General features: G+C 43.6%; 7 protein-coding genes and 2 pseudogenes across 7 annotated transcripts; 4 read left to right on the top strand and 5 right to left on the bottom strand.

The window, feature by feature from the left end:
- The first annotated feature begins 31,170 nt into the window (after positions 1 to 31,170).
- Positions 31,171 to 35,924, top strand: LOC127305272 (protein BTR1). Its single transcript, XM_051335681.2, has 8 exons — positions 31,171 to 31,359; positions 32,403 to 32,641; positions 32,728 to 32,828; positions 33,116 to 33,309; positions 33,586 to 33,716; positions 34,493 to 34,618; positions 35,403 to 35,464; positions 35,552 to 35,924. Exons 1-8 carry the CDS (start codon positions 31,236 to 31,238, stop codon positions 35,637 to 35,639), a joined length of 1,065 nt encoding a protein of 354 aa, XP_051191641.1. The 5' UTR covers positions 31,171 to 31,235; the 3' UTR covers positions 35,640 to 35,924.
- A 166-nt stretch (positions 35,925 to 36,090) lies between these two features.
- LOC127305273 (uncharacterized) lies at positions 36,091 to 37,829 on the top strand. Its single transcript, XM_051335685.2, has 3 exons — positions 36,091 to 36,526; positions 36,619 to 36,849; positions 37,163 to 37,829. Exons 1-3 carry the CDS (start codon positions 36,278 to 36,280, stop codon positions 37,508 to 37,510), a joined length of 828 nt encoding a protein of 275 aa, XP_051191645.1. The 5' UTR covers positions 36,091 to 36,277; the 3' UTR covers positions 37,511 to 37,829.
- Positions 37,830 to 38,243: 414 nt separating this feature from the next.
- On the top strand, positions 38,244 to 93,746 carry LOC139831878 (protein BTR1-like). The gene is made up of 6 exons (XM_071821235.1): positions 38,244 to 38,308; positions 38,603 to 38,796; positions 39,088 to 39,218; positions 39,995 to 40,118; positions 93,223 to 93,286; positions 93,374 to 93,746. Exons 2-6 carry the CDS (start codon positions 38,712 to 38,714, stop codon positions 93,459 to 93,461), a joined length of 492 nt encoding a protein of 163 aa, XP_071677336.1. The 5' UTR covers positions 38,244 to 38,308; positions 38,603 to 38,711; the 3' UTR covers positions 93,462 to 93,746.
- A 169-nt stretch (positions 93,747 to 93,915) lies between these two features.
- On the top strand, positions 93,916 to 95,617 carry LOC127305274 (uncharacterized). Its single transcript, XM_051335686.2, has 3 exons — positions 93,916 to 94,348; positions 94,441 to 94,671; positions 94,985 to 95,617. The coding sequence occupies exons 1-3, from the start codon at positions 94,100 to 94,102 to the stop codon at positions 95,330 to 95,332; spliced, it is 828 nt and encodes a 275-aa protein (XP_051191646.1). The 5' UTR covers positions 93,916 to 94,099; the 3' UTR covers positions 95,333 to 95,617.
- A 1,575-nt stretch (positions 95,618 to 97,192) lies between these two features.
- On the bottom strand, positions 97,193 to 111,503 carry LOC127309787 (G-type lectin S-receptor-like serine/threonine-protein kinase SD2-5; annotated as a pseudogene).
- Positions 111,504 to 112,089: 586 nt separating this feature from the next.
- LOC127309158 (G-type lectin S-receptor-like serine/threonine-protein kinase SD2-5) lies at positions 112,090 to 114,640 on the bottom strand. The gene has a single exon (XM_051340121.2). It carries the CDS (start codon positions 114,638 to 114,640, stop codon positions 112,175 to 112,177), a length of 2,466 nt encoding a protein of 821 aa, XP_051196081.1. The 3' UTR covers positions 112,090 to 112,174.
- A 1,482-nt stretch (positions 114,641 to 116,122) lies between these two features.
- Positions 116,123 to 119,202, bottom strand: LOC127305271 (protein FAR-RED IMPAIRED RESPONSE 1). Its single transcript, XM_051335680.2, has 7 exons — positions 119,073 to 119,202; positions 118,891 to 118,962; positions 118,278 to 118,515; positions 117,570 to 118,182; positions 117,026 to 117,483; positions 116,649 to 116,936; positions 116,123 to 116,566 (listed from the first exon to the last, which is right to left on the bottom strand). Exons 1-7 carry the CDS (start codon positions 119,120 to 119,122, stop codon positions 116,312 to 116,314), a joined length of 1,974 nt encoding a protein of 657 aa, XP_051191640.1. The 5' UTR covers positions 119,123 to 119,202; the 3' UTR covers positions 116,123 to 116,311.
- Positions 119,203 to 122,777: 3,575 nt separating this feature from the next.
- On the bottom strand, positions 122,778 to 128,524 carry LOC127305269 (G-type lectin S-receptor-like serine/threonine-protein kinase SD2-5; annotated as a pseudogene).
- A 1,341-nt stretch (positions 128,525 to 129,865) lies between these two features.
- On the bottom strand, positions 129,866 to 132,011 carry LOC127305270 (FBD-associated F-box protein At4g10400). Its single transcript, XM_051335679.2, has 3 exons — positions 130,956 to 132,011; positions 130,606 to 130,749; positions 129,866 to 130,499 (listed from the first exon to the last, which is right to left on the bottom strand). The coding sequence occupies exons 1-3, from the start codon at positions 131,913 to 131,915 to the stop codon at positions 130,134 to 130,136; spliced, it is 1,470 nt and encodes a 489-aa protein (XP_051191639.1). The 5' UTR covers positions 131,916 to 132,011; the 3' UTR covers positions 129,866 to 130,133.
- Positions 132,012 to 144,179: the final 12,168 nt, after the last annotated feature.

Here is a 144,179-nt window from a genome sequence, read left to right as displayed (position 1 = left end):
ATTTGCTGCTTGGCTCGGCTCGTTAAGAAAACGAGCCGAGCTCAAACGAGTCGAGCAAACGAGTGTTCATTAAACTCGTCGAGCTTCGAGCTTTATGTCCAGCCCTAGATGTGATGCTTTGGTGATCTGTTTAAGTGGCTAGGTAGCTGATGTGACCCTAGCAGGCTTGATCTGCTAGAAATGGTTGCTCCTGCCTCTCTGTGACTTGCTATGGTTGGTGATTGCTTGCTGGAATGGAACAACTGCTCACTGGCTTGATCCAGTATTGGACTTCCAGTGGCTCTTTGCTGTTGACAACTTAAATAGACACATATTGTCTATCAGTCTGATGGCCTAGCTAGCTGTAGGTGTTTAGTGAGTGGTTTAGGCTAACTATGGTTGCATTCTTGGCTGGATTCCTCTAGTTATGCATGGATTTGCATAGCTATTGTTCCCTTAGGATGTTAACCTATTGGTCTTACCCATCTGTGCTTGCACCAAATGGCTTGGTAGCCAAATGATGACACACACAGGGTAATCTACCCTTCTGCTTCTGTGTGTTTGATGCACATGCTTATTTATGAACAAAACCATCTGGTTTGTTCATGTTGAGTTGTATACCTCACTCCAGCTCCTAGAAATAGAGTGTTGGTGTAGAGGATTTTCTTCAGTGTTGATCTGCTGATTGAGTTGCTTGCCCTGCTCCTCCTGGCTAGCTGATGCTTGATCTATTCCATGATTTGTTGCTCAGCATCAAGCAGTTCTTGGTGGAACTGTCTCTGGTGGGTTTTGGCTAGCTATGTGTTCTTCCTGTTCTTGAGTTCTTACCCTGGGAGATTCTGCCGATGATCAGCTAGGGTTTGCTGGTGGAAAAGCTTTTATACCATCCAGTACCCTGCTTCATTGGTCGACAGCACAACCATGTCACTTAGGTGACTCTCCCCTGGTCTGTGTGTGTTGTGAGACATGCAGCTATCCCTGTGAGCTGCCTGTGTGCTTCATAGGTTGGGACTTGGTCCTTTGGCTTGACACCCCGGCAGTGTTTGAGTTATCCTCTCAATTTGATCATATTTGCTAACCTGCCAAGTGGTTTTACCACTTGGCATAATCCCTATTTTCTTGTCTTTGTTGTCTTACTATGCAGGTTTAAGGAAATGATCAAGAAGTTCAATCAAGTGATGTCCAAGAAAATCATGAAGATTTTCTTATCTAGTTTAGCCATTTACAATATCTTTGTAATTTTCATTTTCTATTTTCTATTTATTCAATTCTTGTAATGTGTTGTAATATTTTATATTTCAATTCTGGATATTGTAAAGACAATGTATTTTGTGTGATTATTAATAAAGCTCAAAGTTTCCTTAATGAGCTTTACTAAATAAATGTAATGTTTATATTATTGATTATTAATATTTGTTTAATGAATTACCTCAATTTTGAATTATGAGATATTCATATGATGTTTAAATTTGAAATTCAAAAGTTCTTGTGTTTGAATTCAACCATGCAACTTAAGTTGTAATGCAATACTCTCCTCTCTTCTCAAAACCCTAATTTAGTTAGGTGAGTTGCAAGTTTGTCGCACTCTCGAAACCCTAACCCTGTAAGGTGTCGAGAGAGAAACTTGTTCCCCTTCGATGCAGTTTTTGTTTAAAAGCGCGAAATTTCCCCAGAATTTACTATGCAATGCACATCCCTTTCTAAAATCTACCCCTCGATCGTCTCTAAACCTGGGACATTACAGATTCCCCGCGCCACGAAGGCTCACCCTATTCTCCGAACCACACCCACGAAGGATAATGGCCCTTTCCTTATGGTTAGCTTTTCCTCCGCTCCGGAGATGGCAAGCTCCACAACCACTTCACAAGCTCCACGAAGGAGAAGCCCGGGCCCCTTCACAATCTTCCACGAAGAGATCACCGGGACACCAACCAAGCCAACTAGGAGGTCACCCTCCAAGAGTAACAAGCTCACGGTCTCTCACTCGAACAAATCGTGGTGGAGAGCTCAACACTATGCAATGATGCAAAGCAAGAACACCGGAGGTGTTCAAGTCCTTCACACTCAAATCCCACCAAAGCAACGAATGCTAGGATGAGATTGGAGAGGAAGAACAAGGGGAAAGTCAACCAAAGACTCCAAGATCTAGATCCCAAGAGATTCCCTCACTTAGAGAAGAAACGGTTTGGTGGAAGTGTAGATCTAGATCTCCTCTCTCAAATCCTCAAATATGAGCAAGAACGGTTGGAGGAATCAAGGGGGAGAGCAAGTTCTTCAAATAGCAACAATGGAGGTGAGAGAATGGGAAGAACTAGTTGCTCAAGGTGGAAGAAGAGCTATTTATAGCATGGGAGCAAATAAAACTGTTGGGGGGGAAAAGACAAGAAAAACGGGCAGAAAACGGCTCTAAAAAGTGGCCCAGCCGGCTGCCAGGCCGGCCGGCCGGATTTGGCGCTGAGGCGGCCGGTGGCCCGTCCGGCCGGACCGGCCCAGCAGCCCGAGCGGCTGCAGCGAGCGCGCGGGCGGCGGATAAGGCATGCGGCGCGCGGTCCGGTTCAAATCCCGGCTGGGCCGGGGTGGTGGCCGGCCGGCCCGGTGGGAGACCGGCTCCTGGGCCGGGGAGGCTGCCAGGCCCATCGGCCCCGCCTCCGGATGGCACCAGCCACCAGGCCGGTTGTGGCCGGATGGGCCGGCGCGCGGCCCGGCAGGCCGGGCGGCCGGCCGGCTGCCACGCCTCTTTTTTTCTTCTTTTCTTTTCTTTTTATCCTTTTCTCTTTTTCCCTAATAACAATTGCTCCCGAACTCCGAATCGCATGAAACCAATTTTGTTTGGAAGATAACAACGAATGCTATCTAATAGAAAGTGAAAACCCAAGAATCTGTAGGAGGGGATTTTATCATGAATATAAAAGGTAGAACCTTATATCATGAATAACCGGTAAAATCACCCAACCTTGAAAACGCAATAGAAGATGCATGTGAACTCCGTTTTCGATGAACTTGGGCTTGTTGTAAAGCTAGCAACAAGCTCAAGAACCTCACACCGAGAAATAGCAAGAAGCAATAAGAATGTGCAAAGTATGCAAATGATTGAGCTCCCTAAGACGATGTGATCAAGTTACCGAACCGAGAGCCCCTCTTAATAGTGCGGCTATCTGTCCTATAATCCGGTCTCCCATCAACCACCTCGAGACCGGTAAAAGGAAAACCTATCAAGGTCATACCTTTGCCTTGCACATCCCGCTTGACCTTGATGATAACACTTCACGCTCCACTCAAGCCGGAATGCATCACTTGATCATTGTCGCTTCGTGTATACTCACAAATGCTCCCCCATACACCATGATGGGAAAGCTCCATTGATGCACATCTTCACATGTCCATCATCACCAAATGGACGGCAAGCTTCAAGTATGTGATCCACTCAAGATGCTCAACTTGAACTTGCCCAACTCAAACTTGTATCTTCTCATGCTCTATCATACTATCTTGAGGTGTATAAAGAATTCTTCACTTGGAATCAAGCTCTCAAGATCTTGATCATTCATTGCTTATCTCATTGGATAGAGCATGGCTAATATTGGGTTCCACATAAGAACACCATCTTCATTTCTTCTTCTTGATCATATCACATATGTATCTTCAAATCGATGATCTTGATGCCAATACACAAGGTATATCTTTATCTTCATGGCATCCATACTTGAATCCAACACATGGAGAACAAGTAGAACCTATGGAATGTTCCTTCATATAAACTCAATGAAAACATTAGTCCATAGGGGTTGTCATTGATTACCAAAACCACACATAGGGGCAATATACCCTTACAATCTCCCCCATTTTGGTAATTGATGACAACCACAATAAGAGGGTATATATAAAGAATATTAGAAACAAGTACGCAACTTATCCGAGAATAAGTTGTATACAAGAGGTTGTATTTGATATGGTCAAGTAACACAAAGCTACTAGCCCATATCAAAACCGGCTCTACTCACACAACTACAACAAATGCAATGGATGTGAGTAGAACCAATATATATATAGAGAAAACTCCCCCACAATGTATGCACGTGTGATGAACATGAATTCATTGCATACATTGTCAAGATTAACCTTTGGGATAGTTTCCACTATATATATACAACCATGCAAGACATATAAATATGGAATGCATGAGAGGCAAAACACTTAAGCACAAACCAAACTTAAGTATAAAACCATTCCCTTAAACCCTCTAAACTTCTCCCCCATTGGCATCGATTGTCAAAATGGGTGAAAAATTTAGAAGGCTAATATAATGTGAGTTCCTCCCCAAAGTGTGCACTTCTCATAATTTGAGTGGAATCAAGTGCACATATCCAATGATGAATACTTGAAGGAAATCAAACTATATTGAGGATTAAAGATTGCATAAATATAACATGGTGAAGTGAGCTTCAACAAATAAAGCAAGCAATCAAAGACCCAATTGGACAAACAAAGATATCATGATAAGAGAGATATAGTGCTTCTAAAAATAAGAAAGCTCCCCAAGGTTCGTGCACAATTTATAATGTTTGCATTTGAATACAATATGCACAAACATGGAATCCTCACTCCCTATATATCTTTTAGAGCACAACTAAGATAAAGAGAGTATGCTTATCAAGAACAACTTTAGTCCAACAATTACGAGATATGAGTGCATGAAGAAAATAAATAAACCAAGCACTCATAAATTTTCTTTACCAGCCCACTAAAACAAAAGGGGTAAAAGATGGTCGGCAAAGAACAAAGATATCAAGATGATGGATTAACGCTCTTATGTATATGAGTTTCTAAAGTGGACAAAGTGATCCATAAAGAAACATGCACACACAAGAGGTTAACAAAATAGATAAGATAAGATATCCAAGATGAAGTCATAAAGTATACCAAAGGATGTTTGCTTAGGAAGCATATATAGCCTATGAATCCAATTTTCACTTATGGTATATGAATGAACTTCAACCAAGTTAAACCTCAAAAACACCACAACTAACAATAAGGGAAATAGAGCTAGTTGGAGTGTTTTGAGAAAGGCAACAAGTATCCCAAATACGGATTTATTTCACAAATTCATCAATATTGCACATAAGAGCTCTTTGAGGAATTGATATGCAATAAATTGCTAGAGGGCATATTTGGGTAGGTGAATCATAAACATGATGTATATATATATATATTCCCAACATATGCATCTTCTCAAATTACTCAAATGTACAATAAGAAGTTTTACTTTAAAAATGATTTTTCAAGAACCGCAATATTTTTGAAATAAATAATTTCATGCCAAGATACAACCTACAAGAGGTTGGATGCTATATGAGAATGGATGAATAAGATACTTGTTACCGAGATAGCAATGGCTTGATGTAGTAGATAAGAGTTCATCGATCATCCTAGCTTGACTCCAGTTAGCATATGGTGACAACATCTTCCTTATAGATGAGACAAGCCTCCATTGCATCTCCAATGTACCTAAAACAATATTCAAGTACATCTTGGTCCCCAAACTCATTGGGTCCAACATGGTTAGACTAACCACAATATATAGGACACACTCCATATAAACATGTGCATATTTAGATGAAGTTTGAATTTCATGCACATCTTAGCCATTTAGGATTTTATGGAGTATATCCTATATAATGGATCGAAGGAAGCAAGCATGCTATAAGAATAAACAAATTACATACAAGCATGCACAAAAGCTTTCAAAGATCCAAGAAGGATATACTTTGGACAAAACATCAAATGAATTGAATAAGGCATAAAGGTGTCCCCAAACAAATTTGTTGTCCAAATTATATCAAAGACGCAAATCACAAAAGATTTGTTCAACAAAGTTCAACAAATGAATTAAGAAGGAACCATTGAGCATAAAGGATGAAATAAAGCAAACATGCTCAAAGATTTATCTCATTCAAGCAAATGGAATATGTAAGAAGGAATGAGATAGCAAACTCCCCAAAAGAGCAAGGTTCAAACAAATGAACCAAACCCTCTTCACTTTTCACAATGGCACAATGTACCGTAAGGAAAAGGTTTGTCTTCCAAAACAATCACTTGATATGAATCAAGAGAATTTATCAAAAGATTTCTCAAAGGGACAAGGAAGACACATGGGAGCAACAAGGATTTGTTGAGAATAAAAATAAGGCAATAAGAAATAATCCAAAGTGAAGGTGATCCATAGATTCAACCACATACAAGGTTGTCAATTGTCAAAGACAATGAGAATATTGGAATTAACTTCCGGTGGTATATTAACAAGGATAGTAAGGATCAATTTCACAATAAAAGGCATAGGATAAGTATATAGAATTAAGCACTATACAAGGATGAAGATTCTTGATAGCTTCAACTAGTCAAACAATCACGCACGGCAATGATTAGAATAACTTGAAGCAAACGGTGTCCCAAATAAGATATAGAGATATGTATTTGAGGAAAACCGTACCAAGAATTTCTTACTCAAACAAGAACCCATAAGATGAGCAATAAAAGATTTTTAATAAGAATGGAGCTTGTTTGAGCAAACATGCCACTTAGGTACAAGATAATTAAGAGTATCAACTATAAGTGGCAAAACCTCATATGTTTACATTTCCTAGGTTTGTGATATGTACAAAACATATTACTCCCCCATAATGTGATAAAACATTTCTTCTTATTCAAGAGGCAATTGAAATTCGACTAGAGATGATTAATGGACATTTAGAATTTGAATTTCTCATGAGTATGACACACCACATAGTGACTAGATAATCTTGCAATATCAATACTAAGTGGTGATACCCATATACACACATTTTATAGAAGGAGAAATGCACAAAGCATAACACTCCCCCAAAATGGGATGTTCCATTAATCACTCAAAGAGAGCCAAATAAAATATCATCAAGATGCATTAGGCTCAAAACAATACACAAGTATATGATGAGTCAAACAAACATACTTGAATACACAATATAGGCAAGTAAGACACAACACATACATACACATATTTGGTACAAAACCAAACATGCAACGGGGCAAGTAACTTACAATAGACATGAAGAGTTGAAGTATAAGTTACCGCAAAGAGGAACATTGGATATAAGATATAGATGATAATCCATACGACTTGGCTTGGTAAAAATATAATATATGAAGATCCCTTAATTCTTCATGAAGTAGCCAAGTCTCCAATGACCTCCACTTGTACCTATTGATCAAGTTTGAGATTGTTGGTCCCCAACCAAGTTGGGTCCTAAGAGATTAGTCACAATAGGCTTGGCAACCCAAATGGTTCTTTTCTTGAAACCACTTTGAGTTCCAACAAACTTGGCAAACACATTGCCATCCTTATCCTTCCCTAGAGAATAATCATCATCAACAATTATAGGGTTAGATAAGGTACCACCTAAGCAAGAAGAAGCAAAGTGCCCCTTCTCACGGCATAAGTAGCAAGTGTTCCCCTTTCTCTTCTTTATTGATTTCTTCTCTTGGGGAACATTATCTTGATTCTTCTTGGGAAGTGGCCTATCTTCAACTTGAGGTCGAGCATGAGCTTGACCTTGACCTTGTGGCCGTTTCCCTTGTTGTTTCTCACTCAAGTGCTTCTTCTTCAATGGGCATGATCTAACATGATGCCCTTCAACCTTGCACTTGAAGCAAACCAACTTGGTCGGATCATTGACTTTATCTTGGCCCTTCTTCTTGTTGCTCTTGCTCTTGGACTTGTTCTTGTTATTGGAGTTGAATCCAAGTCCACTCTTGTCATTGGGGGATTGTTGCACACTTAGCATCTTGTCAAGTGCGGATTTCCCTTCATGACGCTTTTCTAAGTCTTTCTTCAAAGAAAGGACTTGGGCCTCGAGCTCTTTTATTTCCTCTACATGGTTAGTAGAAATACAAGTACTAGAGGAAGTAGAAGCTTCATTGTTGGAGCAACAAGGCAAAGCAAGTAATCCAACACAAGGTGTATCACTAGTTTGACTAGATGGATTACAAGAACTAGCACATGGCAATATAGCATTTGTAGTAGAGATTGTGCTAACATCCATATGAGGCTCACAAGATGTTACCTTAGTGATACTTGCCTCATGAGCTAACTTTAGCCCATCATAGGAAATTAGAAGATCATCATGAGAGCTTGAGAGCCTTTTATGACTTTCTTCCAATTCCCTATAATTGCTAGTTAGCAACTCAAGTTGAGCCCTTAGCTCAACATTCTCCTTTAAGGTCGATGCTTCACAAGAATTAGAGTTAGTAGCACAAGCATCATCAATAGATTTTTCATTTTCAAGCTCATAGGATTCAATTTTTTGTGTAAGCATAAAATTAGTATGCTTCTCATCTTTTAGCTCATGCTTGAGGAGAGTGAATCTCATTTCCTCATTTTCAACATGGGACTCCAACTCCACTATGGTTTCCCTATATTTATTCAAGGTATCCATAGAGTGTTCGAGATTAGCACGAGCTTCATTATTACCATGAAGAGAAGCATATACTATTGCCATATTATGCACCAAGGTATTATATTCTTCATCATTATCATCATCATCATCATCATTCTCATCATTAGAGGATGTGTTAGGAGTCAAAGTAGGAGATACCTTTGATCCTTTTGCCATAAGGCACATGTGCAAACCGGAGGATGAAGATGAAGATATTCTTGAATCCTCATTTGAAGTCGTGTCTTGATCCATAGAGTGTTCGGTTTCCTCTACATTGTTAGTCAACAACCACCTAGAGGAAATAGAAGCATTTTGATTATGGGAACAAGACAAGGTAAGCATATCTTCATGAGATCTATGTAAGCGATTTACACATGATATGCAAGGACTATCAACACAAGCATGTAGGTCATTTTCAATGCTAGATGTGTTTAAGTCCAAAGAGGAAGCATTACAATGGGATAGAGATGAAGAATCATCATTATTGAGCACAATATCAACATTGCAATTTTCCTCACCACTCACCATATCATTACCTCGTGTCTTGCTACACGTTGGTGAAGTGAAAGAAGATGATAACTCATCACGACCGGAGGTGGAAGCAACTTGGAGCTCTTCATGATGTGAAGGGGAAGAGAGCTCCTCGGAGTCACCACCGACCAATTGAGAAGTGGATCCACCAAACATTTCCTTAAGCTTGATCCACATCTCATGAGACGATTTTCGCTTTATATATATCAAGAACCTACAAAAATCGGGTCTCAAAGAGAATAAAAGCTCATTAGATACTTGAGCTTCAAGATGTAAGTTTTTCTCATCCTCTAAAGATAGATTTTGAGAATCCATCGGAGGAGAAAAACCGACATCTAGAAATTGCTCTATATGTGGACACAAGGTCCGAAGCTTACAAAGCAAGCAATTTCTCCACAAAAGATAATTTGTGCCATTAAAGACAATTGTGTCATTGTGCACTATACTAGCCGACATCTTTACTCTCAAGGCGGTGAAGCCTTAAACAAGGAGAGACCTTGCTCTGATACCAATTGAAAGATCGAGATGTCGCCTAGAGGGGGGGTGAATAGGCAATTACAAACTCTTGCGGATTTTGTCTTGTAAGAATGCGGAATTAAACTATCGTTTAGTTTACAAGCACAAACCCTAAATATGCTAAGCTCAACTAAGTGTAACAATAGCAACTAGAGCTAAGCAAGATAGGCACAAGATATATGTAGCACAAGTGATAGCAAGATATATATATATACTTCAAGCACGATGGCTATCACAAGGAAAGAGAGCTCGGGTATAGAAATAACCGAGGCACGCGGAGACGAGGATGTATTCCCGTGTTCCCTTGCTTTGCAACAAGGTACGTCACGTTTGGAGGAGTGGAGGTCCCACGAAGGATTCCCCGCGCCACGAAGGCTCACCCTATTCTCCGAACCACACCCACGAAGGATAATGGCCCTTTCCTTATGGTTAGCTTTTCCTCCGCTCCGGAGATGGCAAGCTCCACAACCACTTCACAAGCTCCACGAAGGAGAAGCCCGGGCCCCTTCACAATCTTCCACGAAGAGATCACCGGGACACCAACCAAGCCAACTAGGAGGTCACCCTCCAAGAGTAACAAGCTCACGGTCTCTCACTCGAACAAATCGTGGTGGAGAGCTCAACACTATGCAATGATGCAAAGCAAGAACACCGGAGGTGTTCAAGTCCTTCACACTCAAATCCCACCAAAGCAACGAATGCTAGGATGAGATTGGAGAGGAAGAACAAGGGGGAAAGTTAACCAAAGACTCCAAGATCTAGATCCCAAGAGATTCCCTCACTTAGAGAAGAAACGGTTTGGTGGAAGTGTAGATCTAGATCTCCTCTCTCAAATCCTCAAATATGAGCAAGAACGGTTGGAGGAATCAAGGGGGAGAGCAAGTTCTTCAAATAGCAACAATGGAGGTGAGAGAATGGGAAGAACTAGTTGCTCAAGGTGGAAGAAGAGCTATTTATAGCATGGGAGCAAATAAAACTGTTGGGGGGGAAAAGACAAGAAAAACGGGCAGAAAACGGCTCTAAAAAGTGGCCCAGCCGGCTGCCAGGCCGGCCGGCCGGATTTGGCGCTGAGGCGGCCGGTGGCCCGTCCGGCCGGACCGGCCCAGCAGCCGGGCGGCTGCAGCAGCGCGCGGGCGGCGGATAAGGCATGCGGCGCGCGGTCCGGTTCAAATCCCGGGCTGGGCCGGGAGTGGTGGCCGGCCGGCCGGTGGGAGACCGGCTCTGGGCCGGGGAGGCTGCCAGGCCCACCGGCCCCGCCTCCGGATGGCACCAGCCACCAGGCCGGTTGTGGCCGGATGGGCCGGCGCGCGGCCCGGCAGGCCGGGCGGCCGGCCGGCTGCCACGCCTCTTTTTTTCTTCTTTTCTTTTCTTTTTATCCTTTTCTCTTTTTCCCTAATAACAATTGCTCCCGAACTCCGAATCGCATGAAACCAATTTTGTTTGGAAGATAACAACGAATGCTATCTAATAGAAAGTGAAAACCCAAGAATCTGTAGGAGGGGATTTTATCATGAATATAAAAGGTAGAACCTTATATCATGAATAACCGGTAAAATCACCCAACCTTGAAAACGCAATAGAAGATGCATGTGAACTCCGTTTTCGATGAACTTGGGCTTGTTGTAAAGCTAGCAACAAGCTCAAGAACCTCACACTGAGAAATAGCAAGAAGCAATAAGAATGTGCAAAGTATGCAAATGATTGAGCTCCCTAAGACGATGTGATCAAGTTACCGAACCGAGAGCCCCTCTTAATAGTGCGGCTATCTGTCCTATAATCCGGTCTCCCATCAACCACCTCGAGACCGGTAAAAGGAAAACCTATCAAGGTCATACCTTTGCCTTGCACATCCCGCTTGATCTTGATGATAACACTTCACGCTCCACTCAAGCCGGAATGCATCACTTGATCATTGTCGCTTCGTGTATACTCACAAATGCTCCCCCATACACCATGATGGGAAAGCTCCATTGATGCACATCTTCACATGTCCATCATCACCAAATGGACGGCAAGCTTCAAGTATGTGATCCACTCAAGATGCTCAACTTGAACTTGCCCAACTCAAACTTGTATCTTCTCATGCTCTATCATACTATCTTGAGGTGTATAAAGAATTCTTCACTTGGAATCAAGCTCTCAAGATCTTGATCATTCATTGCTTATCTCATTGGATAGAGCATGGCTAATATTGGGTTCCACATAAGAACACCATCTTCATTTCTTCTTCTTGATCATATCACATATGTATCTTCAAATCGATGATCTTGATGCCAATACACAAGGTATATCTTTATCTTCATGGCATCCATACTTGAATCCAACACATGGAGAACAAGTAGAACCTATGGAATATTCCTTCATATAAACTCAATGAAAACATTAGTCCATAGGGGTTGTCATTGATTACCAAAACCACACATAGGGGCAATATACCCTTACATCTACACTAGTGGTAACTCTCCAATAACAAGTGACAAGTGTTGGGTGAACAAATTACAGTTGGGCAATTGATAGGATTGATAAAGCATTAAGAAAGAACATCAATTCATTAATCATGTAGGCATGTTTTCCATATATAGTCGTACGTGCTCGCAATGAGAAACTTGCACAACATCTATTGTCCTACCAGCCGGTGGCAGCCGGGCCTCAACGGAAACTACTGGATATTAAGGTACTCCTTTTAATAGAGCACCGGAGCAAAGCATTAACACTCCGTGAAAACATGTGTCCCTCACACCACCGCCATCCCCTCCGGTTGTCCCGATTTCTATCACTTCGGGGCCTTTGGTTCCGGACAGTGACATGTGCATACAACTTGTAGATACAATCTAAGCAATAATTATAGAGCTCAAATCTAAGATCATGCCACTCGGGCCCTAGTGACAAGCATTAAGCATAACAAGATTGCAGCAACAATAACTTCACAAACTTTATAGATAGACTAATCATAATGTATCATCCATCGGATCCTGATACGTCTCCAACGTATCGATAATTTCTTATGTTCCATGCCACATTATTGATGTTATCTACATGTTTTATGCACACTTTATGTCATATTCGTGCATTTTCTGGAACTAACCTATTAACAAGATGCCGAAGTGCCGATTCTTTGTTTCTGCTGTTTTTGGTTTCAGAAATCCTAGTAAGGAAATATTCTCGGAATTGGACGAAATCAACGCCCAGGGGCCTATTTTGCCACGAAGCTTCCAGAAGTCCGAAGACGAAACGAAGTGGGGCCACAGGGTGCCCAAACCCTAGGGTGGCGCGGCCCCCCCTGGCCGCGCCGGCCTATGGTGTGGGGCCCCCGTGCCCCCTCCTGACTTGCCCTTCCGCCTACTTAAAGCCTCCGTGACGAAACCCCCAGTACCGAGAGCCACGATACGGAAAACCTTCCAGAGACGCCGCCAACGCCGATCCCATCTCGGGGGATCCAGGAGATCGCCTCCGGCACCCTGCCGGAGAGGGGAATCATCTCCCGGAGGACTCTACGCCGCCATGGTCGCCTCCGGTGTGATGTGTGAGTAGTCTACCCCTGGACTATGGGTCCATAGCAGTAGCTAGATGGTTGTCTTCTCCCCATTGTGCTATCATTGTCGGATCTTGTGAGCTGCCTAACATGATCAAGATCATCTATCTGTAATTCTATATGTTGCGTTTGTTGGGATCCGATGAATAGAGAATACTTGTTATGTTGATTATCAAAGCTATGTCTATGTGTTGTTTATGATCTTGCATGCTCTCCGTTATTAGTAGATGCTCTGGCCAAGTTGATGCTAGTAACTCCAAGAGGGAGTATTTATGCTCGATAGTGGGTTCATGTCTCCGTGAATCTGGAGGGGTGACAAGAACCTCTAAGGTTATGGATGTGCTGTTGCCACTAGGGATAAAACATTGGTGCTATGTTCAAGGATGTAGTCACTGATTACATTACGCGCAATACTTAATGCAATTGTCTGTTGTTAGCAACTTAATACTGGAGGGGGTTCGGATGATAACCTGAAGGTGGACTTTTTAGGCATAGATGCAGTTGGATGGCGGTCTATGTACTTTGTCGTAATGCCCAATTAAATCTCACTATACTCATCATGATATGTATGTGCATGGTCATGCCCTCTTTATTTGTCAATTGCCCAACTGTAATTTGTTCACCCAACATGCTGTTTGTCTTATGGGAGAGACACCTCTAGTGAACTGTGGACCCCGGTCCAATTCTCTTTACTGAAATACAATCTACGGCAATACTTGTTCTATTGTTTTCTGCAAACAATCATCTTCCACACAATACGGTTAATCCTTTGTTACAACAAGCCGGTGAGATTGACAACCTCACTGTTTCGGTGGGGCAAAGTACTTTGGTTGTGTTGTGCAGGTTCCACGTTGGCGCCGGAATCCCTGGTGTTGCGCCGCACTACATCCCGCCGCCATCAACCTTCAACGTGCTTCTTGGCTCCTCCTGGTTCGATAAACCTTGGTTTCTTTCTGAGGGAAAACTTGCTGCTGTGCGCATCATACCTTCCTCTTGGGGTTCCCAACGAACGTGTGAGTTACACGCCATCAAGCTCTTTTTCTGGCGCCGTTGCCGGGGAGATCAAGACACGCTGCAAGGGAAGTCTCCACTTCTCAATCTCTTTACTTTGTTTTTGTCTTGCTTAGTTTTATTTACTACTTTGTTTGCTGCACTAAATCAAAATACAAAAAAATTAGTTGCTAGTTTTACTTTATTTGCTATCTTGTTTGCTATATCAAAAACACAAAAAAATTAGTTACTTGCATTTACTTTATCTAGTTTGCTTTATTTACTGTTGCTAAAATGGCCAACCCTGAAAATACTAAGTTGTGTGACTTCACAACCACAAATAATAATGATTTCTTATGCACACCTATTGCTCCACCTGCTACTACAGCAGAATTCTTTGAAATTAAACCTACTTTCTGAATCTTGTTATGCGAGAGCAATTTTGCAGTGTTAGTTCTGATGATGCTGCTGCCCATCTTAATAATTTTGTTGAACTATGTGAAATGCAAAAATATAAAGATGTAGATGGTGACATTATAAAATTAAAATTGTTCCCTTTCTCATTAAGAGGAAGAGCTAAAGATTGGTTGCTATCTCTGCCTAAGAATAGTATTGATTCATGGACTAAATGCAAGGATGCTTTTATTGGTAGATATTATCCCCCTGCTAAAATTATATCTTTGAGGAGTAGCATAATGAATTTTAAACAATTAGATACTGAACATGTTGCTCAAGCTTGGGAAAGAATGAAATCTCTGGTTAAAAATTGCCCAACCCATGGACTGACTACTTGGATGATCATCCAAACCTTCTATGCAGGACTAAATTTTTCTTCACGGAATTTATTGGATTCAGCTGCTGGAGGTACCTTTATGTCCATCACTCTTGGTGAAGCAACAAAGCTTCTTGATAATATGATGATCAACTACTCTGAATGGCACACGGAAAGAGCTCCACAAGGTAAGAAGGTAAATTCTGTCGAAGAAACCTCTTCCTTGAGTGATAAGATTGATGCTATTATGTCTATGCTTGTGAATGATAGGACTAATATTGATCCTAATAATGTTCCATTAGCTTCATTGGTTGCACAAGAAGAACATGTTGATGTAAACTTCATTAAAAATAGTAATTTCAACAACAATGCTTACCGGAACAATTCTAGTAACAACTATAGGCCATATCCTTATAATAATGGCAACGGCTATGGTAATTCTTATGGGAATTCTTACAACAATAATAGGAATTCACCCCCTGGACTTGAAGCCATGCTTAAAGAATTTATTAGTATGCAAACTGCTTTTAACAAATCTGTTGAAGAAAAGCTTGGGAAAATTGATATACTTGCTTCTAAAGTCGATAGTCTTGCTGCTGATGTTGATCTTTTGAAATCGAAAGTTATGCCTAATGAGAATCATCATAACAAAATTGTTACTACAGCAAATGCCATCCAAGTTAGAATTAATGAGAATATAAGATTAATGGCTGAACTGCGTGCTAGGTGGGATAGAGAAGAAAATGAAAAACTAGCTAAAGAGAAGAATGTAGCTAAAGTTTGGACTATTACCACCACTTGTAATGCTAATGCTACACATGTTGCTGCACCTCCTACTAATACTAATAAAATAATTGGTGTTAGCAATGTTTCCACTTCTAATGCAAAGCGCGAGAAACTGCCTGAAACTGCTAAAACTGCTGAAACTGCTTGTGATAAAGCTGCTGAAATTTTTTCCAACATTGGGGATGATGATCCCATTGCTTTAGATTATAATGGTTTGAATTTTGATGATTGCCACATCTCTGAAGTTATAAAGTTCTTGCAAAAACTTGCTAAAAGTCCTAATGCTAGTGCTATAAATTTGGCTTTTACACATCATATTACAAATGCTCTCATAAAAGCTAGAGAAGAGAAACTAGAGCGCGAAGCCTCTATTCCTAGAAAGCTAGAGGATGGTTGGGAGCCCATCATTAAGATGAAGGTTAAAGATTTTGATTGTAATGCTTTATGTGATCTTGGTGCAAGTATTTCCGTTATGCCTAAGAAAATTTATAATATGCTTGACTTGCCACCGCTGAAAAATTGTTATTTGGATGTTAATCTTGCTGATCATTCTACAAAGAAACCTTTGGGGAAAGTTGATAATGTTCGCATTACCGTTAACAATAACCTTGTTCCCGTTGATTTTGTTGTCTTGGATATTGAATGCAATGCATCTTGTCCCATTATATTGGGAAGACCTTTTCTTCGAACTGTTGGTGCTATCATTGATATGAAGGAAGGTAATATAAAATATCAATTTCCTCTCAAGAAAGGTATGGAACACTTCCCTAGAAAGAGAATGAAGGTACATTTTGATTCTATTATGAGAACCAATTATGATGTTGACACTTCGTCTCTTGATAATACTTGATATACACTTTCTGCGCCTAGCTGAAAGGCATTAAAGAAAAGCGCTTATGGGAGACAACCCATGTTTTTACCTACAGTACTTTGTTTTTATTTTATGTCTTGGAAGTTGTTTACTACTGTAGCAACCTCTCCTTATCTTAGTTTTGTGTTTTGTTGTGCCAAGTAAAGCCGTTGATAGAAAAGTAAGTACTAGATTTGGATTACTGTGCAGTTCCAGATTTCTTTGCTGTCACGAATCTGGGTCCACCTCCCTGTAGGTAGCTCAGAAAATTAAGCCAATTTACTTGAGTGATCCTCAGATATGAACGCAACTTTCATTCAATTTGAGCATTTTCATTTGAGCAAGTCTGGTGCCATTTTAAAATTCGTCAATATGAACTGTTCTGTTTTGACAGATTCTGCCTTTTATTTCGCATTGCCTCTTTTGCTATGATGGATGAATTTCTTTGATCCACTAATGTCCAGTAGCATTATGCAATGTCCAGAAGTGTTAAGAATGATTGTGTCACCTCTGAATATGTTAATTTTTATTGTGCACTAACCCTCTAATAAGTTGTTTCGAGTTTGGTGTGGAGGAAGTTTTCAAGGGTCAAGAGAGGAGTATGATGCAACATGATCAAGGAGAGTGAAAGCTCTAAGCTTGGGGATGCCCCGGTGGTTCACCCCTGCATATTCTAAGAAGACTCAAGCGTCTAAGCTTGGGGATGCCCAAGGCATCCCCTTCTTCATCGACACATTATCAGGTTCCTCCCCTGAAACTATATTTTTATTCCATCACATCTTATGTGCTTTGCTTGGAGCGTCGGTTTTTTTTTGTTTTTGTTTTGTTTGAATAAAATGGATCCTAGCATTCACTTTATGGGAGAGAGACACGCTCCGCTGTAGCATATGGACAAGTATGTCCTTAGTTTCTACTCATAGTATTCATGGCGAAGTTTCTCCTTCGTTAAATTGTTATATGGTTGGAATTGGAAAATGATACATGTAGTAATTGCTATTAATGTCTTGGGTAATGTGATACTTGGCAATTGTTGTGCTCATGTTTAAGCTCTTGCATCATATGCTTTGCACCTATTAATGAAGAAATACATAGAGCATGCTAAAATTTGGTTTGCATATTTGGTTTCTCTAAGGTCTAGATAATTTCTAGTATTGAGTTTGAACAACAAGGAAGACGGTGTAGAGTCTTATAATATTTTCAATATGTCTTTTATGTGAGTTTTGCTGCACCGGTTCATCCTTGTGTTTGTTTCAAATAAGCCTTGCTAGCCTAAAACCTTGTATCGAGAGGGATTACTTCTCATGCATCCAAAATACTTGAGCCAACCACTATGCCATTTGTGTCCACCATACCTACCTACTACATGGTATTTTCCGCCATTCCAAAGTAAATTGCTTGAGTGCAACCTTTAAAATTCCATCATTCACCTTTGCAATATATAGCTCATGGGACAAATAGCTTAAAAACTATTGTGGTATTGAATATGTAATTATGCACTTTATCTCTTATTAAGTTGCTTGTTGTGCGATAACCATGTTCACTGGGGACGCCATCAACTATTCATTGTTGAATTTCATGTGAGTTGCTATGCATGTCCATCTTGTCTGAAGTAAGAGAGATCTACCACCTTATGGTTAAGCATGCATATTGTTAGAGAAGAACATTGGGCCGCTAACTAAAGCCATGATCCATGGTGGAAGTTTCAGTTTTGGACATATATCCTCAATCTCAAATGAGAAAATTATTAATTGTTGTTACATGCTTATGCATAAAAGAGGAGTCCATTATCTGTTGTCTATGTTGTCCCGGTATGGATGTCTAAGTTGAAGAATAATCAATAGCGAGAAATCCAATGCGAGCTTTCTCCTTAGACCTTTGTACAGGCGGCATAGAGGTACCCCTTTGTGACACTTGGTCAAAACATGTGCATTGTGATGATCCGGTAGTCCAAGCTAATTAGGACAAGGTGCGGGCACTATTAGTACACTATGCATGAGGCTTGCAACTTGTAAGATATAATTTACATGATACATATGCTTTATTACTACCGTTGACAAAATTGTTTCATGTTTTCAAAATCAAAGCTCTAGCACAAATATAGCAATCGATGCTTTTCCTCTATGGAGGACAATTCTTTTACTTTCAATGTTGAGTCAGTTCACCTATTTCTCTCCACCTCAAGAAGCAAACACTTGTGTGAACTGTGCATTGATTCCTACATACTTGCTTATTGCACTTATTATATTACTCTATGTTGACAATATCCATGAGATATACATGTTACAAGTTGAAAGCAACCGCTGAAACTTAATCTTCTTTTGTGTTGCTTCAATGCTTTTACTTTGAATTATTGCTTTATGAGTTAACTCTTATGCAAGACTTAATTGATGCTTGACTTGAAGTGCTATTCATGAAAAGTCTTTGTTATATGATTCACTTGTTTACTCATGTCATATACATTGTTTTGATCGCTGCATTCACTACATATGCTTTACAAATAGTATGATCAAGATTATGATGGCATGTCACTCCAGAAATTATCTGTGTTATCGTTTTACCTGCTCGGGACGAGCAGAACTAAGCTTGGGGATGCTGATACGTCTCCAACGTATCGATAATTTCTTATGTTCCATGCCACATTATTGATGTTATCTACATGTTTTATGCACACTTTATGTCATATTCGTGCATTTTCGGAACTAACCTATTAACAAGATGCCGAAGTGCCGATTCTTTGTTTTCTGCTGTTTTTGGTTTCAGAAATCCTAGTAAGGAAATATTCTCGGAATTGGACGAAATCAACGCCCAGGGGCCTATTTTGCCACGAAGCTTCCAGAAGTCCGAAGACGAAACGAAGTGGGGCCACAGGGTGCCCAAACCCTAGGGCGGCGCCCCCCCCCCCCCTGGCCGCGCTGGCCTATGGTGTGGGGCCCCTGTGCCCCCTCCTGACTTGCCCTTCCGCCTACTTAAAGCCTCCGTGACGAAACCCCCAGTACCGAGAGCCACGATACGGAAAACCTTCCGGAGAGACGCCGCCAACGCCGATCCCATCTCGGGGGATCCAGGAGATCGCCTCCGGCACCCTACCGGAGAGGGGAATCATCTCCCGGAGGACTCTACGCCGCCATGGTCGCCTCCGGTGTGATGTGTGAGTAGTCTACCCCTGGACTATGGGTCCATAGCAGTAGCTAGATGGTTGTCTTCTCCCCATTGTGCTATCATTGTCGGATCTTGTGAGCTGCCTAACATGATCAAGATCATCTATCTGTAATTCTATATGTTGCGTTTGTTGGGATCCGATGAATAGAGAATACTTGTTATGTTGATTATCAAAGCTATGTCTATGTGTTGTTTATGATCTTGCATGCTCTCCGTTATTAGTAGATGCTCTGGCCAAGTTGATGCTAGTAACTCCAAGAGGGAGTATTTATGCTCGATAGTGGGTTCATGTCTCCGTGAATCTGGAGGGGTGACAAGAACCTCTAAGGTTATGGATGTGCTGTTGCCACTAGGGATAAAACATTGGTGCTATGTTCAAGGATGTAGTCACTGATTACATTACGCGCAATACTTAATGCAATTGTCTGTTGTTAGCAACTTAATACTGGAGGGTTCGGATGATAACACGAAGGTGGACTTTTTAGGCATAGATGCAGTTGGATGGCGGTCTATGTACTTTGTCGTAATGCCCAATTAAATCTCACTATACTCATCATGATATGTATGTGCATGGTCATGCCCTCTTTATTTGTCAATTGCCCAACTGTAATTTGTTCACCCAACATGCTGTTTGTCTTATGGGAGAGACACCTCTAGTGAACTGTGGACCCCGGTCCAATTCTCTTTACTGAAATACAATCTACTGCAATACTTGTTCTACTGTTTTCTGCAAACAATCATCTTCCACACAATACGGTTAATCCTTTGTTACAGCAAGCCGGTGAGATTGACAACCTCACTGTTTCGTTGGGGCAAAGTACTTTGGTTGTGTTGTGCAGGTTCCACGTTGGCGCCGGAATCCCTGGTGTTGCGCCGCACTACATCCCGCCGCCATCAACCTTCAACGTGCTTCTTGGCTCCTCCTGGTTCGATAAACCTTGGTTTCTTTCTGAGGGAAAACTTGCTGCTGTGCGCATCATACCTTTCTCTTGGGGTTCCCAACGAACGTGTGAGTTACACGCCATCAGATCCCAACAAACACAACACCGATTACATCAGATGAATCTCAATCATGTAAGGCAGCTCATGAGATCATTCTACTGAAGTACATAGGATAGAGAGTACCAACTAGCTACTGCTAGAACCCGTAGTCCATGGGGGAACTACTCACGGAGCATGATGGAGGTGGTGGCGTCGATGGAGATGGCTTCCGGGGGCACTTCCCCGTCCCGGCAGGGTGCCGGGACAGAGACTTCTGTCCCCCGAATTGGAGTTTTGCGATGGCGGCGGCGCCCCTAGAGTCTTTCTGGAGTTTCGTCAATTGGTATCGCGTTTTTAGGTCTCCAGGGCTTAAATAGGCGAAGAGTCGGAGTCGGAGGGGCCACGGGGCCACCTCACACTAGGGCGGCGCGCCCCCCTCCTGGGCCGCGCCGACCACACGTGTGGGGCCCCCAGGGCACCCCTCTGGCCCCCTCTGACTTTCTGGAAGGTTCCGGGAAAAATAAGATGTTTGGCGTTGATTTCGTCCAATTCAGAGAATATTGCCCGAACAGCCTTTCTGGAACCAAAAACAGCAGAAAACAGGAACTGGCACTGTGGCATCTTGTTAATAGGTTAGTTCCGGAAAATGCATGAAATCATTATAAAGTGCAAGCAAAACATGTAAGTATTGTCATAAAACAAGCATGGAACATCAGAAATTATGGATACGTTGGAGACGTATCAGGGTTCATTGCTGATGCAGGTGCCATCTGAATTTTCCTGAATTTCTGACATGCTTGACACCCTTTATAGTACGTAAAACAATCCTCAGGCATGGTGGGCCAATAAAACCCCGATCGCCTGATCAGCCATTTCATCTTATGAGCCGATTGGTGAGTTCCACAGGCGCCTTCGTGTACTTCGTGTAAGAGCTGATTTGACTCAGCTGGTCCCAGACATTTGAGAAGTAACCCTTCCAAAGTCCTGTAGAACATGTCATCCCCAATAAGGACGTACTTCATGGCCCTGTATCTTATCCGTTTAGGTGCCCCCCGAGCCGAATCTTTCAAGTAATTGAAGATATCGGCTCTCCAGTCATCCGGTGCCAGGAACTGTACCTGAACATCGGCTCCAACTGCTGCGTCCTTGTAGCCTGACGCCACCTGTGCAAGATCGTTTGCCTCGGTGTTCTGCGACCTCGGGATCCAGTTGAAGTTTATGTACCTAAATTGTGTCATCAGCTCACGGCATTGCATCCATAATGGGAAGAGCGACTCGCTCTCACATCTATATTCCTCCGTGAGTTGGGAAATCACCAATTTTGAGTCTCCAAACAGTTCCACCGCTTCTGCCCCGGCTTCCACAAGCAACTCCATTCCCTTGCGTATTGCTTCATACTCAGCGACATTGTTGGTGCAAGGGGTAGACAATCTGATGGAGAAGGAATACGTTGCCCCCCGGGGCGACACGAGCAGAATGCCGATGCCGCAACCATCCTCACAAGCCGATCCATCGAAAAACATGGCCCATGCACGTACAGACAATGCTGTTATATCGGTGTTGATTCGCTCAGCAATAAGATCGGCTAACGCTTGTCCCTTGACTGCTTTCGCAGGTTGATACCGGAGATCAAATTCCGATAATGCAAACATCCACTTATCGAGTCGGCCTTTCAACACAGGAGCCGACAGCATGTGTTTGACAACGTATGATTTGCATATGATGACAATTTCTGCGTTCAGCAGAATGTGACGAAGCTTGATGCAGGTAAAGAATAGGCAGAGGCACAACTTCTCGATCTCAGGGTACCTAGTTTCTGCATCCAACATCCTTCTGCTGAGGTAGAACACGACTTTTTCCAGACCATCATAGACTTGCACCACCACTGAGGCGATGGAAGTGTCAGCTACGGACAGATAAATATAGAATGGTCTGTCCTGTTGGGGCGGAACCAACACAGGTGGCTTCGTTAGATATTCTTTAATCTCGTCGAACGCTTGCTGTTGCTCTGCCCCCCAGTGAAATTCCTCATCGGCTTTGATTTTTACCAATCCCATGAACGACTCGATTCGTCCTGATAGGTTGGAGATGAACCTTCTGACGAAATTGATTTTGCCGATGAGACACTGCAGTTCCTTCTTCGTGGTAGGCGGCTTCATTGTTCGCACTGCCTCCTGACTTTTTAGGCCGATCTCAATTCCGCGTTCATGAACCAAGAAGCCCAAGAATTGACCGGCCGTTACACCAAAGGCACACTTCTTTGGATTCATTCTTAGTCCGAATTTCCTAGTTCGGTCCAGGATGCGTCGTAAATCCTCCAAGTGTCCTTCTACTGAGACAGACTTGACTACCACGTCGTCAATGTAGATCTCCACCAACTTGCCGATCAGATCATGAAATATGTAATTCATGGCTCTTTGGTATGTTGCGCCGGCATTCTTCAATCCAAATGTCATGACTACATATTCAAACAAGCCCACTGCTCCTGGTACTCTGAACGCGGTCTTGTGTATATCTTCTGGAGCCATAAAAATTTGGTTGTAACCGGCATTGCCATCCATGAAGCTTAAAACCTTATGACCAGCAGCTGCATTGATCAACGTCTCTGCTACTGGCATTGGATACTCATCCTTTGGAGTAGCTCTATTGAGATCCCGAAAATCTATGGCGACGCGCCATCGGCCGTCCTTCTTCTCTACCGGTACGATATTAGAAATCCACTCAGCGTACCTGCATGGCCTGATGAATCCGGCGGTCAACATTTTCTCGATCTCTTTCTTGACTTCTTCTAGTATTTCGGCCTTCATCTGTCGTACTCGCTGCTGGAACGGCCGAAATCCTCTCTTGAGAGGGAGCCGATGCTCAATGATGCTCCTGTCTAGCCCGGGCATCTCTGTATAATCCCAGGCAAAGAAGTCTGGGTATTCTTTCAATAAAGCTATCATCAGGCCCCTTAGATGCGGATCCAACTTCTTGCTGATAAATGTTGGTCGTGGCTTATCCCCAGGACCAATGTCAATCTCTTCTAGCTCATCAGCCAATGTAAACCCATATCCTAGTTTTCCGTCGCCTGCTAGATCGATGCTGAACACAGGCAAAACGTATGGTAAGGATAATTTGGGCCGATTGCTGGAATCGGCCCCCATTTTGATTGCATTGCTCAATGAAGGTTTACAACTTATTTGTTCTCCACTATGGGAGGGAGTCTCACGTGACATGCTTGAGGTGAAATCATCGCTTTTTATTTTTTGGGGCCGATCGCAGGGATCGGCCTTGCCACGTACGTCCATCGATTTTGCTCTTGCTACTCCGTCAGGCCGGTGGATAAGACCAGCCTCACCCCGTTTTTTGTAACCTCGATACGCTCACAGCCGTCTAAACTGATTCCAGAGAGCGGCTCTTGGCCGTCTGCATCCCAAATGTTCATGCCAGCTATTGAGATCTCGATTGAATCATCTGCATGGACGACCTCCACTTCATCGCCATCCCACTGTATCAGGCATTGGTGCATTTGTGGATGGAATGCAGCAGTTGGCGTGAATCCAATCCCTCACTAGCAGGACAGCGTAAGTGCTTTTGCTGTCGACGATGAAGAATGACGTCGGGATGGTTTTTCGGCCTACGGTTAGATTCACGTTCAAAACGCCTTGCGTCTCTGATGCTTGGCCGTTGAAGTCGCTTAGTGTGACGTTGGTTTTGATCAGATCTGAGTTGGAGCGTCCCAAACGCCGTAGCATGGAGTATGGCATTATATTGACCGCCGCTCCCGTATCAACCAGCATCTTGCCGACAGGCTGCCCATTGATATAACCTTTTAGGTACAGGGCCTTCAAATGTTTGTAGCTTTTCTCTCGTGGCTTTTCAAAGATAACTGGTCGTGGGCCGCAGTTGAACTGCGCTATCGGCACTTCTTCAGCTCTTGGAGCACAAAACTCTGAAGGGAGTATGAACACCATGTTTGTGCCAGCCGATGCCTCCACATCGGCTTTTACTTGCTTGGGGCGCCATTCTTTTTTCTGTGGACGATTCTCTGCGTCCAACGTTTGCTGAATTTTCACGGCCAGATCGGGCCGCGCTTTCCTCAAAGTGTGCAGGTATTGCGCCTCGGCTTGCTCCAAGCTACGTAGTCGCTGAACCCTACGCTTTTGGGAGTGACTGAGTCCATCAGGGCACCACCTTGGCCGATGTTATCTATCCTCTTCTTCATCTTCCGACTCTTCAAAATCTTCCTCCTGGGAGGACTCAGCTCGCCTGCTCTGAGGTGGGAGAGGCCCTAGACGCTTGAAAACTGACACCTCTCCTGCGTCCGTCTTCTGCTGTCCACACTCCGGGCAATTTTCGATTGTAGGCAATCGGCTCATTCCTGAATCCCAGCAGTGCTTAAAGAAAGGATAGTCCCAGTGTCGATCCACGTCTTCCTGCTCCCGTGACTTCCCTTCCGCGCGGTGCTCATATCCTTCGTCGTTTCTATCATACCGACATATCTTCCATTGTCTACGTCAGACCGACGATATCTTTCGTCGTCTCTGTCGTACCGCCGACGTCGGTCGTACTGACGTTCATACTTGTTAAGGAGATGCGCGGAGAGAGGACGTTGGTACCGCACGCTTCTCACCTGTTCCTCGGTGAGGTAACGTCTGTCGTCATATCGGGACCGGTCGCGTGGGCCGGCCTCCTCCTTTTCCTTGCTACGGGCATGACTGCTTTCTTGTTTATCCTTGCCATGGTGGTATACAGGCCCTGCCATGTTAACGTCGAATGAGAAATCTAGCCGACGCCCTGCGGAGTGACTGAGTTCCACCATGTTGACGCCAGGGAACGGGTTTGTGTCCACTTTCATGGCAAACTGCCCAAAGATCAAACGGCCTTGTTCTATTGCCGATTGGATCTGCTGACGCAATACTTTGCAGTCATTGGTGATATGGGTGAACGAGTGATGCCACTTGCAGTACGGTCTCCCGTTCAGCTCTTGCATCGTAGGGATCTTATGGCCTTCGGGCAACTTCAGCTGTTTTTCCTTAAGCAATAAATCGAACATCTGCTCAGCTTTGCTCACATCAAAGTCAAACCCTTTTGCAGGCCCTTGTTGTTTCACCCATTTGCAGGACACGGGGGCTGCCCCCCGAGCCCATTCAGCCACGGCTACTTCCTGGTCTTCTGTAGAATCCTCGACTTCTTCTGTCTCGACCAGGCTGACCGGACGCTTGAACTTGTCTTGGTACAATTCTGGGTGGCGTTGTTCATACAAAGTTAACTTCTGGACCATGTGCGCCAGTGAACCGTAATCTACTTGGAAAGCCAGATCCTTGATCGGCGTTGCGAGGTTCAATGCTGCCAGATCGACTGCTTCTTTCTCAGATAAACGAGCCGAATAACATCGGTTCCTGACAGTCCTGAAACGCTGAATGTATTCTGACACCGTTTCTCCCCGCTTCTGCCGCACCTGTGCCAGATTGGCAATGCCAGCTTCGGTAGCGTCTGAGTGATATTGAGTATGAAACTGTTCCTCAAGCTGCTTCCACGTCCGGACTGAATTTGGTGGCAACGAGGTATACCACCCAAAAGCCGATCCCGTGAGAGATTGTGCGAAAAACCTCACACGTAACGGGTCTGATGCTGAAATCATGCCCAGCTGTGCCAAGTATCGGCTCACGTGCTCAATTGAGCTAGACCCCTCTGATCCATTGAATTTTGAGAATTCAGGGAGCCGATACTTGGGCGGCAGTGGGATCACATCATACTCGTCAGGGTACGGCTTGGAATAGCCGATTGTTTTTTCTCTTTGGCAGGATGCCGAACTGGTCTCTCAAGATTGTACTGATTTGTTCCATGGTATGAGCTGCAGGGGCCGAGCTCTCATGACTCGTTCCGGTGGCATATTTAGCTAGCCATGCCTGTTTATCGGCGTCTGCTCCAGAAATCGTTCCTGTCGTGATCTGGTTCGTGCGCGCCAAGTTATTGCAGTCCGGCACGTACGTGCACACGTATCCATGTGGGACCTCTTTAGGCGGCTCATATAGGAACTGGCAATCGCCAGGATCGCCTCCAACCTTGTAGACGACGTACGCCGGTGAACCCCGTGGCTCTGGAGCTGCAAGCGCGAATGGCAGCGGCGGTCTGGTCTGGAATGGTAGTTCTCCCTGGTAAGTCCCTAGGACAGGGCCTGACGGAGAGTATTGATGCTTCATGATTTCCTGAACCACGCGGACCGCAATGCGCTCGAAAGCGTTCACCAGGCTCTCAGAATGACGGTGTAGAGAATGAGCCACCATGTAATTAACTTCCTGGCGCAGAACTCTGGTGCGTTCCTCTGAAGGGGTAGACAGATCTACTTCATCGAGAGCACCCTCGGGTGAGAACCCTTTCCACCTGATGCCATGTGAACGGGTCTTCGCGAAAGAGCCGATGAGATCGGATTCGAAGACGGCTTTAATCTCATCATATTTCCTCTTGTGCTCCTCAGGCAGCTCTTCGTACTTGACTGGTTCGTCCACCATCTCAGAGGCGGATGTCGATGCCGTTGTTGTAGAGTGTCCCACCGGGCGTGCCAGAATGTGTTGCCTACCAAAACCCACCGGCGAGCAGCGACGGGCAACACGGTAGAGCCGGGAGGCTCCCAGGACTGCGGTGGGCCCTGGTCCCTCGGGCGACGGCCCGCAATGCTCCGGCACACATCCAAGCTGGTGCGAGGGCGTGCCACCTGATCTATACCTGGTCAGGAAGGTGTTGGATTGCTTCAATTAGTTTCCTGCATGGCAAACGCGCAAACATTAAATACGAGCCCCGATCGGCTCTTAGGTTACTCTGTGAATCGGCTCTAAGAGCCGATTGACCCATGGAACACGTTGGATTTTACGTTAACATGGGGGTCCTGCTTAATCAATACCAAGATAAATCAATCTACGACAGCTTAGGGTTTTCACCGCATAACCGGAACATCCTACACGTGGATGAGCCTGGCAGACACGTAAGATGATAGAAAACTAGTCCTAAAGAGGCCTAAAAACCAACATAACGTCGATTCCCGGAACAATCCCTCTAGGATCAGCAAACCATGCCTCACGCACTACTGGATCGTTCAACCCGTTTGCAAGGCCTAATCATGCGGATATCAAACTAATCCTTGTAGAACAAGGAGCAACTATAACAGATCGGTTCTACTAAACAGAGATTAAGCAAGGTGCTGCCCTTACACCCAAGATAGGCGCAAAGGCAGCTAGATGTTGAGGGGCAGCATAGCTAAGCAAGTATACCAGAAAAGTATCCACGTCAGCCCTCAAAACATCTACGATAATAGTGTTGTTCGCCATCAACAAGGCTTCAGTTCGAACAACACTAAGCAACGAATAAACAGATACTGCCTAGATCGCAAGATGCGATCTAGGCAGCATGACGCTTACCCGGAAGAAACCCTCGAAACAAGGGGTGGCGATGCGCCTAGATTGGTTTGTCGTGAACGTGATTGTCCTCCTTTTTCAATAACCCTAGATACATATTTATAGTCCGTAGACTTTCTAACTTGGGAATAAACCCAACCGTGTACGAGCTAAACTCTATCTCTTAATTCTAACCGACACATAATCTACCATAATTTACAGATACACGGGCAATCTAGCCCACATTCTAGCCCAAAGCCGGTTCCGAAACTCTTTAGGTGTATATCCTCTAAGCCCATCTCAATCACGGCCCATCTCCTGCTCTGGCTAAATTCTGGTGATAACAAATACCTTGTAGTTCCTTCCTTGTTACCAATGACCATGTTGACAGAAGTTGAGTTCTGTCTAGCCTGACCTTTCTTTCCTTTGCGTTGTGGACAACGATGATCCCAATGGCCTATCTCGCCACACACCCAGTAAGGATGTTTCTTCTCCGTTTTCCCCTTCTTCTTCGAGTTGGTAGTCTGAGAGACTCCCTTATTCTTTCCCTTGGACTTGTGGGCATTTTTCTGCACCATATTGGTAGCAGAACGTCCCTCTGGTCCTCCAGTGTGTTTGTCTTTTGCCCCCGCCTTCTCCTCAACATCCAGAGAGCCCATGATATTCTCAATAGAGAACTCATGCCTCTGATGTTTCAGAGAAGTGGAAAAGTTCCTCCATGAAGGGGGAAGCTTAGTGACAACGCATCCCGCGACAAACTTGTCCGGTAGCACACACTTGAGGAGCTCAAGTTCCTTTGCCATGATCTGTATCTCATGAGCCTATTCTATTACAGATCGGTTCTCAACCATTCTGTAGTGATTGAACTGCTCCATAGCATATAGTTCACCTCCGGCGTCGGCAACACCAAACTTAGCGTCCAGTGCATCCCACAGTTCCCTCCCATTTCGGATGTGCAGATAAGCATCAACCAACTCGTCTCGAAGCACACTTAGAACGGCACCCACAAAGATTACGGTGGCATCCCCGAACACTTTATCCTCTTCAGGAGTAAGCGGACCTCTGGGAGTACCTTCCGCAACTCGGTGCACGCCCATAGAAGTGAGCCACAAGAGGGTCTTATTCTGCCATCTCTTGAAATGAGAACTCGTAAACGGGCTCGGTTTGAGCGCAGCAGCAAAACCAGACGGTGAAAATTGCCTATGCAAATAAGGTTTTTGGATTGTCAGATTATTAGGCAATTTTCGTGTGAGATTAATTACCGAAAACAACATGACAGATGCACAAGCATACTTAACCACACACATCAGACTAAGCACATGCATCAGATCTGAACATGGAACAAGTAGCAGTGCAAGGTAAGAGAGGAAAAACATTTACATCGCGACCGGGAAGGTCGCACCAGCAGCAGCACCATGGTCATTGTTGATGTCGCCCATGGTGTAGTCGGATCTGTCGAGGAAGTAGTCGAACCGGCGAAGATGAAGACGAACAACAGCGAGCAGTCGCGCCGGGACGCTCCCCAAAAGCCTTATCGCCCGCCTCCCGGTGCAGGATCTCGACGGGTGGGGTTTCGGAGGCCTGCTCTCCCGGACGGCTGTGCACGCAGTAGCCGGGATGAGAAAGACTAGAGAGTAGCGCAACAAAATGAACTTCTTCGTGAGAGATGCAGAATAGAGAGTTCTGAGCCTGTATTTTCAGATCTGTTTTGTCTCTTGGTATAGCCTAGGAGGAGAGTCGATCCGACCGCGTTGTCACGCGTAGGAAGCCAGGGACAGGCGGCGAGCATGCACATGCAGGTCGACAGGTGCCCAACTCAGTTGGTGCACCAAGAAAAAATTTAGCTTTCCTTGAGTATGTCTCGAACTCGGACTCGAGTCACAAACGCGACGTGCGTGACGAGGCGAGGCGGAGGAGGAGGAGTGCGCGAGGGCTCATTCTGTTCTCCCTGACTTGAAAGGACTAGAACAACAGTCCTTATATACCACATCAACTCCCTCCAAAGTAGCAATGTGAGACTAAACTTTGTCCGCCAAGGCTGTTCCCAAGCTGCCAACGTGATAAACCTTGAGATTTCAGAAATTGTAGACTACATAGATTGCCTTATTAGGTTGTAGCTTTTCTACATTCAACAGAAAGAATATCTGAACAAACAATTCAATGACCATAACTTTTTCCCATAAAAAATCAAATCCATCAACTTTCCCGCGATGGCAAGATTTAGTGGTAAGCAAGCAGGCGCGCATGCCGTTTATGCAAAGTGAAATAATTGAAGTCCAGACCGCACCAGTTGAACATTTCTAGCTAGATTTTTTTTTAAATACTGTACGTACAAACACACTCTCACAAATATATACATCCAGTCACCTGTGTAAACGCATACAATCCTCTGTAAGCACCTCTGAGGGATCAAGTCCAAGATACTGATCCGATAGATCTTAGGATTGACGAAGCTATCAGAAGCGTCGATGTAGATGAAAACCCCGTTTCTCACTAGAATTTTTTTTCACCTTTTATAAAGCACCAACATTAGATTGTTTAGAAAGAAAACAAACAATGAAACAATTTTTTCGTTTCCCCCTACACAATCCACGCGTTTTTTTAATAATACATATTATTATTATTTTTCGGGAATATTACGCGTTTTGGATCTATTTCAATTTTGTGACTAGTTGGTCATATGTGCGGCCTCTTTTCAAAAAAATTCCCGAGTGTGCCGTACGCGGGAGATATGTGCGGGGAAATATTTACCGAAGAGGTGGGAGGAGTTATGTGCGGGAAAATATTTATGGAAGAGGTGGGAGGAGCCCTAGACTAACCCTAAACGGAAGAATCATGCAAATAATCCCAACACAGTGGGTCGACAGCTGACCAATTGGTGGATAGCTGACCAACTAGTCGCAAAACTGAAATAGATCTAAAACGCGCAATATGCATGGAAAATAATAAAAGAATTCGTATTATTAAAAAAATCGCCACAATACACAATGGTTGGCATTTCTTGTCGTACAAAATCTAGCTGTTACGGTCGCGGCATCTAGGCGACGAGGACGGACCGCTGATACGAATACGACAGCCCAAGAAAACGAAACAAAAGCAGCAGAAGCAGGGTTATGTATGTATCGTGCACGCGGACGGGATAAAAGCCCAGGCGCGGCGCAGCCAAACCCTCCCTCGGCTCAATCGTATCGTTTGATGGCGTAGGCCCACACCGATCTACTCTGTTCCCCCTCCGTCTCTGCTCCCTCCCCCCCCCCGCCTCCACCTCCACCGCCACCGCCGCCGCCGCCGGCCGATGGAAGCCCCGGGCTCCCCCTACGCCTCCTCGCCCGAGTCCGCCCCCAAGCGCGCCCCCCGCTCCTCCTCCCCGCCGCCCCCGCAGGACCGCCCCGAGGCCGAGCCCGAGCCCGAACACGAAGGTAACAACCCCTCTCTCTCTGAGTTGGCTTCTGCGGCGGAACGCGGACACTGCGCTGCCGACGCCGCTGGATCCGCGAGATCCGGGCCTCGGCCCAGCCGCCGCGCTCCGGGGCCGAGATCTGCGGCCGCCCGTGCGCGTCCCCTTGCGCGGCAGTCCGGCCGATTTGGGCTGCTCTCGCAGTGTGAAGGAGAGGCGCCAGCTGACCAAGGATCACGTTTATTTTTAGTTTGTTTGGTATACACTTCACTCACGTGCCGCCCCTGGTTCGCACGGGGATGCTAGCACGAACTTGGAATAATAATCCGGTGCTGGTGGTTTACTTAATGCGCCTTGCTTTGTTAGCTGGTTCGGATGAATTAATGCCGGTGCTTCCCGCGGCGACGCGACGTCGTGGTGATGATAGTAAGTAGGCGAGGTTTTCGCGTGGTTGCGCTTCGGTTAAAAAATGGCAGCGTGCCTGATGGTGCATGGGGCATGGCTACACCTAGGTTTGGTCCTCATGTGTAGTGGTTTCACACCACAGAATAGGTGGGTGTGTGTATTCCTGCTTCGTAGCTGAAATTTGCTCTCGGCTGTCGACACGTTAAAATTGCTGCAGTTGCACGCAGGAAAACACTTTTATATGCTGCAACTCTACTACCCATGCTGCTTCTTTTGGGTGCTAAGCGTAACTGTATAATTAACCTCTGCAAGCTATGCCATTTCATATTGTATCATGGATTGACTCCAACAAAATTCCGACCAACTTGCGGTGGCGGACTTCTTGGCTTGCAAAACACCGTGAATAAACTTGTAATGCCAGTTTTGGTATGGCTGCACTCTGGTTAGTAATGGCTGCATGCCTGATGGTGCATAGTTACGTTTCTGGCTGTTGGCATGATAAATTGTTGTAGCTGCACACAGGGAAATACGTTTAGTACTGGAACTCTACTGCCCATGCTGCTTCTTTTGGGTGTTACGCCAATAAACTTGTAATGGTGGCAATTGTTATCGCAGTTCAAATTCCTTTGTTCCGAGTTCAAAATTTATCTTTCTCCTCAGATGAAAAGGAGAAGCCAACACATTTGAGGTTCCTGGTGTCTAACACGGCAGCAGGGTGCATTATTGGCAAGGGTGGCTCAACTATCAATGACTTCCAGTCTCAGTCTGGTGCTCGTATCCAGTTATCACGCAGCCATGAGTTTTTCCCTGGTACAAATGACAGAATCATCATGGTCTCTGGGCAATTTGACGATGTAATAAAGGCCATGGATTTGGTTCTCGAGAAACTCTTGGCAGAGGTAAATCAACTTGCCTTGGAAACATTCATGTTCGTACGACCATGTTGCCATTGATTGATATTTCCTATTCTCCTACACCTGTCCAGGCGGAAGAATCCAATGAAGCTGAAGCTAGGCCTAAGTTTAGACTTGTAGTTCCTAACAGCTCTTGTGGAGGGATTATTGGTAAAGGAGGAGCAACAATCAAGTATGCCTAATCAATAAACATGCTCTAATCTCTGATGCTATCATTAAGTCTTATCCCATTGTGATACTCAATTTTCAATGCGTGTGTTATGTAACGATTCAGTAAATTGATGAAGTATATCTGAACCAACAGATGATGGTAGTACGAACTATATAGTCTTGTTCTTAATACCCATCTGCTTGGTCTGATATTAATTTTTTCCCATGTTTTGTTGTTGTTCTTGTATTTATTGTATTTTTATTTCTGCCCCTTTGAATGTTGAAAGTTGGTGTTCTCTCTCTCTTCAGGTCATTCATTGAAGATTCACATGCTGGAATTAAGATTTCACCACAGGACAACAACTTCGTTGGCTTGCATGATAGGCTTGTTACTATCACAGGACCCTTAAACACTCAGATGCGAGCGATATATTTAATATTGAACAAGTTATCTGAGGATGTTCACTACCCACCTAATTTGAGTTCCCCATTTCCATATGCAGGTAAATCCTATAATTTTCACTACTGAATTTTCGATCTTAGCACATTGCTACATGCTTGCTTAAATGGGGTGCCTGCTCATAATACCTATCTTGCGCCAGTCTTTGAGGAATCCATGTGCTGTATTTAACATGCTTTTCTTTCTAAAAAAAGTCTCAACTGAATGCTGGGATATATTGACTTGTGCTGGTAGACATACTGCTTGTCATGATGGACTCACCCTTCAGATATGGCATCACCATTTCCTCTTACTCATTCCTTCACTTCAAAATATTCAGGCCTTGGTTTCCCAAGTTACCCTGCTGCTGTTCCGGTTGGGTATATGATTCCACAGGTTCCATATAACAATGCTGTGAACTATGGACCTAATGGTTATGCTGGTGGTGGTGGAAGGTACCAAAACAACAAGGTTGGTGTTTGCTGCTGCATTATTCATGTTGCTGTCCTGCATCTTGTGCACTTTTTTTTTTCAGCGTGTACCATATGTTTTATTTTGTTGTCTACTTGTGGAGAGAGATGTTGGTGGGTAATATGCATCAGATGCTTTCTAATAGAAATACAGTTTCCTGTTTTGCAGTGTACTACATTAGTAAGTGCATAGACCATTTTCCCTGTCCAAGTCTTTGAAATTACTAAAGGGCCAGATTTGGATCTCATGAATGTATTCTGATGTCCTGATAACTTTTTGTGCACTCTACTGTATTAGTAGTGCATTTGAAACAAATCACTATATCCCACTTGCAGACATGTGTTGTTTTCTGGAGAAGGATAACGTATATGTATCCCATGAAGTTTTTTTTTCATGCTATTGGTCTTAGGTAGTGCATTGAAAATAAAAGGGTCTAGGTGTATCACACTAAACATTTCTTTTTGTTGTAAGAGGTGTGTATGTTGCAACTTCTGGTTGATGTTGTGTGAGTTACACTCCTTGATGTTTGATTTGATGTGTGTGCCTGTTCATGCCTTTTGATCTTTTCACATGATATCTTAGATGCATATTTTATTATTATTTTGCAAGACTGCTTGTATGACAGAACTGATATTTCTTGTATTTATCATCTGTATAATTAGTTGTATAACTCTACGTCAAATCTTTTTTAGTTTTGTTTTTCCTGTTTTAATGGAATTGTAAACCTGATATGTGTTCAAATAGACTAACAATTGTTTTATGTTGTAACTTTGCAGCCTGGTACACCTGTTAGATCACCTGCTAATACTGAGGCCCAAGAATCACATACCATCGGTGTTGCTGATGAACACATCGGTGCAGTTGTAGGACGAGCAGGGAAGAACATAACAGAGATCATTCAGGTAATTTCTTGCACCACGGGAATTTGATATACATCAATTGCATTAGCTTTTATTTTTTTTACAGCAGATGCTCAGTTACTTAAAGCTTTTTGCATATACATAATACACACGTGCTGTTGTACAGATATACAAGGCTTCTGATTAGCCTACGTGACCGGATAGGCAATTTTGTTAGTATGTCTTGTGCATATACATATGCACACGTTGTATAGATGTATAAGGCTTCTGCAGTTCATTTTCCCCTATACTATCAACCTTAATATAAGGTGTATATATTTTTCCTAAAGTCAACGAAGTAGACTTTGACCAAAGTTTATAGAAAAATCCATTGAGAACTATATAAATATAATATGAAAATGTATGTCCTGATATATCTAGTGACATTGATTTAGCCTGATAGATATTGATAGTTTTTCCTAAAATCTTGATCAAAGTTTACATCGTTTGACTTTTGAAAAAAATTATGCGCCTTATTTTATGGAACAGGGGTAGTATAACTCAATCTTGTTTGATATATCACCATCTATTATAAGTCCTTGACTGCTGTTGCCTTCAGAAAGCTCATATGATCATGTAGTTTGCCCACAAGGGTAAATACTAAATAGTTAAAGAGAAGTGAGCATATGGCGACTATCATCATGTTAGGCTTAACAAAATGTACAAGTAGTACTTTCTCGTAGTTCTATGATTTGGGGCAAATATGCAGAAACTTTTCTCCACCTTCTTGGTTATGAGCGCACCATGTTTTAGGGAAACTAACTATAGCAATTTGTTGCAACTGCAGGCTAGTGGTGCCAGGATCAAGATATCAGATAGGGGTGACTTCATAGCTGGAACATCTGACAGGTAATTTAGCATTGGACCCGCTCTTCTCTGTGAGCACCTCTTGGCCCGTCGATCTTAACATATCTCAATTGTTTCTTACTGGTGCAGGAAAGTGACTATAACTGGGTCATCTGAAGCTATCCAGGCGGCCGAGTCTATGATCATGCAGAGGGTGGCAGCCAGTTCCGAGAGGTGATGAAGACGGAGCGCACCCCTCCGATGTCGTGGACTGCGAACTTGTTTTTTGTTTTGTTCACCTAGCTTTAGTGCTATCTGCAAAGCTTGAGAAAATTTTAAGATGACTATTCGTGTTAGTAACCAGTTAAATTAGCCTGTGTTTTTCCCTCATGGAATAGTAGCATTATATATTTCTCAGACAGATTTGACTCTCCATAACACAGAAACAAATGCTGGTGTGCTAGTGCTGCTGCTGCCTGTTTGAAGTTTTGAGATTTGGGAAGGTTGTTGGTCGGATTATGTACAGCTTCGTGGTCTGCTTAGCTTTCTTTGCACCAGTGTTATCTGCAGCTTCGTCTGCATTTTTTTTTCTTTAGCGGAACGTCTACATTTCAAAGACTTTGTTGCGGTAACAATGGACGTGTCAATTGATTGATGAAATTCAATTTCAGGGCCGGCCCATGCAAGCTCCGAACGCACGCACGCGAGCTGTCACGTCTGACAGATGGGCCCAGCTCGTACCCCACACTCTTCTTCATCCCGTCTTCCATAAATACGTTCCCCGGTTGACCACGGTCGCATCCGACTCGAGTCGAACCCAGTCCAAACCCAGCTTCCAGAACCCACCATTCCGAGACCACGCGCGGACGCGCCACCATGGCCAAGCTTCGCGCCGGCTCTACCGCCCGCTCCGCCGCCGCCGCCGCTGCTCGGGCGTCCCCGGCGCCCACGTCGTCGGACCCGAATCTCCCCACCCCGACCTCCACCCCCCGCGCCGACCTCTCCTCCTCCGGCGCCAAGTTCGCCGTCGCCTCCGCCAACCGCAGCTCGGTGGGTTCGTCCTCATCCGCTTCCGCCACGGACCTCCCCGCGCCCGCCGCCCGCGACGTCGCCTCCATCGCCAAGGTAAACCCCACCGACCTGACCGACCCGCACGCGCGCGGCGCCTCCGCCCAGGAATAATCGATGACCTTCTCCGCCCTCTTCGTGCTCGACAGGAGGTCGGCAAGCGCCTCTCCTACGACGACGAGGACTGCTCCGCCTTCCCCACCGCCGCTTCCGCGCTGCAGCCGGATCCCGCGCTCGAGGTCCCCGCCGTCCTCGCGCCCCTGCTGGAGCTCCCTGGCCCCGACCAAGTCTCCTCCACCACCGTCGTCCCCGCCTCCGCCGACTCCACCGTCACCGACGTCGTCCCCGCCTCTGCCGACTCCACCGTCACTCAGACCCAGGTGATGATCCCCGGACCCCGGTCGATTCCGATGTGCTCTGCTGCTCGAGTTCCGTTCAGTCGGTGCTTGGAATGTTGAGTTCCGTTTAGCTGTGTTTGGGCTTGGGGTGGCCATTAAATTTAAATTTAACCGATCAGTTCGAATTCGGGTGCCCATGACTTCGTATTGCTGATCAGCTCGAAACGAATCTCTGCAGCCTCCCGTCCTGATTCGAATTCCTAATCTGAATTCTTTATGTCTCCGTCAATCTGGAAGCTCCAATCCAAACGCACTAAACAAAATTCACGTCGGTGTCCTGTTTCTGTCCATGCAGGTCGCAGCGCCCGCCGACTCCACCGCCGCCGTCGCCGCCGCGGACGCCGAGGGCCCCGTCCTCACGGGGATGGAGCTCGTCCTCGCCGAGCTGCGCCACGCCCGCGGCCTCACCCCGCGCTCCAAGCGCCTCCTCGCCGCGCTCGCCGAGACAGCCTCCGCCGAGCTCAGCTACGACCCCACGGCCGCCGCCATCCGCACGCGCCGCGCGGCCTTCTGGAGCAAGGTGCGCGTCGGGATCCTCGCCGCTATGGTCTTCTCCGTGGCCGCCATGGACGTCGCCCTCGCCGTCGCGCTCTACGGCGCCAGCCGCGGGAGCCACCACCACCTGGTGCTGCCCCCCACCTGATCGATCGATGCACGATGACGAGCGATCCATCGGTACAAGTTAGTAGAACCGGTGTGTTAATTTGGTCTACTAGTGTTGGCCGCTTCCGATTTCTACCAGTAGCTTCGTACTAAGTTAGCCTTGTTGCTCTACGAGTTTCTAGTACTACATCAGTACGTTGTGGTGTTTAATTATTGGTACCTAGATAGAACCGTGCTGAAAGCAGCGGTGATTAATTTCTGTGTTACGGTGAGTGTTTATTAGTATATTTTCAGTAAGAAATACTATATTGACTGTGTTGTGCTTCAGTAACAATTTTATGGAAATTCAGTTTCATGCACGATTGGCAGTAGTTCATATGAGATGATGAAGGAATCCGAGCATGGGGTTCGTAATCTGTTGGATCCATATTGTTCAGACTTGCTCCTGTTTTTAATTTATTTTTCTGTTGTGAACTTTTAAGTATGAACTTGAGTGCATATGAAACAGGAAAATTAGTATTTTTGCAAGCAGTCAAACCAGGTTGGTTAGTTGGCGCAGGTTGATCCAGAGGCATAAGTGTCGTCGGCATTCATGGCTGCATACCTTCTGCATAGCTCGGTGCCTCAGTGAATCTGGATTTTTGTAGGATCTATCATGGCTTTTCATGTTTTAAGTAGCCATATAGGCCCAAACAGTTCTAGCCATATCACACTCGAAAAAAAGATGACATATGTTCTGCATCTAACATCGCCACACACATGGGCAACCAAAGTTTAGACTTGTAGTTCCTAATAGCTCTTGTGGAGGGATTATTGGTAAAGAAGGAGCAACAATCAAGTATGCCTAATCAATAAACCTGCTAATCTCTGATGGTATCATTAAGTCTTATCCCATTGTGATACCTAAATTTCAATGCGTGTGTTATGTAACGATTCAGTAAATTGATGAAGTGTATCTGAACCAACAGATGATCGTAGGAACTATATAGTCTTGTTCTTAATACTCATCTGCTTGGTCTGATTTCAACTTTATCCCATGTTTTGTCGTTGTTCTTGCATTTATTGTACTTTTTGTTTCTGCCCCTTTGAATGTTGAAAGTTGTGTTCTCTCTCTCTCTCTCTCTCTCTTCAGGTCATTCATTGAAGATTCACATGCTGGAATTAAGATTTCACCGCAGGACAACAACTTTGTTGGTTTGCATGATAGGCTTGTTACTATCACAGGACCCTTAAACACTCAGATGCGAGCGATATATTTGATATTGAACAAGTTATCTGAGGATGTTCACTACCCACCTAATTTGAGTTCCCCATTTCCATATGCAGGTAAATCCTAGATTTTTCACTACTGAATTTTCGATCTTACCACATTGCTACATGCTTGCTTAAATGGGGTGCCTGCTCATAATACCTATCTCGCGCTAGTCTTTGAGGAATCCATGTGCTGTATTTAACATGCTTTTCTTTCTAAAAAAAGTTTCAACTGAATGCTGGGATATATTGACATGTTCTGGTAGACATACTGCTTGTCATCTCTGATATTTATAGATGGACTCACCCTTCAGATATGGCATCACCATTTCCTCTTACTCATTTCCTTCACTTCAAAATATTCAGGCCTTGGTTTCCCAAGTTACCCAGCTGCTGTTCCGGTTGGGTATATGATTCCACAGGTTCCAGATAACAATGATGTGAACTATGGACCTAATGGTTATGCTTGTGGTGGTGGAAGGTACCAAAACAACAAGGTTGGTGTTTGCTGCTGCATTATTCATGTTGCTGCCCTGCATCTTGTGCACCTTTTTTTTTTCAGCGTGTACCATATGTTTTATTTTGCTGTCTACTTGTGGAGAGAGATGTTGGTGGGTAATATGCATCAGATGCTTTCTAATAGAAATACAGTTTCCTGTTTTGCAGTGTACTACATTAGTAAGTGCAGACCATTTTTCCTGTCCAAGTCTTTGAAATTACTAAAGGGCCAGATTTGGATCTCATGAATGTATGCTGATGTCCTGATAACTTTTTGTGCACTCTACTGTATTAGTAGTGCATTTGAAATAAATCACTATATCACACTTGCAGACATGTGTTGTTTTCTGGAGAAGGATAACGTACATGTATACCATGAAGTTTTTTTTTTGCATGCTATTGGTCTTAGGTAGTGCATTGAAAATAAAAGGGTCTAGGTGTATCACACTAAACATTTTTTTTGTTGTAAGAGGTGTGTATGTTGCAACTTCTGGTTGATGTTGTGTGAGTTACACTCCTTGATGTTTGATTTGATGTGTGTGCCTGTTCATGCCTTTTGATCTTTTCACATGATATCTTAGATGCATATTTTATTATTATTTTGCAAGACTGCTTGTATGACAGAACTGATATTTCTTCTATTTATCATCTGTATAATTAGTTGTATAACTCTACGCCAAATCTTTTTTAGTTTTGTTTTTCCTGTTTTAATGGAATTGTAAACCTGATATGTGTTCAAATAGTCTAACCATGGTTTTATGTTGTAACTTTGCAGCCTGGTACGCCTGTTAGATCACCTGCTAATACTGAGGCCCAAGAATCACATACCATCGGTGTTGCTGATGAACACATCGGTGCAGTTGTAGGACGAGCAGGGAAGAACATAACAGAGATCATTCGGGGTAATTTCTTGCACCACGGGAATTTGATATACATCAACTGCTTTAGCTTTTATTTTTTTACAGCAGATGCTCAGTTACTTAAAGCTTTCTGCATATACATAATACACACGTGCTGTTGTACAGATATACAAGGCTTCTGATTAGCCTACGTGACCGGATAGGCAATTTTGTTAGTATGTCTTGTGCATATATGTATGCACACACATTGTATAGATGTATAAGGCTTCTGCAGTTTATTAGCCTATACTATCTTCCTTAATACTGTATAAGGTGTATATATTTTTCCTGAAGTCAAACGAGGTAGACTTTGACCAAAGTTTATAGAAAAATCTATTGAGAACAGCAATACTATATAAATATAATATGAAAATGTATGTCCTGATATATCTAGTTACATCGATTTGGCGTGATAGATATTGATAGTTTTTCCTTAAATCTTGGTCAAATTTTACATCGTTTGACTTCTGGAAAAAAATTATGCGTCTTATTTTACGGAACAGAGAGGTAGTATAACCCAATCTTGTTTGATATATATCACCATCTAGTATAAGTCCTTGACTGCTGTTGCCTTCAGAAAGTTCGTTTGATCATGTAGTTTGTGCCCACAAGGGTAAGTACTAAATAGTTATAGAGAACTGAGCATATGATGACTATCATCATGTCATGCTTAAAAAAATGTACTAGTAGTACTTTCTCGTAGTTCTATGATTTGGGGCAACTATGTTTTTCGATAAAGGATGTTTTATTACTTTTGATAAGCAATTACATCCAGCCTCTGCACAATCAGGATGCACACAGTCATTTTAATAGTCTTAGGATCACAAATATGTCAAACTAAAAAAGAAAAAAGGCGAAATACATATCGAAACGATGAATTATAAAACGCCTAAGGTGTGGGTGGGACTTCAATCCGTAGACTATGCTGCCACCCATGTAGGGAAAATTATCCCTCGCCGTAGCCTCCAACCGTGTACATACCTCCGTAAATAGGTCTCAGTTCTCCAAGCGCTGAAGAGGTAACCACAAACGGAGAATACATGTACATCTGTAGATGACCTGCAACAAAGAGCAATTTTTATCATTAATTTTTTTGTCATTTCTACTCAGCCAAAGCGTCCAGATCACTACAAGGGCCCCCACCCTAAGAAACAACTTAAACCTTGAATCTATACCATGAAGCCAACTGCCAAAGACATTGGCACACTAGACGGAGGGTACAAGGTAGACGCTACTTGGATGACAGACCAAATAGATCTCGCGAACTGGCACTGGAAGAAGAGGTGTTTAATAGTTTCATCATGATGACAAAAAACACATCGCTTACTTCCTTGCCAATTCCGCTTAACAAGATTGTCTTTGGTGAGGATGACACCTCGACGAAGATACCATCCGAATATTTTTATTTTTAATGGTATCTTCATCTTTAAAATTTTCTTATTATTATCCACTGGTATATCAGAAAGAAGTATGGCGTTGTATAAAGATTTGACCGAGAAAGAACCGTCTACGTGTAAATTCCACCTAAATTCATCTGGTTCAGGTCCCCCAGCCTTTGAATTAAGGTATTCCCCGCCAATAGCCTTTGTCCTATCAAAACTCGTCTGAACGTCACATTCGGAGGAGAGGTAGCCATTACTGTAGCAATGGTATCTCCTTTGCGATGAACGATACAATACAATGCAGGATACTGTTCACTTAGGGGTGCATTGTCTAACCAAGCATCTTTCCAGAATCGTATCTGTGCTCCATTCTTAATTGAGAAAGTTTCATGGCGAAAAAAGACATTTTTTATCACCATTAGACCAGCCCAGAAGTGTGAGTCCCCAGGTTTCCATACCACTTGGGATAACGTCTTTGAGCCTATATACTTTCTCCGAAGAATAGTTTGCCAAATCCCATCATCGGTAAGGAGCTTAAAAAGCCATTTACCCAGCAGAGCTGAATTCTTGACCTCCAAGTCATGAACTCCAAGCCCGCCTTGATCTTTGGGACTACAAACTATACTCCATTTGACTAGTCGATACTTCTTTTTCTCACTGTCCCCTTGCCAAAAGAATTTGGATCGATAATAATCGAGTTTATGCAGAATTCCTTTTGGCAATAGGAAGAATGATAACATATACAGTACCATATTTGTCACTACCGAATTAATGAGTATCAATCTTCCTCCCATGGACAACAATTTACCTTTCCAACAGCTAAGGCGCTTCTGTAATCTTTCTTCCACTATTTTCCATTTAGCAATCGTAAGTCTCCGATAATGAATCGGAATACCCAAATAGCGAATAGGAAATTGGCCTTGCCCACAACCAAACAACTCTGTATAAAGAGCTGTATCATCTTGGGCATCACCGAAACAGAACAATTCGCTTTTATGGAAATTGATTTTCAATCTCGAGAGCTGCTCAAAAGCCGTCAAAATTAATTTTAGGTTTTGAGCTTTCTCGAGATCGTGATCCATAAACATAATTGTATCGTCGGTATATTGAAGGATAGATAAACCACCATCAACGAGATGTGGAATCACACCTTCAATCTGACTATCAGACTTGGCCCGCTCTATGAGTATAGCCAACATATCCGCCACAATGTTGAATAACATAGGTGATAACGGATCCCCTTGGCGTAACCCTTTTCTTGTTTGGAAATAATGGCCGGTGTCATCATTAACCCGAATTGCCACACTACCTCCATACACAAAATCATTTATTAAAGCGCGCCATTCAGGAATCCTGAGTGTCTGTTGAAGGAAAGACCATTTGACCTTGTCATAAGCCTTTTCAAAATCTAATTTTAAAATAACCCCATTTAATTTCTTAGTATGCATCTCATGTACCGTCTCATGCAAAACCACCACTCCATCAAGGATATTTCGTCCTTGCATGAAAGCGGTTTGTGATGGCTGATCGAACTACATGATCCGCAACCGTATTAAGTCTAATGGTGGCCACTTTCGTGAAAATCTTGAAACTTACGTTTAAGAGGCAAATAGGTCCATATTGTTGAATCCTTTCTGCCTCATTAACTTTCGGTAACAAGATTACTTCACCAAAATTTAGACGAAATAATTCTAATTATCCTATATGCAGAGCACTGAACAAATCTAGAAGATCCGCTTTAATAGTATCCCAGAAAGTTTGATAAAACTCTGCTGGAAAACCATCGGGACCCGGTGCTTTGTTGCATTCCATTTGGAAATAGCCTTCTGCACCTCTTCCTCAGAATAAGGTGCAGTTAGTAAGCCATTTTCTTCTAGAGAAACTTGGGGTATATCAGCTGTTAAGTCCTCATTTAGAGAAAAAGAGCTTTCATCTGGAGGACCAAACAAGCCTTTATAATAATTAGTAATGTAAGATTTAAGTTGCTCATGGCCTTCAATCAACCCTTCATCTTGAGTAAGAGAGTGAATACATTTTTTCCGATGTCTCCCATTGGCTATGCCATGGAAATATCGCGTATTTGAATCTCCTTCTAAAATGAATTGGGCTTTAGAACGTTGATACCATTTGAGTTCCTCCTCGCGAAGGAGACTCGCCATCTGCGCATTGGACTGATTCTTAAGTTCAATCTCATGCGGAGACAATGGTCTTACCTCAGCAACCGCCTCAAGCTCATCAATCAAAGTTGATAAGCGAGCCTTTTCCTTCTTAAGAATGCCAGTCATATGGGCAGCCCAACCAGAGAGATGTCTGCGCATTGCACGCATCTTATTATTCCATCTCAAGATTGGAGTGCTACCACCAACCGGCATTTCCCAAACCGCCTTAACCATCTCATGGAACCCATCTCTCTGTAGCCAGCCAAGTTCAAATTTGAAAGGCCACTTACAAACAGTTCAGGGATTTCCAGTAGTTAAGAGGATAGGAGCATGGTCGGACAATTTTTCAATACGTTCTAGTGCACGGACCGACACCATAGGGTATTTATCTTTCCATTTAGTATCCATCAACACGCGATCTAGCTTTTCGTATGTGGGTTCAGGCAAGCTGTTGGCCCAAGTAAACTGTCGACCGGACATAAACACCTCTCTTAAGTCAAGGCTATCAATGACAGCATTAAACAAGAAAGGCCAATGTCCATCAAAAAGACCTTTACTTTTTTCATGAGGAAATCTTAGTAAATTAAAATCTCCACCGATCAAAATCGGGTAGGGATTATCTATAGTAAGATTTACCAACTCACGTAAAAAGTCAGCCTTAAAAGCGTCTTGGGCGGCACCATACACGGCAACCAGACTCCACATGAAACCATCAGCCTTATTCTGAATGTCGAGCTTATTGTGATACTCGCCATCAGAACTAGATAGAACAGTCATGGTGTCTATTCGGACGCCAACTAAAATGCCACCAGACCTACCACGAGGCGGGCGAGAAAACCACTGAAAGTTAATCCCGCCTGATAAACGGTCGAGGAAACTTTGTGAGAAATTCCGCCTACCCGTCTATGATATTGCAATAAAATCTAAATCATAGTTTCTACAACCGTCGGTAATGTGAGAATGCTTAGCCAAGTCACCAAGACCTCTGCTATTTCGAAACATGCCATTCATTGAGAAACTATTTTAGATTTAGAACTTTTGCTATATCTACGAGACTTCTTCCCAGCTGAAGACCGAGAACCTCGTGCTGAAGCTTTTAAGTCATAGACTGAACTAAGCTCCGAGTGTTCTAAGTCGACTTCTGAGATATTACCAATGATAGTCGAGAGAAGCTGACCATCTAGGATGTCATCCTCTTTATCATCGTCTATCACGGGAGTTTCAAGCCCAGTGGAAACGTTCGGAACAACCGTTAAACGATCAAGTTCCGTCTGTCTCAACACATTAGCCGAAACTGAGACGTGTTACCCAATGAGACCCCAAGACTACTCAAATTAGAAGAAATACATGAATCTGAAAAGGAAGTAAAAGACTTGGATGGTTCTTTCGTATCAGCCGTATCGAGGTTCAACTCCGCCTTGCGTCGCATGGCTCGCTGCATGACATCCTCGTCCGTCCCAACCCATCTTCCGCAAGCGCGTACCTCCCACTTCACCTCACCGTCGGCTGAACGACAGTAGGAGGGACAGCGGGAAGAGGCTGCTGCAAGGTGGAGACCGGCGAAGGTGAAGCCGAACGCGGTGACGAAGCCGACGTAGAATCCGACGCTACAGGGGAAAAAGTCGGTGAAGCCCCCTGTACCGAGCCAGAACGCGGCGAGCCCCCGTCCATAGGCGACGACGGCATGGACGCAGGGGCCTCCTCCGCCCGTGGAGGCGGCACATGTGCCCCAAGCGGCCCGTCCGCCCGAGAGAGCACAGCCGCAGGCGCGTGCAGCGTCACCTCGAGGTCCGCGCCAACCCCTGGAGGCGTGAACGACTCCTGCAGCACCGTCATGGCCGACCGCTGCCAGGTCGTCGAAGCCGTGTGCTGCAGCGCAGTTGACGTGGCGTGTTGCGACGTGGGCGTCGTGACCGACGCGGCGTGCTGCGTCGTTGCCGCATCCGGCTGCTGACCCTGCGTGGGTCCCGTGGCAGACACCGTGGCGACCAGCGGCGCGTCCATCGACGGCACCTGCTGCAACAAAGCCTCCGTGGCCGGCTGCTGCAAGGTCGACAAGGCCGCCAGCTGCGGAAGCGTGGTCGACAGCGACCCAACCTGCGGTGCCTCTTATCGTGTCGGAGACACGGGGAGAGGTTGTACCAAAGGCTGTGACGCGTCCCGGCCACACGCCGGCTCCGTCTGTGTCGAAGTAGAAGACGGATCCGGCGCCCCCTGTGGTGTGCGTGGCGAAGAAGGCGTAGGAGCAGTAGATGACACCGGTCGAGTGCGTCCCTGCATGAACGTCCGTACACGAGACGGAGAAGCAGACCGAGAGAGCGAAGGCCGCGAAGCAACTAGGCGAGGAGACTCCGCCCTGGCACGAGCTACAATCTGGCGTCCTCTGTCCGTCATCGGCGAGTGGTTGAATGGAGTCAGAGCCACCTGCGCAACCGGCACCGCTGAAGCACCCTGAGACTGAGTCGGTGGATGTTCATCTACCTCCATATTCGCCGCATCCGGCGCAGCATCCGCCGTAGCGTCATCAAATCGCTCCTCCTCAAACCCATGAGAGCCATCATCATCACCTCCGTCCTTCCAGAAATAAGGACGAAACCGAGGGTCCGGCTTAAACCCAGCTGCTTCCCGACGAAAGCAAAATTTGTAACCATTAAGCTGCAGTAGTGCAACCACTTGCAAGCATCCATTATCTTTCTCCAACGCTGAAGGATCCCGCATAGCCACAAGAATATGAATAATCCCCAGGCTCCGAAGGGAAACTAAATCAAAGTCAAGAGTGGTGCCAATAAGAGACCCCACAGCCCAGAGACCTAAAAAGTGTCGAACAGAGTCAGGTACACCGTCGACATGCACCCAAACAGGCTCCATACCAAACTCTGGAGTAATATCCTGATGCACCCAAGAAGAAACAAGAGCCTGTGCACTAATCTTGGGCACACTCATCTGCATCCCATCAATCCTCGACAGATCCTCGGCTGTAGGTATACCAACAAGAAAAACATTAACACCATGTGGCACCGCCTCCCACCTCCATGTAGGATTCCCAGGACACATATGGGCTAAAAGACTCTGGATATCTGCAGCTGAAACTACTCCCTCTCTAGACACCTGCACCAAAGCTGTAGGTGCTCCAGACGCAATCAACTGAGGCTTAAAAACTGAGTCCGGGAGCTGAAGATCAAGCGTGGCGTCATTACCACAACCGACAAAAAAGCTCGTAGGTCTCGGCAGCTTCAGGATTGGACACCGAATGGTCGGGTGCGCCCCAGAATCACACACCAGACAATAATGAACAGCCTTACAATCCTTGGTTGCATGCGTAGTAACGGCGCACTTCCAACAGCGCCCCACCTTCTTCTGCTTCACCGCTGGTGCATCAGGAACAACGCCAACTGCAGGCGCCTGTGAAGGAGCCACAAGAACATCAGAATTTGCCACCAAAGATGGCTGCACCATAGGCAATGGCGCAGACTGTCCCAATGTAGGCATTGGCTGTCCCACAGGAGGCCCAGACTCTCCCACCGAAGGCACCGGCTGCGCCACCGTGTAGTGGCACTTTTCTTCTTCCTTCTCTTCTTCACTTGTCCAGGCTGTGGCGGTGGCTGCTGATATATAGGTGGCTGCACCATACTCTGCTGACCAGTAATTAGATATTGAAATTGACCTTGGTACTGCGGATACGACGGCTGTGGCATGAATTGCATCTGGGGTACAGGCGGTCGATACCCATAAGGCGGCCGCGGCGTGATACGTCCATTTTGCATCACTATTTTATATCATAATTTGCTGTTATTCATTGATATATTTCATATTTGGAGATGATACTTATGTTATTTCATCTATTTTGCATGTTTCATGATTATTGGAGGATCGCGCACCGGAGTCAGGATTCTGCTGGAAAAAGCGTCGTCAGAAGGCGATATTTCGGAAGATCAACAATTGACAGAAATTATACGGAAAATCCTATTTTTCTAGAAGACGAAGGGAGCCAGAAGGGGGAGCCGAGGAGGGCCGCCATGGGCCCACCTCATAGGCTGGCGCGGGCCCTGCCCTGGCCGCGCCGCCCTGTGAGGAGGGGGCCCACAGCCCCCTCTGGCCTCCTCTCCTTCGTGTAGATCTTCACCCCGAAAACCTAAGCTCCAGAGGATAGTCGCGAAGAGTCACAGCCGCCTCTGCGGGGCAGAAAACACCAGAGAGAAAAGAGCTCTCCGGCAGGCTGAAATCTGCCGGGGAAATTCCCTCCCGGAGGGGGAAATCGACGCCATCGTCACTGTCATCGAGTTGGACATCATCTCCTTCACCATCGTCATCATCTCCATCATCATCACCGCCGTCTCCACCGCTGCACATCGTCACCGCTGTAACGATTTGGGTTGGATCTTGATTGTTTGATAGGGGAAACTCTCCCGGTATTGATTTCTACTTGTTATTGATGCTATTGAGTGAAACCATTGAACCAAGGTTTATGTTCAGATTGTTATTCATCATCATATCACCTCTGATCGTGTTCCATATGATGTCTCGTGAGTAGTTCATTTAGTTCTTGAGGACATGGGTGAAGTCTAAATGTTAGTAGTGAATTATGGTTGAGTAATATTCAATGTTATCATATTTAAGTTGTGGTGTTATTCTTCTAGTGGTGTCATGTGAACGTCGACTACATGATACTTCACCTTTATGGGCCTAGGGGAATACATCTTGTACTCGTTTGCCAATTGCGGGGTTGCCGGAGTGACAGAAACCTAAACCCCCGTTGGTATATCGATGCAGGAGGATAGTAGGATCTCAGAGTTTAAGGCTGTGGTTAGATTTATCTTAATTACTTTCTTGTAGTTGCGGATGCTTGCAAGGGGTATAATCACAAGTATGTATTAGTCCTAGGAAGGGCGGTGCATTAGCATAGGTTCACCCACACAACACTTATCAAAACAATGAAGATTAATTAGCCATATGTAGCGAAAGCACTAGACTAAATTCCCGTGTGTCCTCAAGAACGTTTGGTCATTATAAGTAAACAAACCGGCTTGTCCTTTGTGCTAAAAAGGATTGGGCCACCCGCTGCAATTGTTACTCTCGCATTTTACTTACTCGTACTTTATTCATCTGCTACATCAAAACCCCCTGAATACTTGTATGTGAGCATTTACAGTGAATCCTTCATCAAAACTGCTTGTCAACACCTTCTGCTCCTCGTTGGGTTCGACACTCTTACTTATTGAAAACTACGATACACCCCCTATACTTGTGGGTCATCACGGCGCAGGTGCAGTCGGCCGAGGAGGAGGCGCAGTCTGCGGCATGGGCACCCCGACCGGCCAACCTTGGAAACCGGGGGGCCCCATGTATGGACCGGCAGACGGAGCAACTGCAAACCGGGGGCCCCATGTATGGACCGGCAGATGGAGCAACTGCAGAGGAGCGGACGGCCTCGAAAGCCGAGCCATCCCCGCGATCGCGGAGACCCCGGCGACCACCTGTACGAATGAGCGGCGTGACACGCGTACAACACGCGACCGTTGGGAACCCCAAGTGGAAGGTGTGATGCGTACAGCAGTAAGTTTCCCTCAGTTAGAAACCAAGGTTTATCGAACCAGTAGGAGTCAAGAAGCACGTTGAAGGTTGATGGCGGCGAGATGTAGTGCGGCGCAACACCAGGGATTCCGGCGCCAACGTGGAACCTGCACAACACAAACCAAGTACTTTGCCCCAACGAAACAGTGAGGTTGTCAATCTCACCGGCTTGCTGTAACAAAGGATTAGATGTATAGTGTGGATGATGATTGTGTAGGATAAAGTTGCATAGAAAACAAAAAATTTCCTACCGCGAACACGCAATCCAAGCCAAGATGCAATCTAGAAGACGGTAGCAACGAGGGGTTTATCGAGTCTCACCCTTGAAGAGATTCCAAAGCCTACAAGAGGAGGCTCTTGTTGCTGCGGTAGACGTTCACTTGCCGCTTGCAAAAGCGCGTAGAAGATCTTGATCACGATCCCTCCGGCGCCACGAACGGGCAGCACCTCCGTACTCGGTCACACGTTCGGTTGTTGATGAAGACGACGTCCACCTCCCGTTCCAGCGGGCAGTGGAAGTAGTAGCTCCTCTTGAATCCGACAGCACGACGGCGTGGTGTCGGTGGCGGTGGAGAACTCCGGCGGAGCTTCGCTAAAGCACGCGGGAGCTATGGAGGAGAGGGGGGCGGCTAGGGTTTGGGAGGGGGTGGCCGGCCACTCAAGGGGGGCGGCCAGGTTGTGGTCTTGGGGTGGCCGGCCCCCTCCCCTTGGCCCCTCATTATATAGGTGGAAGCCCCAAGTGTTGGACTACAAGTCTCCGAATAAGACCCGAACCCAAAACCTTCCATATGTTAGGGAAACCTACCCAAGGTGGGAATCCCACTTGGGGTGGGATTCCCCCCTTCCATATGGGGGGGTGGCCGGCCCCCATAGGGGGAGTCCACTTGGGACTCCTCCCCCACTAGAACCTTCTAGAACCTTCCATAGAACCTTCCGGATCATTTTAATTCACATAAAATGACATCCTATATATGAATCTTATTCTCCGGACCATTCCGGAACTCCTCGTGATGTCCGGGATCTCATCCGGGACTCCGAACAAATATTTGAACTCCATTCCATATTCAAGTTCTACCATTTCAACATCCAACTTTAAGTGTGTCACCCTACGGTTCGCGAACTATGCGGACATGGTTGAGTACTCACTCCGACCAATAACCAATAGCGGGATCTGGAGATCCATAATGGCTCCCACATATTCAACGATGACTTTTAGTGATCGAATGAACCATTCACATACGATACCAATTCCCTTTGTCACGCGATATTTTACTTGTTCGAGGTTTGATCTTCGGTATCACTCTATACCTTGTTCAACCTCGTCTCCTGACAAGTACTCTTTACTCGTACCGTGGTATGTGGTCTCTTATGAACTTATTCATATGCTTGCAAGACATTAGACGACATTCCATCGAGAGGGCCCAGAGTATATCTATCCGTCATCGGGATGGACAAATCCCACTGTTGATCCATATGCCTCAACTCATACTTTCCGAATACTTAATCCCACCTTTATAACCACCCATTTACGCAGTGGCGTTTGGTGTAATCAAAGTACCTTTCCGGTATAAGTGATTTACATGATCTCATGGTCATAAGGATTAGGTAACTATGTATCGAAAGCTTATAGCAAATAACTTCATGACGAGATCTTATGCTACGCTTAATTGGGTGTGTCCATTACATCATTCATATAATGACATAACCTTGTTATTAATAACATCCAATGTTCATGATTATGAAACTAATCATCTATTAACCAACAAGCTAATTAAGAGGCATACTAGGGACTCTTTGTTTGTCTACATATCACACATGTACTAATGTTTCAGTTTTTTTTGACACAAATACAGTGGGGAAGGTCCCCACTGTGTCATTTTTCATTTTATATAATCACATATGTACAAAGTGTACTTATTACATAATTCACAAAAGGTCTAACCAATCTTGCATACCATCCTTTAGACTAGGTTTAACTCTATGTCTAATAACACCAAAGCTATCTTTAAAATGCAAAAACATGCTAAAAGATCTCTACTGTGATTATCAAAAATGATATTATTTCTATGGATCCAAATGCTCCAGCAGCCTGAAATCAAAGCCTCCTTGAAGAAAATATTATTAGATCTCCGTTCCCCATCTATCATCATATTGATATGATCCATATCCTCATTCCATTCCATACCAATCTTCCACCATAGGTTTCTGCTAAAATCACAATGGAAGAAAAGGTGTGCCATTGTTTTAATTGATTGATCATCACATAGTACACATTTGTTGCATTGCACATAGAATGATTTCCTCTCCATCATCTCTTTGGTATTTAGCCTGTCCTGAATTAATAACCAAAAGAAAAACTTTTGCTTCGGCAGGGCAGCAGATGACCATGTCCATTTAAATGGAAGTGGTGCTACAGGATGATTAGATAGAGCATTATATACCTTCTTAGTAGAATATGATTTTTCATTCTGTCTCAATGTCCATTTATCATTAGAATTCACATCGTTGCTAACTGTCATAATAATTTGTCCAAGCTCATTGCATTGCTGAGATGCAATGTTTGACAGTGGGATATTGAATAAATCAAATATATTACCCATGGCTATATTCTTGGCATCCTTTACCGATATCAACTTATCCTTAGCAAATGAAAACAAGTGAGGAAACTTCTCCTTAAGATTCAACTGCTGCCACTTGTCATGCCACATAAATGTTGTCTGTCCAACCCCAATTTGGCAAGTAGTCAAATCCTTAAATGTGGCGATCAGAGATGTACAATCTTTCCACCAAAATGGTCCTTTTTGATGATTATGCTCTGGTAACATTCCATGTTGATAATAAGCAGCCCAGATTAAATTGACCCATGGAATATCTTGTCTGTTATAAAACTTATATAAATTTTTCATTTGTAAAGCCTTATTCTGCTGACGCAAATCTAAAACACCAAGTCCCCCAGCTATCTTGGGCATACAAACTTTCTTCCAACTTACAAGACATTTACCAGATTTATGTATATCTTTGCCTTGCCATAGGAATATCTTGCATGCTTTCTCAACATGATCAATATGGGTATAATGGACTTTCATGGCACACATAGCATGATTGGGCATAGCAGCAATAACAGCTTTGATAGTAACCAATCTGGCACTGTATGACATCATATTAGACAGACCAGACAATCTTTTGTCTACTTTGCAGATCATAGGTGTTAGATCTTCAATTTTAGGTCTGGTAATGCCCATGGGCAAACCAAGATATGTGAAGGGTAATGACTCCACTTTACACCCAAATAAACCAGCCAGATCATGCACTTTTTGCTGGCTTGTGTTAATAGGGATCATAGAGGATTTATGAAAATTTATTTTAAGTCCAATACTAATTGTGAATTTCTCCAGAATATCCTTCATAATAACAAGCTGAGATGATACTGCCGGCATAATAAGCAATGTGTCATCTGCGTATTGGATCACAGGGTAATCTTGATCATATGAGAAATCTAGTGGCAGCTGCAAAATACCTTCATGCCAAGCCTGGTTGATAATGATTTGTAGAAGTTCAGCCGTAGCAACAAAAAGCAATGGTGACAATGGGTCACCTTGTCTTACTCCCCTGGTACATTTGATAATTTTCCCTGGGACACCATTTAATAAAACTGATGTGGAGGCACTTGTCAGAATATTATTGATCCATGCAATAAATCTTTCCCCAAAACCGAGATGTTTGAGCATGGTAATAATAGCTTTATAGTCCACCATATCAAATGCTTTCTCAAAATCCAACTTGATAATCACAATTTCTTTCCTTGACTTGTGGCACAGATGCAAATATTCGAATGACCAATTCAAACAATCTTGTATGGATTTTCCCTTGATGAAACCATACTGGTTCTTGTGCAATATAGGAATGATGATTTTCTGCACACGATTGGCAAGTAATTTTGTGATAACTTTGATAGCCATGCTGACTAAAGATATTGGCCGAAAATCATTGACATTCATAGGATTTGCAACCTTTGGAATAAGAGTGATATAAGCGGTATTGAGACTCTGAATATCCACCTCATTATCATAGAAATTCCTACATAACTCATAGAACTGTCCCTTGATAATATGCCAATACTTTTTAATAAACTTCCCATTAAAACCGTCAGGTCCTGGCACTTTATCATTTGGCATGCGTTTGATAACCTCATCAATCTCTTCATTGGTAAATGGGACATCCAGGCTTGATAAATCATTATGAGGGATTAAATCATTTAAATCAAACATCATGTTTGTGTTACTTGTAGTACCCAGCCTCTGTTTGAATGCTCTCCACAATATAGCAGCCTTTTGATGATGATCAGAAATATACCTATCATCTTCATCCACTAGACCTGTGATGTAATTGTGCCTATAGTTTCTGGTAGCAACTGTATGGAAGAACTTAGTATTTTCATCACCCAATTTTGCCCATCTAATATTGGCTCTCTTCCTCCAATATAGTCTTTTAGCCTCCATAAGCTTGCCTTGATGCTTCTTTAGAATCTTCCTAAAATTTGCCTCGGCTACAGATAATAGTCTCTGTTCTTCAAGCCCATCTAGCATTGCCAGTACATAACTACAGTTGTTGATAATGGTAGTCAGCTGAGATAAATTTTTGCTCCATTTCTTAATGCCATATCTCAAAGATTTAAATCTTGCCGTGATATCCTGAGCTGAATTCTTATAGAAGCCATTATTGCACCAAGATTCAGAGACAACCTCCTCAAGCCCATCAAATTCTAGCCAGAAATCTTCAACTTTGAAAATATTCAACTTTGGGATATATGTGCCTACTTCAATCAGAATGGGTACATGATCAGATCCAATATGTGCCATGGGAGTAGCCATGGTATTAGGAAATGTAGTGGTCCATGTCGGTGAGGTAAAAATCCAATCAAGCTTTTCTAATAGAGGCGATGACTGCATATTACTCCATGTGAATTGCCTTCCTTTTAAAGGGATTTCTTCAAGATCATGCGTCTGGATAAGCGTATTGAACATCATCATAGTGTTATTATTGCCACCTGGTCTGTTCCGATCATCACTACTACGGATCATATTAAAATCACCAAGTATCATCCATAGATCATATGTGGTTGAATCTAGATTTTGCAGCCAACTAACAAAATTATTTCTTCCTTCCTCATGACAGGACGCATAGACATTAGTAATATACCATGTTTCACCCGAGAGGTTGCAAGTCAGTTTGACTGTTATTTGAAATTCAGTGCAGCTTATGATAGATCCATTAAATGCATTACCATTCCATATAGTGATTAACCCCCTAGAGTTACCAACAGACGGTGCAAAAGCAAATTGATTCAGTCGACGAGGACAAAATTTTCTTATATAAGAGTTGTCAAAAATCTCTCTCTTTGTTTCTTGCAGGCACACGATATTGCAGTTGCTCTCATTGATTTTATTAGAGAGGTCATCCCATCTTCCCTGAGAGGTAATACCTCTGACATTCCAATCTAGTATTTTCCAGAATCTGTATCTATCCATATATAATTATAGGAGAAAAGATACTGTGTGGAATGCAAATATTGCATCCATACTCGAGGATAAATTGGACCTAATGATTGGAAGCATTTCAGATAGCAGGATGAGTATCTATGTACCCTTATTATATCATAACTGAGTTGCAGCCAAGAAAACATCATCATAGAACACACTGGTAAAATGGTGTAAAATAAATAGAGAATAAAATCGTTCTGGGAGAATAGTGATATAGATCCAAGCTCAACTAATTGAAGCAAATATGGAAGGGAGAGTTCAGAAAAACTAAAGATAAAGGTACAGATTAGTGCCCTGTACCAGGCCATATGGGACAGATGATTACACACTATCATCTGATACTTCATCATCTAGAATCTCCTTAGTCACCATAGCAGATGGTAACTTGCAATGTGATGTGCCAATAGCTTGGATCGTCTCGATGGGTAGGTGTGGTGGTGGTGCTGCCTTATGATTGATCACTTCAGCTTCAAAATGAGCCTCCAGGTTAATCTTGATTTCTCCATTAGGCCTGATAGCAGAGACCTTCTTAGCAGTCACAGCATTTACGTCTGCTGATGATATGTCCATAATCATATTGTCCTCTGACTGTACAGCCTCAGCAGCACTTTTTGCGTCATAAAAACCATTTTTAATGCCGGCAATCCTGTTACTTCTCCTAACAGAGCTGATATCAACTGGTGCCTTGTTCTTTCCTCTTTTCTTCCGTCTAGTGCTAGGAATCTCAGAAGGAATGACTAGATTAGGAGCAGAATCTTCAGGACTTCCCGAGTTTTCAGCATTGTCCAGGATAGCATTTGGATTGTCGACATCGACCTGTAGGAAACATCTCCTTTTACCTACATTGGGTCCATTCAGATCAATAATATTGCAGCTTGCAGCAGTGATCTGGTATCCATGCAGTCTGGGTAGAATATCATCAGCATTGCCAACGATGCTATTAATGAGTCCTTTCAAGGCAGAAACAGGTTCAACAGACTGAATAATTTCTATAATATCTTCTTCTGTATTGTTAGCGTTCACCTGCATAAAGATACAGATAATAACCACTTTATTATTGCCTCTAGGGCATATCTCCTTCAGTCTCCCACTTGCACTAGAGTCAATAATCTAGTTTACATTGTAATATACCTAACACCCATGGCATTCTGGTGTTGGTCATGCTTTGCCCTAGGGAGAGCTTTAGTCAACGGATCTGCTACATTCAGATCAGTGTGTACTTTGCAAATCTTTACTTCTCCATCTTCGATGTACTCGTGAATCGAGTGGTAACGCAGCTTGATATGCTTCAGCCTCTTGTGTGACCTTGGCTCTTGTGCATTGGCGATGGCACCCATGTTATCACAGTAAATGATTAATGGGTCCAATGCACTAGGAACCACACCGAGCTCTACAATGAACCTCTTCATCCATACCGCTTCTGATGAAGCCTCTGAAGCCGCTATGTACTCGATTACGTTGAAGACTTCGCCACCGTGCACTGCTTCGAGCTTGCCCAGCTTACTGCAGCACCATTCAATATAAACACGTACCCAGACTGTGACTTAGAGTCATCAGGATCAGTGTTCCAACTTGCATCGGTGTAACCGTTTACAACGAGCTCTTGGTCACCTCCATAACAAAGAAACATATCCTTAGTTCTTTTCAAGTACTTCAGGATATTCTTGACCGCTGTCCAGTGTTCCATTCCTGGATCACTTTGATATTTGCTAGTCAAACTAACAGCATGTGCTATATCCGGTCTAGTACATAGCATGGCATACATGATAGATCCTACTGCCAAGGCATAGGGGATATTACTCGTCCTTTCTCTTTCTTCTGCCGTAGCCGGTCCTTGAGTCTTACTCAAGACCTTGCCTGGTAACATAAGTAAGAACCCTTTCTTACTTTCGTCCATTCTAAACTTCTTTAGAATCTTGTCCAGATATGTACTCTGTGATAGCCCTATTAGGCGTCTTGATCTATCTCTATAAATCTTGATGCCTAATATATACGATGCTTCACCAAGGTCTTTCATTGAAAAACTATTATTCAAATAACCTTTAACACTGCTTAATAGTTCTATATCATTCTCGATCAATAATATGTCATCTACATATAATATCAGGAATGCTACAGAGCTCCCACTCACTTTCTTGTAAATACAGGCCTCTCCATGACACTGTATAAACCCGAAGTCTTTGATCACCTTATCAAAGCGTCGGTTCCAACTTCTTGATGCTTGCTTCAGTCCATAGATTGAACGCTGAAGTTTGCATACTTTGTCAGCATTTTTAGGATCGACAAAACCTTTGGGTTGTACCATATACAACTCTTCCTCAATATCTCCATTAAGGAATGCCGTTTTGACATCCATCTGCCAAATCTCATAATCGAAAAATGCAGCTATTGCTAACAAAAATCCTCACAGATTTTAGCTTCGCTACAGGTGAGAAAGTCTCATCATAGTCAACTCCTTGAATTTGTCGGAAACCCTTTGCGACAAGTCGAGCTTTATAGACAGTAATATTACCATCAGCATCTGTTTTTCTCTTGAAGACCCATTTATTCTCGACAGCCTTTCGGCTATCAGGTAAGTCTACCAAAGTCCATACTTTGTTATCATACATGGATCCCATTTCGGATTTCATGGCTTCTTGCCATTTGTTGGAATCTGGGCTCATCATCGCTTCTTCATACGTCGCAGGGTCCTCATCATTGTTATCCACAATCATGACATTTAGACAAGGATCATACCAATCAGGAGTGGCACGTTCCCTTGTCGATCTGCGAGGTTCAGTAGTTTCCTCGTTTGAAGTTTCATGATCATTATCATTAGCTTCCTCTATTGCCGGTGTAGGCGGTATAGGAACAATTTCCGGTACTGCGCTACTCTGATCAACGAGTATAGATTCATCAATCTCATCGAGTTCTACTTTTCTTCCAGTCACTTCTTTAGTGAGAAATTCTTTCTCAAGAAAGGTTCCGTTCTTAGCAACAAAGATTTTGCCTTCGGATTTGTGATAGAAAGTGTACCCTATAGTTTCCTTAGGGTATCCTATGAAGACGCATTTCTCCGCTTTGGGTTCTAGCTTGTCCGGTTGTAACTTCTTTACATAGGCTTCGCAACCCCAAACTTTCAGAACGACGACTTAGGTTTCTTATTAAACCATAATTCATACGGTGTCGTTTCTACGGATTTTGATGGTGCTCTATTTAAAGTGAATGCGGCTGTCTCTAATGCATAACTCCAAAATGATAACGGCAAATCAGTAAGAGACATCATAGAACGAACCATATCTAAGAGAGTTCGATTATGACGTTCGGACACACCGTTTCGTTGAGGTGTTCCCGGCGGTGTCAATTGTGAAAGTATTCCGCATTTCTTTAAATGCATGCCAAACTCATAATTCAGATATTCACCTCCACGATCAGATCGTAGAAATTTAATCTTCTTGTTACGTTGATTTTCTACTTCACTTTGGAATTCCTTAAACTTCTCGAAAGTTTCGGATTTATGTTTCATGAAATAGATATACCCATATCTACTCAGATCATCTGTGAAGGTTAGAACAGAACGATAACCACCGCGCGATGCTACGCTCATTGGTCCGCACACATCTGTATGTATGATTTCCAATAAGTCAGTAGCTCGCTCCATCATACCAGAAAATGGAGTCTTAGTCATTTTACCCATTAGACATGCTTCGCATCTATCAAGTGACTCAAAGTCAAGTGATTCAAGTAATCCATCGGTATGGAGTTTCTTCATGCATTTCACTCCAATATGACCAAGACGACAGTGCCACATATAAGTAGAATTATCATTCAATTTAATTCGCTTAGCATCAACGTTATGTATATGCGTCTCACTACTATCGAGATCTAACAGAAATAAGCCATTCTTTTGTGGTGCTCGACCATAAAAGATATTATTCATAAAAATAGAACAACCATTATTCTCAGACTTGAATGAATAACCGTCTTGCATTAAACAAGATCCAGATATAATGTTCATGCTCAACGCGGGTACAAAATAACAATTATTTAGGCTTAAAACTAATCCCGAAGGTAGATGTAGAGGAAGTGTGCCGACAGCGATCACATCGACTTTGGATCCGTTTCCAACGCGCATCGTCACTTCATCTTTCAGTAGTCTTCGTTTATTCTTTAGTTCCTGTTTCGAGTTACAAATATGAGCAACCGAACCAGTATCAAATACCCAGGTACTAGAACGAGAACCGTTGAGATAAACATCTATAACATGTATATCGGATATACCTTCTTTCTTCTTCTGGACCAGGCCGCTCTTCAGATCAGCCAGATACTTGGAGCAATTACGCTTCCAGTGTCCCTTCTCCTTGCAGGAATAGCACTCAGCATCAGGCTTAGGGCCGTTCTTAGGTTTCATAGGAGGCGTGGCAGCTTTCTTGCCACCCTTCTTGAATTTTCCCTTAGACTTGCCCTGTTTCTTGAAACTGGTGGTCTTGTTGACCATCAACACTTGGTGCTCTTTCTTGATCTCAATCTCAGCAGCTTTTAGCATGCCAAAGAGTTCGTGTAACTCCTTGTTCATGTTCTCGCATATTGTAGTTCATCACAAAGTTCTTGTAACTTGGTGGCGGTGATTGAAGGACACGATTAATCCCGATCTGTTAGGAATCACTATTCCCAAGTCACTGAGTTTCTTCGCATGCCCGGTCATGGCGAGCATGTGCTCACTAACGGAGTTGCCTTCTTCCATCATGCAGCTGAAGAATTGTTTCGATGCTTCATAGCATTCCACGGCCGCATGAGTCTCAAAAATAGCTTTCAGCTCTTTCATCAACTCATGAGGATCGTGGTGCTCAAAACGTTTTTGAAGATTGGATTCCAGACTACACAGGATGGCACACTGAACTTGAGAGTACCGAATTTTCCGAGTCTCGTAAACAGCTTTTACTTCATCGGTTTCAGTTTCTGCAGGAGGGTCACCTAGCGGTGCATCAAGCACATATTGCAGATTTCCGCCAGAGAGGAAGATCCTCACATGACGGAACCAGTCGGTGAAGTTGCTACCGTTGCTCTTAAGTTTTTCTTTCTCTAGGAACTGGTTAAAATTGATTGGGGACGCCATCTCTACAACATATATTTTCAAAAGTTTAGACTAAGTTTATGACAAATTGAGTTCAAATTTTAATTCAACATAATTAAAAATCTAGGTGAACTCCCACTCAAAACAATATCCCTCGCATTGTCTTAGTGATCACACGAACCAAATCCACCGCACCTAAGTCCTATCATCACGAGACAAGGTGTGATTTCAATGGCGAACACTCAAAGTGTTCATCATATCAACCATATGATTCATGCTCTACCTTTCGGTATCATGTGTTCCGAGACCATGTCTGTACATGCTAGGCTCGTCAAGGCCACCTTAGTATCCGCATGTGCAAAACTGTCTTGCACCCATTGTATGCACTTGTTGATTCTATCACACCCGATCATCACGAGATGCTTCGAAACGACAAGTCTTGGCAACGGTGCTACTAAGGATGAACACTTTATTATCTTGAGATTTTAGTGAGGGATCATCTTATAATGCTACCGTCGCGATCTAAGCAAAATAAGATGCATAAAAGGATTAACATCACATGCAGTTCATATGTGATATGATATGGCCCTTTTGTCTTTGCGCCTTTGATCTTCATCTCCAAAGCACGGACATGATCTCCATCATCTTCGGGCATGATCTCCATCATCGTCGGCGTAGCGTCAAGGTCAATGGCGCCGTCTTCATGATTGTCCTCCATGTAGCAACTATTACAACTACTTTGAAATACTACTCAACATGAAATATAAAGACAACCATAAGGCTCCTGCCGGTTGCCACAATACAATAATGATCATCTCATACATATTCATCATCACATTATGGCCATATCACATCACCAAACCCTGCAAAAACAAGTTAGACGTCTCTAATTTGGTTTGCATATTTTACGTGGTTTAGGGTTTTCGAGAGAGATCTAATCTACCTACGAACATGAACCACAACGTTGATACTAATGTTTTCAATAGAAGAGTAAATTGAATCTTCACTATAGTAGGAGAGACAGACACCCGCAAAGCCTCTTATGCAATACAAGTTACATGTCGAACGAGGAACAAGTCTCATGAACGCGGTCATGTAAAGTTAGTCCGAGCCGCTTCATCCCACTATGCCACAAAGATGCAAAGTACTCAAACTAAAGATAACAAGAGCATCAACGCCCACAAAACCATTGTGTTCTACTCGTGCAACCATCTATGCATAGACACGGCTCTGATACCACTGTAGGATAACGTTGCATAGAAAACAAAAAATTTCCTACCGCGAACACGCAATCCAAGCCAAGATGCAATCTAGAAGACGGTAGAACCGAGGGGTTTATCGAGTCTCACCCTTGAAGAGATTCCAAAGCCTACAAGAGGAGGCTCTTGTTGCTGCGGTAGACGTTCACTTTCCGCTTGCAAAAGCGCGTAGAAGATCTTGATCACGATCCCTCCGGCGCCACGAACGGGCAGCACCTCCGTACTCGGTCACACGTTCGGTTGTTGATGAAGACGACGTCCACCTCCCGTTCCAGCGGGCAGCGGAAGTAGTAGCTCCTCTTGAATCCGACAGCACGACGGCGTGGTGTCGGTGGCGGTGGAGAACTCCGGCGGAGCTTCGCTAAAGCACGCGGGAGCTATGGAGGAGAGGGGGGCGGCTAGGGTTTGGGAGGGGGTGGCCGGCCACTCAAGGGGGGCGGCCAGGTTGTGGTCTTGGGGTGGCCCGCCCCCTCCCCTTGGCCCCTCATTATATAGGTGGAAGCCCCAAGTGTTGGACTACAAGTCTCCGAATAAGACCCGAACCCAAAACCTTCCATATGTTAGGGAAACCTACCCAAGGTGGGAATCCCACTTGGGGTGGGATTCCCCCCTTCCATATGGGGGGTGGCCGGCCCCCATAGGGGGAGTCCACTTGGGACTCCTCCCCCACTAGGGTTGGCCGGCCATGGAGGTGGAGTCCCTCCGGGACTCCACCTTCCTTGGTGGTTTCTTCCGGACTTTTCTAGAACCGTCTAGAACCTTCCATAGAACCTTCCGGATCATTTTAATTCACATAAAATGACATCCTATATATGAATCTTATTCTCCGGACCATTCCGGAACTCCTCGTGATGTCCGGGATCTCATCCGGGACTCCGAACAAATATTTGAACTCCATTCCATATTCAAGTTCTACCATTTCAACATCCAACTTTAAGTGTGTCACCCTACGGTTCGCGAACTATGCGGACATGGTTGAGTACTCACTCCGACCAATAACCAATAGCGGGATCTGGAGATCCATAATGGCTCCAACATATTCAACGATGACTTTTAGTGATCGAATGAACCATTCACATACGATACCAATTCCCTTTGTCACGCGATATTTTACTTTTCCGAGGTTTGATCTTCGGTATCACTCTATACCTTGTTCAACCTCGTCTCCTGACAAGTACTCTTTACTCGTACCGTGGTATGTGGTCTCTTATGAACTTATTCATATGCTTGCAAGACATTAGACGACATTCCACCGAGAGGGCCCAGAGTATATCTATCCATCATCGGGATGGACAAATCCCACTGTTGATCCATATGCCTCAACTCATACTTTCTGGATACTTAATCCCACCTTTATAACCACCCATTTACGCAGTGGCGTTTGGTGTAATCAAAGTACCTTTCCGGTATAAGTGATTTACATGATCTCATGGTCATAAGGATTAGGTAACTATGTATAGAAAGCTTATAGCAAATAACTTAATGACGAGATCTTATGCTACGCTTAATTGGGTGTGTCCATTACATCATTCATATAATGACATAACCTTGTTATTAATAACATCCAATGTTCATGATTATGAAACTAATCATCTATTAACCAACAAGCTAGTTAAGAGGCATACTAGGGACTCTTTGTTTGTCTACATATCACACATGTACTAATGTTTCGGTTAATACAATTATAGCATGATATATAAACATTTATCATAAACATAAAGATATAAATAATAACCACTTTATTATTGCCTCTAGGGCATATCTCCTTCAGATTGTTTGTAGAGAGCAGTAGAACAAGTATTGCAGTAGATTGTATTTCAGTATAGAGAATTGGACCGGGGTCCACAGTTCACTAGTGGTGTCTCTCCCATAAGATAAATAGCATGTTGGGTGAACAAATTACAGTTGGGCAATTGAAAAATAGAGAGGGCATGACCATGCACATACATATTACGATGAGTATTGTGAGATTTAATTGGGCATTACGACAAAGTACATAGACCGCTATCCAGCATGCATCTATGCCTAAAAAGTCCACCTTCAGGTTATCATCCGAACCCCTTCCAGTATTAAGTTGCTAACAACAGACAATTGCATTAAGTATTGCGCGTAATGTAATCAATAACTACATCCTCGGACATAGCATCAATGTTTTATCCCTAGTGGCAACAGCACATCCATAACCTTAGGGGTTTCTCTCACTCCCCCAGATTCACGGAGACATGAACCCACTATCGAGCATAAATACTCCCTCTTGGAGTTTGATACGTCCCCGACGTATCCATAATTTCTGTCGTTACATGCTTGTTTTATGACAATACTTACATGTTTTGCTTGCACTTTATAATGTTTTTATGCGTTTTCCGGAACTAACCTATTAACGAGATGCCACAGTGCCAGTTCTTGTTTTCTGCTGTTTTTGGTTCCAGAAAGGCTGTTCGGGCAATATTCTCGGAATTGGACGAAATCAACGCCAAACCTCCTATTTTTCCCGGAAGGCTCCAGAACACCGAAGAAGAGTCGGAGAGGGGCCAGGGGGCCACCACACCACATGGCGGCGCGGGCCAGACCCTGGCCGCGCCGGCCTAGGGTGTGGCGCCCCCAGGTGCCCCCCCTGCGCCGCCTCTTCGCCTATAAAATCCCTTTCGACCTAAAAACACCGTACCAATTGACGAAACTCCAGAAAGACTCCAGGGGCGCCGCCACCGTCGCGAAACTCCAATTCGGGGGACAGAACTCTGTTCCGGCACCCTGCCGGAACGGGGAAGTGCCCCCGGAAGCCATCTCCATCAACGCCACCGCCTCCGCCATGCTCCGTGAGTAGTTCCCCCATGGACTACGGGTTCTAGCAGTAGCTATGTCGGTATACTCTCCCCCATGTACTTCAATACAATGGTCTCATGAGCTGCCTTACATGATTGAGATTCATCTGATGTAATCGGTGTTGTGTTTGTTGGGATCCGATGGATGATACATTATGATTAGTCTATCTATAAAGTTTGTGAAGTTATTGTTGCTGCAATCTTGTTATGCTTAATGCTTGTCACTAGGGCCCGAGTGGCATGATCTTAGATTTGAGCTCTATACTTATTGCTTAGATTGTATCTACAAGTTGTATGCACATGTCACTGTCCGGAACCAATGGCCCCAGTGACGTAAATCGGGACAACCGGAGGGGATGGTAGTGATGTGAGGATCACATGTTTTCATGGAGTGTTAATGCTTTGCTCCGGTACTCTATTAAAAGGAGTACCTTAATATCCAGTAGTTTCCCTTGAGGCCCGGCTGCCACCGGCTGGTAGGACAAAAGATGTTGTGCAAGTTTCTCATTGCGAGCACGTACGACTATATACGAAAAACATGCCTACATAATTAATAAGCCTGATGTTCTATCTTAATGCTTTGATTCCTATCAATTGCCCAACTGTAATTTGTTCACCCAACACTTGTCACTTATTGGAGAGTTACCACTAGTGAAGATCGCTGGGAACCCCGGTCCATCTCTCATCATTATATACTCGTTCTACATGTAATTGGAAGTAGTATCAACTATTTTCTGGTGCCATTGCTCTCATATTGCTATTACTGCTGCTGTGTTACTGTTACTACTGCTCTCATATTACTGCTACTTTCACATCACCCCTGTTGCTAGTGCTTTTCCAGGTGCAGCTGAATTGACAACTCAGTTGTTAAGGCTTATAAGTATTCTTTACCTCCCCTTGTGTCGAATCAATAAATTTGGGTTATACTACCCTCGAAGACTATCGTGATCCCCTATACTTGTGGGTTATCAAGACTGTTTTCTGGCGCCGTTGCCGGGGAGGCATAGCTCTACTCATAAGTTCACCTGGGGAGTACACTCTACCTCTCTCTGCTTTTATTTTGTTTTATTTTGTTTTGCTTAGTTTACTTTCGTCTAGTTTCTTTGTGCTTAGTTTATTTCTGTCTAGTATTACTTTGCTTAGTTTACTTTTGTCTAGTTTATTTCAGTTTTGTTTTATTTTCCTCATATACCCAAAAATCCATATATTTCAGTTGAATGTTATGTTCCTGTGGATTCTCTTGAAATATTCCCTATGAGTAAAACTTGTGAGAATAATTATGCTACTGTTATTTATGATAATCCATGCTACTTTGATAAATCTTATGATAATGCTTTGTTTGTGCCTGATGTCGAAATGCATGGTACTAAAGAATTTTGCTTGGCAAATGTTTATGATAAAGCTCTAGATGATGGTCCTATGTTACTTGATACTATTAATTGTACTACAAATGAAAATGGGATTGGAGAGTTATTGACTTTATCTATGTGTCCCATATCTCTTGAGATTGATCAATTACCTTGTTATATTATTAATAAAAGTAAGTTTGAAAGTTTTAATTCCACTATTCTTGAGATTGATAAAAATTATGAGTTTGTGGATCATGAAAAGTATGCTGCATGTGATAGTTATATTGTTGAGTTTGTTCATGAAGCTACTGAAAATTATTATGAGAGAGGAAAATATGGTTGTAGAAATTTGCATGGTACTAAAACGCCTCTCTATATGCTTAAAATCTCGAAGTTATTCCTGTTTTATCTTCTTATGCTTGTCACTTTGTTCTTCATGAATTTATTTGTGTACAAGATTCCTATGCATAGGAAGCATGTTAGACTTAAATGTGTTTTGAATTTGCTTCTTGATGCTCTCTTTTGCTTCCAATACTATTTCTTGCGAGTGCATCATCAAAACTGCTGAGCCCATCTTAATGGCTATAAAGAAAGCAACTTCTTGGGAGATAACCCATGTGTTATTTTGCTACAGTATTTTGTTTTATATTTGTGTCTTGGAAGTTGTTTACTACTGTAGCAACCTCTCCTTATCTTAGTTTTGTGTTTTGTTGTGCCAAGTGAAGCCTCTAATCGAAGGTTGATACTAGATTTGGATTTCTGCGCAGAAACAGATTTCTATCTGTCACGAATCTGGGCTGTTTTCTCTGTAGAAAAATCAGAAAATATGCCAATTTACGTGCGTGTTCCTCAGATATGTACGCAACTTTCGTTAGTTTTGAGTTTTCTGATTTGAGCAACGGAAGTATTTTATTAAAATTCGTCTTTACTGGCTGTTCTGTTTTGGCAGATTCTGTCTCTGTTTTTTGCATTGTCTTTTGTGGACTTTAAGCGAGCTTTTCTAGACATAGAGAGCTGTAGCTAATGTTTTATTGAGTTCTTGCAATGTGCCACTACAGGACCAAGGTGGATTCAAATTTTTTGAGTACTAACCCCTCTAATGAAGTTTATGAGAAGTTTGTTGTGAAGGAAGTTTTCAAGGGTCAAGAGAGGAGGATGATATATGATCAAGAAGAGTGAAAAGTCTAAGCTTGGGGATGCCCCCGTGGTTCATCCCTGCATATTTCAAGAAGACTCAAGCGTCTAAGCTTGGGGATGCCCAAGGCATCCCCTTCTTCATCAACTTATCAGGTTCCTCCCCTGAAACTATATTTTTATTCGGTCACATCATATGTGCTTTACTTGGAGCGTCTGTGTGTTTATTTTCGTTTTGTCTTTGTTTGAATAAATTCGGATCCTAGCAATCCTTGTTTGGGAGAGAGACACGCTCCGCTTTTTCATATGAACACTTGTTCTTCGTTTTACTTTTAATGTTCAATGATTAAAGTTGGAAGCTACAATACTTATCTTTATTTGGTTGGAAAAGGAAAATGCCTCATATGTCTTGGATAATTTGACACTTGGCAATTGTTTTGAGCTCTCAAGTAGATCATAAGTTTTTGCATGTAGTTTAAACCTATTAGTGGAGAACTACCGTAAAGCTTGTTAAAATTGGTTTGCATAATTGATCTCTCTTAAGGTCTAGATATTTTCTGGTAAAGTGTTTGAGCAACAAGGAAGACAGTGTAGAGTTTTATAATGCTTGCAATATGTTCTTATGTAAGTTTTGCTGTACCGGTTCATACTTGTGTTTGCTTTAAACAACCTTGCTAGCCTAAACCTTGTATCGAGAGGGAATACTTCTCATGCATCCAAAATCCTTGAGCCAACCACTATGCCATTTGTGTCCACCATACCTACCTACTATGTGGTATTTCCTGCCATTCCAAAGTAAATTGCTTGAGTGCTACCTTTAAACAATTCAAAATGCTTCTCAATTTGTGTTAATGTTTTATAGCTCATGAAGAAGTATGTGGTGTTTAGCTTTCAACCTTGTCATTTACTTTTGACGGACTCTCATATGGACTAGTGGCACATCCGCTTATCCAATAATTTTGCAAAAAGAGCTGGCAATGGGATTCCCAGTCCCAAATTAATTAAACTAAATAGACACTCCTCCATGGTATGTGATTGTTGGACGGCACCCGAAGGATTCGGTTAGCCATGGCTTGTGTAAGCAAAGGTTGGGAGGAGTGTCATCATAATAAAACTAAAATAAAAAGGCACTCCTTCATGGTATGAGATTGTTGGCAGGCACCCGAGGATTCGGTTAGCCATGGTTTGTGTAAGAAAGGTTGGAAGGAGTGCCACATAAATATGCAAATAATTCATGGGAGCCGCTCTTGAAAGTCAGGTTGGCGAGGTAGTTAGAGTACCCACTACCATTCATTGACAACAACAAACACCTCTCAAAACTTTACTTTTATGCTCTCTCTATGTTTTCAAAATCAAAGCTCTAGCACAAATATAGCAATCGATGCTTTCCTCTTTGAAGGACCATTCTTTTACTTTTATGTTGAGTCAGTTACCTACTTCCTTCCACCTTAGAAGTAAACACTTGTGTCAACTGTGCATTGATTCTTACATACTTGCATATTTGCATTCATCATATTACCTTATGTTGACAATTATCGATGAGATATGCATGTTGAAAGTTGAAAGCAACCGCTGAAACTTATATCTTCCTTTGTGTTGCTTCGATGCCTTTACTTTGAATTTATTGCTTTATGAGTTAACTCTTGTGCAAGACTTTTGATGATTGTCTTGAAAGTACTCTTCATGAAAAGTTTTGCTACATGTTATCTACTTGTTAGCAACTATAGATCATTGCCTTGAGTCACTTCATTCATTTCATATGCTTTGTAATAGTATGATCAAGGTTATGTAAGTAGCATGTCACTACAGAAATTATTCTTTTTATCGTTTACCTGCTCGGGACGAGCAGGAACTAAGCTTGGGGATGCTGATACGTCCCCGGCGTATCCATAATTTCTGTCGTTACATGCTTGTTTTATGACAATACTTACATGTTTTGCTTGCACTTTATAATGTTTTTATGCGTTTTCCGGAACTAACCTATTAACGAGATGCCACAGTGCCAGTTCCTGTTTTCTGCTGTTTTTGGTTCCAGAAAGGCAGTTCGGGCAATATTCTCGGAATTGGACGAAATCAACGCCAAACCTCCTATTTTTCCCGGAAGGCTCCAGAACACCGAAGAAGAGTCGGAGAGGGGCCAGGGGGCCACCACACCACATGGCGGCGCGGGCCAGACCCTGGCCGCGCCGGCCTAGGGTGTGGCGCCCCCAGGTGCCCCCCTGCGCCGCCTCTTCGCCTATAAAATCCCTTTCGACCTAAAAACACCGTACCAATTGACGAAACTCCGGAAAGACTCCAGGGGCGCCGCCACCGTCGCGAAACACCAATTCGGGGGACAGAACTCTGTTCCGGCACCCTGCCGGAACGGGGAAGTGCCCCCGGAAGCCATCTCCATCAACGCCACCGCCTCCGCCATGCTCCGTGAGTAGTTCCCCCATGGACTACGGGTTCTAGCAGTAGCTATGTCGGTATACTCTCCCCCATGTACTTCAATACAATGGTCTCATGAGCTGCCTTACATGATTGAGATTCATCTGATGTAATCGGTGTTGTGTTTGTTGGGATCCGATGGATGATACATTATGATTAGTCTATCTATAAAGTTTGTGAAGTTATTGTTGCTGCAATCTTGTTATGCTTAATGCTTGTCACTAGGGCCCGAGTGGCATGATCTTAGATTTGAGCTCTATACTTATTGCTTAGATTGTATCTACAAGTTGTATGCACATGTCACTGTCCGGAACCAATGGCCCCGAAGTGACAGAAATCGGGACAACCGGAGGGGATGGTAGTGATGTGAGGATCACATGTTTTCATGGAGTGTTAATGCTTTGCTCCGGTACTCTATTAAAAGGAGTACCTTAATATCCAGTAGTTTCCCTTGAGGCCCGGCTGCCACCGGCTGGTAGGACAAAAGATGTTGTGCAAGTTTCTCATTGCGAGCACGTACGACTATATACGGAAAACATGCCTACATAATTAGTAAGCCTGATGTTCTATCTTAATGCTTTGATTCCTATCAATTGCCCAACTGTAATTTGTTCACCCAACACTTGTCACTTATTGGAGAGTTACCACTAGTGAAGATCGCTGGGAACCCCGGTCCATCTCTCATCATTATATACTCGTTCTACATGTCATTGGAAGTAGTATCAACTATTTTCTGGTGCCATTGCTCTCATATTGCTATTGCTGCTGCTGTGTTACTGTTACTACTGCTCTCATATTACTGCTACTTTCACATCACCCCCGTTGCTAGTGCTTTTCCAGGTGCAGCTGAATTGACAACTCAGTTGTTAAGGTTTATAAGTATTCTTTACCTCCCCTTGTGTCGAATCAATAAATTTGGGTTATACTACCCTCGAAGACTATCGCGATCCCCTATACTTGTGGGTTATCAGAGTTACAAGCATCAACTTGGCCAGAGCATCTACTAGTAACGGAGAGCATGCAAGATCATAAACAACACATAGATATAAATTGATAATCAACATAACATGGTATTCTCTATTCATCGGATCTCAACAAACACAACATATAGCATTACAGATAGATGATCTTGATCATGTTAGGAAGCTCACAAGATCCGACAATGAAGCACATAAGGAGAAGACAACCATCTAGCTACTGCTATGGACCCATAGTCCAGGGGTAGACTACTCACTCATCACTCCGGAGGCGACCATGGCGGTGTAGAGTCCTCCGGGAGATGAATCCCCTCTCCGGCAAGGTGCCGGAGGCGATCTCCTGAATCCCCCGAGATGGGATTGGCGGCGGCGGCGTCTCTGAAAGGTTTTCCATATCGTGGCTCTCGGTACTGGGGGTTTCGCGACGAAGGCTATTTGTAGGCGGAAGGGCAGGTCAAGGGGCGTCACGAGGGGCCCAGGAGATAGGTCGGCGCGGCCAAGGGCTGGGCTGCGCCACCCTACCTCCTGGCCACCTCGTGGCCCCACTTCGTTGACTCTTCGGTCTTCTGGAAGCTTCGTGTGAAAATAGGCCCCTGGGCGTTGATTTCGTCCAATTCCGAGAATATTTCCTTACTAGGATTTCTGAAACCAAAAGCAGCAGAAAACAGCAACTGCTCTTCGGCATCTCGTTAATAGGTTAGTTCCAGAAAATGCATAAATATGACATAAAGTATGCATAAAACATGTAGATATCATCAATAATGTGGCATGGAACATAAGAAATAATCGATACGTCGGAGACGTATCAGCATCCCCAAGCTTAGTTTCTGCTCGTCCCGAGCAGGTAAACGATAACAAAGATAATTTCTGGAGTGACATGCCATCATAACCTTGATCATACTATTGTAAACATATGTAATGAATGCAGCGATCAAAACAATGTAAATGACATGAGTAAACAACTGAATCATATAGCAAAGACTTTTCATGAATAGTACTTCAAGACAAGCATCAATAAGTCTTGCATAAGAGTTAACTCATAAAGCAATAATTCAAAGTAGAGGTATTGAAGCAACACAAAGGAAGATGAAGTTTCAGCGGTTGCTTTCAACTTGTAACATGTATATCTCATGGATAATTGTCAATGTAAAGTAATATAACAAGTGCAATATGCAAGTATGTAGGAATCAATGCATAGTTCACACAAGTGTTTGCTTCTTGAGGTGGAGAGAAATAGGTGAACTGACTCAACATAAAAGTAAAAGAAAGGTCCTTCAAAGAGGAAAGCATCGATTGCTATATTTGTGCTAGAGCTTTGATTTTGAAAACATCAAGAGAGCATAAAAGTAAAGTTTTTAGAGGTGTATGTTGTTGTCAACGAATGGTAGTGGGTACTCTACCCCCCTTGCCAGACAAACCTTCAAAGAGCGGCTCCCATTTTATTTTTATTTTTGTGTGGCACTCCTTCCAACCTTTCTTTCACAAACCATGGCTAACCGAATCCTTCGGGTGCCTGCCAACAATCTCATACCATGAAGGAGTGCCTTTTTATTTTAGTTTTATTATGATGACACTCCTCCCCACCTTTGCTTCCTCAAGCCATGGCTAACCGAATCCTTCGGGTGCCATCCAACAATCACATACCATGGAGGAGTGTCTATTTTTATTAATTAATTTGGGACTAGGAATCCCATTGCCAGCTCTTTTTGCAAAATTATTGGATAAGCGGATGAAGCCACTAGTCCATTGGTGAAAGTTGCCCAATGATACGCGTTCAACACGCGTCCGTTGGGAACCCCAAGAGGAAGGTGTGATGCGTACAGCGGCAAGTTTCCCTCAGTATGAAACCAAGGTTATCGAACCAGTAGGAGCCAAGAAGCACGTTGAAGGTTGATGGCGGCGAGATGTAGTGCGGCGCAACACCAGGGATTCCGGCGCCAACGTGGAACCTGCACAACACAACCAAAGTACTTTGCCCCAACGAAACAGTGAGGTTGTCAATCTCACCGGCTTGCTGTAACAAAGGATTAACCGTATTGTGTGGAAGATGATTGTTTGCAGAAAACAGTAGAACAAGTATTGCAGTAGATTGTATTTCAGTAAAGAGAATTGGACCGGGGTCCACAGTTCACTAGAGGTGTCTCTCCCATAAGATAAACAGCATGTTGGGTGAACAAATTACAGTTGGGCAATTGACAAATAAAGAGAGCATGACCATGCACATACATATCATGATGAGTATAGTGAGATTTAATTGGGCATTACGACAAAGTACATAGACCGCCATCCAACTGCATCTATGCCTAAAAAGTCCACCTTCAGGTTATCATCCGAACCCCCTCCAGTATTAAGTTGCAAAGCAACAGACAATTGCATTAAGTATGGTGCGTAATGTAATCAACAACTACATCCTTAGACATAGCATCAATGTTTTATCCCTAGTGGCAACAGCACAACACAACCTTAGAACTTTTACATCCTTTGTTCGGTGTCAATGCAGGCATGAACCCACTATCGAGCATAAATACTCCCTCTTGGAGTTACAAGCATCTACTTGGCCAGAGCATCTACTAGTAACGGAGAGCATGCAAGATCATAAACAACACATAGATATAACTTTGATAATCAACATAACAAGTATTCTCTATTCATTGGATCCCAACAAACGCAACATATAGAATTACAGATAGATTATCTTGATCATGTTAGGCAGCTCACAAGATCCGACAATGATAGCACAATGGGGAGAAGACAACCATCTAGCTACTGCTATGGACCCATAGTCCAGGGGTAGACTACTCACACATCACTCCGGAGGCGACCATGGCGGCGTAGAGTCCTCCGGGAGATGAATCCCCTCTCCGGCAGGGTGCCGGAGGCGATCTCCTGGATCCCCCGAGATGGGATCGGCGGCGGCGGCGTCTCTGGAAGGTTTTCCGTATCGTGGCTCTCGGTACTGGGGGTTTCGTCACGGAGGCTTTAAGTAGGCGGAAAGGCAGGTCAAGAGGCGGCACGAGGGGCCCACACCATAGGGCCGCGCGGCCAGGGCAGGGGCCGCGCCGCCCTAGGGTCTGGCTGCCTCGTGGCCCTTCTTCGTCTCGTCTTCGGACTTCTGGAAGCTTCGTGGCAAAATAGGACCCTGGGCGTTAATTTCGTCCAATTCCGAGAATATTTTGTTACTAGGATTTCTGAAACCAAAAACAGCAGAAAACAGCAACTGGCACTTCGGCATCTTGTTAATAGGTTAGTTCCAGAAAATGCACAAATATGACATAAAGTGTGCATAAAACATGTAGATAACATCAATAATGTGGCATGGAACATAAGAAATTATCGATACGTCGGAGACGTATCAGCATCCCCAAGCTTAGTTCTGCTCGTCCCGAGCAGGTAAAACGATAACACAGATAATTTCTGGAGTGACATGCCATCATAATCTTGATCATACTATTTGTAAAGCATATGTAGTGAATGCAGCGATCAAAACAATGTATATGACATGAGTAAACAAGTGAATCATAAAGCAAAGACTTTTCATGAATAGCACTTCAAGACAAGCATCAATAAGTCTTGCATAAGAGTTAACTCATAAAGCAATAATTCAAAGTAAAGGCATTGAAGCAACACAAAATAAGATTAAGTTTCAGCGGTTGCTTTCAACTCATAACATGTATATCTCATGGATATTGTCAACATAGAGTAATATAATAAGTGCAATAAGCAAATATGTAGGAATCAATGCACAGTTCACACAAGTGTTTGCTTCTTGAGGTGGAGAGAAATAGGTGAACTGACTCAATATTGAAAGTAAAAGAATGGTCCTCCATAGAGGAAAAGCATCGATTGCTATATTTGTGCTAGAGCTTTGATTTTGAAAACATGAAACAATTTTGTCAACGGTAGTAATAAAGCATATGTATCATGTAAATTATATCTTATAAGTTGCAAGCCTCATGCATAGTATACTAATAGTGCCCGCACCTTGTCCTAATTAGCTTGGACTACCGGATCATCACAATGCACATGTTTTAACCAAGTGTCACAAAGGGGTACCTCTATGCCGCCTGTACAAAGGTCTAAGGAGAAAGCTCGCATCGGATTTCTCGCTATTGATTATTCTTCAACTTAGACATCCATACCGGGACAACATAGACAACAGATAATGGACTCCTCTTTTATGCATAAGCATGTAACAACAATTAATAATTTTCTCATTTGAGATTGAGGATATATGTCCAAAACTGAAACTTCCACCATGGATCATGGCTTTAGTTAGCGGCCCAATGTTCTTCTCTAACAATATGCATGCTTAACCATAAGGTGGTAGATCTCTCTTACTTCAGACAAGACGGACATGCATAGCAACTCACATGAAATTCAACAAAGAGTAGTTGATGGCGTCCCCAGTGAACATGGTTATCGCACAACAAGCAACTTAATAAGAGATAAAGTGCATAATTACATATTCAATACCACAATAGTTTTTAAGCTATTTGTACCATGAGCTATATATTGCAAAGGTGATGATGGAATTTTAAAGGTAGCACTCAAGCAATTTACTTTGGAATGGCGGAAAATACCATGTAGTAGGTAGGTATGGTGGACACAAATGGCATAGTGGTTGGCTCAAGTATTTTGGATGCATGAGAAGTATTCCCTCTCGATACAAGGTTTAGGCTAGCAAGGCTTATTTGAAACAAACACAAGGATGAACCGGTGCAGCAAAACTCACATAAAAGACATATTGAAAACATTATAAGACTCTACACCGTCTTCCTTGTTGTTCAAACTCAATACTAGAAATTATCTAGACCTTAGAGAAACCAAATATGCAAACCAAATTTTAGCATGCTCTATGTATTTCTTCATTAATGGGTGCAAAGCATATGATGCAAGAGCTTAATCATGAGCACAACAATTGCCAAGTATCACATTACCCAAGACATTTATAGCAATTACTACATGTATCATTTTCCAATTCCAACCATATAACAATTTAACGAAGGAGAAACTTCGCCATGAATACTATGAGTAGAAACTAAGGACATACTTGTCCATATGCTACAGCGGAGCGTGTCTCTCTCCCATAAAGTGAATGCTAGGATCCATTTTATTCAAACAAAACAAAAACAAAAACAAACCGACGCTCCAAGACAAGCACATAAGATGTGATGGAATAAAAATATAGTTTCAGGGGAGGAACCTGATAATGTTGTCGATGAAGAAGGGGATGCCTTGGGCATCCCCAAGCTTAGACGCTTGAGTCTTCTTAGAATATGCAGGGGTGAACCACCGGGGCATCCCCAAGCTTAGAGCTTTCACTCTCCTTGATCATGTTGCATCATACTCCTCTCTTGATCCTTGAAAACTTCCTCCACACCAAACTCGAAACAACTCATTAGAGGGTTAGTGCACAATAAAAATTAACATATTCAGAGGTGACACAATCATTCTTAACACTTCTGGACATTGCATAAAGCTACTGGACATTAATGGATCAAAGAAATTCATCCAACATAGCAAAAGAGGCAATGCGAAATAAAAGGCAGAATCTGTCAAAACAGAACAGTTCATATTGACGAATTTTAAAATGGCACCAGACTTGCTCAAATGAAAATGCTCAAATTGAATGAAAGTTGCGTACATATCTGAGGATAATGCACGTAAATTGGCTTAATTTTCTGAGCTACCTACAAGGAGGTAGACCCAGATTCGTGACAGCAAAGAAATCTGGAACTGCGCAGTAATCCAAATCTAGTACTTACTTTTCTATCAACGGCTTAACTTGGCACAATAAAACACTAAACTAAGATAAGGAGAGGTTGCTACAGTAGTAAACAACTTCCAAGACACAAAATAAAAACAAAGTACTGTAGGTAAAAACATGGGTTGTCTCCCATAAGCGCTTTTCTTTAACGCCTTTCAGCTAGGCGCAGAAAGTGTGTATCAAGTATTATCAAGAGACGAAGTGTCAACATCATAATTTGTTCTCATAATAGAATCAAAAGGTAACTTCATTCTCTTTCTAGGGAAGTGTTCCATACCTTTCTTGAGAGGAAATTGATATTTTATATTACCTTCCTTCATATCAATGATAGCACCAACAGTTCGAAGAAAAGGTCTTCCCAATATAATGGGACAAGATGCATTGCATTCAATATCCAAGACAACAAAATCAACGGGGACAAGGTTATTGTTAACGGTAATGCGAACATTATCAACTTTCCCCAAAGGTTTCTTTGTAGAATGATCAGCAAGATTAACATCCAAATAACAATTTTTCAGCGGTGGCAAGTCAAGCATATTATAAATTTTCTTAGGCATAACGGAAATACTTGCACCAAGATCACATAAAGCATTACAATCAAAATCTTTAACCTTCATCTTAATGATCGGCTCCCAACCATCCTCTAGCTTTTTAGGAATAGAGGCTTCGCGCTCTAGTTTCTCTTCTCTAGCTTTTATGAGAGCATTTGTAATATGTTGCGTGAAAGCCAAATTTATAGCACTAGCATTAGGACTTTTAGCAAGTTTTTGCAAGAACTTTATAACTTCAGAGATGTGGGAATCATCAAAATTCAAACCATTATAATCTAAAGCAATGGGATCATCATCCCCAATGTTGGAAAAAATTTCAGCAGCTTTATCACAGGCAGTTTCAGCAGTTTTAGCGATTTGAGGCAGTTTCTCGCTTTGCATTAGAAGTGGAAACATTGCTAACACCAATTCTTTTATTATTATTAGTAGGAGGTGCAGCAACATGTGTAGCATTAGCATTACTAGTGGTGGTAATAGTCCAAACTTTAGCTACATTCTTCTCTTTAGCCAGTTTTTCATTTTCTTCTCTATCCCACCTAGCACGCAGTTCAGCCATTAATCTTATATTCTCATTAATCCTAAATTGGATGGCATTTGCTGTAGTAACAATTTTATTATGATGATTCTCATTAGGCATAACTTTCGATTTCAAAAGATCAACATCAGCAGCAAGACTATCGACTTTAGAAACAAGTATATCAATTTTCCCAAGCTTTTCTTCAACAGATTTGTTAAAAGCAGTTTGCGTACTAATAAATTCTTTAAGCATGGCTTCAAGTCCAGGGGGTGAATTCCTATTATTATTGTAAGAATTCCCATAAGAATTACCATAGCCGTTGCCATTATTATAAGGATATGGCCTATAGTTATTACTAGAATTGTTCCGGTAAGCATTGTTGTTGAAATTATTATTTTTAATGAAGTTTACATCAACATGTTCTTCTTGTGCAACCAATGAAGCTAACGGAACATTATTAGGATCAATATTAGTCCTATCATTCACAAGCATAGACATAATAGCATCAATCTTATCACTCAAGGAAGAGGTTTCTTCGACAGAATTTACCTTCTTACCTTGTGGAGCTCTTTCCGTGTGCCATTCAGAGTAGTTGATCATCATATTATCAAGAAGCTTTGTTGCTTCACCAAGAGTGATGGACATAAAGGTACCTCCAGCAGCTGAATCCAATAAATTCCGTGAAGAAAAATTTAGTCCTGCATAGAAGGTTTGGATGATCATCCAAGTAGTCAGTCCATGGGTTGGGCAATTTTTTACCAAAGATTTCATTCTTTCCCAAGCTTGAGCAACATGTTCAGTATCTAATTGTTTAAAATTCATTATGCTACTCCTCAAAGATATAATTTTAGCAGGGGGATAATATCTACCAATAAAAGCATCCTTGCATTTAGTCCATGAATCAATACTATTCTTAGGCAGAGATAGCAACCAATCTTTAGCTCTTCCTCTTAATGAGAAAGGGAACAATTTTAATTTTATAATGTCACCATCTACATCCTTATACTTTTGCATTTCACATAATTCAACAAAATTATTGAGATGGGTAGCAGCATCATCAGAACTAATACCAGAAAATTGCTCTCGCATAACAAGATTTAGTAAAGCAGGTTTAATTTCAAAGAATTCTGCTGTAGTAGCAGGTGGAGCAATAGGTGTGCATAAGAAATCATTATTATTTGTGGTTGTGAAATCACACAACTTAGTATTTTCAGGGTTGGCCATTTTAGCAATAGTAAATAAAGCAAACTAGATAAAGTAAATGCAAGTAACTAATTTTTTTGTATTTTTGATATAGCAAACAAGATAAAGTAAAACTAGCAACTAATTTTTTTGTATTTTGATTTAGTGCAGCAAACAAAGTAGTAAATAAAACTAAGCAAGACAAAAACAAAGTAAAGAGATTGAGAAGTGGAGACTCCCCTTGCAGCGTGTCTTGATCTCCCCGGCAACGGCGCCAGAAAAAGCCGCTTGATACGCGTTCAACACGCGTCCGTTGGGAACCCCAAGAGGAAGGTGTGATGCGTACAGCGGCAAGTTTCCCTCAGTATGAAACCAAGGTTATCGAACCAGTAGGAGCCAAGAAGCACGTTGAAGGTTGATGGCGGCGAGATGTAGTGCGGCGCAACACCAGGGATTCCGGCGCCAACGTGGAACCTGCACAACACAACCAAAGTACTTTGCCCCAACGAAACAGTGAGGTTGTCAATCTCACCGGCTTGCTGTAACAAAGGATTAACCGTATTGTGTGGAAGATGATTGTTTGCAGAAAACAGTAGAACAAGTATTGCAGTAGATTGTATTTCAGTAAAGAGAATTGGACCGGGGTCCACAGTTCACTAGAGGTGTCTCTCCCATAAGATAAACAGCATGTTGGGTGAACAAATTACAGTTGGGCAATTGACAAATAAAGAGAGCATGACCATGCACATACATATCATGATGAGTATAGTGAGATTTAATTGGGCATTACGACAAAGTACATAGACCGCCATCCAACTGCATCTATGCCTAAAAAGTCCACCTTCAGGTTATCATCCGAACCCCCTCCAGTATTAAGTTGCAAAGCAACAGACAATTGCATTAATTATTGTGCGTAATGTAATCAACAACTACATCCTTAGACATAGCATCAATGTTTTATCCCTAGTGGCAACAGCACAACACAACCTTAGAACTTTCTGTCACTGTCCCAGGTGTCAATGCAGGCATGAACCCACTATCGAGCATAAATACTCCCTCTTGGAGTTACAAGCATCTACTTGGCCAGAGCATCTACTAGTAACGGAGAGCATGCAAGATCATAAACAACACATAGATATAACTTTGATAATCAACATAACAAGTATTCTCTATTCATCGGATCCCAACAAACGCAACATATAGAATTACAGATAGATGATCTTGATCATGTTAGGCAGCTCACAAGATCCGACAATGATAGCACAATGGGGAGAAGACAACCATCTAGCTACTGCTATGGACCCATAGTCCAGGGGTAGACTACTCACACATCACTCCGGAGGCGACCATGGTGGCGTAGAGTCCTCCGGGAGATGAATCCCCTCTCCGGCAGGGTGCCGGAGGCGATCTCCTGGATCCCCCGAGATGGGATCGGCGGCGGCGGCGTCTCTGGAAGGTTTTCCGTATCGTGGCTCTCGGTACTGGGGGTTTCGTCACGGAGGCTTTAAGTAGGCGGAAAGGCAGGTCAAGAGGCGGCACGAGGGGCCCACACCATAGGGCCGCGCTGTAGGATAACGTTGCATAGAAAACAAAAATTTTCCTACCGCGAACACGCAATCCAAGCCAAGATGCAATCTAGAAGACGGTAGCAACGAGGGGGTATCGAGTCTCACCCTTGAAGAGATTCCAAAGCCTACAAGAGGAGGCTCTTGTTGCTGCGGTAGACGATCACTTGCCGCTTGCAAAAGCGCGTAGAAGATCTTGATCACGATCGGTTCCGGCGCCACGAACGGGCAGCACCTCCGTACTCGGTCACACGTTCGGTTGTTGATGAAGACGACGTCCACCTCCCCGTTCCAGCGGGCAGCGGAAGTAGTAGCTCCTCTTGAATCCGACAGCACGACGGCGTGGTGTCGGTGGCGGTGTAGAAGTCCGGCGGAGCTTCGCTAAGCTATGCGGGATGTGGAGGAGCGGGCGGCTAGGGTTTGGGGAGAGGGGGGCGCCGGCCACTATAGGGGTGCGGCCACCTTGGTGGTGTTTGAGGTGGCCGGCCCCCTCCCCCTTGGCCCTCATTATATAGGTGGAACCCCAAGAGGTGGTGTCCAAGTCTTCGAATAAGACCCGAACCAAAAACCTTCCATAGGAGGGGGAAACCTAGCCCAACTAGGACTCCCACCCAAAGGTGGGATTTCCACCTCCCATGTGGGGGGTGGCCGGCCCCCTATGGTGGAGTCCACTTGGGACTTCACCCCCACTAGGGCTGGCCGGCCATGGAGGTGGAGTCCCTTGTGGACTCCACCTTCCTTGGTGGTTTCTTCCGGACTTTTCTAGAACCTTCTAGAACCTTCCATAGAACCTTCCGCGACATTTTATTTCACATAAAATGACATCCTATATATGAATCTTATTCTCAGGACCATTCCGGAACTCCTCGTGATGTCCGGGATCTCATCCGGGACTCCGAACAAATATTCGAACTCCATTCCATAATTCAAGTGCTACCATTTCAACATCCAACTTTAAGTGTGTCACCCTACGGTTCGAGAACTATGCGGACATGGTTGAGTACTCACTCCGACCAATAACCAATAGCGGGATCTGGAGATCCATAATGGCTCCCACATATTCAACGATGACTTTAGTGATCGAATGAACCATACACATATATTACCAATTCCCTTTGTCTCGCGATATTTTACTTGTCCGAGGTTTGATCTTCGGTATCACTCTATACCTTGTTCAACCTCGTCTCCTGACAAGTACTCTTTACTCGTACCGTGGTATGTGGTCTCTTATGAACTCATTCATATGCTTGCAAGACATTAGACGACATTCCACCGAGAGGGCCCAGAGTATATCTATCCGTCATCGGGATGGACAAATCCTTTGTTGATCCATATGCCTCAACTCATACTTTCCGGATACTTAATCCCACCTTTATAGCCACCCATTTACGCGGTGGTGTTTGGTGTAATCAAAGTATCTTTCCGGTATAAGTGATTTACATGATCTCATGGTCATAAGGACTAGGTAACTATGTATCGAAAGCTAATAGCAAATAACTTAATGACGAGATCTTATGCTACGCTTAATTGGGTGTGTCCATTACATCATTCACACAATGACATAACCTTGTTATTAATAACATCCAATGTTCATGATTATGAAACTAATCATCCATTAATCAACAAGCTAGTTTAAGAGGCATACTAGGGACTTCTTGTTTGTCTATATATCACACATGTACTAATGTTTCGGTTAATACAATTCTAGCATGATATATAAACATTTATCATAAACATAAAGATATAAATAATAACCACTTTATTATTGCCTCTAGGGCATATCTCCTTCAGTCTCCCACTTGCACTAGAGTCAATAATCTAGATTACATTGTAATATACCTAACACCCATGGCATTCTGGTGTTGGTCATGCTTTGCCCTAGGGAGAGCTTTAGTCAACGGATCTGCTACATTCAGATCAGTGTGTACTTTGCAAATCTTTACTTCTCCATCTTCGATGTACTCGCGAATCGAGTGGTAACGCAGCTTGATATGCTTGACCTCTTGTGTGACCTTGGCTCTTGTGCATTGGCGATGGCACCCATGTTATCACAAGAAATGATTAATGGGTCCAATGCACTAGGAACCACACCGAGCTCTACAATGAACCTCTTCATCCATACCGCTTCGATGAAGCCTCTGAAGCCGCTATGTACTCGATTCTGTTGAAGACTTCGCCACCGTGCACCGCTTCGAGCTTGCCCAGCCATCGCAGCACCATTCAATATAAACACGTACCCAGATTGTGACTTAGAGTCATCGGGATCGGTGTTCCAACTTGCATCGGTGTAACCGTTTACAACGAGCTCTTGGTCACCTCCATAACAAAGAAACATATCCTTAGTTCTTTTCAAGTACTTCAGGATATTCTTGACCGCTGTCCGGTGTTCCATTCCTGGATCACTTTGATATCTGCTAGTCAAACTAACGGCATGTGCTATATCCGGTCTAGTACATAGCATGGCATACATGATAGATCCCATCGTCGAGGCATAGGGGATGTTACACATCCTTTCTCTTTCTTACGCCGTAGCCGGTCCTTGAGTTTTACTCAATACCTTGCACAGTAACATAGGTAAGAACCCTTTCTTACTTTCGTCCATTCTAAACTTCTTTAGAATCTTGTCCAGATATGTACTCTGTGATAGCCCTATTAGGCGTCTTGATCTATCTCTATAAATCTTGATGCCTAATATATACGATGCTTCACCAAGGTCTTTCATTGAAAAACTATTATTCAAATAACCCTTCACAACTTTGCTTAATAGTTCTATATCATTCCCGATCAATAATATGTCATCTACATATAATATCGAAATGCTACGAGCTCCCACTCTCGTTCTGGTAAAGACGGGCCTCTCCATGACACTGTATAAACCCGTAGTCTTTGATCACCTTATCAAAGCGTCGGTTCCAACTTCTTGATGCTTGCTTCAGTCCATAGATTGAACGCTGAAGTTTGCATACTTTGTCGGCATTTTTAGGATCGACAAAACCTTTGGGTTGTACCATATACAACTCTTCCTCAATGTCTCCATTAAGGAACGCCGTTTTGACATCCATCTGCCAAATCTCATAATCGAAAAATGCAGCTATTGCTAACAAAATCCTCACAGATTTTAGCTTCGCTACAGGTGAAAAAGTCTCATCGTAGTCAACTCCTTGAATTTGTCGGAAACCCTTTGCGACAAGTCGAGCTTTATAGACAGTAATATTACCATCAGCATCTGTTTTTCTCTTGAAGATCCATTTATTCTCGACAGCCTTTCGGCTATCAGGTAAGTCTACCAAAGTCCATACTTTGTTATCATACATGGATCCCATTTCGGATTTCATGGCTTCTTGCCATTTGTTGGAATCTGGGCTCATCATCGCTTCTTCATACGTCGCAGGGTCCTCATCATTGTTATCCACAATCATGACATTTAGACAAGGATCATACCAATCAGGAGTGGCACGTTCCCTTGTCGATCTGCGAGGTTCAGTAGTTTCCTCGTTCGAAGTTTCATGATCATTATCATTAGCTTCCTCTGTTGCCGGTGTAGGCGATGCAGTACAACTTCGATCTTGCGCTACTCGATCAACGAGTATAGATTCATCAATCTCATCGAGTTCTACTTTTCTTCCAGTCACTTCTTTAGTGAGAAATTCTTTCTCAAGAAAGGTTCCGTTCTTAGCAACAAAGATTTTGCCTTCGGATCTGTGATAGAAAGTATACCCTATAGTTTCCTTAGGGTATCCTATGAAGACGCATTTCTCCGCTTTGGGTTCTAGCTTGTCCGGTTGTAACTTCTTTACATAGGCTTCGCAACCCCAAACTTTCAGGAACGACAGCTTAGGTTTCTTATTAAACCATAATTCATACGGTGTCGTTTCTACGGATTTTGATGGTGCTCTATTTAAAGTGAATGCGGCTGTCTCTAATGCATAACTCCAAAATGATAACGGCAAATCAGTAAGAGACATCATACTACGAACCATATCTAAGAGAGTTCGATTACGACGTTCGGATACACCGTTTCGTTGTGGTGTTCCCGGCGGTGTCAATTGTGAAAGTATTCCGCATTTCTTTAAATGCATGCCAAACTCATAACTCAGATATTCACCTCCACGATCAGATCGTAGAAATTTGATCTTCTTGTTACGTTGATTTTCTACTTCACTTTGAAATTCCTTAAACTTCTCGAAAGTTTCGGATTTATGTTTCATGAAATAGATATACCCATATCTACTCGGATCATCCGTGAAGGTTAGAACATAACGATAACCACCGCGCGATGCTACGCTCATTGGTCCACATACATCCGTATGTATGATTTCTAATAAGTCAGTAGCTCGCTCCATCATACCAGAAAATGGAGTCTTTGTCATTTTACCCATTAGACATGCTTCGCATCTATCAAGTGACTCATAGTCAAGTGATTCAAGTAATCCATCAGTATGGAGTTTCTTCATGCGTTTCACGCCAATATGACCAAGGCAGCGATTGCCACATATAAGTAGAATTATCATTAAGTTTAATTCGCTTAGCATCAATGTTATGTATATGCGTATCACTACTATCGAGATCTAATAGAAATAAGCCATTCTTTTGTGGTGCTCGACCATAAAAGATATTATTCATAAAAATAGAACAACCATTATTCTCAGACTTGAATGAATAACCGTCTTGCATTAAACAAGATCCAGATATAATGTTCATGCTCAACGCAGGTACATAATAACAATTATTTAGGCTTAAAACTAATCCCGAAGGTAGATGTAGAGGAAGTGTGCCGATTTGCGATCACATTGACCTTGGATCCGTTTCCAACGCGCATCGTCACTTCATCTTTCAGCGGTTGTCGTTTATTCTTTAGTTCTGTTTCGAGTTACAAATATGAGCAACCGAACCAAAGTATCAAATACCCCGGTACTAGCACGAGAACCCGTGAAATGGACATCTATACCCAGTAGATCAAATATACCTTCTTTCTTCTTCTTGACAAGGCCGCTCTTTAGATCAGCCAGATACTTGGAGCAATTACGCTTCCGGTGTCCCTTCTCCTTGCAGTAATAGCACTCAGCATCAGGCTTAGGGCCGTTCTTAGGTTTCATAGGAGGCGTGGCAGCTTTCTTGCCACCCTTCTTGAATTTTCCCTTAGACTTGCCCTGTTTCTTGAAACTGGTGGTCTTGTTGACCATCAACACTTGGTGCTCTTTCTTGATCTCAATCTCAGCAGCTTTTAGCATGCCAAAGAGTTCAGGTAACTCCTTGTTCATGTTCGCATATTGTAGTTCATCACAAAGTTCTTGTAACTTGGTGGCAGTGATTGAAGGACACGATTAATCCCGATCTGTTAGGAATCACTATTCCCAAGTCACCGAGTTTCTTCGCATGCCCGGTCATGGCGAGCATGTGCTCACTAACGGAGCTGCCTTCTTCCATCATACAGTGAAGAAATGTTTCGATGCTTCATAGCATTCCACTGCCGCATGAGTCTCGAATATAGCTTTCAGCTCATTCATCAACTCATGAGGATCATGGTGCTCAAAACGTTTTTGAAGATCGGATTCCAGTGCACAGGATGGCACACCGAACTTGAGAGTACCGAGTTTTCCGAGTCGCGTAAACAGCTTTTACTTCATCGGATTCATCTTCTGCGGGAGGGTCACCTAGCGGTGCATCAAGCACAAATTGCAGATTTCCGCCAGAGAGGAAGATCCTCACATGACGGAACCGGTCGGTGAAGTTGCTACCGTTGCTCTTAAGTTTCTCTTTCTCTAGGAACTGATTAAAATTGATTGGGGACGCCATCTCTACAACATATATTTGCAATAGTTTAGACTAAGTTTATGACAAATTGAGTTCAAATTTTAATTCAACATAATTAAAAACCTAAGTGAACTCCCACTCAAAACAATATCCCTCGCATTGTCTTAGTGATCACACGAACCAAATCCACCGCACCTAAACCCGATCATCACGAGAAAAGGTGTGATTTCAATGGCGAACACTCAAAGTGTTCATCATATCAACCATATGATTCATGCTCTACCTTTCGGTATCACGTGTTCCGAGACCATGTCCGTACATGCTAGGCTCGTCAAGGCCACCTTAGTATCCGCATGTGCAAAACTGTCTTGCACCCGTCATATGTACTTATTGAATCTATCACACCCGATCATCACGAGGTGCTTCGAAACGACAAGACTTGGCAACGGTGCTACTAAGGATGAACACTTTATTATCTTGAGATTTTAGAGAGGGATCATCTTATAATGCTACCGTCGCGATCTAAGCAAAATAAGATGCATAAAAAGGATTAACATCACATGCAGTTCATATGTGATATGATATGGCCCTTTTGTTCTTGCGCCTTTGATCTTCATCTCCAAAGCACGGATATGATCTCCATCATCTTCGGGCATGATCTCCATCATCGTCGGCGTAGCGTCAAGGTCAATGGCGCCGTCTTCATGATTGTCCTCCATGTAGCAACTATTACAACTACTTTGAAATACTACTCAACATGAAATTTAAAGACAACCATAAGGCTCCTGCCGGTTGCCACAATACAATAATGATCATCTCATACATATTCATCATCACATTATGGCCATATCACATCACCAAACCCTGCAAAAACAAGTTAGACGTCTCTAATTTGGTTTGCATATTTTACGTGGTTTAGGGTTTTCGAGAGAGATCTAATCTACCTACGAACAAGAACCACAACGTTGATACTAATGTTTTCAATAGAAGAGTAAATTGAATCTTTACTATAGTAGGAGAGACAGACACCCGCAAAGCCTCTTATGCAATACAAGTTGCATGTCGAACGAGGAACAAGTCTCATGAACGCGGTCATGTAAAGTTAGTCCGAGCCGCTTCATCCCACTATGCCATAAAGATGCAAAGTACTCAAACTAAAGATAACAAGAGCATCAACGCCCACAAACCATTGTGTTCTACTCGTGCAACCATCTATGCATAGACACGGCTCGATACCACCGTAGGATAACGTTGCATAGAAAACAAAAATTTTCCTACCGCGAACACGCAATCCAAGCCAAGATGCAATCTAGAAGACGGTAGCAACGAGGGGGTATCGAGTCTCACCCTTGAAGAGATTCCAAAGCCTACAAGAGGAGGCTCTTGTTGCTGCGGTAGACGATCACTTGCCGCTTGCAAAAGCGCGTAGAAGATCTTGATCACGATCGGTTCCGGCGCCACGAACGGGCAGCACCTCCGTACTCGGTCACACGTTCGGTTGTTGATGAAGACGACGTCCACCTCCCCGTTCCAGCGGGCAGCGGAAGTAGTAGCTCCTCTTGAATCCGACAGCACGACGGCGTGGTGTCGGTGGCGGTGTAGAAGTCCGGCGGAGCTTCGCTAAGCTATGCGGGATGTGGAGGAGCGGGCGGCTAGGGTTTGGGGAGAGGGGGGCGCCGGCCACTATAGGGGTGCGGCCACCTTGGTGGTGTTTGAGGTGGCCGGCCCCCTCCCCTTGGCCCTCATTATATAGGTGGAACCCCAAGACGTGGTGTCCAAGACTTCGAAGACGACCCGAACCAACAACCTTCCATAGGAGGGGGAAACCTAGCCCAACTAGGACTCCCACCCAAAGGTGGGATTTCCACCTCCCATGTGGGGGGTGGCCGGCCCCCTATGGTGGAGTCCACTTGGGACTTCACCCCCACTAGGGCTGGCCGGCCATGGAGGTGGAGTCCCTTGTGGACTCCACCTTCCTTGGTGGTTTCTTCCGGACTTTTCTAGAACCTTCTAGAACCTTCCATAGAACCTTCCGCGACATTTTATTTCACATAAAATGACATCCTATATATGAATCTTATTCTCCGGACCATTCCGGAACTCCTCGTGATGTCCGGGATCTCATCCGGGACTCCGAACAAATATTCGAACTCCATTCCATAATTCAAGTGCTACCATTTCAACATCCAACTTTAAGTGTGTCACCCTACGGTTCGAGAACTATGCGGACATGGTTGAGTACTCACTCCGACCAATAACCAATAGCGGGATCTGGAGATCCATAATGGCTCCCACATATTCAACGATGACTTTAGTGATCGAATGAACCATACACATATATTACCAATTCCCTTTGTCTCGCGATATTTTACTTGTCCGAGGTTTGATCTTCGGTATCACTCTATACCTTGTTCAACCTCGTCTCCTGACAAGTACTCTTTACTCGTACCGTGGTATGTGGTCTCTTATGAACTCATTCATATGCTTGCAAGACATTAGACGACATTCCACCGAGAGGGCCCAGAGTATATCTATCCGTCATCGGGATGGACAAATCCTTTGTTGATCCATATGCCTCAACTCATACTTTCCGGATACTTAATCCCACCTTTATAGCCACCCATTTACGCAGTGGTGTTTGGTGTAATCAAAGTATCTTTCCGGTATAAGTGATTTACATGATCTCATGGTCATAAGGACTAGGTAACTATGTATCGAAAGCTAATAGCAAATAACTTAATGACGAGATCTTATGCTACGCTTAATTGGGTGTGTCCATTACATCATTCACACAATGACATAACCTTGTTATTAATAACATCCAATGTTCATGATTATGAAACTAATCATCCATTAATCAACAAGCTAGTTTAAGAGGCATACTAGGGACTTCTTGTTTGTCTATATATCACACATGTACTAATGTTTCGGTTAATACAATTCTAGCATGATATATAAACATTTATCATAAACATAAAGATATAAATAATAACCACTTTATTATTGCCTCTAGGGCATATCTCCTTCACGCGCGGCCAGGGCAGGGGCCGCGCCGCCCTAGGGTCTGGCTGCCTCGTGGCCCCTCTTCGTCTCGTCTTCGGACTTCTGGAAGCTTCGTGGCAAAATAGGACCCTGGGCGTTGATTTCGTCCAATTCCGAGAATATTTCGTTACTAGGATTTCTGAAACCAAAAACAGCAGAAAAGAGCAACTGGCACTTCGGCATCTTGTTAATAGGTTAGTTCCAGAAAATGCACGAATATGACATAAAGTGTGCATAAAACATGTAGATAACATCAATAATGTGGCATGGAACATAAGAAATTATCGATACGTCGGAGACGTATCACCCAACAAGATTGAAAGATAAACACCACATACTTCCTCATGAGTTATAAAACATTGACACAAATCAGAGGTGATAAATTTTGAATTGTTTAAAGGTAGCACTCAAGCAATTTACTTTGGAATGGCGGAGAAATACCATGTAGTAGGTAGATATGGTGGACACAAATGACATAGTGGTTGGCTCAAGTATTTTGGATGCATGAGAAGTATTCCCTCTCGATACAAGGTTTAGGCTAGCAAGGTTTATTTGAAACAAACACAAGGATGAAGCGGTGCAGCAAAACTCACATAAAAGACATATTGTAAACATTATAAGACTCTACACCGTCTTCCTTGTTGTTCAAACTCAATACTATAAATTATCTAGACTTTAGAGAGACCAATTATGCAAACCAAATTTTAGCATGCTCTATGTATTTCTTCATTAATAGGTGCAAAGTATATGATGCAAGAGCTTAAACATGAGCACAACAATTGCCAAGTATCACATTATCCAAAACATTATAGCAAATTACTACATGTATCATTTTCCAATTCCAACCATATAACAATTTAACGAAGAAGAAACTTCGCCATGAATATTATGAGTAAAGCCTAAGGACATATTTGTCCATATGCAACAGCGGAGCGTGTCTCTCTCCCACACAAAGAATGCTAGGATCCATTTTATTCAAACAAAACAAAAACAAAAACAAACCGACGCTCCAAGCAAAGCACATAAGATGTGATGGAATAAAAATATAGTTCCAGGGGAGGAACCTGATAATGTTGTCGATGAAGAAGGGGATGCCTTGGGCATCCCCAAGCTTAGACGCTTGAGTCTTCTTGATATATGCAGGGGTGAACCACCGGGGCATCCCCAAGCTTAGAGCTTTCACTCTCCTTGATCATGTTGTATCATCTCCCTCTCTTGATCCTTGAAAACTTCCTCCACACCAAACTCAAAACAACTCATTAGAGAGTTAGTGCACAATCAAAATATACATGTTCAGAGGTGACATAATCATTCTTAACACTTCTGGACATTGCACAAAGCTACTGAAAGTCAATGGAATCGAAATATCCATCAAGCATAGTAAAACAGGCAATGCGAAAAAAAGGCAGAATCTGTCAAAACAGAACAGTTCGTAAAGACAAATTTTATTGAGGCACCAGACTTGCTCAAATGAAAATTCTCAAATTGAATGAAAGTTGCGTACATATCTGAGGATCACTCATGTAAATTGGCATAATTCTGTGAGTTACCTACAGAGAATTTGGCCCAGATTCGTGACAGCAAAGAAATCTGTTTCTGCGCAGTAATCCAAATCTAGTATGAACCTTACTATCAACGACTTTACTTGGCACAACAAAACACAAAACTAAGATAAGGAGAGGTTGCTACAATAGTAAACAACTTCCAAGACACAAATATAAAAATAAAATACTGTAATAAAAACATGGGTTGTCTCCCATAAGCGCTTTTCTTTAACGCCATTCAGCTAGGCGCAGAAAGTGTATATCAAGTATTATCAAGAGACGAAGTGTCAACATCATAATTTGTTCTAATAATAGAATCATAAGGTAACTTCATTCTCTTTCTAGGGAAGCGTTCCATACCTTTCTTGAGAGGAAATTGATATTTAATATTACCTTCCTTCATATCAATGATAGCACCAACAGTTCGAAGAAAAGGTCTTCCCAATATAATGGGACAAGATGCATTGCATTCAATATCCAAGACAACAAAATCAACGGGGACAAAGTTATTGTTAACGGTAATGCGAATATTATCAACTTTCCCCAAAGGTTTCTTTGTAGAATGATCAGCAAGATTAACATCCAAATAACAATTTTTCAATGGTGGCAAGTCAAGCATATTATAGATTTTCTTAGGCATAACAGAAATACTTGCACCAAGATCACATAAAGCATTACAATCAAAGTCACTGACCTTCATCTTAATGATGGGCTCCCAACCATCCTCTAGCTTCCTAGGAATAGAAGTTTCGCGATTTAGTTTCTCTTCTCTAGCTTTTATGAGAGCATTTGTAATATGTTTCGTGAAAGCCAAATTTATAGCACTAGCATTAGGACTCTTAGCATGTTTCGTGAAAGCCAAATTTATAGCACGGCGCCAGAAAAAGAGCTTGACACGCGTACAACACGCGACTGTTGGGAACCCCAAGTGGAAGGTGTGATGCGTACAGCAGTAAGTTTCCCTCAGTTAGAAACCAAGGTTTATCGAACCAGTAGGAGTCAAGAAGCACGTTGAAGGTTGATGGCGGCGAGATGTAGTGCGGCGCAACACCAGAGATTCCGGCGCCAACGTGGAACCTGCACAACACAAACCAAGTACTTTGCCCCAACGAAACAGTGAGGTTATCAATCTCACCGGCTTGCTGTAACAAAGGATTATATGTATAGTGTGGATGATGATTGTTTGCAGAGAATAGTAGAACAAGTATTGCAGTAGATTGTATTTCAGTATAGAGAATTAGACTGGGGTCCACAGTTCACTAGTGGTGTCTCTCCCATAAGATAAATAGCATGTTGGGTGAACAAATTACAGTTGGGCAATTGACAAATAGAGAGGGCATGACCATGCACATACATATTATGATGAGTATTGTGAGATTTAATTGGGCATTACGACAAAGTACATAGACCGCTATCCAGCATGCATCTATGCCTAAAAAGTCCACCTTCAGGTTATCATCCGAACCCCTTCCAGTATTAAGTTGCTAACAACAGACAATTGCATTAAGTATTGCGCGTAATGTAATCAATAACTACATCCTCGGACATAGCATCAATGTTTTATCCCTAGTGGCAACAGCACATCCATAACCTTAGGGGTTTCTCTCACTCCCCCAGATTCACGGAGACATGAACCCACTATCGAGCATAAATACTCCCTCTTGGAGTTACAAGCATCAACTTGGCCAGAGCATCTACTAGTAACGGAGAGCATGCAAGATCATAAACAACACATAGATATAAATTGATAATCAACATAACATGGTATTCTCTATTCATCGGATCCCAACAAACACAACATATAGCGTTACAGATAGATGATCTTGATCATGTTAGGCAGCTCACAAGATCCGACAATGAAGCACATAAGGAGAAGACAACCATCTAGCTACTGCTATGGACCCATAGTCCAGGGGTAGACTACTCACTCATCACTCCGGAGGCGACCATGGCGGTGTAGAGTCCTCCGGGAGATGAATCCCCTCTCCGGCAGGGTGCCAGAGGCGATCTCCTGAATCCCCCGAGATGGGATTGGCGGTGGCGGCGTCTCTGGAAGGTTTTCCGTATCGTGGCTCTCAGTACTGGGGGTTTCGCGACGAAGGCTATTTGTAGGCGGAAGGGCAGGTCAAGGGGCGTCACGAGGGGCCCAGGAGACAGGTCGGCGCGGCCAAGGGCTGGGCCGCGCCGCCCTACCTCCTGGCCACCTCGTGGCCCCACTTCGTTGACTCTTCGGTCTTCTGGAAGCTTCGTGTGAAAATAGGCCCCTGGGCGTTGATTTCGTCCAATTCCGAGAATATTTCCTTACTAGGATTTCTGAAACCAAAAACAGCAGAAACAAAGAATCGGCTCTTCGGCATCTCGTTAATAGGTTAGTTCCAGAAAATGCATAAATATGACATAAAGTATGCATAAAACATGTAGATATCATCAATAATGTGGCATGGAACATAAGAAATTATCGATACGTCGGAGACGTATCACGGCGCTGCACCGATCTTGTCGAGGATGAAGCTGGGAAGACCGACGAAGCAGCGCAGGACGAGGCAGATGGAGAAGGAACGGCGGCGGCGAAGGAATGACGAACACGAGACGGAGCGTGCTGATCGATCAGACGTGATCGTATGCGATCAGCGTGCGCCCTCTGCATGGCCGACACGGCTCGACCCAGTCCGGCCCATCTAGGATGCGGCCCACGAGGGGTTCCCGCTGATCCTGCCTCGCCCTCCACCCGCGATTCAAACCGTGGCCAGGAGAACGGTTGTGCCGTCGGTGACGAGTTCGACGCCGCAGAGACCACCGCCGCCACCGTGACCGACTGCCTCGGCAACCCTAGAATCTCCCCCGCCGCACGAGCCGACAAGGCGACTTCCCCAGCTGGGAAAAAATCAGCAAGCATGGTCGGCGGCGTGATCCGCCTGGGAGGGAGCGGACCTTTCCAGGTCTTCAGCTTTACCGACGGCTTGGGCAGGCGGAAAACCGGCGGTGCAGAAGACGCCATTCTTCGTCCCTCCACGGCCATAACCGATCTAGCCGGAGACGAAGACCGGGCTCGCTTCCCATTCGCACCGGCGATCGTCTTCCTCTCCCACGATCGGGACTCCGCCGTAGGGTACCCAATGTTGGTCCAGAACTCATCCAGACGCTCATCGTCTCCCCTTCCGCCGGCTACGTCGAGAGGTAGCACATGTGGAATATCTTCGAGCCCGCGCCAAGCGACTTCCTCGGCCACCGAGATCTCTCCTTCACCTTCGGAATCATCACCGAAAGGGGCAAAACGCGATCCCGAGCCTTGGGGAACCTCGACCGGCGTGAGCACAAGACCCAACGGCGAAAGAATCCGCCGTCATCGCCAGCGATTAGGCACCGGCGTGACCCACGGCGACTCGGTCGCCTCAGACATGCTCAGTTAAAAGGGCAACTATGTAGAAACTTGTTGCCACCTACTTGGTTATGAGCGCACCATGTTTCAGGCTCAGGGAAACTAACTTGCAATTTGTTGCAACTGCAGGCTAGTGGTGCCAGGATCAAGATATCAGATAGGGGTGACTTCATAGCTGGAACATCTGACAGGTAATTTAGCATTGGACCCGCTCTTCTCTGTGAGCACCTCTTGGCCCGTCGATCTTAACATATCTCAATTGTTTCTTACTGGTGCAGGAAAGTGACTATAACTGGGTCATCTGAAGCTATCCAGGCGGCCGAGTCTATGATCATGCAGAGGGTGGCAGCCAGTTCCGAGAGGTGATGAAGACGGAGCGCACCCCTCCGATGTCGTGGACTGCGAACTTGTTTTTTGTTTTGTTCACCTAGCTTTAGTGCTATCTGCAAAGCTTGAGAAAATTTTAAGATGACTATTCGTGTTAGTAACCAGTTAAATTAGCCTGTGTTTTTCCCTCATGGAATAGTAGCATTATATATTTCTCAGACAGATTTGACTCTCCATAACACAGAAACAAATGCTGGTGTGCTAGTGCTGCTGCTGCCTGTTTGAAGTTTTGAGATTTGGGAAGGTTGTTGGTCGGATTATGTACAGCTTCGTGGTCTGCTTAGCTTTCTTTGCACCAGTGTTATCTGCAGCTTCGTCTGCATTTTTTTTTCTTTAGCGGAACGTCTACATTTCAAAGACTTTGTTGCGGTAACAATGGACGTGTCAATTGATTGATGAAATTCAATTTCAGGGCCGGCCCATGCAAGCTCCGAACGCACGCACGCGAGCTGTCACGTCTGACAGATGGGCCCAGCTCGTACCCCACACTCTTCTTCATCCCGTCTTCCATAAATACGTTCCCCGGTTGACCACGGTCGCATCCGACTCGAGTCGAACCCAGTCCAAACCCAGCTTCCAGAACCCACCATTCCGAGACCACGCGCGGACGCGCCACCATGGCCAAGCTTCGCGCCGGCTCTACCGCCCGCTCCGCCGCCGCCGCCGCTGCTCGGGCGTCCCCGGCGCCCACGTCGTCGGACCCGAATCTCCCCACCCCGACCTCCACCCCCCGCGCCGACCTCTCCTCCTCCGGCGCCAAGTTCGCCGTCGCCTCCGCCAACCGCAGCTCGGTGGGTTCGTCCTCATCCGCTTCCGCCACGGACCTCCCCGCGCCCGCCGCCCGCGACGTCGCCTCCATCGCCAAGGTAAACCCCACCGACCTGACCGACCCGCACGCGCGCGGCGCCTCCGCCCAGGAATAATCGATGACCTTCTCCGCCCTCTTCGTGCTCGACAGGAGGTCGGCAAGCGCCTCTCCTACGACGACGAGGACTGCTCCGCCTTCCCCACCGCCGCTTCCGCGCTGCAGCCGGATCCCGCGCTCGAGGTCCCCGCCGTCCTCGCGCCCCTGCTGGAGCTCCCTGGCCCCGACCAAGTCTCCTCCACCACCGTCGTCCCCGCCTCCGCCGACTCCACCGTCACCGACGTCGTCCCCGCCTCTGCCGACTCCACCGTCACTCAGACCCAGGTGATGATCCCCGGACCCCGGTCGATTCCGATGTGCTCTGCTGCTCGAGTTCCGTTCAGTCGGTGCTTGGAATGTTGAGTTCCGTTTAGCTGTGTTTGGGCTTGGGGTGGCCATTAAATTTAAATTTAACCGATCAGTTCGAATTCGGGTGCCCATGACTTCGTATTGCTGATCAGCTCGAAACGAATCTCTGCAGCCTCCCGTCCTGATTCGAATTCCTAATCTGAATTCTTTATGTCTCCGTCAATCTGGAAGCTCCAATCCAAACGCACTAAACAAAATTCACGTCGGTGTCCTGTTTCTGTCCATGCAGGTCGCAGCGCCCGCCGACTCCACCGCCGCCGTCGCCGCCGCGGACGCCGAGGGCCCCGTCCTCACGGGAATGGAGCTCGTCCTCGCCGAGCTGCGCCACGCACGCGGCCTCACCCCGCGCTCCAAGCGCCTCCTCGCCGCGCTCGCCGAGGCCGCCTCCGCCGAGCTCAGCCACGACCCCACGGCCGCCGCCCTCCGCACGCGCCGCGCGGCCTTCTGGAGCAAGGTGCGCGTCGGGATCCTCGCCGCGGCCGTCTTCTCCGTGGCCGCCATGGACGTCGCCCTCGCCGTCGCGCTCTACGGCGCCAGCCGCGGGAGCCACCACCACCTGGTGCTGCCCCCCACCTGATCGATCGATGCACGCGCGATGACGAGCGATCCATCGGTACAAGTTAGTAGAACCGGTGTGTTAATTTGGTCTAGTGTTTGCCGCTTCCGATTTCTACCAGTAGCTTCGTACTAAGTTAGCCTTGTTGCTCTACGAGTTTCTAGTACTACATCAGAACCGTGCTGAAAGCAGCGGTGATTAATTTCTGTGTTACGGTGAGTGTTTATTAGTACATTTTCAGTGAGAAATACTATATTGACTGTGTTGTGCTTCAGTAACAATTTTATGGAAATTCAGTTTCATGCACGATTGCCAGTAGTTCATATGAGATGATGAAGGAATCCGAGCATGGGGTTCGTAATCTGTTGGATCCATATTATTCAGACTTGCTCCTTTTTTTTTGTTTCTTTTTCTGTTGTGAACTTTTTTTTTTTTTTGAAACGGAGGCAAAAGCTTTGCCTCATCCATTAATTAAGCAGAAAGTGCATAGTTTTTAGGAGAAAACCGGGCGAAAACCATACAACAAGACACCACGGGGTCAAGCCCCCACTCGCCACGCCACAAGGGCAAGCCAACTCAAACCCACTACCGATACAAGAGACGACACACTCGCAAAGATCAGCTTGTCATCCAACCAAGTCGAAGAGAAGACGCCGTGCCTACTATGGGAGGAGCAGACACGGGACACTCCAACATAGCTGAAGAAGACGAACCGCTCAGAGAACTGCGCCAAAACGACCTTGTCGCCCTCGCGACACAAAGTCGATGTCCTCAACACTGTCAGGATGACGAACATTCGGAGCCGCCGCTCCGACATACCGCTGCTCCGTCGCGCCCTGCGCGTCCACCAAGACCACCACCTTCCGGGGCCGCCGCCCCGACATACCACCGCTCGCTCTCGAGCTGCAACGCCGCACAAACCGTCCACCCGCAACCCAAGCTGCACAGGGCAAATGGCCGCAGACCACGGCCATCACACCAACTCATCCGGGGCCGCCGCCCCGACATAACGTCCGACCGTCCCCACTAGGACGCATCCGACCGAGCCGACTGCCCTGCCGCCCACACGGCCAGGGTCGCCACCCAAGTCGTGGCAAGCCGCATCCCCGCACCAGGTTGTGAACTTTGAAGTCTGAACTTGAGTGCATATGAAACAGGAAAATCAGTATTTTTGCAAGCAGGCAAACCAGGTTGGTTAGTTGGCGCAGGTTGATCCAGAGGCATAAGTGTCGTCGGCATTCATGGCTGCATACCTTCTGCATAGCTCGGTGCCTCAGTGAATCTGGATTTTTGTAGGATATATCATGGCTTTTCATGTTTCAAGTAGCCATTTGCCATAATTCTTATGAATTGTGCTGCAAGACAAACAATCGTGTGGTCCTCGAACTATATCATATCATCTACCGAAGAGAAAAAAAAAAACAATTGGAAAATATATGAATATTAGTGGAGGTATAGCAGTACATCACATTATATTTTACATTATATTTTGTCTTCTGAAGCACAGCTGCCTATTCTGCTAATTATTGACCATGTTTATTTTAGTGTATGTACTTACCATTCCTCCCATGTATGACAATGTAGTTGCTTTTGCTTATGCAGATGTCTTGAGTACAACTGTTGTACCGAGGCATGAGTTGATCCGACGAATACACTTGTTTCCTAGGCCAAAAATATCTTCATGTTGGACGTTAGATCGCAGCCTCGCATGCAGGCCAAGTGAAAACACACTATCATGGAGTCTTTCATCGAGGGTAACTAGTTTTCTTTACCCAGAAAGTTTCTTCGGTGTCATTTCAAACATACTTCCATAATACAAATATGATAGGGTACAAAATCCAAAGTGCATATTTTGAATTTCTTTTGCTCTACCCACCCATTTCACCTTGGGCCAGATAATATAGATGCTTCCGATGGAACTGAATATGTTGATGGATTATCTTGAACAAACATCAGTGAATTTGCATCAAAAGTTTGTATGCTAATCGCACCTGCTAATACCTTGATCACGATTGACATTGAAGGCCTTTGAATGCTGTCATGTTGTAGGCACCATATTGCGAGCTTCATCATTTGAACTACTTCGTCATGGTGTGAGACCATATCATCACTATGCTTGTCAATCAGATCAACCAATTGATTGTTTTGAGCTTTTTCTTGTAATAGATTTATGAGCTGAACATTCTTCTCAGGTTGAGAGTTGTCAACACCCGGATTTTTAAGTCCGAATGCCTATTATGTCATACATCGCAATCCCAGGAATATTGTTGTTGCGAGGCATAATAGTTAAGTATCACAGTCATCATTCATTACAAACCATAAGTCTTACAAATTGGAATCACATGATCCATATTACACGAATAGTTGATCTATTGATCAACGAACAAACACAAGTTCATAGTTCAACATAGCGGAAGCGTAAGATACAAGGACTCTCTAGTCCACAGGCCAACGCTTGACGTCGGAAGGCGCTTAGTTATCGTAGGCGTCCTGCTGGTCATCTCCTTGGTCATCTTCATACTCTGGCCATTTGAATAGCCAGGGACAAAGCCGTGAGTACGTTGAGTACTCGCAAACTAATATTAAAGTAAGTGCTAGACATTCTAGTTTGGTTTGCTAAGCTCTAGTTTATTTGCATAAAGCTAGTTTTAGTTCACAATATTTGAGAAAAGCTTATTCAAGTGCTAACTAACTCAAGTGGGAACATTAGTGTCATTCCCACCATTCAAGTGGTGATTTCAATTCAATTCACCACAAGTCATTTCACCATCATCTTTCAACATCATTTTCAAAGATATGACATCGGAAACTGTATGGCCTTTCCAATCGTCCGTAACCGTGGACGCGGCTATTCGAATAGGTTTACACTCTGCAGAGGTTGCACACTTGTGCCACAACATTTGATTTCATCCGTCGGGATTTCCCCGAATCATCGTAACACAGTACGCGGATCATCAACCCTAACCTTTCACTTACGAATCCTAGTATGAGCACCTCTCCCCATGAGCTTGGCCTCCCAGTGAAGACCAACTGTCAACCTGGGAACTGCACAGGGCTTGGGCCGGACATTCACCTCATTTCGCATCATATCATATCATTTCTTTTGTGGTAGAGGCAGCTTTCGGCATAACCCCGATGACGCTTGTTTAGAGGGAACCCATACTAAGACGCATAAACTTCCAGTTAAGCCCTACCCATAATCAGGTATTGTGGGGGTACTTAATAATTGGAAAGGTATCGCATTCAAACCAACATCATTGTTTTATCAAAAATCACCATCTTCTCTTGTTCACATTCACCTTCAAAATCATTCAATGGAATGCATCTTCATTACAAGGTTTCAAAAATCCTTCAAATTCACATTGTTCCCATCTAGAGTAGTCAAGTTTTATTTCATTAGCACTAGCTCTAAATCATGAGGGGTGCTATCTTGCTTTGCTTGGAGAGACTAACTAACTACTCTAGTAACCAACTTGTACTTTGACCAAAGTTAACTATAAAAGTAACTCATTTAGAAAACAAGTAAAAACTTGTAACGTAAAAACTTGGGATGGGTTCATATAAGAAAAGATAAGAAACATGGTGCCTTGCCCCAAGGGGCTTTGCACTTTGCAAAAATAATAGCTTGCCTTGGTAGTTCTCAAACTGTTCCTCCTCCTCCTCTTGGTAGCAACCTTCTTCTTCGGCGTACTCTCCGGTGCTACCGTCTAAATTTGAATACGAGTATAATTACTCACTAATTCAATGGCTATTCCATACATCCCATATAACACACAAACTACTCTATGCACACACATAAATTAACTAGAGTACATGGGTTGTGGAGTTTAAATAGAATTCATTTCTTTGTATTTAATATGTAAATGATAGTTTCCATAGGGTTCATGAGAAATAATTTCCTCTCATTGAAATCTTCTTAAGATTTAATTTCTCAAACAATCATGGATGAACTCATATTGACCTAAGTCAAAGGTTCATCATCATCATTTGGGAAAAGGATTTAAATGAGGTAGATCACCTCATACTATTTAAATAACCCTACATTTGATTTAAATCTCAAGTAATTCATATAAGAGAGTTTGGGGACCAGGGGTCCAAACATCCCATGAATCCATGTGAGACAAGTTTAAATGAAGTGTAATACTCCACATAATTTAACTTTAATAGTTTTGGACAATATCAACTAGTTAAACTAGCCATATCATCCATTAATTAAACTAGGGCATGATCATGCAAAGTGACCACACCATTTTATTGCATAAACAATTAGTGTAAGTCAAATGTGAGCTATTAGAGTTGGAATTAACTTAATATCTATTTTGGGTGATTTTTAAGAATTATTTGAATAGGGAAAAGTCCCTGTCTTGTTATTTTTATCACATTTATTCTACAAGGAATCTGGCCATGAGGCCAGTGGCATTGGCTAGATAATTTCTCTAGCTTTCCAACCATATAAAGTTCATTGAATTTGGTTAAGCCAATTTAAATCTATTCAATTTCAAACTTTGGGCAGTATTGATAAAGTTTGGAAATGTTTAAAAAGGATTTGAATTAAACAGGCCGGCGGGAAAAGCTAACGGGCCAAAAGATTTAAAAACGGCCCAAGCCAGCCCACCACGCGTCTGTGCCCGCGTGGGCTGCCTGACCAGGGGGTCCCGCATGTCAGCGAGTCTTAAAACCCGAAGCGGTACCGATCAACGGGAGGCGTTGGATTAGAAGGGGATCGGAGGGCCGTGGTTCGTCGTCGTCTCCGACGAGAACCCGACGGTGCGGCGGCGGCAGTAGGGGGTGGGAGAGCTTACGGCGGCTCCAGCGAGGGATGGCAGTGTGCGCGAGGTAGATGTGGACGACGGCGAAGCAGCTGGTAGCAGTGGCGGAGCTCGAGGTGGCCTGGATCAATGGCGATTGCTCCAGGGCTTCCGCGGCTCCGATCTTGCAATTGGCCTTGCTCCGGCGACGATCGAGGTGGCTAACGGTGCGAGGCGAAGTGGTGAAGGGTGGGGAGTGAGGTGGTGTGCTCAGTTGCTTCCAGGGAACTCTCTATTTATAGGATTGAGCAAGGGTTGCGGGGTAGGGTGGTGGTCGACATGGGCGCGGCGTCTCCGGCGGCTGGTCTGTTGGAGATATGCCCAAGAGGCAATAATAAAATGGTTATTATAATATATCTTCGTGTTTATGATAATGTTTACATACCATGCTATAATTGTATTAACCGAAACATTGATACATGTGTGTTATGTGAACAACAAAGAGTCCCTAGTAAGCCTCTTGTATAACTAGCTTGTTGATTAATAGATGATCATGGTTTCGTGATCATGAACATTGGATGTTATTAATAACAAGGTTATGTCATTATATGAATGATGTAATGGACACACCCAATTAAAGCGTAGCATAAGATCTCGTCATTAAGTTATTTGCTATAAGCTTTCGATACATAGTTACCTAGTCCTTATGACCATGAGATCATGTAAATCACTTATACTGGAAAGGTACTTTGATTACACCAAACACCACTGCGTAAATGGGTGGTTATAAAGGTGGGATTAAGTATCCGGAAAGTATGAGTTGAGGCATATGGATCAACAGTGGGATTTGTCCATCCCGATGACGGATAGATATACTCTGGGCCCTCTCGGTGGAATGTCGTCTAATGTCTTGCAAGCATATGAATGAGTTCATAAGAGACCACATACCACGGTACGAGTAAAGAGTACTTGTTAGGAGACGAGGTTGAACAAGGTATAGAGTGATACCGAAGATCAAACCTCGGACAAGTAAAATATCGCGAGACAAAGGGAATTGGTAATATATGTGAATGGTTCATTCGATCACTAAAGTCATCGTTGAATATGTGGGAGCCATTATGGATCTCCAGATCCCGCTATTGGTTATTGGTCGGAGTGAGTACTCAACCATGTCCGCATAGTTCTCGAACCGTAGGGTGACACACTTAAAGTTGGATGTTGAAATGGTAGCACTTGAATTATGGAATGGAGTTCGAATATTTGTTCGGAGTCCCGGATGAGATCCCGGACATCACGAGGAGTTCCGGAATGGTCCGGAGAATAAGATTCATATATAGGATGTCATTTTATGTGAAATAAAATGTCGCGGAAGGTTCTATGGAAGGTTCTAGAAGGTTCTAGAAAAGTCCGGAAGAAACCACCAAGGAAGGTGGAGTCCACAAGGGACTCCACCTCCATGGCCGGCCAGCCCTAGATGGGGTGGAGTCCCAAGTGGACTCCACCATAGGGGGCCGCCACCCCCACATGGGAGGTGGGAATCCCACCTTTGGGTGGGAGTCCTAGTTGGGCTAGGTTTCCCCCCTCCTATGGAAGGTTTTGGTTTCGGGTCTTATTCGAAGACTTGGACACCAACACTTGGGATCCACCTATATAATGAGGGACCAAGGGAGGGGGCCGGCCACCCCAAGACCATAAGCTGGCCGCCCCCCTTGAGTGGCCGGCCAACCCCTCCCAAACCCTAGCTTTGCTCCTCCACTCCATATTGCCCGCGTAGCTTAGCGAAGCTCCGCCGGACTTCTACACCGCCACCGACACCACGCCGTCGTGTTGTCGGATTCAAGAGGAGCTACTACTTCCGCTGCCCGCTGGAACGGGGAGGTGGACGTCGTCTTCATCAACAACCGAACGTGTGACCGAGCACGGAGGTGCTGCCCGTTCGTGGCGCCGAACCGATCGTGATCAAGATCTTCTACGCGCTTGCAAGCGGCAAGTGATCGTCTACCGCAGCAACAAGAGCCTCATCTTGTAGGCTTTGGAATCTCTTCAAGGGTGAGACTCGATACCCCCTCGTTGCTACCGTCTTCTAGATTGCATCTTGGCTTGGATTGCGTGTTCGCCGTAGGAAAATTTTTGTTTTCTATGCAACGTTATCCTACAGTGGTATCAGAGCCGTGTCTATGCATAGATGGTTGCACGAGTAGAACACAATGGTTTGTGGGCGTTGATGCTCTTGTTATCTTTAGTTTGAGTACTTTGCATCTTTATGGCATAGTGGGATGAAGCGGCTCGGACTAACTTTACATGACCGCGTTCATGAGACTTGTTCCTCGTTCGACATGCAACTTGTATTGCATAAGAGGCTTTGCGGGTGTCTGTCTCTCCTACTATAGTAAAGATTCAATTTACTCTTCTATTGAAAACATTAGTATCAATGTTGTGGTTCATGTTCGTAGGTAGATTAGATCTCTCTCGAAAACCCTAAACCACGTAAAATATGCAAACCAAATTAGAGACGTCTAACTTGTTTTTGCAGGGTTTGGTGATGTGATATGGCCATGATATGATGATGAATATGTATGAGATGATCATTATTGTATTGTGGCAACCGGCAGGAGCCTTATGGTTGTCTTTAATTTTCATGTTGAGTAGTATTTCAAAGTAGTTGTAATAGTTGCTACATGAGGTGAACAACCATGAAGACGGCACCATGAACCTTGACGCTACGCCGACAATGATGGAGATCATGCCCGAAGATGATGGAGATCATATCCGTGCTTTGGAGATGAAGATCAAAGGCGCAAAGACAAAAGGGCCATATCATATCACATATGAACTACATGTGATGTTAATCCTTTTATGCATCTTATTTTGCTTAGATCGCGACGGTAGCATTATAAGATGATCCCTCACATTAATATCAAGATAATAAAGTGTTCTCCCCTCGTATGCACCGTTGTAACAGTTCGTCGTTTCAAAGCATCTCGTGATGATCGGATGTGATAGATTCAACGATTCACATACAACGGGTGTAAGCCATGTTGCACACGCGGAATACTTGGGTTTGCTTGACGAGCCTAGCATGTACAGACATGGCCTCGGGACAACGGAAACCGAAAGGTTGAACACGAGTCATATGGATGATATGATCAACATGTTGATGTTCACCATTGAAGCTACATCATCTCACGTGATGATCGGTTTTGGTGTAGTGGATTTGGATCGTGTACCACTTAACAACTATGAGGGATGTTGTATTAAGTGGGAGTTCATTAGTAATTAGATTAAAACATGAACTAATTATCATAAACAAAGTCTGAGTAGTATTTTGAATTAATTTTGTAGTATTGGCATCCGTTTTTCTACTATGCGCTAGTCTTGTTATTGAGATAGAAATACTTGTTAAAATCTGACTAGAAACTTTACGGATTGGTACCGTATTGTTAATGAATCAAGAAATGATTAAGTCCTATTGCAAATTTTTAGTAAACCTCACTTTGTTGATTCAGAGAGCTATGGTTTCAATTAGTACCTAAAGTTATCTTGTCTCCGTCAAACTTGAAGTTCAAATTTGTTTGAAAAGTAAGGAGCTGAAAATTTAGTTTTCAGAAATAATCAAGGTATGAGATATATGTGATATCTAAGACCTTATTACAAGATAATAGAATATAATTTGGTGAGACTACATAAACTCATAAGTTTTATGGGAATGTATGAAGGTTGAAGACGCCAGGCGTCACAATCCTCCAACTATTGGGGCACTAACAATATTCGCATATCCATGAAGTGACCATCCTTAATATGCACCGTTATTAAGACTCGTCGTTTCGAAGCATCACGTGATGATCGGGTGTGATAGATTCTACGAGTGCATACAACGGGTGCAAGCTAGATTTGCACATGCAAATACCAAGGTTAAAACTTTACGAGCCTAGCATGTACAGACATGGTCTCGGAAAGTCGTCATGATATGATGGATAAAATTATGAGTGAAATTGTTCATCATATTACAAAGTTACTAATAGTGAAATCTGGAACACTTATCATATGATGATCAACTTCAAAGTAAGAATCTCAAGGTTATTGGTATTTGACCAACAAACCTAGAAGTTATTAATGTTGAAGTGTTTTTCTGAATAATGTGGAAAGCTAAAAGAGAAACTGCAAGAGATATTTTGGCAAAAAGAAAAGAAAAGACTAGAAAGTCTAGCTCAGGTGTATATAAATGATATACATGTTATGGTTGTATTCCTAGTTAAGTTACACAATGAAATTCTTGGGTATTAGTACCATATTGGTTGGTATGAAGTGTCATACAAAACAACGCAATACAAGAATACAATGGCCTAAGTGATTGACAAGGAATATGATAGGAATGCACGTCTGGAACAAAATAAAGTGTTATTATGTTCGTCGTTGGCATTCTATCTAGCCCTTAGAATTTATAATAAAGAACTTAATAATTGTTATTTTGCTCTGGTCAAATGAAAACAATGAGTTGTTCAAATTATGACATTACTCCAAGTACGATGGATAAGTTATTATAAATCTTAATGGTGAAACATACATACATAACACTGACGCTAAAAATGCCATAAGGCAAATGATTTGAATTCCACTTATTTGTGGAACCGCAATTTAACTCATGTTAGAAAGGATCGCATGAAGGAACTCCATGCAAATGGATTTTTGGAGTCATTTGATTTTTGAATCATTTGGCGCTTGCAAATCTTTTCTAAAGATAATGATTAAAATACCGTTCATAGGCCAAGAAGTTGAACGGGCAACTAACTTAGTGGAAAAATACATGATGATGTATATGGTTCACTGGGCATAGTTGTGTGCGGGAGATTCTCCTACTTCATGAAAACTTTCAACAATGAATTGAGTATATATGTGGATATATTCAATAAGGAAAAAGTTTGAAACATTTGAATGGATTCAAATAAATTTCAGCATAAAGTGGAAATCATCGTAATAGAAAAGTCAAATATCTATGATTGGATCATGGTGGAAATATTTGAATTACAAGTTTTAGCGAACATCTAAGAGAGTTATGAAATTGTTCTACAACTCACGTTTCTTGGAGTATCATAGTGATGATGAAGTATCCGAGAGATGTATCCAAACCTTGTTGGATTAATGATGAGATAAAATATTATGACGCCATTATATTTTTGTGGATTATGCTTTAGTGACTACCGCTTTTACACTGAATAGAGCATCATCATGATCCGTTGAAATGACACCATACGAGTTATGGCATGGGTATGAAACCTGATAGTCTTTTCTTAAATTTTGGTATGCATAGCATAAGTAAATAAGTTTACAACCAAAATCGGATGAATGTCTTTGTTGGTTATCCCAGAGAATTGATTGGGAATTCTTCCCACTATGGAGACAAAGACAAAAGTGTTTGTCAATGTTTCTTATTTCCAAGAAATTGTTTCTAGTGAAGTTTTTGAGTGGGAGGACAATATAATTTTGATAAGGTTTATGAACCTGAGCATAATGATCAGAGTAGCGCAGCATCGGAATTTGTTTCGGAAGCGGCCACTACGATCATGGCTCCCATGACTACAAAGTGTTTTAGCCATGAAGATCGAAGTACATATTGAACCTTGTAGGTATGGTTTACTTTGTGATCAAATAAATGATTTGTGAACAAAGGATTGATTTTGAACAATGATAAACCAACTACAAACAAAGAAGTTATGATGGGCCCTGACTCCGTTAAAATGGCTATACGCCATGAAATCCAAGATAGATGAATACTTTATGAAAGTAAATGGATCTATGAAATTGATAGACTTGGATGAAATATCCTTGAAGAAAGCTTGACTTGTCGAAAAATTGTTTACGACAAAGTTCAAAGAGTTGAATACAATAAGATTAGATCTTCCGTAGCAATGCTTATAGTCTATGTGGATTATTCTAGTAATCACTACATATTTCTTTTATGAGATATGCTAGTAGGATGGCAAAATACACTACTTAACGAGTATGTATACAAGATACAACCAAGAGTTTTGCTGGTCCGTGGAATACTAGATAGCTATACAAGCTTCAATTGGATGAAGTAAGTATCACGGAGTTGGAATCTTCACCAGATGAAATAGTCAAAGAGTTTTTTGATTTCATCAGAGACGATGAAAAGGCTTGCATTTGCAAGAAATTAAGTGGGAGCGCTAAGACACATTTATAATACTTTATGTAGGTGACATATAGTTGGTTATAAATGATGTAATTATATACTTGATTAAAAGGTTTCATTGAGAATTAACTTCAATGAAAGGATATGGACTGAAACAAATTTAGTGTCAAGATCTATGAAGATAGATTGAAACACATAAATAAGTTTAAGTCAAAGTACATATGATGGATATTGAAGTAGTTCAATATAGAAATATTAAGAAAATGTTCTTGTCATGTGAAGGTTTAACAAGACTTGAGTGTATCTGACACTCAATGAGTAAAAACACATGAGTGATTATAGATCACGAATAATATGTACACAATCAGATATCAGGTGCTATAAAGTGTTATGAGCATATACCAGAATGATTCATATGATGATCATTGAACGACAGTAAGAATATCCTTGAGTACTTTAGAAGAACTAAGGATATACATATATATTTTTGTATGAAGAAATGACAAACAAATCGCTGTAAGGTGTTACACCGATATTTATTTTGTCACATATCAAAATAGAATTTCAATCTCAAATTAGACTAAGTGTTGTTTTAAAGGTAGCACAATGAACTAGAAGTTGTCTATGTTAGATTTAGAAGAGTTCTAAATATTGTGATGGATTCTACAAAACGAAGTAGAGTATGTCATTTGTTTTGACAAATGACTGAGGATGTTGAGTCAAGAAGTTCTTTGAGAACTTGGTGTAGTTCCGATAGTGTCAGAACTTTGAAGCTATATTGTATGTGACAATATTAGTGACTTATTTCAGACCGCGGAATTAAGGTTCCACCATAAGATCAAACATATTTAATGTCAACTCATTTGGAAATGAGTGATGCGTTGAGACGCAAATGAATTACAAAATACATACGTTTCTGAGCGTGTCAGATCCGTTGACTAAAAACCTCTCCCGTGAGCAATACATGATAAAGCACCATAAGGCCAAGGTGTTATATCTTTACAAATGTAAACTAGATTATTGACTCTAGTGCAAGTGGGAGACTGTTGGAGATATGCCCAAGAGGCAATAATAAAATGGTTATTATAATATATCTTCGTGTTTATGATAATGTTTACATACCATGCTATAATTGTATTAACCGAAACATTGATACATGTGTGTTATGTGAACAACAAAGAGTCCCTAGTAAGCCTCTTGTATAACTAGCTTGTTGATTAATAGATGATCATGGTTTCGTGATCATGAACATTGGATGTTATTAATAACAAGGTTATGTCATTATATGAATGATGTAATGGACACACCCAATTAAAGCGTAGCATAAGATCTCGTCATTAAGTTATTTGCTATAAGCTTTCGATACATAGTTACCTAGTCCTTATGACCATGAGATCATGTAAATCACTTATCTTTGGAAAGGTACTTTGATTACACCAAACACCACTGCGTAAATGGGTGGTTATAAAGGTGGGATTAAGTATCCGGAAAGTATGAGTTGAGGCATATGGATCAACGGTGGGATTTGTCCATCCCGATGACGGATAGATATACTGGGGCCCTCTCGGTGGAATGTCGTCTAATGTCTTGCAAGCATATGAATGAGTTCATAAGAGACCACATACCACGGTACGAGTAAAGAGTACTTGTTAGGAGACGAGGTTGAACAAGGTATAGAGTGATACCGAAGATCAAACCTCGGACAAGTAAAATATCGCGAGACAAAGGGAATTGGTAATATATGTGAATGGTTCATTCGATCACTAAAGTCATCGTTGAATATGTGGGAGCCATTATGGATCTCCAGATCCCGCTATTGGTTATTGGTCGGAGTGAGTACTCAACCATGTCCGCATAGTTCTCGAACCGTAGGGTGACACACTTAAAGTTGGATGTTGAAATGGTAGCACTTGAATTATGGAATGGAGTTCGAATATTTGTTCGGAGTCCCGGATGAGATCCCGGACATCACGAGGAGTTCCGGAATGGTCCGGAGAATAAGATTCATATATAGGATGTCATTTTATGTGAAATAAAATGTCGCGGAAGGTTCTATGGAAGGTTCTAGAAGGTTCTAGAAAAGTCCGGAAGAAACCACCAAGGAAGGTGGAGTCCACAAGGGACTCCACCTCCATGGCCGGCCAGCCCTAGATGGGGTGGAGTCCCAAGTGGACTCCACCATAGGGGGCCGGCCACCCCCCACATGGGAGGTGGGAATCCCACCTTTGGGTGGGAGTCCTAGTTGGGCTAGGTTTCCCCCCTCCTATGGAAGGTTTTGGTTTCGGGTCTTATTCGAAGACTTGGACACCAACACTTGGGATCCACCTATATAATGAGGGACCAAGGGAGGGGGCCGGCCACCCCAAGACCATAAGCTGGCCGCCCCCCTTGAGTGGCCGGCCAACCCCTCCCAAACCCTAGCTTTGCTCCTCCACTCCATATTGCCCGCGTAGCTTAGCGAAGCTCCGCCGGACTTCTACACCGCCACCGACACCACGCCGTCGTGTTGTCGGATTCAAGAGGAGCTACTACTTCCGCTGCCCGCTGGAACGGGGAGGTGGACGTCGTCTTCATCAACAACCGAACGTGTGACCGAGTACGGAGGTGCTGCCCGTTCGTGGCGCCGGAACCGATCGTGATCAAGATCTTCTACGCGCTTTTGCAAGCGGCAAGTGATCGTCTACCGCAGCAACAAGAGCCTCATCTTGTAGGCTTTGGAATCTCTTCAAGGGTGAGACTCGATACCCCCTCGTTGCTACCGTCTTCTAGATTGCATCTTGGCTTGGATTGCGTGTTCGCCGTAGGAAAATTTTTGTTTTCTATGCAACGTTATCCTACATGGTCGAGCTAGGCGAGGCTATGGCGATGCTCTACGGGTCCAGGCGGTGCTACTGGCAGCGACAGCGTGGTCGGGGAGCGTCGGAATCGCTCGCATTGCTTCCGTGTCTGTGGCGCCCGCGGCGGAGCAGGGTCTCCTTCTCCGGCGGCGGTGGGCACGGGTCGCGGTCTTGGCCGTGTCTGGCGGCGTCCAGGTGTCGAGTGCGTGCTCAAGGCGTTGAGAGCAGGGCCAGGGAGTGAGCGAGGTGGTGGCGCGGCGCGTGTACTGGGCGTGTCCGCGTCGTGCATGCGTGCGACGTGAGCGGCGTCCAGGGCGTGTGCTGGCGCGCGTCGTCCGGCGTCTGGTCGCCGTTCCTTCGACCATGGCGGTGCTAGAGCTTGCTAGGGGACGCGTTGGCGCACGGTGGCGAGGGGGTCCTGGCAGAGGAGCAAGGGGAGAAGAGGGAGGTCGACGAGCTCGGGGACATGGCCGGCATGGCCATGCCCTAGCTTACTCTCTCTCTCTTAGCCTCACTATGCTCCACTTAATGCTTAAGGGGACCAGGGAACATAATGGGATAGGTTAGGGTAGTTTAGGTTAGGTAGATTCACTATTTGCAACTATTGCAAATAGTGCCCGAATTTGTGAAATTCAAAAATAGCCAAATTTGAAATAATTCAAATGGTGAAAGTTTTTGAAATGTGAGTGTTGATATAAGTTGTAAATGACCAGAGAGGTTTTGAGGTGGTGGTGGAAAAATTAGAATTCAAATATTTGCAAAATTGGCTAAGTGGGGAATGTTGCATATGTGAGAAAGTTGGAACTTTGGATGAGCCTTGATCATGATCAAAGATGAATTTGGCATGATGATCTTCACCAAAGTTGTTCACCTTGATGTTGACTTTGAAATGGTGCCAATAGTTAGCAAGAGTTGGTTTGGGAAAATTGAATGGCAAGGGCTCAAAGTGGTGATCAGACTAGAATTATCAAAATTGACCATTATCATATGTGAGCTAGATTTGTGTTTGAATTTCATTTGAATTGTGAATCTTTGATTCCAAAAGTTGTAATAAGTGTTTAATAACATTATTCAACTAATGGTGAAGACCAAATAGGTCTAGGGTCAAAATTTATAAAAATGCCATAGGGCATATGTGAGGGTTTTTAGGGTTTTCCATTTAATGGAATTTCTTCCTCTTTGATTTATTTGGTTGGTGATCTTCATATGATCACACTAGGGTTTTAGAGCATATCAAATACAAGCAATAACAATCATCATGGCATATCACTCAAATGCACAAGTCCTATGCATGGTACTATATGCAAATAGAAAAGTTTTTGTTGGTTTGAAATTTTGTTTTTCTGGAATTCTCTAACTTTCTTTTTATTAAAATTTGGGGTGTTACAAGAGTTGTCAATGTTTTTTATTCCACTTATTATTTCCACGATGACAACTCCAAAGCTATAGACATCAACTTTTTCAGTGATCCGCGATGTCAACCATTCAGGTGCTAGATATCCAGGTGTTCCTCTCCATCATCATAGTCACTACCTCGCTTTGATCCCTATCTATCAGCTTGCATAGTCCAAAATCAGCCACTATGGCATTGAAGTTGTCAACCAGGAGAATATTTTGGTGTTTGATATCCAAATGAGCAATTTTCCGCCTGCAGTCCTCATGAAGATAGCATAGGCCCTTGGCAATATCCTGAATGATATTGCAACGTGTGCACCATTCAAGAGGGGCCTTATTATCTTGGTAATAGATCCACCTGTCTAGCGACCCTTTTGACATATATTCATATACCAAAAGCCTCTCGGACTTCTCTACACAAAAGCCAATCAGGTTGACAAGATTGATGTGTTCAATGCTACCAATAGTCTCGACCTCTGCCAAGAATTCTTTCTTTCCTTGTCTAGCACCTTCTAGACGTTTCACTGCAACTCTGTTTTCACCCAATTTTCCTTCAAAAACTGATCCAAACCCACCTTCTCCGAGCTTATTTCTGGACCCTTTTGTGCATTCGCTCAACTTCTCAAAAGAATACCTCGTCGGAATTCCAGGGAATCGATCCCACCACTCAAGGTGTTAGCCAGACAAGTTCCCCAGTAGCAGAATATGGAAGAAGCAAAGAAGTGGGCGGCTGAATGGGGTATGAGTGTTGACGAAGTTCTGGCTTCCCAAGACGAGTTGTTTCCCAAGGCTATTGTAGCCCCTAAGCCTATATTTGTCATGGGAGAAGCTCTTGTCAGCAATGAGAGGTTGCAAGAACTACCAACACATATGCGTACTTGCATGCATGGTACCTGACTGCCGCAAAGAATGGGAGAATAATGATCGTGCTTGGTGTCCCAGAGGAGTGAACTTTTAAGTCTAAACTCGAGTGCATATGAAATAGGCAAATCAGTATTTTTGTAAGCAGGCAAACCAGGTTGGTTAGTTGGCGCAGGTTGATTCGGAGGCATAAGTGTCATCGGCATTCATGGCTGTATACCTTTTGCATTGCTCGGTGCCTCGGTGAATCTGGAATTTTGTAGGATATATCATGGTTTTTCGTGTTTTAAGTAGCCATTTGCCATAGTTCTTATGAATTGTGCTGCAAGACAAACAATTGTGTTGTCCTCGAACTATATCATATCATCTTCCAAAGAGAAAACGAATTTTTTTGGAAAAAAAATGCATATTGCTGGAGGTTTAGCAGTACACATCACGATTTTTGCCTATTATGCTGATTAACGAAGTTTATTTTAGTCTATGTACTTGCCATTCGTTGTATGTATGCCAATGTAGTTTTTTCTTGCTTTTGCCTATGTAGATGTCTTGAGTACAACTATTGTACTGAGTTGGTAGGCATGAGTTGATCCGACGAATACACTTGTTTCCCAGGCCAAAAAATTCTTTATCGTTGGGTCTCAGCCTCCCAGGTAGGCCAGTGAAAAACACACTACCTTGGATTTCTTCATCGAGGGTAACTAGTTTTTCATCTTTAAAGTTAAAAAACCCTGAGGTACAAATAATCAAACGTATTTACATTGACCATAAAGTTCTTTTGGTGTCATTTTAAACATAATTCCATTGTACAAATATGATAGAGTACAAAATCCAAAGTGCATATTTTGAATTTCTTCTGCTCTACCCACCCGTTTCACCTTGGGCCAGATAATATAGATGCTTGAGATGGAACTGAATATGTTGACGGATTATCTTGAACAAACATGAGTGAATTTGCATCAAAAGTCTTTATGCTAATCGCACCTTCTAATACCTTGATCACGATTGACATTGAAGGCCTTTGAATGCTGTCATGTTGTAGGCACCATATTGCGAGCTTCATCATTTGAACTACTTCCTCATGGTGGGAGACCATATCATCACTATGCTTGTCAATCAGATCAACCAATCGATCGTTTTGAGCTTTTTCTCGTAATAGATTTATGAGCTGAACATTCTCCTCGCGTTGGGAGTTGTCAATGTTTTTTCTTCCACTTATTATTTCCATGATGACAACTCCAAAGCTATAGACATCAACTTTTTCAGTGATCTGCGATGTCAACCATTCAGGTGCTAGATATCCAGGTGTTCCTCTCATCATAGTCACTACCTTGCTTTGATCCCTATCTATCGGCTTGCATAGTCCAAAGTCAGCCACTTTGGCATTGAAGTTGTCGTCGAGGAGAATATTTTGGGGTTTGATATCCAAATGAGCAATTTTTCGCCTACACTCCTCATGAAGATAGCATAGGCCTTTGGCAATATCCAGAATGATACTGCAGCGTGTGCACCATTTAAGAGGGGCATTATTATCTTGGTAATAGATCCACCTGTCCAGCGACCCTCTTGACATATATTCATATACCAGAAGCCTCTCAGACTTTTCTACACAAAATCCAATCAGCCTGACAAGATTGATGTGCTCAATGCTACCAATAGTCTCGACCTCTGCCAAGAATTCTTTCTTTCCTTGTCTAGCGCTTTCTAGACGTTTCACTGCAACTCTGTTTTCACCCAATTTTCCTTCAAAAACTGATCCAAACCCACCTTCTCCAAGCTTCTTTCTGAACCCTTTTGTGCATTCGCTCAACTTCTCAAAAGAATACCTCGTTGGAATTCCATGGAATTGATCAAAATCAAATTCTTCATCTTGCAATTCATACTTTCTCCTCCTTTGTTTATAAAGAGCAACAACATTGATAAACAATACAAGAGCAGTAGCAGCACCAAGTGTAGCACCTAACATCACCTTCCTTTTGTTTTCATTAGAGGGGTTGCGCTGCACCTTCATTTTGTTTTCATTAGAGGAGCTAAGTTGCACCTTAATATAAGCAGAGGAGTTGTAATCATTATTAGGTTGTATTGATTTCAAGGAAAAGACCTTAGTCACCCACACACAATCTCCATGGGGAGCAATCCAGTTATACCTAATCAAAACGGCCATGCATGAACAATTCTTCAAGCAGGCTTGCTTACAGTCATCAGCGCTTGTTGCATTCATAGCCATGTGGCTGTCGTCGAAGTAAGAGATGTTGGGAAGGGTCAAGAGCCGATGGTGTCGCATTTCTTGACACGAGATTGGAGTTACTGGTGCGCAACCAAGATTTGGCTTCCGTTCATCCACTAGTTTGAAGTAGCTTGAACTTGAATCATTCTCAAGTGGACAGACACATTGCCCCTGTATGCATATACCATACTCCCCACAGACTGTTGGGTAATCACAAACATCCAACATGTACATTACATTAAATGCTATTATCCAGGCTTGACTAGACCATGACCATTCATACAGTCTCAGGTATCCATCTGAATCTAACCTCATGTACTGGATCGTGGATATAGCAGTTGGCAATGTAATATTACTAACATAATCTGGCCTTGGCTGCCCAAAGGTGGTGAGGCTTCCATTCATGAATGTAGCCTTTGTTGGATAATGTCCTATCTTGTTTTGTGCCATGAGATCCGAAAAGTAGCGCTGTGGTGGTGTGGATTCAACAAAAGCATATAATCCATCGGCTTGTACAGTGATATAGAAATGATTTGTTGCAAAAGTATTTGATGTGAGTCTCATACCTTCCACAAGTGACTGCCCAAGGACCAATGTGTCAGTAGGATGAGCAAAGGACTGCCACACAGTTGCCTTCTTGTGATCAAACAACACTAGATTGCCGATATCTGTGATCATCATGCCAGCTACAGATCGACCTGCACTATTGCTTGACCAGACGTGGCTACCATCAGCATCGCGGAGGACCAAGTTTCCATCTGTGGTGAATTCAAGGGTGGCATTCTCTTTGACAGGGCGATCCCGGTTTGCAGACCAGACAATCTGCTGAGTGATCAAGTCGGTGCTGCCAATGGATAACGCAAAAAGGAACTTGTCACAAGCAAATGTCGATATAGAGGAGGCACAACAGAACCCTGCATCAATCCGAAGCTCAAAGTCAGAGTCAGATATAACATTAGTGCCGATGTTGCGGTCGAGGCCTTTGAAGAAAACGCCGCTGTTGATCCAAATTGTTGAGGGTTTGGCTATAGAAGAATATTTTGAGGCCTGCGCCATACGGAGCAGAGGTGTTGCGGCTTCAAGCACGAGGAAGAAGAGAATGACAGGACCCATGGCGCTTGAAGCGGAAACTGCAATTGAATAAATATATCAGTTAGCGCAAGGAGGAAGCTAGCAAGTAACTCGAGATGAGCGCCGCACCTGAGGATACGCAGACGGAGAAGACGTGATCACCGGAGAGATGGCTGATCAGCTCAGCGAGGTACTTTGGAGTAGCTCTGGGATTTCCGGATATGTGATGCCGTGATGGTGTGATTAGTCCCAAAGTGCCCACTGGCTGAGTGACCGTGCGCTTGTGCCGACCCCAGTAAATTCAAGTCTCAGTCATTCGTCAACAGGTCTCGGTTTCAGTGGGTTGGTCGTATGGGTTTACCGCTCGTTCCTGTTAGACGAGGAAGCAAAGAATGATGTGCTGCATTTTACCAAAACTATTCATTGGTTTGAGTGGACTTGGGTCGGCCTAAGTTTCACCATCACAGATTATTTTCAGTAAAAGGTTTATGCTTTGTGCTGGTATTAGCAAAAGGATCTGAACAGGAGCCGTTTGCGATCTTATTGCCGACAGTTCTCCGGAGCTGTCCGCGATCACCGGGTAGCCTATACGGCTCTTGGTGGGGACTAACCTAATAACATCGGAAATGGTTCGCAGTGGAGGCAGTGATTCCTAATCTGAAGTTACATAGTACATCATCCCAACATCGGAACTAGAGAGAAATGGTCTAGGGTGGAATATGAGGTCAATGTCACGGTGAAGTGTTCATGTGCGCGTGTAAGCAATTCGAGCACACGGAGACGGGGATGCTCTGATGCCACTTCTCTATCTTTGTTTTCTTCTCCTGCCATATAGTGCATAATACTGTTCAATTTCAGGTGATGATCCACCTGGGCGTGCTTGAGATACCAAGGTTCCATATTGTGCCACGCTGGACAGCCGAGCGGATGAGCTGTTGGATGCATTGCAACAAGCAAGGAGTTAGCATAAGAAAAGGAGTAGACACAGGGGTCCGTTTTCGAAAAGAAGGATATCTTTTGAATCTTAAAGCCACTTAATTTTCCTTAGAAAATATGAAGAAACAAGACTTCCAAAGGGACCTTGGCATACACACTACATACTTTTCTTAGCCATGTGGTGTACCATCAAATTCATATGTCACAGAATAACAGACCAAGCCAGATTGCTCAACGCCCGGAGTAGTTCTGAGGTGTACGGCATGGGGTTAGATCCGATGCGGCGTGCTTGTGAAGATGATCGGTCCTACGAGCCCGTCATGAAGGGTATCGGTGAGCTGCAACGAGAACTATCTGCAATGAACGCAGCGGCGTCGGTGGGAGCCAAGGCGTCATCGCCTCCCGGATGTTTGAAGTCTGCCTTTAGGTCTGCAGTGCTTGACAAGGCTAAATCTGCATCGCTACTTGTACAGATGATGAAGGAAACCGAGCATGGAGCTCTGAATCTGTTGGATCTAGACATTCATCTTGATCAGAATGGCTCTTGCTCCTTTTTTTTTTCTCTGTTATCGTAAGCGAAGCGAAGTGTTATCGTCATCACGTCGCTGGATAACATATACTATTGTTTCACACGAGGACAAGTTCAGAGTTCCTAATAGAAACAAAAAAAAAAGGATCAAGAGCCTGTTGACCCATGTGAACCAAGTTGGATTTAACAGAATTCAAAATCCCTTGCTCAGTTTCCTTCCTCCAAGCATTCCAGGCCTCAGACTGACTTCAGACATCAGGCATCTGGGATACGATTTCTTGCATCCGATCCATATGCTTCATGGCGATCTCGAAGGACCGATCATCACGAGAAGCACGCCGCATTATCTTTATCCCCTTGTCATACAGCGCAAATCGCCTGCATCGCCAGCAAGTGTCTTTCTGTGGATGAGCGCGATGCATCCAACAGCGCAGCGGCTCGACTGTCCACCGTGGCACGATATGAGACCTTGGTATCTCGTGCACACCCAGGTGGACCATGACCTGAAAATTGGATTCTCAGGGCAATGAGAGGAACACAACAGCAACGATGGACAGAAGATGATAATGCTAGAGAATTTGTTACCTTAACAGCATGGCAGCAGACCATTCCCGTGTGCTCAAATTGCTTACACACACACATGAACGCTTCACCTTCTTCTCTGACATTGACCTCATATTCCACCCTAGACCATTTCTCTCTCGTTTCACTGTTGGGACACCATGCTTTGTACTTCAAATTAGGGATTACTGCCTCCACTACATAAGGTTCAGATTCGTATATGGTTTGTACAAACAGTTCGTACACAGCTCTTGTGTACACCTCGCTGGCATGCTTCTCTATTGGTAGATTTGTCCTCAGAACAACCTCATTCTGCACAAAGAAAAACAACAATTCATCATTAGTCTTTGCTCGTCTTAATGCCCATAGAAAAGATATTAATTCCCCGAAGTTAAGCTTACTATACTAGTACTCTTCTCCTCGAAATCGTCTTCCAGGTCTTGATCGGATCGCAGTTTCTCGTATTGTTTGACGAAAAGTTCCATTGAGCAATCCCATGGGACATATTCTTTTAGCAAGTGTCTCGCGCTCTCACACTTTTGTGTGCTAGTCTGTTTAGCACAGAATGTGTCGCTGAAGTATGCCTTAACCCACTTGTGCCGCACCTCATAGATTTGCATCAGAAATGGGTGATTCTCCAACCCATACTTCTGTAGCAGCATCTCCCATGCTCTTTCAAACTCATCAGTTGTCAACATGTCATTCAAAATTCTGTGGAATTCCACTCGAAACATACTTTCTTTTGTGTAATGAGAACCAAGGAAGTCCTTTGCCATGCCAAGGACCTGCCACTTGCACCATCTGTGTGTGGTGGATGGCAGTACCTCTCGTATGGCATCCTCAATTGCTCCGCATCGATCTACAAGGTTTTAAATAAAACAAATTAGATGGTGGCGCTGCAAAAACAATATTGGGTAGGGAACGGTGTGTAAAAAGCAATCTGACCAGTTAGTATAGTTTGGGGCTGTTTCCCACCCATTAATTGGAAAAACTGGCTGAACACCCATTTGAAGCTGTCCACTTTCTCATCTGTCATCAGCACCCCGCCAAGCAATATGGTCTCGAAGTTGTTGTTGACTCCAACAAAAAGGCCAAATGGTATTTCATACATGTTTGATCGGTAGGTGGTATCGAAGGTAATCACATCGCCAAAGGAGTGGTAGTGAGTGGAGTTCTGGATACTGGTCCAGAGTAGCGTCGTTACTCTACAGTCATTATCAATCTGAAAAGTATAATTAAACAGTGGATCCTTTACTCTGATCCTGGTAAAGGTTTCCATGGTGTTCCTAAAATCATCAAAGTGTGGATTCTCTGCTCCAATTTCAGCAATGACTGGCACATTGTTTTCTCTTAGTTGGCGGATCAAGTCCCTCGTGTTCTTGTTGATACTAGTATGAGACCGCCAGGATAACTTCTCTTTACACGCCCTGGAAAGTGTGTGATTATGCCCAACTTGATGTTCGCACACGTACCATCCACTGTCTCTGGATCTCAGCAAACGAATCGATGCCGTGCATTCACAGCTGAGGGGTGAATTGTTGTACTTGGTTGGTTTCCCCTGTATAAGATAATATTTTCAGAACGCTGGTATTGAGTACAACCGGAAAAAAATAATCAAAAGTGCAACCTTACAGGGAAGGATAAATTTCATACCTCACACGCACAAACAAATTTCTGCATGCATTTACTTCCTTGAGAATCCAGACTGCTCTCGCCGTACCTAATTCCAAAACCAGATTCCCAGGAATAAATGTTGTAGAACTCATAGGCCTCGCCAAGAGAAACAAAGCTAGTCCCCAACTTTGGATTGACCACGGCCTCAGTTTCCCTTTTGGCGAACCCAGCAATCGCCTTCACCAGTGCGCTAACATGTTCTTCTCCTGGCTGCGCCCTACAATTTTTTTTTGTCAGCACCTAGTTAGATATGCAGAGATCTGTAGTAAGTTGATCGATGGAAGTGGAATTCCTTAATTTGCACCATTTGGACAGGACAAAACAGAATATATCTACGACCTGGTTGTGATTATCAATCAATAGGAGTACTGAGCACATGCACTGGATTGGGATTGTAGTATCTATGAAGATCGACCAATGCTTTAGTTCATAATGATTTGCCAAAAACTTGCAATAGGCAAGTAGAGTTTGATTCAGAAAGAAAAAAAATTGGGCACACATCTAAACCCTAACCCCCAAATCGTTGGGCTACTGATGCAGCAGGCAGTAGCGCCTCGAGCGACGGCTCGTGAGATTGATGCGACGCACGTACCTAGGATGAGGAACGGCGGCGGCGGCGGCGGCTTGCGCATGAGGCTTCGAACCCTTCTCCTTCATCCTGGCCCTGTACCAACGGAATGAACCAAAACGAGCCGCCCGCGTTTAGTTAACTTCGCCGGACCAGTGGCGGAGATAAACAAGGGTAGATGGGAGAGTGGCGAGGCACTGGCTAACCTCGGCTGCTCCTTCCCGGGCGGCAAGAACTCCGCTGCCGTCTCTGCCATCGGCGGCGGTTGGCAGCCTGCCCAGGAGGAGGACGGCGGAGGAAGAAGAGTTTCTTTTCCAGTAAATTACGCTTTGCTAATTTAGGATATTATGCATTGTAGAGCTGATATAATATCACGTGCATTACGATACTTCTACTAATCTAATAAATATTTGTGTAAAGTATAGTTGAAGCAAAAAAAAAATACTTTACCAATTCATCATATTTAACTTTTTTTATATTCTCAATGCAAATGTATTTACCATTAAATTTTCTAGTTTTAAGTGCTATGATACTGTATCTACCTCTAATATCAATCTCACCTCTCTTTTATTAATTGTTGTGTGATACATCAGATTTTTGTCAACATATAATACTACCTATAATACTTTTATTGGGCTAGTCTTATAGATATTCTAGTACTACTATGAGGCAAAATTATCTAATACTAAAAAATTGAGGATTTCAAAAAAAAAAACTTTTCGGGCTCGCTATCGCCCCCCGCGCGAGCGAGAGGGAGCCAACCCTAGCGCCACCGCCCGTTCCCCTTCACCCCCTCCCCTCCGTCGCTGCTGGTGCGTGCCGACGGGCGTTGCTCGTGCGGTGCCGGCGGCGGCGGCCGGCCATTCCCCGCGCGCGTGGCAAGGAGGCGCGGAGCTCGGCGCCCGCGGCGGTGCTCTTCGGCGGTTGTCGGTCCGGCGCGGCTGGGTGGCTACGATGGCGACGGCGCTGCTCCTTGGCGGCGGCGTGGCGCGGGTAGGCGGCAGGCTGGTCGCCGGCGTGCAACCAGCGGGGTCGTCTCGACCTACATATGGACCAGTTGGGCCCAATCTGGGATTGGACGGGCTGCCCTAGGCGTGTTGTTGTCGTTTTGTGGAGGTGGCGGAGGTGCGTCGGTGGGGATGGGTTGTGGCGGCACTACCAGTCGACCTGCTGCAGCGTGGCGGCGGAGACTTCACGGGCCAGTACGGGCCTGGTGTGTCTCTGCTACTACGTCCGGTCGGCTACCGCGAAGGCGGTGGAGGTAGTGCCCTCCCGCGCGGCTGCGGTGCTGCTGCCCCTTACCCGTTGTCCCTTTCCTTTCTCTAGGCCTCGCGACGGTGTCCGCCTCAGTGATACAATGAAGTTGTAGTCAAGACCGTGGTGGCGCATGCTGGTGGGCGACAGGTTGGGTGGGCTATTTGGATCGTCCAAGGTGGTGTTGGTTGGGGTAAGGAGAAATCCTTGCCGGCTCGTTCGGCACCGATGCGGTCACACCTGCGGGTGCCATCCTTCCTTCCTGAAGGGCATCGGGTGTACCTCCCTCCTCACCCCCGCCGCGTACCAGGGGAAACCCTAGGACTTGTCTGGGCAGCAGCGGCGTCGTCGTCGTTTTCCTTGTTGGAGGTCTTGCTTGGTATGTGGGCAATCCAGAGTGCTAGGAGCGTGGTAAGACTTGTCCGGAGGGCGCAGCGTTGGCGACTCGTCTTCGTTTCTTCCGTCAGAGCTGCAGGTGATAGCATTCTGTTTCTCTTTTCTTTCTTTCTGTGTCTTTTCTTTTGTGCTTGGTTGTGTTGCAGCCTCATCGTGCTTCTTGTATCTTGTGGTTGCTATATTAATATAGCAGGGCGTAAGCCTATTTCAAGAGAAAAACTGAAGGTTCTTTTACACTACATTTAAGAAAAACTACTGATTCGCAAAAAAAAGAAAAACTACTGGCTCGAGCCAATTTGGAAATAATAATTTATATATGGTATGCCCTTCAACTTTTTTGGTAAGATAAAATAAAATTCCGGTCAACTTTTTTTGCTAGTATGTCATTTTCCAAATCTGCCCAAACACAAATCTAAATCCTCACTCCCCGTGGGTCTCGCTCTCGCATTACAAATTCTGCCGTCGTGCGTAGCGCCGGCCTCCGCCGCCTCCTCGGGCGGAGAAAAGGAAAATGAAGGAACTGCTCGGTCGTGTCCGAATCCGGCCGCCGTTGACCACCACCAACTGCTCGGCCACGGCCGCCTCCGGTGCTCTGTTTGCTGGGTCGCTGCGTCTACTAGTGATTCCATCCCGGCCGACTTCTCCGACTCCACATAAAAGGTACCTTTGAGTTCAGTCTGTTGTTTTCTGGCTTCTGCAACTCGCCCCTCGGCATCAACGGATGGATGGCGTCTCCTGATTTTTTGCAGCTCCCGCGGGATGCAGGTGGATGGGTTTCCCAGTGTGAAGGGCCTGACCTGATGGATTTTGCTTACTTCCGTTCATGGATGGATTAGTGAGCTGCCTAATTATGCAGGGGAAACCATTTGCTTGATTACATCTAAGGTACAGTATTCAGGTTGGTCAGCTGGTGGTCATATGCGTATTTGAGCGTTTTGAGCCTACACGATTTGCTTATCCTAGTGTCTGTTCGAGATTCACTCCATCTAGTTAAGCAGTATCGTAATGCAGATAGCTACAAATGTTTTCTGTACATTGTGAACGGGTCATAGCCTCATAACTGTTTTCAGTTCAGTACTATATACATGTTCAATGAAGTGTCCAAGTTCTTCTGCTCCTTTAGTTCAGACGTCAAGTTTGCACCCCAACCTCTGCTGAAATATCATGTGCAGCTATCTAAAAATTCATCATGTGATCTTACATAAACTGATCCACTGTTCCTGAGTTATTCTATTTTGTATTATCACAAGTAGAACACATGACCGAGAATAAAAGCTGAAAGAGTCGTATCCGTGCACCTAGATACAGCTACAGATACAAGCCTCAGAGAATGCCTCAAGGCATCCTAGATGTTATGAACTCTTTTGGGGGTGTATCAACTTGATACTTTTGCAAAGAATCAACAAGTTTTCCATAAAAAAAATGGAGCAATGAGGTTCCTCCCACGGCCTTGTGAAATGCAAGTTAGTGCTTGGTAAATGAAACCATCTCTCTGCATACAAGGTAGCTCCATTTGTAATTGTGATGGTCACTAATACAACTTTCAGCAAATGAAACCAACCATTTCTGTCATTGTTACCAACGTATTTTTCTATTATAATTATCTGTGTACCTTTCTTTCCTTATTTCATTACTTGGTTGGTTGTGCAGGTTGATGTGGGCACATGGGTGTTGCAGAAGATGTAAATTTGCAATGCGCCTTTTGCATTACTCTGCACTAAGGTGCACATGCTTAATTTGGTCTCTCAATTATTTTCGGATAAATCATGCATTTCCATGTTCTAAGTAGTTATTTGCCATCATTCTTATGAGTTGTGCTGCAATAAAACAATGGTGACGTGCTTGACTTTAGCATGTCATCCATGAAAGAGAAATGATAAAAAAGGGAATAATATGCTTGTGTGGATTTTAACCTATATCTAGATAGGGAGCGAAACATAAAAGGGGGAATAGAAATACAACACAGTTTATATTGTGTCTTTTGACGGAAACTTTCCTATTCTGCTTTATCGTAGAAGTATATTCCAGTGTAAGCTTGCTGTTGTGTCTACTGCTACTTTAGTCCACTAGAATTACCAAACTCTAGTTTATTTCTTTCATGCACTAGATTCTGTGCTGCACTTAGATTTGTGACCACATCGATATCCAAACACAAATCTAAACCCCCACTACTCATCGTTCTTTGTCGCGTCTTCCACTACAAATCCAGCCGTCGTCGAGCGTACTGCTGGCCGCTGCCACCGCCGCCTCCTCACTGGACTGCTTCGACGATCCGTCACCGGGAGCAGGGGGCAAGATAACGGGAAAATGGTGGAATTGCTCGGTCGTGTCCAAATCGAGCCGCCATCGACCAGCACCGCACCGATAAAGGCTTCCTAAAAACAATCTAATGAGTAATAATGTCTTCCCTTGGCCTTGTGAAATGCAAGTTAGTGGTCGGTGAATGAAAACCGTCCCTCAGCTTCAGACAAAGCCAGCTCCATTTGTAATTCTGATGCACATTAACATTACTTTCAACAAATGGAACCAATTGTTGCTCTGGTTGCTGTCAATTTATTATTCCATTAGAATTAGTAATAACCCTTCCTTTCATTCCTTCATTACCTGGTTGCTGCAGGTTTCTTTTCGTCCATCCGATAGTTCTTGCTTTATTGTTGACTACAATTTTGAATTTCTATCATATTTCAACAATACAAATAGTATAGGATACAAAAGCAGTAGTCCATAACTTGACATTCTTCTGCTCATTACCCGCCCGTTTCATCTTGGGCCAGATAATATGCATGCTTGAGCTGGAACTGAATATGTTGGTGGGTTATCTTGAACAAACATGAGTGAATTTGCATCGAAAGTTTCTATGCTAATCGCACCTTCCAGTACCTTGATCACGATTGACATTGAAGGCCTTTGAATGCTGTCATGTTGTAGGCACCATATTGCAAGCTTCATCATTTGAACTACTTCCTCCTGGTGTGAGACCATATCATCACTATGCTTGTCGATCAGATCAATCAATTGGTTGTTTTGAGCCTTTTCCTGTAAAAGATTTATGAGCTGAACATTCTCCTCGGGCTGAGAGTTGTCAATATTTTTCCGTCCACTTACTATTTCCATGATGACAACTCCAAAGCTGTAGACATCAACTTTTTCAGTGATCCTTGATGTCAACCATTCAGGTGCCAGATATCCAGGCGTTCCTCTCATCATAGTCACTACCTTGCTTTGATCCCTATCTATTAGCTTGCATAATCCAAAATCAGCCACTTTGGCATTAAAGTTGCAATCCAAGAGGATGTTTTGTGGTTTGATATCCAAATGAACTATTTTTCTCCTGCAGTCCTCATGAAGATAGCACAAACCCTTCGCAACATGAAGGATGATCTTACAACGTGTGCACCAATCAAGAGGCACATTGTTATGGCAGTAATAGATCCACCTATCAAGCGACCCTCTCAACATATACTCATACACGAGAAGTCTCTCAGACTTCTCTGCACAGAAGCCAATCAGCCTGACAAGATTGATGTGTTCAATACTTCCAATAGTCTCGACTTCTGCCAAAAACTCTTTCTTTCCTTGTCTAGCACCTTCCAAACGTTTCACTGTAACTCTCTCTTCACCAAATTTACCTTCAAAAACCGACCCAAACCCACCTTCTCCGAGCTTCTTACTGAACCCTTGAGTGCATTCGCGCAACTTTTGAAAAGAATATCTCGTTGGTGTTCCAGGCAATTGATCAAAATTAAATTCATCTTTCTCTTCATACTTTCTCCTCCTTTGAAGATAAAGAGTGACAACAATGACAAGCAATGCAAGAGCAGTAATAGTTCCAAATGTAGTAGCTAAGATCACCTTCTTTCTGTCCGCATTGGGTGCAGAAAGTGAGGGGATAAGTTGCACCTTGAGGTAAGCGGATGCGTAATCAGCATTTTCAGGTTGTATTGCATGCAAAGAGAAGACCTTTTTCACCCACACACATCCTCCAGCTCTGAACAGAACGGCCCTGCAGGAGCAGTTCTTCAAGCAAGCTTGCTTACAGTCATCTTCATTTGTTGCATTCACAACCGTTTGGTTGTCATGAAAGTATTTAACATTTGCAAGGCTCAAGAGCTGGTGGCGTTGCATTTCATGACAAGAGATTGGAGTTAGCGGCATGCAGCCAAGATCTAGTGTCTGCTCATCCACTGGCTTGAAGTAGCTGGAACTAGAACTGTTTTGGAGTGGACAAGTGCATTGCCCCCTCGTGCATAAGCCGTACTCCCCGCAGGTTTTTGGGTAAGCACAGTTATCCATACCCATTGACCCCAGTACATCATACAGCACCTCACTGTACAGGAACACATCTCTATTAGGAAGAAATGGCAGGCCATATAGCATCAGGTGTCCATCTGGATCTAATCTCATGTACGGGATGTAATCAGATGTTGGCAATGATATATTATCGCTCATATCTGGCCGCAAAATAAAGCTAAGGCTTCCATCCATTAATGTCGAATCCCCTCCCTGGCAATCGAGCGCTCGAGCAATCACTTTCTGTGGCGCGGAAGCGCTCGCGCAGCGAGTCAATTCCCTTTTTATCACCTAGTGTTTAATTGCGTTCACATGTGTTCACACTAACAGCTTGTATTACTACTTTGCAAGTTGCATGTAGTAAAGAGCGTTCACACTGCATGCATGCACATGCACAGATCATCTCATTGATTTGCATTTAATGAGCTAACTTTTTAGCATGCTTTCGTAAGTTGTTGCATGCATACACATAGCATCTCACTTTTTTTCTTCAGCACGAGGCAGATTCTCAATTCTCTTTTTGCAATTCCCTTTTGATTTTTTTTCGTACGGTAATTCATGTTTAAGGGGATCCTTTTGCAATTCCCTTTTTCGGGCCAGTGGTTTTTAAGGGGGGGGGAAATAACGGGTGGGAAGATCCACTTGCAACTCAAATGAACTACCACTTGCTACTCAAATTAAGTATTATTTTTAAGCTGTAAGCTAACAAAAGTTGCTAAAATATTCTAAATGAAATTTACTTTTTTAGGGTTGCTGGGTATTTATATTTACCGTTGATAAATAACGGGGCACCGGATTGATAACTTGTAAACAAAAAAAGAGTCGCTACATATTTTAAATTAAATAAAAAAATTAGGGTTGATATTTATTTATATTTACCATTGATAGATAGCGGATCACCGGATTGATAGCTTGTAAACTAAAAGAGAGTCGCTAAAATATTCTAAATGAAATATTTTTTAGCGTTATTATTTATTTATATTTATAGTTGATAAATAACGAGGCACAAGGTTGATAGCTTGTAAAATAAAAAAATGTTCGCTAAAATATTTCTAAATGAAATACTTTTTAGGGTTGGTAGTTATTTATAATTACCATTGATAAATAACTAGATTCCGGGTTGATAACTTGTAAACTAAAAAGAGTCGCCAAAATATTTAAAATAAATTTAGATTTTTAGGGTTGGTAGTTATTCATATTTACTATTGATAAATATCGTGACAGGGTTGATAGCTTCTAAACTAAAAAAGATTCGCTAAAATGTTTAAAATAAAATTAACTTTGGGGTTGATAATTTTATACATTTACCGTTGATCACTCAAGTACGGAGAGGTTGATTATTCCAAACAGAGAGGGTTGATAACTTTTAGTCCGAAAAAAAGTTGCTCGAAACATATCAACATGGGTGCTAGTTTTGAAGATCTCGTCGAGACGGATTTATTGGTGAAAGCGAATCTTAATTTGGAGTTGTCGTTTGAAAGTTAAAACGTTTTGGATTTTCAAATTTGGAAAAGATTCCGCTGACATCGGCAGATTCGTCTATTTGTGCATGCATGCATAACTTTTTCTCAATACCTGCACCAGGGTTGATAATTTTATACATTTACCGTTGATCACTCAAGTACGGAGGGTTGTTTATTCAAATAGAGAGGGTTGATAACTTTTAGTCCGAAAAAGTTGCTCGAAACATATCAACATGGGTGCTAGTTTTGAAGATCTCACGAGACGGATTTATTGGTGAAAGCGGATCTTAATTTGGAGTTGTCGTTTGAAAGTTAAAACGTTTTGAATTTTGAAATTTGGAAAAGATTCCATGACATCAACAGATTCGCCTATTTGTGCATGCATGCAGAACTTTCCTCAATACCCTCGCACCAGGTTGATAATTTTATACATTTACCGTTGATCACTCAAGTACGGAGGGGTTGGTTATTCAAATAGAGAGGCTTGATAACTTTTAGTCAGAAAAAAAGTTTGTCGAAACATATTAACATGGGTGCTAGTTTTGAAGATCTCGTCGAGACGGATTTATTGGTGAAAGCGGATCTTAATTTAGAGTTGTCGTTTGAAAGTTAAAACATTTTGAATTTTGAAATTTGGAAAAGATTCCGCTGACATCAGCAGATTCGTCTATTTGTGCATGCATGCAGAACTTTTCCTCAATACCCTTGCACTGCGTTGATAATTTTATACCTTTGCCGTTGATCACTCAAGTACGGAGGGCTTGATTATTCAAATAGAGAGGGTTGATAACTTTTAGCCCGAAAAAAAAGTCGTCGAAACATATTAACATGGGTGCTAGTTTTGAAGATCTCGTCGAGACGGATTTATTGGTGAAAGCGGATCTTAATTTGGAGTTGTCGTTTGAAAGTTAAAACGTTTTAAACTTTTAAATTTGTTCCTTTTTGCATGCATGCAAATGTACGGCAAGGTAAAACACGTTTGCTCCTAATCATGTCTGAAACCGATCGCTCGCTAATCTCCTAGCGATCGAGCGCCAGCTAGGGCAGCCCCATTAATGTGGCCCTTGTTGGATCATTTCCTATCTTTCCTATTTTTGTCTGGTACGAAAAGTAGAGTTGTGAGGATGTGGGTCCTTCAGCATAATAAGCATTTAATCCATCGGGGCGTACAGTGATATAGAACTGACCCTCAGTCGGATTTCTTGTAGAAGTACTTGATGTGAGCCTCATACCTTCCACAAGTGACTGTCCAAGGGCCAATGTGTCAGTAGGATGCATGATCAAATGACTGCCACACTGTAGCATTTCTGTGATCAAACAACACCAGATTACCGATCACGGTGATCACCATGCCATTTACAGACCGGCCTGAGCTGCCGCTTGACCAGACATAACTACCATCGGCATCACGGAGGACTAAGTTCCCACCCAAGGTAAACTCAAGGGTGGCGTTTTCCTTAACAGGGTGATCCCGGTTGGCAGACCAGATCACTGGACCCAGACCAATAACGGTGGTAAAGAAGACGGCAAATAGGTAAACTTTGCATGTGGGTTCGGTGCCATCGGTGGCACATATGAATCCTGCGCCAAAGTATTCGGGGTCATCTTGGAGAATGACGCGCATGGCTGAATCACCGAGTTGAGCATTGTTGATCCACAACGTCGGCGGTTTGGGCGTTGAATTATCATTAAAGTTCCGTGCCGCAAAGAGCGGCGGTGCTGCTGCTGCAATCACGAGGAGGAGGAGATTGGCGGGACTCATAGCACTTGGGTGAAAACGGAGACTGTAATCAATAATAATAATAATCAGTTACTTCTTGACTTATGATTAGACAACAAGATACAGGGGTCTAGGATGAATGGCAGAGTAGAACCAAGATCACACCTGAGGACACCGGAGAAGATGCGATCGCCTGAGAGACGGGGGTGCCTGAACAATATCACACGGTCAACCCTGATGCAGTTGCCGGAGAGATGGGAGTAGCCATGAGTGTTTCGGGATTTGGGGGATGGATTGGTATGTCTAGCTAGTTCCACAGCGTCACGGACTGGCTAGCTGTGCTGACCCAAGATTTCATTACTGGATGCTCGTCGTGTGGTCTACCTATCACGGGTTGTCTTCGTCAGGCAAGAAATGTGACGATTCTGATCATGAAATCGCCCCTCCGTACGTGACCATTATCGCCGGAGAGATGACTTGGAGTGTCTCTTGGGTTTCCGGAGATGGGCTGGTCTCTGATTAGTCCCACAAGGGCCACAAGGCGCCACTGACTGACTTGGATGTGCTCTTGTGTGGCGGCCACAAGTTGGAGTGCAGGTCGTCAAGAAGTCCCAGTGGACTGAGTGGACACAAAAAGCCAATCGGATATGCATGGTACGGTCCAATGAAAATTCCCACCAGAGAATATTTCAAGCGTACGAATTCTAATATCGACTGGTACAGGCACGTAGGGGTGAATATGAATGAATTCATGTTCATCTACTCTACCCAATCATAATATTAATTCATAACTCACAAGAAATATCTCTCATGAAAAGTAACAATCTTACAGAACCGCATCACGTATTGTGTAAGATAGATAACAAAGAACATAATCTCTCGCTCTACCATCCCCACCTTTTGTACCTAACTAATACGCTAACCAGGACTCGAACTAGCAGTAGAGGTCATCATGGGCTGCAAACCGGAATATAGGCAATTGGCAGATTTGGAGTTCATGGTGTCATAGGGACTCGATCTTAGCTCGTTCGAATTCTTCGGTGGCCACGTCACTCCCAAAAGTTTCCAACGGATTCCATCAACAAATCCCGAAACACTCATGGAGGGCTCGGTACCTCGATTGGTCCAGCATGCGGTGTCCTCGGTACAAGGCCTCCGAGAGCATCGTGAGCTGCATCAGCATCCCGGAGTTGGTTATGTATCGCGTGTCGGCCTCCTCAACGATGGTGCTAGCTCTCATCAGGAGCTGCTGCAACCTATCCGCCACCACCTTCTTCTCCACTGATTGTGTGTGGCTCAAGGAGGATCTGTACTTGTTCATCAGGAAGGAGATGAACCGGCTCACGAGTTCACCTGTAACCGCGGATATGGCAACCTCCATGGCTAGTGAGAAGATGATCGATGTGGGAAGCTGCTGGTTGGTGTGTATGGCCTCTACCGAGCAAGTCTTACAGGAAAAGTCTCCAATGATGACTAAACTGTTGGCTGCGACTATGCGTGTGTGGTTGGCTGACACATCCAAGCAGCATGAAAACATTGACAAGTATCCGCAGTAGATAGGTTCACATTAATTAATTATCTTTGGTAAACGTTTACATAATTATCTTTGTATTGGTCCTATCACATTTTACATATCAGGAATTGCTACCCCGCATATGTAGCAAAGTTTGACCGTGGAGTTTTATTTGGACTTTTCGATACAACTAAAAAATCTCGAACTGCCTGCTTATCCCTTTATATGTGTGGTACACAATCAATCCATATCATTTTCCTGGTACTTGCTAAGTCCAATTTTAGATGATAGTTGCCACTTGGCAGAGGTGCATGCCATATAGTGCTGTGTATTGCCGAATGGAACAGAAAATAAAAGGAGCAATACAGCCAAAAAAGAAACAATGGGATTGCAAGCAATATGACAGGACTAACTGCATGTCCTTCTAGCAGCACCGATGAAACACATATCAATGTCAACACACACAGTAGATGCATGATAAAACCACAACTTTTGCTAGTACGTTCAGCACTTGCAGCTACTCATGCTACCTGAAACCTGCCCTTCTCAAGAGCATCCATGCAGAAATGTGTAGCTCGCATAGAAGAGTACATACATGATACCAACAAGTATAAACCCAGCTTCAGGTGCATCAGTGGAAAGGGTCCTTAACGGAGAGATCAGATGCTCTGTGGAAGCTCCAACCGTTGGGCCTCACCACCGCCACGTTACAGTTGTCGCAGTTCCATGATCCACGCGACAGAGCCGCCACCTTACTTATCGCCTCATTCACCAGAGGCCCCGAAGCAAATATTTCTTTGGTAACCCCAAAAAGCAGATTCCGCACCTTCACGGCACTCCTGGCAACGAACCCAAGGAATTCCATTTCGCTTTGCTCCCCGCGGAATTCATGAATGAATATCTTCCTGACACGCGACTTGAGGCATTCGATGGGGCGGAGCTCTCGCCAGAAGTTGGCATTGTGAGTTCCAGTGGGTTCATCTGCGGCTAGGGCAGACTGCAAAATCACAGGAGTGAGCAGTAGTTCAATCACCTGACTGATAAACAATTGAAGATATGAATGTGAATCGACTAACTGAATGTCCAGGGTAGGGAAATGTCACCTCGATGTGCAGCTTGCGAACATTCGGAAAGCATCTGAGGATGTTGGCCATCGTCTTGACCTCCTCCAGGACACCAAAGTTCACCCGCAAGGCTAGTACTTTGACACTTGGAACCACAGTGCTTGGGCTCACCTCCGTGTCAGGCTGCACCAGCAGAAAGAGAGATCATTCTTAGTTGGCACATGACCAGGAGCACCTACTTGTTTAATGATCACACACGTTATCATGCACAACTTGCATTGCGTAATGAAGAGGCCATGATCCTTCTGAAATGTGGATGAGCATATGGTAGTATGTGATTACATTACAGAAACTTGAAAGTGAGATGCACAAATTAAAGGGTATAGTACCTCGATGACATTGTCGCCAATCTGCAGCTGATGAACTCTGATATCCATATCCAGGTAGCCAAGCAACCGTAGCTTGGTGGCACCATGAATCTTGACCCTCATAGCCACCACCACATTGTCGTCGCCATCGTGAAGGGTCTTCCAGAGGATGAGACGCTGAAGGAGCCGGGAGTCCATGGATACGACGACCTCCTGCGTTGAGTAATGCCAGAGGAGCACGCACTTGAGGCTGAGGCTTTGGAGGTGGACGCGCTCGCGGGTTCTGCTGAGGACGAGGGCGAGGGTGCCCAGAGCGGGGCTGGAGGCGAGCAGGTGGTCGAGGCTGTGGCCGGGCATGTGGGTGCCGAACACGGTGAGCTCCAGGAGGTGCGGGAATCCACCGCTGGGTGGGAGCGGGACGGCGGCGGAGTTGTTGCGGAACCTCCAGAACCCCAGGAAGAGGCGGCGGAGCGAGGCGCAGCGGAGGACGTCGGAGGGGACGGCGGGGAGGCGGCTGCGGTCGGCGAGGTCGTTGACGAGGACGAGGTTCTCGACGCCCTTGGCGGCGAGGAGGCGCGCGCACTCGGCGACGAGCTCCGGCTCACGAGACGCGAAGTCGCAGGAGGAGATGGTGACGGTGCGGAAGGGGCCCGGGTGGTTGGCGAGGACGCGGGCGACGGCGGCGGCGACGCGGTCCCGGTCGGAGGGGAGGAGGTGGGCGTCGTAGAGGACGAGCGGGGTGGAGCGCCAGATGTGGCGCCAGCGGGAGGCGAGCGCGGCGGTGCGGGCGGCGTCCTTGACGGGGAGGCGGGACACGATGTCGCAGAGGATGTGGTCGCCGAGGGCGCTGATGCGGTCCTCGCCGTCGTGCCCCGCGACGGCGGGGGCGGCGGCGGAGAAGGAGAGGGAGGTGGCGCTGCACCTGGCGATGGCGTCGCCGCCGGGGAACCAGCCCAGGACTTGCTCGACGCTGCCGGCCATGGCGGAATGGAATGGGGAGCGGCGACGCGGCGGCGTGGAGGTGCAGGGAATGGACCTACCAACTGGGCCGAACAACCCGCCAGCCCGTCAAGCTGCATGCCTCCACCGACCACCGGGATGGAAATGGAATGTCTGCTAAAAAACAAAGAAATGTGGAAATGGAATGATGCACTAATAACGTCTGCTAAAAAAAACATAAGTAATCCCTTCATTCGCAATTACTTGTCTTTTAGGTTTAGTAAAAGTTAAATTTTATAAATTTGATAAAATATTTATAGAAAAATATTGGCATCTACAGTATAAAATCTATAATTATTAGAGTTTTCATAAAATATATTGTAATATTATATACGTTTGGTATTATGTAATTTTGCTTCTATTCCTGGTCAAACTTGGCAAAATATGACTTCGACTAAACCCAAAGCGCAACTTTGGGTTCTACCAAATCTTTATCTTCATTATTCCATCGGCTCGGAGTACTTGAAAGAACATATCTTCTTAAGTGATTTTGGTGTTAATGACAACAGGTATATTTAACTAATCATTTGTATAAAAATTTAGGTTTTAGCGATGATAATAATTTTCGATTTATTGGCAATTTTTTTTGAAGAGCTTGAAGTATGTCTTGCTAGTTCTATCTATAGATGATTCATGACGAAAGAGAATTATATGAGATTCATCATCTATATTCAAATATGGTATAGCTTGGATATTCTATATTATTTATTAGGTCAAAGAAATGGGAAGAAAAGAAAGGAAGAAAAAGGAAAAATGAAGAGGAGGAAGGGCGCCAGGAGGCCGGCGGTACCGCCGGGGCGTGGCCGGTACCACAGCCGGGGCCAGGCCAGTGGTACCACCCCAGGTACCGCCCGATATACCGCTAAGGAAGCAAAGCTTCCAGTAAGCCCCCTTCCACCGGTACCTCGGTCGGTACCACGGCCGGGGGTACCGCTCCGGCTCGGTCGGTGGTACCACCCAGGCACGACCAGGTGTACTGGCCTCCCCTCTCCGGCCCGCGCTGCTGGCCTCCCCCACGCCACGTCGACACAAGCGCCGGTAGTACCGGCCCAACCTAGCCGGTACTACCGGTCACAGGCCACCAACGGCTGGATTCTCCACGGGGGGTATAAACCCCCCCCCTTCTTCCCCAATGGAACTATCGAAATTGCAAATCTTGGACCTCCATTGCTGAGCTCAAATCGCCTAGATCTCTCTACTCCTCCACTCAAACTCCACCATACTTGAGGATTTGGTAGAGAAGACCTAGATCTATACTTCCACCGAAGGAATTTGTGTTTCATCAACATTCTTAGTGGATCTTTGTGAGGTGACCTCGAAGCTACTCTTCGTGTAAAGCTTAGTGGTTACATCTTGGGAGCCCCCAATTTGGCTGTGGATGTGTGCCCCAAGCTTTGTGTAAAGGTGCCGGTTGCGACCTCGAGGCAACCGCTTAGTGGAGCGTGGGCTAGGCCTTTGTGGCGTTGCTCACCGAAGAATAGGGTCAGCCTTCGTAGCGTTGGTTGGCCTTCATGGCACCACACCCCTCCAAACGTAGACGTACTTCCCTTTACATGGAAGGAACTACGAGAATCATATCATCGCCTCTCCGTGTGCTCCACCTCGGTTACCTCTATCCTCTCACCGCCTTTACTACTTGTATATTGTATTGTTGCTTGTATCTTGTCATATAGGTGAATTCACATAGTTGCATATCTAGAGAATTTACCTTTGTGTCAAGTCTAAATTGAAATAGAATTAAAATTTGAGGTAACACCTATTCACGCCCCGTCTAGGTGTGTCATATGATCCTTTCAGTACTATATTATGAGAACTAAATATCTTAATCCATACTCCCTCTCTCCCTTCTAATGAATAAGAAAAAAAATTTAAAAAAATCAATCCAAGTAAAATTTGACTTTTTTTTTTAGAAAATCTATCAAGAAATATGATATTCTATAGATACCACATGAAAATATATTTCATGATGTATCTAATGATATTGATCTTGTATTTTACATGTTAATGTTTTTTATAAATACTCGGTCAAACTTTGCATGATTTGACTTTTCAAAAACAATATAAACCTTATTCGTTGGAACGTTGGTAGCACTAAAGGATTACTAGTGCTTAGGAAAAAAATTAAGGACCATGGTACAACCCTGACTAGTTCAAGTGTCATTAGAACTAGCGGCGGAGCTGGTATACAAAGATTGGGTGAAGATGAACCCAATGCAGTTTGCCAAATCCTTCATTAAATTAGTATTTTATTGATTTTTAGTGGAAGATTGCACCATAAAAAATAGAGTTGAACCCAATAATTTGATGCCATAGCATCGTCACGATTAGAACATTGTTATTTCATTTGAATTTACCTACCAAATTCCTAAATATACATCTCATTTATATGTAATGTTGCAATTATAAAGTGACATCATGTATGTTTTGTGCATGTCTACATGCATCATTATTGCTGATTGAAAGTCTCTAACTCCATGTGGCTTGCTTCAATCTCCACGGTTGACCATATTTTAATTTTATTATACTTGTCCCTGCAAGATACTTCATTTGCGGATTGATACGTGCAATTAACACACGTCCGTTGGGAACCCCAAGAGGAAGGTGTGATGCAGACAGTAGCAAGTTTTCCCTCAGAAAGAAACCAAGGTTTATCGAACCAGGAGGAGCCAAGAAGCACGTTGAAGGTTGATGGCGGCGAAGTGTAGTGCGGCGCAACACCAGGGATTCCGGCGCCAACGTGGAACCTGCACAACGCAACCAAAGTACTTTGCCCCAACGTAACAGTGAGGTTGTCAATCTCACCGGCTTGCTGTGAACAAAGGATTAACCGTATTGTGTGGAAGATGATTGTTTGCGAAGAACAGTAAAGAACAAGTATTGCAGTAGATTGTATTTCAGATGTAAAGAATAGACCGGGATCCACAGTTCACTAGCGGTGTCTCTCCCATAAGATGAATAGCATGTTGGGTGAACAAATTACAGTTGGGCAACTGACAAATAAAGAAGGCATAACAATGCACATACATATATCATGATGAGTACTATGAGATTTAATCAGGGCATTACGACAAAGTACATAGACCGCCATCCAGCATGCATCTATGCCTAAAAAGTCCACTTTCAGGTTATCATCCGAACCCCTTCCGGTATTAAGTTGCAAGCAACAGACAATTGCATTAAGTATGGTGCGTAATGTAATCAACACAAATATCCTTAGACAAAGCATCGATGTTTTATCCCTAGTGGCAACATCACATCCACAACCTTAGAACTTTCTGTCACTGTCCCAGATTTAGTGGAGGCATGAACCCACTATCGAGCATAAATACTCCCTCTTGGAGTCATAAGTATCAACTTGGCCAGAGCCTCTACTAGCAACGGAGAGCATGCAAGAACATAAACAACATATATGATAGATTGATAATCAACTTGACATAGTATTCAATATCCATCGGATCCCAACAAACACAACATGTAGGATTACAAAGAAACGATCTTGATCATGATAGGCAGCTCACAAGATCGAGCATGATAGCACAATTAGGAGAAGACGACCATCTAGCTACTGCTATGGACCCATGGTCCAGGGGTGAACTACTCACACATCAATCCGGAGGCGATCATGGCGATGAAGAGTCCTCCGGGAGATGATTCCCCTCTCCGGCAGGGTGCCGGAGACGATCTCCTAAATCCCCCGAGATGGGATTGGCGGCGGCGGCATCTCTGGAAGGTTTTCCGTATCGTGGCTCTCGGTACTGGGGGTTTCGCGACGGAGGCTTTAAGTAGGCGGAAGGGCAGGTCAGGGGGCCACACTAGGGCCCCACACGCCAGGGCCGCGCGGCCAGCACCTGGGCCGCGCCGCCCTGTTGTGGCGGCGCCTCGTGGCCCCATTTCTTATCCTCTTCAGTCTTCTGGAAGCTTCGTGTGAAAATAGGACCCTGGGCGTTGATTTCGTCCAATTCCGAGAATATTTCCTTACTAGGATTTCTGAAACCAAAAACAGCAGAAACAAAGAATCGGCTCTTCGGCATCTCGTCAATAGGTTAGTGCCGGAAAATGCATAATAACGACATATAATGTGTATAAAACATGTGAGTATCATCATAAAAGTAGCATGGAACATAAGAAATTATAGATACGTTTGGGACGTATCAAGCATCCCCAAGCTTAGTTCCTACTCGCCCTCGAGTAGGTAAACGATAACAAAGATAATTTCTGAAGTGACATGCTATCATAATCGTGATCAATACTATTGTAAAGCACATGAGATGAATGCAGCGATTCGAAGCAATGATGAAGATAATGAGTAAACAAATGAATCATATAGCAAAGACTTTTCATGAATAATACTTTCAAGACAAGCATCAATAAGACTTGCATAACAGTTAACTCATAAGCAATAAATTCTTAGTAGAAAGCTTTGAAACAACACAAAGGAAGATATAAGTTTCAGCGGTTGCTTTCAACTTCAACATATTTATCTCATGGATAATTGTCAACACAAAGTAATATAACAAGTGCAATAGGTAAACATGTAAGAATCAATGCACACAGTTGATACAAGTGTTTGCTTCTAAGATAAAAAGAATAGGTAAACTGACTCAACAATAAAGTAGAAGAAAGGTCCTTCGCAGAGGGAAGCATTGATTACTATTTTTGTGCTAGAGCTTTTCATTTGAAAACAAGAAACAATTTTGTCAACGGTAGTAATAAAGCATATGAGTTATGTATAAGACATCTTATAAGTTGCAAGCCTCATGCATAGTATACTAATAGTGCTCGCACCTTGTCCTAATTAGCTTGGGTTAACACGGATTATCATTGCATGACATATGTTTCAACCAAGTGTCACAAAGGGGTACCTCTATGCCGCCTGTACAAGGGTCTAAGGAGAAAGTTCGCATTGGATTTCTCGCTTTTGATCATTCTTCAACTTAGACACCCATACCGGGACAACATAGACAACAGATAATGGACTCCTCTTTTAATGCTTAAGCATTCAACAACAGATAATATTCTCATAAGAGATTGAGGTTTTATGTCCAAACTGAAACTTCCACCATGAATCATGGCTTTAGTTAGCGGCCCAATGTTCTTCTCTAACAGTATGCATACTCAAACCATTTGATTGTGAAAACCGCCCTTACTTCAGACAAGACGAACATGCATAGCAACTCACATGATATTCAACAAAGGTAAAAGAGTTGATGGCGTCCCCAGAAAACATGGTTACCGCACAACAAGCAACTTATTAAGAAATAAGACACATAAGTACATATTCTTCACCACGATAGTTTTTAAGCTATTTTGTCCCATGAGCTATATATTGTAAAGGTAAAGAATAGAAATTTTAAAGGTAGCACTCAAGTAATGTACTTTGGAATGGCGGAGAAATACCATGTGGTAGGTAGGTATGGTGGACACAAATGGCATGGTTATTGGCTCAAGGATTTGGATGCACGAGAAGAATCCCTCTCAATACAAGGCTAGGCTAGCAAGGTTGTTTGAAGCAAACTCAAGTATAAAACGGTGCAGCAAGACTCACATATAAACATATTGTAAGCATTATAAGACTTTACATTGTCTCCTTATTGTTCAAACACCTCAACCAGAAAATATCTAGACTTAGAGAGAACAATCATGCAAACCAAATTTTAACAAGCTCTATGTAGTTATTCATTAATAGGTGCAAAGTACATGATGCAAGAGCTTAAACATGATCTATATGAGCACAACAATTGCCAAGTATCACATTATTCAAGACATTATACCAATTACCACATGCGGCATTTTCTGTTTCCAACCATATATCAATGAATGGGGTAGTTCAACTTTTGCAATGAACATTAAAGATAAAGCTAAGAACACATGTGTTCATACGAAACAGCGGAGCGTAATATCTCCAATATAAAGGATTGTGGGATCCGACTTTATTCAAACAAAACAAAAACTAAAGCAAACAGACGCTCCAAGCAAAGCACATAAGATGTGACTGAATAAAAATATAGTTTCATTAGAGGAACCTGATAATGTTGTCGATGAAGAAGGGGATGCCTTGGGCATCCCCAAGCTTAGATGCTTGAGTCTTCTTGAAATATGCAGGGATGAACCACAGGGGCATCCCCAAGCTTAGACTTTTCACTCTTCTTGATCATATTGTATCATCCTCCTCTCTTGACCCTTTGATGCGTGCAATCGACACGTCCGTTGGGAACCCCAAGAGGAAGGTGTGATGCAGACAGTAGCAAGTTTTCCCTCAGAAAGAAACCAAGGTTTATCGAACCAGGAGGAGCCAAGAAGCACGTTGAAGGTTGATGGCGGCGGGATGTAGTGCGGCGCAACACCAGGGATTCCGGCGCCAACGTGGAACCTGCACAACACAACCAAAGTACTTTGCCCCAACGAAACAGTGAGGTTGTCAATCTCACCGGCTTGCTGTAACAAAGGATTAGATGTATAGTGTGGATGATGATTGTTTGCAGAAAATAGTAAAGAACAAATATTGCAGTAGATTGTATTCGATGTAAAGAATAGAACCGGGGTCCACAGTTCACTAGAGGTGTCTCTCCCATAAGATAAATAGCATGTTGGGTGAACAAATTACAGTCGGGCAATTGACAAATAGAGAGGGCATGACAATGCACATACATGATATGATAAGTATAGTGAAATTTAATTGGGCATTACGACAAAGTACATAGACCGCTATCCAGCATGCATCTATGCCTAAAAAGTCCACCTTCAGGTTATCATCCGAACCCCTTCCAGTATTAAGTTGCAAACAACAGACAATTGCATTAAGTATGGTGCGTAATGTAATCAATAACTACATCCTCGGACATAGCATCAATGTTTTATCCCTAGTGGCAACAGCACATCCACAACCTTAGAACTTTCTGTCACATCGTCCTGCATTTAATGGAGGCATGAACCCACTATCGAGCATAAATACTCCCTCTTGGAGTTAAGAGCAAAAACTTGGCCAGAGCCTCTACTAATAACGGAGAGCATGCAAGATCATAAACAACACATAGGTAATAGATTGATAATCAACATAACATAGTATTCTCTATCCATCGGATCCCGACAAACACAACATATAGCATTACAGATAGATGATCTTGATCATGTTAGGCAGCTGACAAGATCCAACAATGAAGCACATAAGGAGAAGACGACCATCTAGCTACTGCTATGGACCCATAGTCCAGGGGTGAACTACTCACTTATCACTCCGGAGGCGACCATGGTGGTGAAGAGTCCTCCGGGAGATGATTCCCCTCTCCGGCAGGGTGCCGGAGGCGATCTCCTGAATCCCCCGAGATGGGATTGGCGGCGGCGTCGTCTCAGTAAGGTTTTCCGTATCGTGGCTCTCGGTACTGGGGGTTTCGCGACGGAGGCTTTAAGTAGGCGGAAGGGCATGTCAGGGGGCCACACGAGGGCCCTACACACCAGGGCCGCGCGGCCAAGGCCTGGGCCGCGCCGCCCTGTTGTGGCGGTGCCTCGTGGCCCCACTTAGTCTCCCCTCCGGTCTTCTGGAAACTTCGTGTAAAAATAGGCCCCTGGGCGTTGATTTCGTCCAATTCCGAGAATATCTCCTTTGTAGGATTTCTGGAACCAAAAACAGCAGAAAACAGCAACTGGCTCTTCGGCATCTTGTTAATAGGTTACTGCCGGAAAATGCATAAATACGACATAAAGTATGCATAAAACATGTAGATATCATCAATAATGTGGCATGGAACATAAGAAATTATCGATACGTCGGAGACGTATCAGCATCCCCAAGCTTAGTTCCTGCTCGTCCCGAGCAGGTAAACGATAACAAAGATAATTTCTGGAGTGACATGCCATCATAACCTTGATCATACTATTGTAAGCATATGTAATGAATGCAACGATCAAAACAATGGTAATGACATGAGTAAACAAATGAATCATAAAGCAAAGACTTTTCATGAATAGTACTTCAAGACAAGCATCAATAAGTCTTGCATAAGAGTTAACTCATAAAGCAATAAATCAAAGTAAAGGTATTGAAGCAACACAAAGGAAGATTAAGTTTCAGCGGTTGCTTTCAACTTATAACATGTATATCTCATGAATAGTGTCAATGTAAAGTAATATAACAAGTGCAATATGCAAATATGTAGGAATCAATGCACAATTCACACAAGTGTTTGCTTCTTGAGGTGGAGAGAAATAGGTGAACCGACTCAACATAAAAGTAAAAGAAAAGTCCTTCAAAGAGGAAAGCATCGATTGCTATATTTGTGCTAGAGCTTTTATTTTGAAAACATGGAACAATTTTGTCAACGGTAGTAATAAAGCATATGTATCATGTAAATTATATCTTACAAGTTGCAAGCCTCATGCATAGTATACTAGTAGTGCCCGCACCTTGTCCTAATTAGCTTGGATTAACACGGACTATCATTGCATAACATATGTTTCAACCAAGTGTCACAAAGGGGTACCTCTATGCCGCCTGTACAAGGGTCTAAGGAGAAAGTTCGCATTGGATTTCTCGCTTTTGATCATTCTTCAACTTAGACACCCATACCGGGACAACATAGACAACAGATAATGGACTCCTCTTTTAATGCTTAAGCATTCAACAACAGATAATATTCTCATAAGAGATTGAGGTTTTATGTCCAAACTGAAACTTCCACCATGATTCATGGCTTTAGTTAGCAGCCCAATGTTCTTCTCTAACAGTATGCATACTCAAACCATTTGATTGTGAAAACCGCCCTTACTTCAGACAAGACGAACATGCATAGCAACTCACATGATATTCAACAAAGAGTAGTTGATGGCGTCCCCAGGAACATGGTTATCGCACAACAAGCAACTTATTAAGAAATAAGACACATAAGTACATATTCAACACCACAATAGTTTTTAAGGCTATTTTGTCCCATGAGCTATATATTGCAAAGGCGAATGATGGAAATTTAAAGGTAGCACTCAAGCAATTTACTTTGGAATGGCGGAGAAATACCATGTAGTAGGTAGGTATGGTGGACACAAATGGCATAGTGGTTGGCTCAAGGATTTTGGATGCATGAGAAGTATTCCCTCTCGATACAAGGTTTAGGCTAGCAAGGTTATTTGAAACAAACACAAGGATGAACCGGTGCAGCAAAACTCACATAAAAGACATATTGTAAACATTATAAGACTCTACCCCGTCTTCCTTGTTGTTCAAAACTCAATACTAGAAATTATCTAGACTTTAGAGAGACCAAATATGCAAACCAAATTTTAGCAAGCTCTATGTATTTCTTCATTAATGGGTGCAAAGTATATGATGCAAGAGCTTAAACATGAGCACAACAATTGCCAAGTATCAAATTATTCAAGACATTTTAGAATTACTACATGTAGCATTTCCCGATTCCAACCATATAACAATTTAACGAAGAAGATTCAACCTTCGCCATGAATACTATGAGTAAAGCCTAAGGACATATTTGTCCATATGCAACAGCGGAGCGTGTCTCTCTCCCACACAATGAATGCTAGGATCCATTTTATTCAAACAAAAACAAAAACAAAAACAAACCGACGCTCCAAGCAAAGCACATAAGATGTGATGGAATAAAAATATAGTTTCAGGGGAAGAACCTGATAATGTTGTCGATGAAGAAGGGGATGCCTTGGGCATCCCCAAGCTTAGATGCTTGAGTCTTCTTAAAATATGCAGGGGTGAACCACCGGGGCATCCCCAAGCTTAGAGCTTTCACTCTCCTTGATCATATTGCATCATTTCCCTCTCTTGATCCTTGAAAACTTCCTCCACACCAAACTCAAAACAACTCATTAGAGGGTTAGTGCACAATAAAAATTTACATGTTCAGAGGTGACATAATCATTCTTAACACTTCTGGACATTGCACAAAGCTACTGGACATTAATGGAACAAAGAAATTCATCCAACATAGCAAAAGAGGCAATGCGAAATAAAAGGCAGAATCTGTCAAAATAGAACAGTTCGTAAAGACGAATTTTAAAGTGGCACCAGACTTGCTCAAATGAAAATTCCCAAATTGAATGAAAGTTGCGTACATATCTGAGGATCACTCACGTAAATTCGCATAATTTTCTGAGTTACCTACAGAGAATTAGGCCCAGATTCGTGACAGCAAAGAAATCTGTTTCTATGCAGTAATCCAAATCTAGTATGAACCTTACTATCAACGACTTTACTTGGCACAACAATGCACAAAACTAAGATAAGGAGAGGTTGCTACAGTAGTAAACAACTTCCAAGACTCAAATATAAAATAAAAGTACTGTAGTAAAAACATGGGTTGTCTCCCATAAGCGCTTTTCTTTAACGCCTTTCAGCTAGGCGTAGAAAGTGTATATCAAGTGTTATCGAGAGGTGAAGCATCAACATTACCTTGGGCTTTACCCTTACCTTTCTTGTTCTTTTTCTTACTCTTTGATTTAGGGAATATATGTCTACCCCCGGGTGTAGAGGTGAATTTTAGGGTGCCTTCTCCCATATCTATGACGGCTCCCAATAGTTTCAGCAGGGATCTTCCGAGTGTGATTTGTCCTGTTCCTGCACATTCAATAACAAGATAATCAATGGATATTGTTCTCCCAAGAACGGTTGTATGCACACCCGCAGCTATTCCTTTAGGAATTATAACAGAGTTATCAATAAAAGTTATTCCTTCTCCCCCTTCAACGAATCCCCAAAGTTTCAAGGATTCATGAATACTCTTAGGCATTAAGCAAAATTCAGACATAATATCACAATTGGCATGAAGAGTTTGGTCACCGATAACAATTTTAATAGTAGGATCCCATAATGAAGGTTCAGAGTTCACTAAAACTTGATCAAGACGGTTACGAACATATCTATAATTTTCATTCAAGCGAGATGCACTTGTCTCAAGAGTGTTTAATCTATTATAAATGCTAATAAGGGCTGAATCAAAGTTATTAGTTGAATCATGTGATGCAACCAACTTCTTTATGGCATTAAAAGCTTGATCCCCATTGCAATGAAGGAAATCTCCTCCCACTACAGCATCCAAGGCATATCTATAGCGAATCATAAGACCAAAATAAAAATTACTAAGGAGCAAACTTAGAGTCATTTGAGGTTCAGCTTTACGATAAGAAGTAAAAATTCTGGACCAAGCATCTTTAAAACTCTCCTCATCCCCTTGTTTAAAAGTGAAGACTAATTGATACGTCTCCGACGTATCGATAATTTCTTATGTTCCATGCCACATTATTGATGATATCTATATGTTTTATGCACATTTTATGTCATATTCGTGCATTTTCTGGAACTAACCTATTAACAAGATGCCGAAGTGCCAGTTGCTGTTTTCTGCTGTTTTTGGTTTCAGAAATCCTAGTAACGAAATATTCTCGGAATTGGACGAAATCAACGCCCAGGTTCCTATTTTGCCCGGAAGCATCCAGAACACACGAGAACCGCCAGAGAGGGGGCACAGGCCCACCAAACCCTAGGCCGGCGCGGCCAAGGGGGGGCCCGCGCCCCCCTATAGTGTGGTCGCCCCTTCGACCTTCTGACGCCGCCTCTTCGCCTATTTAAGGGCCCTCGACCTAAAACCTCGACACGGAAAAGCCACGGTACGAGAAACCTTCGAGAGCCGCCGCCATCGCGAAGCCAAGATCTGGGGGACAGAAGTCTCTGTTCCGGCACGCCGTCGGGACGGGGAAGTGCCCCCGGAAGGCTCCTCCATCGACACCACCGCCATCTTCATCAACGCTGCTGTCTCCCATGAGGAGGGAGTAGTTCTCCATCGAGGCTCGGGGCTGTACCGGTAGCTATGTGGTTCATCTCTCTCCTATGTACTTCAATACAATAATCTCATGAGCTGCCTTACATGATTGAGATTCATATGATGATGTTTGTAATCTAGATGTCGTTATGCTAGTCAAGTGAATTTTACTTATGTGATCTCCGGAGACTCCTTGTCCCATGTGTGTAAAGGTGACAGTGTGTGCACCGTGTGGGTCTCTTAGGCTATATTTCACAGAATACTTATTCACTGTTATGAATGGCATAGTGAAGTGCTTATTTATATCTCTTTATGATTGCAAAGTGTTTTGTATCACAATTCATCTATGTGCTACTCTAGTGATGTTATTAAAGTAGTTTTATTCCTCCTGCACGGTGTAATGGTGACAGTGTGTGCATCCGTGTTAGTACTCGGCGTAGGCTATGATTGTGATCTCTTGTAGATTACG

The sequence above is a fragment of the Lolium perenne genome, chromosome 6, assembly GCF_019359855.2.
Source record: "Lolium perenne isolate Kyuss_39 chromosome 6, Kyuss_2.0, whole genome shotgun sequence".
Lineage (NCBI taxonomy): Eukaryota > Viridiplantae > Streptophyta > Magnoliopsida > Poales > Poaceae > Lolium > Lolium perenne.
The sequence above is the reverse complement of the archived record's forward strand: the minus strand, read 5'-3'. Positions and strand labels throughout refer to the sequence as shown.

Excerpts from the sequence above, each read along its gene's own strand:
- LOC127305272 (XM_051335681.2), top strand. The coding sequence starts at position 31,236 with ATGGAAGCCCCGGGCTCCCCCTACGCCTCCTCGCCCGAGTCCGCCCCC. Across the intron at positions 32,829-33,115 it reads AAAGGAGGAGCAACAATCAA|GTCATTCATTGAAGATTCAC; the intron begins GTATGCCTAATC and ends CTCTCTCTTCAG. Across the intron at positions 33,717-34,492 it reads GAAGGTACCAAAACAACAAG|CCTGGTACACCTGTTAGATC; the intron begins GTTGGTGTTTGC and ends GTAACTTTGCAG.
- LOC127305273 (XM_051335685.2), top strand. The coding sequence starts at position 36,278 with ATGGCCAAGCTTCGCGCCGGCTCTACCGCCCGCTCCGCCGCCGCCGCC. Across the intron at positions 36,527-36,618 it reads ACGTCGCCTCCATCGCCAAG|GAGGTCGGCAAGCGCCTCTC; the intron begins GTAAACCCCACC and ends CGTGCTCGACAG. Across the intron at positions 36,850-37,162 it reads CCACCGTCACTCAGACCCAG|GTCGCAGCGCCCGCCGACTC; the intron begins GTGATGATCCCC and ends CTGTCCATGCAG.
- LOC139831878 (XM_071821235.1), top strand. The coding sequence starts at position 38,712 with ATGCGAGCGATATATTTGATATTGAACAAGTTATCTGAGGATGTTCAC. Across the intron at positions 39,219-39,994 it reads GAAGGTACCAAAACAACAAG|CCTGGTACGCCTGTTAGATC; the intron begins GTTGGTGTTTGC and ends GTAACTTTGCAG. Across the intron at positions 93,287-93,373 it reads ATAGCTGGAACATCTGACAG|GAAAGTGACTATAACTGGGT; the intron begins GTAATTTAGCAT and ends TTACTGGTGCAG.
- LOC127305274 (XM_051335686.2), top strand. The coding sequence starts at position 94,100 with ATGGCCAAGCTTCGCGCCGGCTCTACCGCCCGCTCCGCCGCCGCCGCC. Across the intron at positions 94,349-94,440 it reads ACGTCGCCTCCATCGCCAAG|GAGGTCGGCAAGCGCCTCTC; the intron begins GTAAACCCCACC and ends CGTGCTCGACAG. Across the intron at positions 94,672-94,984 it reads CCACCGTCACTCAGACCCAG|GTCGCAGCGCCCGCCGACTC; the intron begins GTGATGATCCCC and ends CTGTCCATGCAG.
- LOC127309158 (XM_051340121.2), bottom strand. The coding sequence starts at position 114,640 with ATGGGTCCTGTCATTCTCTTCTTCCTCGTGCTTGAAGCCGCAACACCT.
- LOC127305271 (XM_051335680.2), bottom strand. The coding sequence starts at position 119,122 with ATGGCAGAGACGGCAGCGGAGTTCTTGCCGCCCGGGAAGGAGCAGCCG. Across the intron at positions 118,183-118,277 it reads AATTTGTTTGTGCGTGTGAG|GGGAAACCAACCAAGTACAA; the intron begins GTATGAAATTTA and ends TATCTTATACAG. Across the intron at positions 116,567-116,648 it reads TCTGCTGCCATGCTGTTAAG|GTCATGGTCCACCTGGGTGT; the intron begins GTAACAAATTCT and ends TCCAATTTTCAG.
- LOC127305270 (XM_051335679.2), bottom strand. The coding sequence starts at position 131,915 with ATGGCCGGCAGCGTCGAGCAAGTCCTGGGCTGGTTCCCCGGCGGCGAC. Across the intron at positions 130,750-130,955 it reads TTGGCGACAATGTCATCGAG|CCTGACACGGAGGTGAGCCC; the intron begins GTACTATACCCT and ends CTGCTGGTGCAG. Across the intron at positions 130,500-130,605 it reads TTCGCAAGCTGCACATCGAG|TCTGCCCTAGCCGCAGATGA; the intron begins GTGACATTTCCC and ends GTGATTTTGCAG.